The 120,784-nt window shown below is 35.0% G+C and overlaps 1 protein-coding gene across 2 annotated transcripts; it reads left to right on the top strand.

The window, feature by feature from the left end:
* Positions 1-13,239: 13,239 nt before the first annotated feature.
* LOC136041207 (zinc finger protein ZFP2-like) lies at positions 13,240-114,046 on the top strand (the record flags this gene model as incomplete). 2 transcript variants are annotated; one of them, XM_065725785.1, is given in 11 exon segments in its annotated part: positions 13,240-13,426; positions 33,815-33,996; positions 49,035-49,121; positions 57,116-57,361; positions 63,552-63,719; positions 78,040-78,186; positions 80,708-80,874; positions 91,025-91,090; positions 103,080-103,253; positions 112,265-112,446; positions 113,880-114,046. In XM_065725785.1, coding segments are annotated over 11 exon segments (1,731 nt in total), but the record flags the coding sequence as incomplete, so codon positions are not given.
* Positions 114,047-120,784: the final 6,738 nt, after the last annotated feature.

Raw genomic sequence — 120,784 nt, 5'->3', positions numbered from 1 at the left:
CACACAAAAAAGAAAAAAACAAGAAAAAAAACAACATAAATAACATAACAGCATAACAACATACAACATAAGTAAAATTACTTATTAGGTAACTATTTACCTAATTAAAATTATTTATTACGTAATAATTAAAATTATTTAATTAAAAATTAAATTATATTAGGTGGTGTTTATGCAAGATTACCTTAAAGGTCTTCTGTTTTTTAAACTCTAAAGTTTAAATATTCATTTGTTGCATATTTTTAGTGTATCTCTCTTGCAGCAAGTTTCAAAACAAAAATATTTTAATTTATCTTTAACTTCGTTTTTTTGGAACTTATTTCATGTAAGAAATGAGCTTGACAGAAAAAAGTGAGTTTACTTATAAAATATATTGTGTCTCAAAACATTTTCGTTATTTTTACTGACTTATCATTCCTCACAAGTCAGATTTTAAAAGGCAGATCTATTGTCTTCCTGAAAATTAAGTTTTCTTGTCTGTTCAGATTTGTGGCATGAGGTAATCCGATTTAGAAAATGTGGGGCAATAGTGCTATAGGCAATAGTCCATCTTATAATAGGCAATAGTCCATAGGCCATCTTATATAATAATTAAACAAAAAAACAAGTTTTTTTAACGGGAAGTAAGGAGCGACATTAAAACTTAAAACGAACAGAAATTGCTTCGTATATGAAAGGGACTGCTTACTCATCAACGCCCCGCCCCTTTACGCAAAGGTTTGACTCTTTCTCTCGACTCTTTTTTTTAAAACAGTAAAAAACTTTTTAGTGCAAAGAGCGGGGCGTTGATGAGGAAGCAGCCCCTTTCATATACGAAGTAATTTCTGTTCGTTTTAAGTTTTAATGTCGCTCCTTACTTTCAGTTGAAAAAACTTGTTTTTTTATTTAATTTTTGAACGTTTTTGAATCAATGCATGTTTTGATTTTGGCTCTCCGCAGAGGAATAATTAAACGAAATTTGCATATTTATTTATTTTTTTGGCTAAATAGCTTTCTCATAATTTTGATCGAACGATTTTGACAAAAAAGAGCGAGGGAGGAAGCCTAGTTGCCCTCCAATTTTTTGTTTAATTAAAAGGGCAACTAGAACTTTTAATTTTGTACGAATCTTTTTATTAGTAAAAGATATACGTAACTTATAAATTAGCTTACGTAAAGAACTTTTTATTCTATTGTTTTTATTACATATATGAGAGGGTTCGCCCCCTCGTCAGTACCTCTCTCTTTACACTAAATCTTAAATTTTGTCCCAATTCATTAAGAATGACCCCTGAGTCACAAAAGCCGTAGAATAAATAGTTGACATTACTAAAAATACTTTAGCGTAAAGAGCGAGGTTGAAAAAAATCAGTTAAAAAAAAATAATTTTTTTTTTAACTGAAAGTAAGGAGCGACATTAAAACTTAAAACGAACAGAAAGTACTCCGTACATGAAAGGGGCTGCTTCCTCATCAACGTCCCGCCCTTTACGCTAAAGTTTGACTCTTTCTCTCAACTCTACTTTTTAAAACAGTAAAAAACTTTAGCGCAAAGAGCGGGGCGTTGATGAGGAAGCAGCCCCTTTCATATACGAAGTAATTTCTGTTCGTTTTAAGTTTTAATGTCGCTCCTTACTTTCAGTTGAAAAAACTTGTTTTTTTATTTAATTTCTGAACGTTTTTGAATCAATGCATGTTTTGATTTTGGCTCTCCGCAGAGGAATAATCAAAACGAAATTTGCATATTTTTTTTTTTTTTTTGGCTAAATGGCTTTCTCATAATTTTGATCGAACGATTTTGAGAAAAAAAGAGCGAGGGAGGAAGCCTAGTTGCCCTCCAATTTTTTGGTTAATTAAAAAGGCAACTAGAACTTTGAATTTTGTACGAATCTTTTTATTAGTAAAAGATATACGTAACTTATAAATTAGCTTACGTAAAGAACTTTTTATTCTCATATTTTTATTACATATATGAGAGGGTTCGCCCCCTCGTCAGTACCTCTCTCTTTACACTAAATCTTAAATTTTGTCCCAATTCATTAAGAATGACCCCTGAGTCACAAAAGCCGTAGAATAAATAGTTGACATTACTAAAAATACTTTAGCGTAAAGAGCGAGGTTGAAAAAAATCAGTTAAAAAAAAATAATTTTTTTTTTAACTGAAAAGTAAGGAGCGACATTAAAACTTAAAACGAACAGAAAGTACTCCGTACATGAAAGGGGCTGCTTCCTCATCAACGTCCCGCACTTTACGCTAAAGTTTGACTTTTTCTCTCAACTCTACTTTTTAAAACAGTAAAAAACTTTAGCGCAAAGAGCGGATCGTTGATGAGGAAGCAGCCCCTTTCATATACGAAGTAATTTCTGTTCGTTTTAAGTTTTAATGTCGCTCCTTACTTTCAGTTGAAAAAACTTGTTTTTTTATTTAATTTCTGAACGTTTTTGAATCAATGCATGTTTTGATTTTGGCTCTCCGCAGAGGAATAATCAAAACGAAATTTGCATATTTATTTTTTTTTTTGGCTAAATGGCTTTCTCATAATTTTGATCGAACGATTTTGAGAAAAAAAGAGCGAGGGAGGAAGCCTAGTTGCCCTCCAATTTTTTGGTTAATTAAAAAGGCAACTAGAACTTTGAATTTTGTACGAATCTTTTTATTAGTAAAAGATATACGTAACTTATAAATTAGCTTACGTAAAGAACTTTTTATTCTCATATTTTTATTACATATATGAGAGGGTTCGCCCCCTCGTCAGTACCTCTCTCTTTACACTAAATCTTAAATTTTGTCCCAATTCATTAAGAATGACCCCTGAGTCACAAAAGCCGTAGAATAAATAGTTGACATTACTAAAAATACTTTAGCGTAAAGAGCGAGGTTTAGGAGGAGGTGAGCCCCTCCTATGGGGCTCACCTCCTATTATAGGTAATAATTTATGTTTGTTTTAAGTTTTAATGCTGTTCCTTACTTCCAGCTGAAAAAAACTTTTTCATATTTATTTTTTCATTTTTTTTTTTTTTAAATAATACTAGTAAATCCTGCGCTCCCTTCATGGAAATTTTCTTCCCCCATGACAAATTCCTCGATCGAAAGTTCCCCCAACATATCCCCTTCTTCTCAACCCCTCCCCCAACCAAAAAGTACTCCTGAAAACGCCTGTACACTTCCCAATAATCAATACTATATGTAAGCACTGGTCAAAGTTTGTAACTTTTAGCCCCTCCCACGGGGACAAAAAACAAAAGAAATAAAAACTCATCCGTGATCTGCCTTCTGGCAAAAAATACAAACTTCTGCTATAGATAGGAGCTTGAAACTTCTACAGTAGGGTTCTCTGATACGCTGAATCTGATGGTGTAATTTTCGTTCAGATTCTATGACTTTTAGGGGGTGTCCATTTTTTAGAGTTTTGGTTACTATTAAGCCGGGTCGCTCCTTACTACAGTTCGTTACCACGAACTGTTTGATGTGATTTTTCCATGATATTCATTCAGAATAGACAGGATAAGGTTTGTTTTTGCTAATACGAACGCTATTTTGATGCATTTATTTTGGGAAGTGATTAGTCTGCTGAACCTTTGGACATGTTTATTTTCCGCTTGACAAGTATCTGAGCAAACTTCAAAAAGTGCTCTCATTTTGCTTCTCAAAACTGACATCTGAAATAATTTGTTTTTTCTTTCGAAACACAAAGAATAACATAACTGACGTGCGACAAATGCGTCACAAAAACAAACCAATCGCATTAAAGCACACTTTGATAATAAGGAATCATAAGATTTGTAATTCTGTTTGATTCGTCCTTAGGCATTTAATATATGTAATTTTTGTATAATATAATAATATAATATTTATATAATGTAAAAGCTAATTTTTATCAAGCCGTGTCTGCAGAGTGTCTATGTCATTCCAGAGACCTTACCAGAGGTGAATTTAAGTTTTTCATAGAGGGGTGGAGACTTTGCCGCCCCTGCCTTACCATCAATACTGTAATTTGAGTGAGAGCTGAACTTATTTCATGGTAAAGTAATGGTATTAGTATGTATTTATTATATATATCCTATTTATTCAAAGTGCTGGGTTTATCAATCGGTTTTTCCACTACTTCTGGAAGAAGCATATTATTATTGATTTTATAAAAAAAAAAAAACTGCACTCACTAAAATATAGCCTATGGCTAATAAAATGGAAGTGGGTTATATTAATTAAATTTAAAGTATAACATTCAGGAAATATATGTATACTCAGAACAATATTATCAAACAGTTTGTGGTAACAAACCGTAAGTGAGGAGCAACTCGGCCCTGTAGTAACCGCAATTCTAAAAAATGAAATTTTGACAATAATAGGTACATTTAAAGATTTGGCTTTTTTATGCTGACTCCAAATGCATAAAATGCATGAAGATCAGTGTTACCCATCAAAAGCTATAAGTCTGGGAAAATTTACCCGATTATCAAATTAAGATAAAACCACCAAGAAGTCAAAGAATCTCAATGAAAATCAAACCATCAGATTCAGCACATCAGAGGACCTTACTGTACAGGTTTCAGGCCCCTATTTACAAAAATGTAAAGATTTATGTTTTTCTTTCAGAAGAAAGCTCACGGATACATTTTTATTTGCTTTTTTTCAGGGATATTATTGAACTTACGGTACTAGAAAAGCGAGAGAGGGGTAGTTCAAACGAAAATTAAAAGTTTGAATATACTTTTTAAGTGAACAAAAATATTGAACGGCATCTAGCCCTCCTTCCACTTTTCTTTTTCCTGGAAGACAATCGATCAAAATTTAGGGAAAGACACATTGTTCAGCATAGTTGAAAAATTCAAAAACTTTGCCTCTGGGGATGATATGACCCCCCCACTCCCTGGGGAAAGAGCAAATGTAATATATCCATTGTTTGTCTATAGTGTTTCTATAGTGTTAAAATTTTACAAGGAATTCTTTTTATTTGTCTTGCTTTCTCTTTAGTGACTCAATTTTTCATGCGGAGATGTATCGACGGAACTATCTAGAAGAAGTTTCTTGTGGGATTGGATTTGTCTGAAGGGATTTTTCGGAAGGGGGGATTGGAGATTTTCCCCTAGAGAAATACTCCATGGAAAATTTTCCATTGGGACGATGGTTCCTGGGAAAAATTTGCCGTGAAGGAGGGGCAATTTCAGGCATAATCTGAAGAACCATCAGAAACTAATACACAAAAAACTGTTTTCCAAACGAAAGAATGAGAATCTTCCAAGGGAATTGTCCACAATTTTTCCGAAGGGAATTTTCTGAGTGGAATTTTCCGAGAATTGAACGCGGCAAGAATTTTCTACGGTGAAATTTTTCGTGCGGAAGGGTTTCCTCAGAGGAGGGAGGTGGACTCTGAGGTATAATTTGAAAAACATTTTTTTTTAATTAAAAATAAGGAGCAAGAATAAAACTCAAAAACGAACAGAAATTATTCTATATATGGAAGGGTCTGCCCTCTCCTCAATCCCTCACTCTTTATGCTAAAACTTGACTTTTTGTCCCAATTCTTTAAGAACGACTCTTGAAACACAAGGGCCATTTAAGTGGAATAAGAAGTTTTCTTAAAGGAATAGAAAAACTTTAACGTGCAAAGTAAGGGGTTGGGGAGGGGACCGTTCCCTCATATACGGAATAACTTTTATTCATTTTAAGTTAAAATATTACTCCTTAATTTCAGTCGAAAAAACTTGTTTTTTTTTATTTGATAATATAAAACACAATAATCTACTTATATAAAAATTGGAAATGCTGCTTTCAGAAATAAACATGGATACCAACACTTTATTTGAAATACTTTAATTCTTTTTAGAGTACATTTTTTCTAGCTATTCTAGCATTTGTTTTAGCAAAACTGCTTTCGTCTTTTTCTTTCGTCATCTTTATCTCCAAAGTTCAAGAAAAAATTTAGTACATACATACACTCCCGGTGGTTATTAAAACAGGAACAAGGTTATTTTTCAACTAGATCTCCATTTTATGTTGCCAATTTTAGCAGTTCACCGATTTGGCTTAAACGTTTGATCTTAATTTCATTGCACAAATTTAGGTTGAGTGCAGCAAATTAGGTTGAGAGCCATAAAAGCGCAGCAAGAATCCTAAAGCGTCTATATTTCAAAAAACTTATATATAAATTACAAAGGACCGATCCCTCTTGTCTTAATTCATATATTAGATGATTGGAAGAGGCAATAGTCATAGCCGCCTCTTCTTAGCATTCTTATTTCTTCTCTTTTCCTTATTTTTTTTTCCTTATTGTCTCTCCTTTTCTTGCAAGACATTCGGGTAAATTCTTGTAAAAAGGTAGGCAAAGCTATATTTATGCTAACTTTGCCTGGGAACAATTAATGTTAGTTTCTAGGACTTCAAGCTTTCATTTCAAAAATAGTTCACCACTGAGAAATGATGTATGACTTTTATTGCAAATGATTAAACGATGTGAAAATGTAACAGTATTATTAGGCACGTAAGCTGGAATATATTCCATGTATCTCAACAAATACTTTTTTTACATCTTCATCAAAAACAGTCAAACTATTGCCTCCCTTCATTTTCTTGAATTGGTGCCCGTGGAAACTCTTAAAATTTTTAACGGGGGGACCTACCTAGCTTGGTAATAGACAACCGTAGAAGTCCCGCACACACCCATTAGATAGCTCTATGATCTCTATGCACAAATGAACCCTTAAAGCTAAACAGCAGGGAAAGAGCAGAGGGCTACTAAAAACATGTAACTATGCTTGACAAAACACTCAGGCATTGAAATTCAAATAATTTCAAACGTTGAATTAGAACTTCTTTCGAGGAACTTTTCTATATAACTTGTTCTTTAGTTTGTTCTATCGCCTGGGGCACTCGCCCTTCTAGTCCCTCAAGTTTAGACCATACTGGGGTAGAGGAGGCACGTCCTCAGCAATGTTTACATCAGGTAGCTTGATCCTGTGATGAGCAGTAGCGGTAGAAGAGCAGCTGTAGGAATAGGAGTGGGACTCCTGAAAAACCTTGACCAAAAGCAAATCCCTTTTAATTTCAAGTTCTTGTTGTCGTTGATGAAGTATGATAGATTGCCAAATATCCTCTTTTTCGGCAATCTTTCTAGGGCTAAATGAAAATGAGTGCTCCCTTTTACTCCGCTCCCGAACGGAGGGGGAAGAGTTTTTAAAAAGGATTTAAAGGAAATTAGAAATTGTTGGGTGGGGGCGTAAAGAGGGAACCTTTCAATAAATTTTAATAGAGAAGAAACGTGTGTAGCTGTATTTTCCTTAGGTGACTGAGTGGTACAGCGAGCTGTTACTAGTAGTAGTTGCCGTTAATAAAAGAAAATGTTTTCAAAGTAAATTACACTGTGTTTGGTTAGTCTTCAATGAGTCTCAAGTACCTAGATTGTTTTTGCCTCCCATGAAAAAACAAACTTCTGCATCCACTCAGAGATACTTATTGTTGTCAACTGACAGAATCTCTATGAAATTTATAGAGAGATAGAAGTTGCCGATTCAGATTAAATTACGTGAAATTTTTTTGAAACTGATATTTATATCCCATATCTCGAAACACAATTCTATCGACTGGTTTTGCTTGTTTTCCACGTCTCACTTGTTTTCCAACATAATTAGAGTTCTCTATTTCTTTTTAAATTTAATATATATCTTTTTCTTTCTTGCAGAAATACTTTTCACTATCAGCTTCTAATAACAAAATAAATCTTGGTTTATCTTGGATGGGTAAAAAGAGTTTTGACTTGGTACGAAGAGTAATGTTGTCAGTTAACGAAATCCAAGAGAACAGGAGGGGCTAAGCACTTTTTTAATTTAGGGGCCGGGGTAGTTATTTTGTTTTTTCAATTTTTTCGGTAAAAATTCCAAAATAGGCATTCCAATCAAAAGAAAAAAATAATTTGAATTCTGGGGGGCTGGTTTATCAGCTAATAAATATATTTTTTAACCTCATCCCGCCTATTATTTGCTGTCGCACCTTATGCAAAGCCAGTACACTTACAGACTACTTATTAAATCCAGTAAACTTACGCTCCGAAGTTTATACGACCACTCCTTCCATATGAAGTGGTTTAGGTAAAAAAAAAAAGAACATTAATAAATCTTCGGCAAAGACTTTGCTTTTTGTAAAGTAGCCATAATACAAATATGTTGTCTTTCAGTATTTAAAAAAGAAACAAAATAAACCGTTTCTCTATTAAATTTAATATAGAAAACACCTTGACAGGATGAATTACGAAGGTTTTCAGTTTCGGAATTCATTAAAAAGTAAGTAATTTTGAGGATATAGATTTTTTTTTAGATTCCTTTCCCCCTGAATTTACGCCAACGTATGGACCTACGACATTTTTTTAAAATATCAATAGCATTTATTTTTAAATCCTTCTTATCATTGTTGCTATTTCAAGCAAGGCGGCTCGTGCTTTTTACTTTTCCTGGTTGCTCCGAATATAAATTATTCCCATATATGTTTTTATATTGCATCTCGTTTAGATGCAAGAACAGGCGTGTCTAAAAAGCTAATTTAATTTTCAGCAGTTTAACATAAAAACATGAAAGTAGGCGGAACACAACCTTTAAATGTACATTCACGTAGCCTTCGAGTATTGCAAGTATATTAATAAAAAAGAAAACTCTGAAAAAGAAGTTTTTCTAAGAAAATTAAATGCCATATAAAATTTAAGATCAAAATAAATAAAAAAAACTATAATAATTCAAACCCAAAATTACCAGAAATTACTATTAAAGAATAAATAAAACCCAAATCGAACAGAAATTAAATAAACAATCATAGCAAAGAAACATACAGCAGGTACTAATATAAATATGGTAGACACAACCCTCCAGAGCCCGGGGGTAACCCTTGGTCCTCTATGGCCCGACCTCTCCCCGAAAAACATTAACCATGTTTTATTCAAAACTTATGAAATCTCATCCTCATGGCCTGACCCCCCCCCCCCCCCAAAAAAAAAAAAAATTAAGGCTAATACCCTTACATTGCACTGTGGTTTAATACCCTTAGCCTTTTCGAACACAACCGTGATCAAATAATACTGCATATTAAAAATAGAAAAAAATTGGATAATTTACTGTGTTTGAATATAGCAAGAAAAAGAGATTCGATAAATATAATAGAGGTGTTTTGGTTCTATAAATCATTTTATTTGTGACTTAAAAGGGAGAGATTCAATTGGATTTGACCATTAGTGAATTTATTTGTACATCGCCAAAGCTAATTTAGCATTTATTGCAAATTAAATATTTTAACCTCGTTTTAAGCATGGCTATTATGTGAGAGAATTTGGCTACTGCTCACTTCCCTAACTGTAAAAGTCTTGCTTCTACTGTTTCATTGACACTGTACTAAAAATAAATTATATTACGAATACTTTATTTTGTACTTGTTACTATGCTGAATAGAAATAAAAAAAAATACAGAGAAACAAAAATATTGAACTGATGAGCTTCGAGCAACTATTGTTATTATACATCAAATGTTTGGTTTCTGTTTATTTCTTCGTGGCTAGACTGTTCAAAACACATATATTGTACTTATACTGGCCTTTTTTTAGCAGTTGTTGAGCCTGTGCAATACTAAATTTTCTAAATTCGTGGTCCTATATGTATCCCCCCCCCCCCGAAATTTCTTCCCGTAAAATTTCCCCGCGTCAGATCCGCACCCGGTAAAAATTTCCCATGCAAATCTCCCCAGATAAATCCTCCAAAAAATCCCCCTCCCCCATATGCATAATTGAGAAGCCACAGAGAAAGCATGACAAATAATAAAAATAAAACAATGTGGGTCTGGCCATGGAGGGTCAGAGGTTGAATCCCAAAAGTTTTAGAATAAAATATCTTTAATTTTTCTTTTTGTGGGGGAGTCAGGCTATGGAGGGACAGGGTTCAGCTCTGATAGTTTTGGGATAAAATATCGTCAGTAATTTTTTTGGGGAAGAGGTGGGGCCATAGACGGCCAGTGGCCTGCTTCCACAAGTTTTAGAATAAAATATCGCTTACATTTTTTTATTAGGGGGAGAGGGGGGCTGGGGCCAGGCCATGAGGGTGAGCTTTCATATGTTTCGGAATATAACACTGTTAGTTTTTTTTCGAGGGGAGGGATTTGGACATGGAGGACCAGGGGTTACCCCTGGGCTCTAGAGGGTTGTGTCGGCCATGAAGTTTTTGCTACTGATCTTTGAGCTATTTCGAACAGAATGGCTATCTTACAATTTTTATTGGATGCCTTTGGATAAAACAGAGCGTAAGGAGGGGGTCTAGTTACCCTCTGATTACTTTCGACTCTTAAAAATGAGACCAGAACTTTTGATTTCCAATCAAATGACTCCTCTCTGAAGTTTATAAGACCAACCATTCCTTAAAAACGTTATATGTCCCCGGGGCATGACTTACAACACTTGCCACCGGGTTCTAGGGGTGGGTGTCACACCAGGAGTTTTTGCTACATGATCTTTGGTCTATTTCGAACAAAATAACTAAGTCAAAAATTCGATAGGATATGAGAGGCTAGTTACCCTCTGATCACTTTTGACTCTTAAAAATGGAACCACAGCTTTCGATTTCTATTCATTTGAGCCCCCTCTGAAGTTTTTATGACCATGCCTTCTATAAAAACCTTATACACCCCTGTTCATAACATTGAACACTTGCCCCCGGGCTTTGGGGAGGGGGATATCGATCCCAAAGTTTTACTATCTGATCTTTGAACTATTTTGAATAACACGGCTATTTGTGGTCGGATACATTTTAGGAAAAGAAGACACAGGTCGGGGGACCCTCTGATCACTTTTAAATCTTAAAAACTGAACTAAAACCTTCCATTTCCAATCAAATTAACCCCCTTTGAAGTTTATGCGACCACTCCTCCCATAAAACCTTGAGTGCTTCTGGGTCATAGCTTACAGCACCTGCCCCTGGATTCTATGGCGTTATGTCGACCCCCCGAATTTTTGTTATTTGATTTTGAACTATTTTTAACAAAATGGTCACATTAAAATTTTAGTTGTTTTTTTTTATTTTTAGCATTAATTTATTATCCAAAAGAAAAAAAAAACAGAGAAAAAATCACTCGGTAACACACCAAAAGTATGGTGACATTAAACCAAAAGCATCAACCCCCGAGTTTTGTTATTTGATTTTGAATTATTTTTAACAAAATTGTCACATTAAAATTTTATCGGAAGCGTTTGGGGGAAAATGGGGTGGGGTGGGGGTTGGCCTTTGGTCACTTTTGACTCTTAAAAAGGCACTAGAACTTTGATTTTCAATCGAATGCCCCCCCTCCGAAGTCTATGTGGCCACCCCATCCATGTGAAGTGCCTCTGGTGAAAAAAACATGAATAAATCTTCAGCAAAGACTTTGCTTTTTGTAAAGTAGCCACAATATAAAAATGTTGTCTTTCAGTATTTTTAAAACACAAAGCAAACCGTTTCTATTTTACATTTAATATAGGAAACACCTTGACAGGATGAATTACAAAGGTTTTCAGTTTTGGAATTCATTAAAAAATAAATAATTTTGAAGATATGGATTTTTTAGATATCCCCCTCCTGAATTTGTGCCAATGTATAGACCTACAATTATTTCTAAATATAACACTAGCATTTATTTTTAAAACTTTGTTATCATTATTGCTATTTCAGGCAAGGTGGATCGTGCTTTTTTTCCTGGTTGCTCTAGTCTTCAGTTATGTTTTTCAAAGCTCAAAAGGCAAGTTAGGTCCATTTGAAGTGGCATTTAATAAGAATTTAAATCTGATAAACCGAAAGCTTTTTTCGTTCGACTGACTTCATCTGAAAACTGCTCAGTTCACAAAAGTAGTAAAAGAAAAACTTCTGTCACTACTACCAACTCAGTGCAGCATCCTACTGTCTGAAGTCAAAAAAACCACTCGCGCTTCTCCTCCATCCCAATCAGTTCAATAAATTCCAGTGTCCCTTAAATCTTTCCTTACGATCTCCTCCCACCCCATTTGGTGACGAACTGCTTTCTGTTTGGTCTTAGATAGCTTGCCAACAAGGACGATCTTCGGCAATCTGTCACTCTACATCCACTGAAGCTGTCTAAACCATTTAACCTTTCTCTCATTATGCCAAGGGAGTAGTTTTGAACCAGCTTTTGTACAGCCCTCAATTTGGAGCCCTCGTGTTACTTAATTTTAAACTGGCAGCTCTGACAAATTCGTAACGTCAAAATTTTTTTTGTCAGTGTAGCAGAATGTTTGAAAGCCAAAACATGGCTTTATCAGGTCTAAGAATCCGGAATAAACAGGCTAATGACCTCATTCAGAAAATATTTTCAAGAAATTTTCCATCATCGCGTGCCATTATAATTTTTATAGAAATTCCAAGAACTGCAAGAAATAAGTTAAACAAAGTCCTTTCTGAATAAATTTTGACTGACTTGGTCAAAAATTGCGAAATCTCTGAGTGAAATTCCTAGCTTTTTAAGTTTCTACATACTGACTCTATCAACTGATAGGAGTTCAAGGGTAAGGCGATCAAATTAGCTGTGGCTGCGAATGGGAAAGCACTAGAATGAAGCACTTGATGACTGTAATAGACAACTACCTCATAATCTCAAAAAAATCTACTTTTTTTTTAAGGTAGATTTGTGGTGTCATTTATTAGTTCACAATGCAAAATTAGTCGTTATATTGCGCGGCAAGATCATTTTTCAACTGTATGGGTGGTCAGTCTTGACAATTCTCTCTCCCCCTGTCTCTTTTTCCGTTTTTTTCCCTCTATATATATCCCGTCCCCTCTCTCTTTTTCTTCCCCCTCTATCCCTTTCTCTCCCTCCACATGATATTTCAAACTTAAAGCGACAAGAATTGCTGTGAATTAAAAAGAAAGTTAAAACGATTCGTTACAATATAACTAGGAATTTTACACCAAAGAAAAATTAGCTTTCTTGGAATAAACACATTTTTGGCTCTCATTTTTGTTTACTATTTTAGAAGGATTGTTTGTCTTCGCTGTCTTCGTCTGTCCATGGATTATTCTTTATGGTTGATTGTGTATGGCTATGCTGTTAGGCCTATATGATCGTATGGATGAGTAGGGTTATGGGTTAAGGCCTCGTTCAAGTGCTGATCTATATTAATCACTAATTTAGGAAAACAGTCTTCCTTTTCTCCTTCTGTCTCTTTTTTTTTTCAATGTGTTTGTGCTGTTGCATTGGTGATTTCTCTTTTCGTAATAAAGTTGTTTGTAAACATTGCCATCTATTATTCACTGCCCTGGATGGATTATTATATTCAAAATAAAGTGCAACATGGAGACTGAAGACTTCAGGGATTGTTTTATTTGTGGAACTTGCAAGAAGCAATTTTCGTTGCTCACTGAATTTTTGAAACATAAAGGAAAATGTGGCCGAGGCTCAAAATGTGATGACCCTCTGAACTTAAGCAAAGGAAAAGGTGGGCTAATACACTAGCTGATCAAGGGGGGCCCTGGACCCCAAGTTTTTTTTCTGGTGCCCTCTTTCTCTGTTTTTTTCTTTTAGAAAAAATTGTGAATTATTGGTACCTTTGTCACATTTTCTCCTCCAAGATTTTGCTCATCAGCACCCTTGTCATATCCCCCCCCCCTAAGATTTTGCTCTAGATCTGCACCTGTGCCATTTTGGACTGGCCTGGAGGGGCAAATAGACCTAATCATGTTTTGGAGACTGTTTTCTTTGATGTTTAACACAAAATTACAGACAATAGGCCTTGATAAACATGTAGTGGTTGGCCACTTCTGAAGGAATTTTGCTAAAAGTAGTACCAATAGTAACCTAACCCCTGTCTGAGATTGCAAGAAGTTGCTAAACCAGAATTTTACCATTCCTTATTTTATACTACTAATCTCAATATTATGGTTGCTTTTCTGTTATGACACTGCATCCCCACCCCCCTCCTTTGGTCCTAGATATAGCCCTAAGAATATAGGCCTATAATAAACTGGCTGTCAGGAAAAAAAAATATCATCTACTTTATAATATACAGAATGCTTATCATTTATTTTAGTTGAACTGTCATATATCCTTCCATTATCCACTTTTTTAAATCATTTAAATTATTATTCCATATTTAGGTCTATTTCATTGTAGGCTAATTTATGGTATAGCCTAGGCTTAGATAAGTCCCTTCACATAAGAGAACATGTTAAGGAAATAATTCTTACTTCATATTATGCATAATAATTCTAGTTCATACATTCTGCATAAGTAAGACCCTTAATCTTCACTACTTTCAATTTTTTTTTTAATAAAGTGCTGCACAATCTTTTTTAACACATTTCTGGAAAATAAATATGGATTCAACTTCATTTTTGTTTTGTTTTCATGTACTCTATTTATTTAATTAAACATCATCAAATCTATCCAATTATTTCTCATATCACATATTATATGACAAATAGTGGTAAATTAGGTTAGATTTGGTTATGTTAGATGACATTAGGGTGTTATCAAGTACTATAAATGTTTATCAAGAGTTAGAGGATAGACACAAATATTTAGAAATATGATAGAAAAACTCAAAATACAAGGAAAGAAGTGAACATAAAGCTTCTCCCAATGCAAAATGTGTTAACTAGGATTATTCTGCATATTATGAAGTAATAATTGTTTCCTTATGTGAAGGGGCTGTCCTAAGCTTTCACCTAAAGAATCTAATGGTTCTATTTTATTTTTGTAGCATGTTTCCTTCAGAAGTGGCAAGCCCCTATAGGATGTTTCCTGGGCTTTTCACTGGCTTAAGAACATATGCATTAGGCAAAATGAAAGCTTCAAAAATAAAATTGTAGCCTATTGTTTAATTAATGATATAATTCTAGAAGAAGAATCAAATAGAGAAAAGAAGTATGTTTTGTTTCCCTTGCAATGCTCCTTCCAAATATGATTATCACTACTTTTAAAATGGTATCCCAGGCCCCCTTATTAATGAGGCAAGACATAGGCCTAGATAATATACAGAAGTTTGTTCTATTTCTTCAGATTGGCTTTTTTTTGGCATTGTGAGTCAGCTGTTAATGAGAAATAGCACAAAAATAGGGGAAGATACCAAGTAGTGAGACAGCTAATCATTGCCTCACAAACAAGATCCCTATAAAATTTTAATTAATCTCCTACAAAGCAGATTGTTTTGCTGTTTGATTTCTCTAAATTCTCTTAATAAGTATGTGATTAGCTTATATATTTTAATCATATACAACAATAACCATTTTAAATTTCCTGATAGTTGACACTTGATCCTGGTCTTTGTCCCAATATTTTTTTTTATTCCCAAGTTCATGGCACCAGATTTAAGTAAATATCTGATATACTGCTAGTCTTCTATCAAGGGTTTTATGTGATTATTGAATTTTTCTTTGGAAGAGTAAACAGATATACTCACTTGGGAAACTTACCAAGGGAGATTATTCCATATCAAAGTGGAATGTTGGATGAAGCTGTTCTTCAAATACACTGTTCTCAGCTTGCTTGCCTCAAGATAATTGGACTGAGCTGTGTGCCTTTTTGTCTGTCTTGTTGGTTGGACAATTGGGACACAATATGAGAAAGCTCTAGAGAATGATGTGAATTTAAGTCTTTGTAGAAAATAGCCATCAATACTACATCAAAGAATTCTCTAACATACTGGAGAGAGTCATGAGGAACAACCAAACCTACCCTATTTTCGATCTTAGGAGTGGTGCCATCAAGGTTTTCAGAAGAGCAGCATACAGTGGGTATCCATACTTGGTAATGTATCTGATGCAAGGCTTGTAAATTGGGATTATTAAGCTGAGCTGTAGATGGTTTTTGTAGTGAAGGGTGATCCCCAGCTTTCTTGTGCAGGAGGTTCTCCCCTGGTCATGGTGAGTGTTCCAGGAGAGATCTATGGAGAAGTGGATTCCAAGGAGACAAAGCTTGTTGACTTTTTTTTATAGATTTGTTTAAAAAGAAGAAGTTTTGGTGTATGCATGGTACTTCTGATTGGGAGATCATCAGATATTTTGTTTTCAATACATTAAATCTGACCATCAAAGCATCAGACACTTCAATTTCCAAAGAGCCTAGGCTTGAGAAATGCTGCCTAATCTTAGTCATTAGATCTTAATTAAGAACAAAATATCCAAACCATGACTAGACTCTTACCATGGATACATGTAATGTGATGGAAGTGCTGTACAGAATTGGGCAAGCATACATTTCTAGCCTATATTACCTGGGATTTGGCTGTCCTGGTGGGGGGGGGGGAGAATGCAATTTCAACAGTAGTATTATGTGTGGAGAGTATGAATGGGGAATAAAGTGATATGTTTTTAAAATCTGATTTCTGTCTTATAATGTAAATTTACCAAATTATGGCCAAGCAAGCCTTTTGAAGTAGTAGTACTAAAGCAATTTTGTTGAAAATAATCATTTTCTTATAAAATATAACAACAAAAGCAGTGCTTGCAAGGATGTGCTAACATAAAAAAAAGAGAAAAAGTATAGAGCATGAGACCATTTACCAAATCCAACATGAAAAATAAACAACAAAACACAGCATTATAATACCCCAAAGCAACACTTAAATAATACAGAAAAATAACCCACTGAAATATATTTGAAGTATTAGTAGGTTGGCCTTGTGATGCAGAAATCAGCCAACAAAAAAAGAGGAAATATATCAATCAGCTCCCCCATCAATGCCCTTTCCAAATTGAACAGTTGCTGCTGTTTCAACTGATGAGGGGCTGGGACGACCATTAGAAATTTCAAAAACAGTGAGTATCATATTTGGGAAGAGTATGAATAGAGAAATAGAATTTTTTTTTTAAATCTGATTTCTGTCTTATAAAATAAATCTACTAAAATATGGACAAGGGAGGCTTTTGAAGTATTAAATAAAAAAAACAAGTTTTTTTAAATGAAAGTAAGGAGCGACATTAAAACTTAAAACGAACAGAAATTACTCCGTATATTAAAGGGGCTTTTCCTCCTCGACACCCCGCTCCTTGCACTAAAGTTTGATTCTTTCTCGCAACTCTACTTTTTAAAACAATAAAAAACTTTAGCGTAAGGAGCGGGGTGTCGAGGAGGAAAAGCCCCTTTCATATACGGAGTAATTTCTGTTCGTTTTAAGTTTTAATGTCGCTCCTTACTTTCATTTAAAAAAAACTTGTTTTTTTTATTTAATTACTACAAAGACGACTTACAATTACCACAAAAAAAGAATTGCTATGTTCGCCTTTTACTAGGGTGCAGCTGTTGCTGTGCAAATGCTGGAACCATGATTAATGTAACATACAGGAAAAAGCCTAGTTCTTTTTCAATTAGATTACAAAATTAAAAGAGGAACAGCAAATTTGGTCAAATATGGAAACATATCCCAGGGAAGTGAGTTTTAAAGTATGTTCGTGTTATATTATATTGTCAAAAGATAAGTGTTTGTCACATCATCAACCATGTTATGATTTACTTTGGATTTTTAAAATTCAAAAAATCATTTTTTGTCCATTATAGAATGCAGTATATGCAGCAATTTCCTTTTAGAAAGAGCCGACTCGATGTAGCGAGCCGGCTCTTTCTAGAGCGACTAGTTGTAGTCATTTCCTTTAAAATGAGTTATTAAACATATTTCTATAATATTCTGATAGCCTACTAGCCCCGGTGGAAAAAAGGAGATGTACCATTGTAATAAATACCAAAGAGGGATTTTAATGGTTTTTCAATGTGCGGGACTGTAATCCTCCCGTGTTAGGTTTTGGACAATTCTGATTCCAATGCAGTTTTCATTTTGATCAGACGCCAATTTCGAGGGACATTAAGTTTTTGTCAAAATCATCGTAGTTTTCTTTTCGTTAAAAACTTTTATTTTCAAGGTGGACAGGAAAAATAGTTACAATTCATGAATCACTGTCAAGTGGCAAATTTTCTCATTTAGCAGTTTTGTTTAAAAAATGAGTTTTTTACTTTTGGTTACTATGGTCTGTGGTTCGTCTTTTGATGGGTTGCGGCTACAGCTGGAACCTTTTAATTAAAAACATGAAGTGGCCACCTTCGTCTTTTATTAGGTTGCAGCTATCGCTGCGCGACAACTGCAAACCATACTAAAGTAACACACAGCAAAAAGCCTACGGCTCTTTCCAAACTAGAATATTAATAGACGAACAAAAGGGAATAAAAAAGTCGGTAAAATATGTTGTGGGCTGTGGTTCATCTTGTGATAGGTTGCAGCTACAGCTTGAACCATTTAATTAAAAACAAGAATTGGCCACCTTCGTCTTTTATTAGGTTGCTTCTATCGCTGCGCGGCAACTGCAAACCATATTAAAGTTTGCAAAAAGACCCTATCCCAGGCAGCAAGTTTAAAAAATATTTTTGTTCTATTATCTTGACAATTGATAATTGTTTTCCTCATCATCAAGAATGGTATCATTTATTTTAAAATCTTAGAATTCGAAAAATTTTTGTTGATTGTAGAAGGGGCACTATCTGATTTCAGTTATTGCTGCAGCCACGATCTTGTATACAAAAAGACTTTCTTTTTGCAAAAAATTGACATTATTTTACAAATTCTTTTTCTTACTTATAAAAGTGCTAGATGTAACAAGTATATTTAAAATGAGCTATCAAACATTTCTCTATGATGTTCTGATAGCCTGACACCCCGATGAAAAAAAAAAGAAAAAAAGGGAGATATATTAGTGCTAAAAAACCAAAATATATTTTTGTAATTCTCCTGTACTAGGTTTTTGACCATATTGATTTCATTGGTGCAGTTTTTGTTTCGATCAGACACCGATTTGAAGAGTTATAAAGTTTTTTTCAAATCACCATAGTTTTCTTTTCGTTATAAACTTTTATTTTTAAGGTTAGCGGATAAAATAGTTACCATTTCTGAATCACTGTCAGATAGCCATTTTTCTCATTAGGTAGCTTTGTTTTTAAACGCATTTTTTTATTTTTGGTAACTATGGAATATGGTTCGTCTTTTAATCGTCTTATACCATTTGGTAACAATTACTATGAAGAGCAGGCTGGTACAGTAAAAGCATGCGGGGTCTTTAGCTCAGGGGCTGATGGTTCGAAACCTCAAACTGGGATATAAGTCCAACATGTTTTCAAAGTGCCAAGCTGCTCTTAAAACAAGAAAAAAAAGAAAATTGCCATGTTCGGCTTTTGCTAGGTTGCAGCTGTCACTGTGCAGCAACTGAAACCATGATTAATGTAACATACAGGAAAAAGCCTACTGTTCTTTTTCAATTGGATTACAAAATTATAAGACGAACCACAGGGAATAAAACAGCAGAATTGGTTAGCAAAATTTATATAGATAGAAGATGAGCTATCAAACATCTGTTTATGATGTTCTGATTCACAGGAAAAAACTCTTTCTAAACTAGAATATTAATAGATGAACAAAAGGGAATAAAACACAGGTAGCAAGTTTTAAAAAATATTTGTGTTCTATTATCTTGTCAAACGATAATTGTTTGTTCCATCATCAAGCATGGTATCATTTATTTTAAAATCTTGGAATTCGGCAAATTGTTTTTTGTTGATTGTAGAAGGGGCACTATCTGATTAAAGTTGTAACAATTTTGACTATCTGATTGACTAGATGTAACAATTTCATTTAAAACTAGTCTGTCAGCACGCGTTGTTGTGGCGCTGCGCGCCACAGCAATGCGTGGCGCACCAGCAACACGTGGGGTGTCAGTGTTTTTCTTTCGCACCCCAGCAACAGGTTGTAACACCTTCGAATTCGAAAGAGAGCATGAAAGCCAATGTACTGTGGTAACTGTTAATTCAGATTCTATTATTGAATATGTGATCAATGTACAGTGATTTTTTTTTTTAGTCTTTTTTTAGCTGTTTTTGTTTTATTTAGTTTTGGATTTTTTGTTTTTCTTTGTTTTTTTTATTTCTTTTTAGTTTTTTAATTTTTTTAATTTTTTTTTAATTTTTTTTTAGTTTTTCTTTTTTTAGTTTTTTCCAATCCCTCCCACCGAACCAACCCCACCCCACCTCCCCTCCCCAAATTCTGTATTCAGATCTACACCGCATTTTTCTAATGATTGCCATTGAGCTTAGTTTTTTCTTTTTTTCTTTTTTTCCTTTTTTATTTTTTCCTTTTTTTCAGTTTTTTTATTTTTTAGTTTTTCTATTTTTTAATTTTTTTCTATTTTAGTTTTTGTTTTTTAGTTTTTTCTTTTTTTGTCTTTTCTTTTTCGTTTTTTTCTTTTTTTTTCTTTTTTTATTTTTTTATTTTGTAGTTTTTTTTTGGTTTTTTTCTTTTTTAGTTTTTTTTTCTAACTTTTGCTTTTTTTAGTTTTTTTCTTTTTTAGTTTTTTTTTCTTTTTAGTTTTTTCTCTTTTTTTAGTTTTTTCTTTTTTGATTTTTTTCTTTTTCTTAGTGTTGGTCTTTTTTCTGTTTAGTTTTTTTTTCTTTTTTGCTTTTCTTAATTTTTTTGTTTTTCTTTTTTTATATTTTTTTATTATTTAGTTTTTATTTTTGGTTAGTTTTCTTTTTTTTAGTTTTCTTCTTTTTTAGTTTTTTTTCCTTTTTGTTTTACTTGTTTTTCAAGGTGGGGGACAGTAATTCTCCTGTACTAAGTTTCTGACCATGTTGATTTCAATGGTGCATTTTTTTCAAGCAGACACCGAATTGAAGGGTTATAAAGTTCTTTTAAATCACCATAGTTTTCTTTTCATTATAAACTTTTAATTTTAAGGTTAGCGGAAAAAAACATTTACCTTTTCTTAATCACTGTCAGATAGCCATTTTCTCATTAGGTAGCTTTGTTTTTAAACGCAGTTTTTTATTTTTGGTAACTATGGGCTATGGATCATCTTTTAATATTCATAAACCCATTTGGTAACAATTAATGAAAGAGCAGGTTGGCAAAGTGGAAGCATGCGGGGCCATTAACTCATGGGCTGATGCTTCGAAACTTCAAACTGGATTATAGGTCCAACATGTAACTGTGGTAACTATTAATACAGATTCTATTATTGAATATGTGACCAATGTACAGTGATTTTTTTTTTAGTTTCTTTTTAGCTGTTTTTTGTTTTATTTAGTTTTGGATTTTTTGTTTTTCTTTGTTTTTTTTTATTTCTTTTTAGTACTTCAATTTTTTTTTTTTTTTATATTTTTTTTCAGTTTTTCTTTTTTTAGTTTTTTCCAATCCCTCCCACCGAACCCACACCACCCAACCTCCCCTCCCCAAATTCTGTATTCAGATCTACACTGCATTTTTCTAATGATTGCCATTGAGCTTAGTTTTTTCTTTTTTTCTTTTTTTCCTTTTTTATTTTTTCCTTTTTGTCAGTTTTTTTATTTTTTAGTTTTTCTATTTTTTAATTTTTTTTCTATTTTAGTTTTTGTTTTTAGTTTTTTCTTTTTTTGTCTTTTCTTTTTCGTGTTTTTTCTTTTTTTCTTTTTTTATTTTGTAGTTTTTTTTGTTTTTTTTTCTTTTTTAGTTTTTTTTCTAACTTGCTTTTTTTAGTTTTTTTTCTTTTTTAGTTTTTTTCCTTTTTCAGTTTTTTCTCTTTTTTTAGTTTTTATCTTTTTTGATTTTTGATTTTTTTCTTTTTCTTAGTGTTGGTCTTTTTTCTGTTTAGTTTTTTTTCTTTTTTGCTTTTATTATTTTTTTTTTTAAATTTTTTTTATTATTTAGTTTTTATTTTTTGTTAGTTTTTCTTCTTTTTTAGTTTTCTTCTTTTTTAGTTTTGTTTCCTTTTTGTTTTACTTGTTTTTCAAGGTGGGGGACAGTAATTCTCCTGTAGGCTACTAAGTTTCTGACCATGTTGATTTCAATGGTGCATTTTTTTCAAGCAGACACCGAATTGAAGGGTTATAAAGTTCTTTTAAATCACCATAGTTTTCTTTTCATTATAAACTTTTAATTTTAAGGTTAGCGGAAAAAAACAGTTACCATTTCTTAATCACTGTCAGATAGCCATTTTCTCATTAGGTAGCTTTGTTTTTAAACGCGTTTTTTTATTTTTGGTAACTATGGGCTATGGATCATCTTTTAATATTCATAAACCTATTTGGTAACAATTAATGAAAGAGCAGGTTGGCAAAGTGGAAGCATGCGGGGCCATTAACTCAGGGGCTGATGGTTCGAAACTTCAGACTGGATTATAGGTCCAACATGTTTTCAAAGTGCCAAGCTGCTCATAAAACAAGAAAAAAAAAAAACAAAAAAAAAAAAACAGAATTGCCATGTTCGGCTTTTGCAAGGTTGCAGTTGTCACTGTTCAATGTGTGGGACAGTAATTCTCCCGTGTTTTTGTCTCAAGTTTTATAAATAAGTTTTTTTCTTACTTATAAAAGAGACTAGATGTGACAACTTTATTTAAAATTTTATATATATATAGATGAACTACCAAACATCGGTTAGCAGAAAACATAGTTAAAATTTCTGAGTCACTGCCAGCTAGCCATTTTTTTCATTAGACAGTTTTGTTTTTAAACACATTTTTTTTTTTTTGGTAACTATGGGCTATGGTTTGTCTTTTAACAGTCATAAACCATTTGGTAACAATTACTACAAAGAGCAGGTTGGCACAGTGGAAGCATGTGGGGCCTTTAGCTCAGGGGCTGATGGTTCGAAACTTCAGACTGGGTTATAAGTCCAACATGTTTTCAAAGTGCTAAGCTGCTCTTAAAACAAGAAAAAAAAGAGAATTGCCATGTTCGGCTTTTGCTAGGTTGCAGCTGTCAACTGAAACCATGATTAATGTAACGTACAGGAAAAAGCCTACAGTTCTTTTTCAATTAGATTACAAAATTATAATACGAACCACAGATATTAATAGATGAACAAAAGGGAATAAAACACAGGTAGCAAGTTTTAAAAAATATTTGTGTTCTATTATCTTGTCAAACGATAATTGTTTGTTCCATCATCAAGCATGGTATCATTTATTTTAAAATTTGGAATTCGGCAAATTGTTTTTTGTTGATTGTAGAAGGGGCACTATCTGATTAAAGTTGTAACAATTTTGACTATCTGATTGACTAGATGTAACAATTTCATTTAAAACTAGTCTGTCAGCACGCGTTGTTGTGGCGCTGCGCGCCACAGCAATGCGTGGCGCACCAGCAACACGTGGGGTGTCAGTGTTTTTCTTTCGCACCCCAGCAACAGGTTGTAACACCTTCGAATTCGAAAGATAGCATGAAAGCCAATGTACTGCGGTAACTGTTAATACAGATTCTATTATTGAATATGTGATCAATGAACAGTGATTTTTTTTTTTACTTTCTTTTTAGCTGTTTTTTGTTTTATTTAGTTTTAGATTTTTTGTTTTTTTTTTGTTTTTTTTTATTTCTTTTTAGTTTTTTTTTAATTTTTTTAATTTTTTTTAGTTTTTCTTTTTTTAGTGTTTTCCCAATCCCTCCCACCGAACCAACCCCACCCCACCTCCCATCCCCAAATTCTGTATTCAGATCTACACCGCATTTTTCTAATGATTGCCATTGAGCTTAGTTTTTTCTTTTTTTCTTTTTTCCTTTTTTATTTTTTTCCTTTTTTTCAGTTTTTTTATTTTTTAGTTTTTCTATTTTTTATTTTTTTCTATTTTAGTTTTTGTTTTTTAGTTTTTTCTTTTTTGTCTTTTGTTTTTGTTTTTTTTTGTAGTTTTTTTTGTTTTTTTTTCTTTTTTAGTTGTTTTTCTAATTTTTGCTTTTTTCAGTTTTTTTTCTTTTTTGGTTTTTTTTTTCTTTTTTTGTTTTTTTCTCTTTTTTTAGTTTTTTTCTTTTTTTTCTTATTGATTTTTTTCTTTTTCTTAGTGTTGGTCTTTTTTCTGTTTAGTTTTTTTTTCTTTTTTGCTTTTATTAATTTTTTTTTAGTTTTTCTTTTTTTTATATTTTTTTTATTATTTAGTTTTTTATTTTTTGTTAGTTCTTCTTTTTTTAGTTTTCTTCTTTTTTAGTTTTTTTTTTCTTTTTTGTTTTACTTGTTTTTCAAGGTGGGGGACAGTAATTCTCCTGTACTAAGTTTCTGAACATGTTGATTTCAATGGTGCATTTTTTTTCAAGCAGACACCGAATTGAAGGGTTATAAAGTTCTTTTAAATCACCATAGTTTTCTTTTCATTATAAACTTTTAATTTTAAGGTTAGCGGAAAAAAACAGTTACCATTTCTTAATCACTGTCAGATAGCCATTTTCTCATAAGGTAGCTTTGTTTTTAAACGCGTTTTTTTTTATTTTTGGTAACTATGGGCTATGGATCATCCTTTAATATTCATAAACCCATTTGGTAACAATTAATGAAAGAGCAGGTTGGCAAAGTGAAAGCATGTGGGGCCATTAACTCAAGGGCTGATGGTTCGAAACTTCAGACTGTATTATAGGTCCAACATGTTTTTAAAGTGTCAAGCTGCTCATAAAACAAGAAAAAAAAAACAAAAAAAAAAAACAGAATTGCTATGTTCGGCTTTTGCAAGGTTGCAGTTGTCACTGTGCAGCCACTGGAATTATGGTTAATCTAACATACAGGAAAAAGCCTACAGTTCTTTTTCAATTAGATTACAAAATTAAAACCAGAACCACAGGGAATAAAGCAGCAAAATTGGTCAAATATGGAACCATATCCCATGGAAGTAAGGTTCAAAGTATGTTTGTGTAATATTATATTGTCAAAAGATAAGTGTTTGCCGCATCATCAAGCATGTTATGATTTACTTTAGATTTTTATACTTCAAAAAATTGACGAACCACAGGGAATAAAACAGCAGAATTGGTTAGCAAAATTTATATAGATAGAAGATGAGCTATCAAACATCTGTTTATGATGTTCTGATTCACAGGAAAAAACTCTTTCTAAACTAGAATATTAATAGATGAACAAAAGGGAATAAAACACAGGTAGCAAGTTTTAAAAAATATTTGTGTTCTATTATCTTGTCAAACGATAATTGTTTGTTCCATCATCAAGCATGGTATCATTTATTTTAAAATCTTGGAATTCGGCAAATTGTTTTTTGTTGATTGTAGAAGGGGCACTATCTGATTAAAGTTGTAACAATTTTGACTATCTGATTGACTAGATGTAACAATTTCATTTAAAACTAGTCTGTCAGCACGCGTTGTTGTGGCGCTGCGCGCCACAGCAATGCGTGGCGCACCAGCAACACGTGGGGTGTCAGTGTTTTTCTTTCGCACCCCAGCAACAGGTTGTAACACCTTCGAATTCGAAAGAGAGCATGAAAGCCAATGTACTGTGGTAACTGTTAATACAGATTCTATTATTGAATATGTGATCAATGTACAGTGATTTTTTTTTTTTTTAGTCTCTTTTTAGCTGTTTTTTGTTTTATTTAGTTTTGGATTTTTTGTTTTTCTTTGTTTTTTTTATTTCTTTTTAGTTTTTTAATTTTTTTTTAATTTTTTTTTAGTTTTTCTTTTTTTAGTTTTTTCCAATCCCTCCCACCGAACCAACCCCACCCCACCTCCCCTCCCCAAATTCTGTATTCAGATCTACACCGCATTTTTCTAATGATTTCTAATGACATTTTTCTAATTTTTCCTTTTTTTCAGTTTTTTTATTTTTTAGTTTTTCTATTTTTAATTTTTTTCTATTTTAGTTTTTGTTTTTTAGTTTTTTCTTTTTTTGTCTTTTCTTTTCGTTTTTTTTCTTTTTTTATTTTTTTTATTTGTAGTTGTTTTTTGGTTTTTTTCTTTTTTAGTTTTTTTTTTTAACTTTTGCTTTTTTTTGTTTTTTTTCTTTTTTAGTTTTTTTTCCTTTTTTCGTTTTTTCTCTTTTTTTAGATTTTTTCTTTCTTGATTTTTGATTTTGAGAAAGTTTCTAATGTTAGAAACTTGGCCTATGGCAAAAAAGTCAACTTTTGAATTAAGACTGAAAGATTTTTTTATGGCAGTCGATAGCTCTTGATGAGCTGATCAAGGTATATGTCATTCATTTTTTGGTAGAAAAATTTTTTCATGAGATGTAGCAGTTTTGAAGTTTAAAGGGATTGACAACTTCAGTAGTAAGGTATACGCTGAAACCAAAAATAAGCTGATAAAAATTGTGAAACATATAGGGGAGTTTTAAACAGCAATCAGCTGTTAGCTCATAATTATCTTCAGCAATGAGGGGTTCACAACTTTTGCTAGTTGGTGTAGCTATTATTTGTTTCTGGTGTATTTGATGGCAAAACCAATTTAATCAAAGTGAGGAAACAAATCAAAGTGTTGCTCTTGCAACACTTTACTCAACAAAGCTGAACAAAGGTTTATGCAACACTTCACATTGCCCATGCAATGTAGAACTAGTTTTTTTTTTCCTGTCTGATTTCTGCATTACAAGAGTAACCTACTAATCAAACAGTTCGTGGTAACGAACTGTAGTAAGGAGCGACCCGGCTCAATAGTAAACGAAACTCTAAAAAACGGAATTCCGATACTAAAAGATATATCAAAAGAATCGGATTTTTATGCTGATTTTAAATATATAAATTTCATCAAATTTAGTCTTTGTCATCGAAAGTTACGAGCCTGAGAAAATTTGCCTTATTTTGGAAAATAGGGGGTAACACCCCCTAAAAGTCATAGGATTTTTAACGAAAATTACACCATCGCATTCAGCATATCAGAGAACCCTATAGAAAAAATTCCAAGGTCCAATCTACAAAAATGTGGAATTTCGTATTTTTTGCCAGAAGACAAATCACGGGTGCGTGTTTATTTGTTTTTTTGTTTTTTTCCCCAGGGGTCATCGTATCGACCAAGTGGTCCTAGAGTGTTGCAAGAGGGCTCATTCTAGCGGAAATGAAAAGTTAGTGCCCTTTTTAAGTGACCGAAAACATAGGAGGGCACCTAGGCCCCCTCCCACGCTCATTTTTTTCCCAAAGTCAACAAATCAAAATTTTGAGATAGCCATTTTGTTCCGCATAGTCGAAAACCATAATAACTATGTCTTTGGGGATGACTTACCCCCCACAGTCCCTGGGGGAGGGGCTGCAAGTTACAAACTTTGACCAATGTTTACATACAGTAATGGTTACTGGGAAGTGTACAGACGTTTTCAGGGGGATTTTTTTGGTTTGGGTGTGGGGTTCAGGGGAGGAATCTATTTGGGAGGATCTTTTCTTGGAGGAGTATTTCATGGGGGAAGAGAAATTCAATGAAAAGGGCGCAGGACTTTCTAGCATTACTATAAAAAAAACAATGAAAATATAAACATGAAAAAGTTTTTTCAATTGAAAGTAAGGAGAAGCATTAAAACTTAAAACGAACAGAGATTATTAAGCATATGAAGAGTTCTAAAAATACTTTAGCATAAAGAGCGAGGTATTTAGGAGGAGATAAATACTTCGCTCTTTATGCTAAAAATTTTTTAAATAATTTCAACTATTTATTCTACGGCCTTTCTGATACAGGGGTCATTCTTAAAGAATTGGGATAAAACGTAACGTAAGTTACGTAAGTTATGTACGTTTGTTACGTAAGTTAATTCTTAAGTTACGTATATTTTTTTTACTAATAAAAACGTTCGTTAAAAATTAAAAGATCCAGTTGCCTTTTTGAGTAACCGAAAAATTGGAGGGCACCTAGGCCTCCTTCCCCACCCCTTATTTCTCAAAATCGTCTGATCAAAACTAAGAGAAAGCCATTTAGCCAAAAAAAGAATTAATATGCAAATTTTATTTTAGTAATTTATGTACGGGGAGCCAAAATCAGACATGCATTAATTCAAAAACTTTCAGAAATGAAATAAAAAAACAAGTTTTTTTAAATGAAAGTTAGGAGCGACATTAAAACTTAAAACGAACAGAAATTACTCCGTATATGAAAGGGGCTTTTCCTCCTCGACACCCCGCTCCTTGCGCTAAAGTTTGATTCTTTCTCGCAACTCTAATTTTTAAAACAATAAAAAACTTTAGCGTAAGGAGCGGGGTGTCGAGGAGGAAAAGCCCCTTTCATATACGGAGTAATCACACGTTTTTTTATAGTAAGGAGCGACCCGGCTCAATAGTAAACGAAACTCTAAAAAACGGAATTTCGATGCTAAAAGATATATCAAAAGAATCGGATTTTTATGCTGATTTCAAATATATAAGTTTCATCAAATTTAGTCTTTGTCATCAAAAGTTACGAGCCTAAGAAAATTTGCCTTATTTTGGAAAATAGGGGGTAACACCCCCTAAAAGTCATAGGATCTTAACGAAAATTACACCAGTAATTCCACCAGAAATTCCAGTAAAAAACGGAATTTCGATGCTAAAAGATATATCAAAATAATCAGATTTTTATGCTGATTTCAAATATATAAGTTTCATCAAATTTAGTCTTTTAAATGACTTTCAAACAGTTCTTGGTAACGAACTGTAGTAAGGAGCGACCCGGCTCAATAGTAACCAAAACTCTAAAAAATGGAAACCACTAAATCGCATTTTAATGCTGATTTTAAATATATAAGTTTCATCAAGTTTAGTCTTACCCATCAAAAGTTACGAGCCTGAGAAAATTTGTGTTATTTTAGTAAATAGGTGGGGAAACGCCCCCTAGAAGTCATAGAATCTTAACGAAAATCACACCATCAGATTCAGCGTATTCTACAAAAATGTGGAATTTTGTATTTTTTGCCAGAAGGCAGATCACAGATGCGTGTTTATTTGTTTTTTTGTTTTTTTTTGTTTTTTTTTCCCAGGGGTGATCGTATCGACCCAGTTGTCCTAGAATGTTGCAAGAGGGCTTATTCTAACGGAAATGAAAAGTTCTAGTGCCCTTTTTAAGTGACCAAAAAAATTGGAGGGCACCTAGGCCCCCTCCCACGCTAATTATTTTACCAAAGTCAACGGATCAAAATTCTGAGATAGCCATTTTATTCAGCGTAGTCGAAAAACCTTATAACTATGTCTTTGGGGACGACTTACTCCCCCACAGTCCCCATGGGAGGGACAACAAGTTACAAACTTTGACCAATGCTTACATATAGTAATGGTTATTGGGAAGTGTACAGGCGTTTTCAGGAGGATTTTTTTGGTTGGGGGAGGGGTTGAGAAGAGGGGGATATGCTGGGGGAACTTTCCATCGATAATTTGTCATGGGGGAAGAAAATCTCCATGAAGGGAGCGCAGGATTTACTAGCATTATTTAAAAACACAATGAAAAAATAAATATGGAAAAGTTCTTTCAGCTGGAAGTAAGGAACAGCATTAAAACTTAAAACAAACAGAAATTATTACCCATTTGAGGGGCTCACCTCCTTCTAATACCTCGCTCTTTACGTTAAAGTATTTTTAGTAATTTCAACTATTTATTCTACGGCTTTTGTGATTCTGGGGTCATTCTTAATGAATTGGGACAAAATTTAAGCTTTAGTGTAAAGAGCGAGGATCTGACAAGGGAGCAAATCCCCTCATATATGTAATAAAAACATGAGAATACAAAAGTTCTTTACGTAAGCTAATTTATAAGTACGTAAATCTTTTACTAATAAAAATATTCGTAAAAAATTAAAAGTTCTAGTTGCCTTTTTAATTAACCAAAAAATCGGAGGGCAACTAGGCTTCCTCCCCCGCTCTTTTTTCTCAAAATCATTCGATCAAAATTATGAGAAAGCCATTTAGCCAAAAAAAAAAAAAAATGCAAATTTCGTTTTAATTATTCCTCTGCGGAGAGCCAAAATCAAAACATGCATTGATTCAAAAACGTTCAGAAATTAAATAAAAAAAAAAACACAAGTTTTTTTAACTGAAAGTAAGGAGCGACATTAAAACTTAAAACGAACAGAAATTACTTCGTATATGAAAGAGGCTGCTTCCTCATCAGCGCCCCGCTCTTTACGCTAAAGTTTTTTACTGTTTTAAAAAGAAGAATTGAGAGACAGAGTCAAACTTTAGCGTAAAGAGCGGAGCGTTGATGAGGAAGCAGCCTCTTTCATATACGAAGTAATTTCTGTTCGTTTTAAGTTTTAATGTCGCTCCTTACTTTCAGTTAAAAAAAACTTGTTTGTTTTTTATTTAATAATTAAAAGGTTCCAGCTGTAGCCGCAACCCATCAAAAGACGAACCACAGCCCATAGTAGCCAAAAGTAAAAAATTCATTTTTTAAACAAAACTGCTAAATGAGAAAATTTGCCACTTGACAGTGATTCATGAATTGTAACTATTTTTCCTGTCCACCTTGAAAATAAAAGTTTTTAACGAAAAGAAAACTATGATGATTTTGACAAAAACTTAATTTCCCTCGAAATTGGCGTCTGATCAAAATGGAAACTGCATTGGAATCAGCATTGTCCAAAACCTAATACGGGAGAATTACAGTCCCGTACGTTGAAAAACCATTAAAATCCCTCTTTGGTATTTGTTACAATGATACATCTCCTTTTTTCCACCGGGGCTAGCAGGCTATAAGAATATCATAGAAACATGTTTAATACCTCATTTAAAGGAAATGACTACAACTAGTCGCTCTAGAAAGAGCCGGCTCGCTACATCGAGTCGGCTCTTTCTAAAAGGAAATTGCTGCATATACTGCATTCTATAATCAACAAAAAATAATTTTTTGAATTATAAAGATCTAAAGTAAATCATAACATGCTTGATGATGCGACAAACACCTATCTTTTGACAATATGATATTGCACAAACATACTTTGAACCTTACTTCCATGGGATATGGTTCCATATTTGACCAATTTTGCTGCTTTATTCCTGTGGTTCTGGTTTTAATTTTGTAATCTAATTGAAAAAGAACTGTAGGCTTTTTCCTGTATGTTAGATTAACCATAATTCCAGTGGCTGCACAGTGACAACTGCAACCTTGCAAAAGCCGAACATGGCAATTCTGTTTTTTTTTTCTTGTTTTATGAGCAGCTTGGCACTTTGAAAACATGTTGGACCTATAATCCAGTCTGAAGTTTCGAACCATCAGCCCCTGAGTTAATGGCCCCGCATGCTTCCACTTTGCCAACCTGCTCTTTCATTAATTGTTACCAAATGGGTTTATGAATATTAAAAGATGATCCATAGCCCATAGTTACCAAAAATAAAAAAACGCGTTTAAAAACAAAGCTACCTAATGAGAAAATGGCTATTTGACAGTGATTAAGAAATGGTAACTGTTTTTTTCCGCTAACCTTAAAATTAAAAGTTTATAATGAAAAGAAAACTATGGTGATTTAAAAGAACTTTATAACCATTCGATTCGGTGTCTGCTTGAAAAAAGTGCACCATTGAAATCAAAATGGTCAGAAACTTAGTACAGGAGAATTACTGTCCCCCACCTTGAAAAACAAGTAAAACAAAAAGGAAAAAAAACTAAAAAAGAAGAAAACTAAAAAAAAAGAAAAACTAACAAAAAATAAAAACTAAATAATAAAAAAAATATAAAAAAAGAAAAACAAAAAAAATTAATAAAAGCGAAAAAGAAAAAAAAACTAAACAGAAAAAAGACCAACACTAAGAAAAAGAAAAAAAAAAATCAAAAATCAAGAAAGAAAAAAACTAAAAAAAGAGAAAAAACGAAAAAAGAAAAAAAACTAAAAAAGAAAAAAAACAAAAAAAAGCAAAAGTTAGAAAAAAAACTAAAAAAGAAAAAAACCAAAAAACAACTACAAAATAAAAAAAATAAAAAAAGAAAAAAAACGAAAAGAAAAGACAAAAAAAGAAAAAACTAAAAAACAAAAACTAAAATAGAAAAAAATTAAAAATAGAAAAACTAAAAAATAAAAAAAACTGAAAAAAAGGAAAAATTAGAAAAATGTCATTAGAAATCATTAGAAAAATGCGGTGTAGATCTGAATACAGAATTTGGGGAGGGGAGGTGGGGTGGGGTTGGTTCGGTGGGAGGGATTGGAAAAAACTAAAAAAAGAAAAACTAAAAAAAATTAAAAAAAAATTAAAAAAATTAAAAAACTAAAAAGAAATAAAGAAAAAACAAAGAAAAACAAAAAATCCAAAACTAAATAAAACAAAAAACAGCTAAAAAGAAACTAAAAAAAAAAAATCACTGTACATTTATCACATATTCAATAATAGAATCTGTATTAACAGCTACAGCAGTACATTGGCTTTCATGCTCTCTTTCGAATTCGAAGGTGTTACAACCTGTTGCTGGGGTGCAAAAGAAAAACACTGACACCCCACGTGTTGCTGGTGCGCCACGCATTGCTGTGGCACGCAGCGCCACAACAACGCGTGCTGACAGACTAGTTTTAAATGAAATTGTTACATCTAGTCAATCAGATAGTCAAAATTGTTACAACTTTAATCAGATAGTGCCCCTTCTACAATCAACAAAAAACAATTTGCCGAATTCCAAGACTTTAAAATAAATGATACCATGCTTGATGATCTAACAAACAATTATCGTTTGACAAGATAATAGAACACAAATATTTTTTAAAACTTGCTACCTGTGTTTTATTCCCTTTTGTTCATCTATTAATATTCTAGTTTAGAAAGAGTTTTTTCCTGTGAATCAGAACATCATAAACAGATGTTTGATAGCTCATCTTCTATCTATATAAATTTTGCTAACCAATTCTGCTGTTTTATTCCCTGTGGTTCGTCAATTTTTTGAAGTATAAAAATCTAAAGTAAATCATAACATGCTTGATGATGCGGCAAACACTTATCTTTTGACAATATAATATTACACAAACATACTTTGAACCTTACTTCCATGGGATATGGTTCCATATTTGACCAAACCATGGACAGGACGTGCACCCTTCGGCTGAATATACTTTAGAGCCTTAATTTCGGAGGGAAACAATCTTTTAATGTGAATACCATGACATTCAGATGCATTTCAAGAGCAAAAAATGTACATGATAGTATTACAATGACGCTTTAGACTATATAAAAGATGTTATAGTCAGAAAACTTTTTTCATTAGGATAAAATATGCACAAAACTCCTTCAATGAAAGCAAATTATATTACAAATAATTTCTTTTCCAGTTATTGCAGCATTAAAAATGGAAATAAATTACAGTGAAATAAAATTTTTAACTGAAGATCTTTCAGTATTTCAGCAACCAAAGCATTCGGACTCCATTTTCATTATCCTTGGTATTAATTTCTTTTTTTACTGTTAAAAAAAAGAAAGTAAAACAGAACTGCTAAACTATGAATAATTGACGAATATAAGTATTAATGAACCAAAGGGGAAGGGCAAGGACCAACTTACAATATCTTAAGAACTGTCTGTGGATGGCAAGATATTCAGTTATATTAAAAATTTGTCCAAACTGGTGTAATAAAAAATTAGTGGGGCACAAACAGTGCTTTGTAGAGCCTTTCTCAGCAACACTTATCATGCTGCCCTTTTTATTTTGGCATACATACCATAAGTCTTTCAAATTTTTTTCCCTTGATCTTTCCTAGACTTAAATCCGTAAGTTTGAAGATTAGTTTTGTCTAAAATTTTGAGCATATGTGTAGGCACATTCTACAGTATATATAGTTTGTTGTTTTGTAGTTGCATTGTTTGCTTCTCTTAAATTCAGCTCATGTATATTGTAGACCAAATGAGTAAGGTAACACACACCTCCTAATATAAATTTTCTGACCCTTCTACCCTGGTAGAGGCAACGGTCTTTAGGATATTGGGAGAGGGGGTAAGTGTAAGAAACAAAAAATCTTCTAATATTATATAATCATTTCTTATATTGCAGCACTTAGATGGAAAGGCATTATTAGTGTATATAATTTTAGTTGTATGGTCAAAGACAAAACTGAGGGGTTTGTTATAAGGTAAGGGAGTAAAACTGATTGAAATGGGAAAATAACTGCCAATTTTAAATCTGGCGTTTCTTATAAAGAAGAAATAACCCCAAACAATTCGAGGTGTTAGTAGATGAATTTTCTCTTTTTTAGATGTAAAAGATCCAGTGTGCAAAAGGCCCAAAAATGAAAATGGGCTGTTGAAAGTAGCTCAAATTGATAAACCTGTAATACATGATGTAGTTGCAAGTCCAAATCCTAGTCGATCTGTGGCATTGCAAACACCATTTTCTCATCCCAGCAGTAATGCTCGACCTCTGAAACCAACTACCAAGGTATTTTCATTACATGCTTCCTTTCATAAGTGCAAATATTGACAATTCTTTCCATTCTTCAATAGTTGCTTGTAGCCTTGGATAAGGATCAACGAAGAGTAAATGAATTAAAATGTCCAATATTAAAAAGAACCTTTGTTACAAAAATATAAAATAGAATAAAGGGTAAATTAAATGCGACTAAGTGTGACGGTTCTATTCAAAGCTTTAAGGCTACCAGTATTAGTGCATTCTTCACCAAGAGCCCCAGCCAGGGATTTTCTTCAGATCATTGTTTCCTGTTTTCTGAACTTTTCTTTCTTTGGCAATGTTAGGCCTGCTATTAAACAGTTTTATGTAAACAAATTCATGATTGCATGAATCATCTTTTTATTATGAAAAGGACCTATCCCACCCTCTAAAAAGGACATAAAATATGACTAATATATTTACCATGTTGGAAGATTACTATGATACAGAATGATCAATATGTTTAATATGAAATAATATATATATATATATATATATATATATATATATATATATATATATATATATATATATATATATATATATATATATATATATATATATATATATATATATATGCTAATATAATATATATATATTTACTATATGATACTAAATAAATACCAACTACAGAAATTAGTATACCCCCCCCCTGATGCCACAGGGTATCAGTGAGCAGCCTCCAACCTTCCGTCAAGTGGGCTGCTGCGTAGATGTCTTCCAACTTTGGGATAAGACTTTTCTGCGGTTCGCTTTAGGCATTCCATAGAGTAACTCAGAACAGACAAAAAATTGCTCTGGAACAGTATGGGTTTCAGCTTTTTGGTAGTAGACCAAGCGGATACAAATTGAAAAAAGAAACACGGGCAAAAAATAAGCTAAAAACATATAGAACCAAACAGCCCAAGAGGACGTAGTTTTTCTTTGACAGTGTACTTGCCTGTGGAAATTAGAACTTGAATTTGTATGGACATAAAGCATTTCCAAGTTCAGCTGATGAGTTTTGCTTATTTATTTTGACAGTTTAATGTGGCAACAGAGACAGAAATGTATTCATTGCCCTAAAAATTTCAAAATTATGAAAGAAACCAAAGAAACTTGAGATGCGTCCAGGGAAAAATGTATTTTCCCTTGGTATTTTCACTGTAAATTCTTCCACCACCAAGGCGGTTTTTCTGAGAATAATAAATATGCAAATATACTTAACAAAAACATAGGCCTACATATTTCTGAAATAACAAATATACTTAACAAATATATTTAAGATTTTCACTGTATGTAAGATTTCAATTGATGATTTAATCCCAGAAAACTGAAGACTTCTTACTGAATATTGCATATTTTCCTTGAGCCAACATTAAAAATAATATAGTATTCAGCTTTCTGAGAATATTATGGACTACAAATAAAGCTTTATTAATCAATCTCGATGTGTCTTTGCTTTGGTTGGCCTAATAAACCTTGTGCTATCTATTAAAACCCTCAGTAAATACCTAACAATAGAATTCATGTACCTGAAAAGGAAAATGGGTACTTGTATGATATACCCCGACCTAATATTTTTCATCTAAGTAGCTGTTGCTTTGAAAAGCTGTACGAAGAGACCGAGAGTTGCGTCCAAGTCAACGGAAAACGGAGCACGACATTCAATATCAAAACTGGCGTTCGCCAAGGGTGTGCCGCCGCCCCGGAATTGTTCAATTGTGTGATAGACTATGTGATGACAAGAACTACAAATCGCCTGCCCTTTGGTCTGCAGTTTGGAGATCGCATTCTGACGGATGCGGACTTCGCAGACGATCTTGCTCTCGTTGCCGACTCAATCGACCAGCTGACCGACGCTCTGGAAGTCCTGAAGGAAGAGGCAGCAAAAGTGGGGCTGAAAATCAACTGGCTCAAAACTAAGATTATGGCAATTGAACCCCCAGGTCCAGTCTCGCACCCTGATACCATAACTGTCTGCGGAACACTTGTTGAAGTCGTTAAAAACTTCACTTACCTCGGCTCTGTGCTGTCCAATGATGGCTCCGTAGACGAAGAGGTATGCAGCCGAATATCGAAAGCCTCTTCCATCGTCGGTAGACTCAACAGTCTATGGAGAATGCCGTACATCTCAAGGCGTACGAAAATGCGAATCTATAACGCATTCGTAAGCTCCGTCCTGCTCTACGCGGCGGAAACCTGGCCCCTCAAATCAACCATCCTTAAAATGATAGACGTCTGTCAGACGAAACAGCTTCGCCGGATCGAGGGATTCCGGTGGGATGATTGTGTAAGCAACGCAAGGTTGCTTACTCTCACCTCCCAGGTGCCATTCTCCGTCCAGATAGCGCAGAGGTCTCTCAGATGGTTCGGACACCTCCTACGAATGCCGACATCAACGCCAGCCCGAATAGTGTACGACTTCGACCCAAAAGCCCATGGCTGGTCTCGCCCGAGGGGCAGACCTCGGACAAGGTGGAAAGGCAGCCTCGACAAATTCTTGGTGATGGCCAACATTGCTGTCGACGAGGCGCCTCATTTAGCAGCAGACCGGTCCGCCTGGAGAAGTCAAGTTGCGAAGCTCTCTACGCCGCACCCCATGCGGCAGGAGCCTTAAGTCAAGTAAGTCAAGCTGTTGCTCTGACGCTCAATCCTGATGAAATATACCTAAGTATCATAAAAATATAATACTTTAGAAACAGATTTGGGCTATATCTTTGCAGATTAGGGGGGTGGGGGTAAAGTGTAGCGAGTCTGCATGCCTAATGTGTTAAATACAATTATTCTGCCTATTCTGTTGTAAACTTTTGAATGTAAGTCTTGGAACAGGAAACATGAAACCTAATTTTAATGCAATGTGGGTTAATTTTGTCTTTGAAATTTATAATGGAATCTAGAAGCCTGAGTTGGACACGGGTTTCTGGAATTTATGATGCTCTTTCCTTTGGAAATAGTAATCAGAAAAACTATATAATAACAGAAAGTAGAAGTGGGACAATTTTAATATAGTAGAACGTATTTCTAAGAACCTTGGAAATAATTATATATACGGATTTCTGAAGTGTTACAATTATTTCCTCTCCTACAGTACTTCTGCAAAGTTCTTCCCTTGTGTTTTTTTTTCAGACCATGTATATAAACTTTGTAGAATAAATGAATAGTTTATAATAAAGACAGTCTTCTTCTACCGCCTACCGCGTGAATCCTTAGCTCTGAAGGATTCGGCTGAATGCTTACCAGTACACGCATACCAATGTTAAATGATTATGAATGTAAACCAGACACCACCAGAAAGAAGTAGCAAAGGGTTTACAATGTAATAAGAATTGTTTTTTAACTTAATACCGCCAAATTCTTTAAACCCCCCCCCCCTAATGTGGAAATATGTAGCCTAAATTATATAGTTTCCATCTATTCTGACACTTCTCTTTGTCTTGTTTCACGCTAAGCTGAAAGAAAGTAACGAAAAAACCGGTTTTGTGTTGCGTCAATAAATGAACAACTTGAGTGGTCGGGGGTATATCCTACAATTACCACAAAATGTTATCAAATAATGCTGCGTAACTGGTTGCTACTTATGTTTTTAGGATATTATGCTTCTATATTTGATATGTATTAGGCTAGTGGTAAAATTTATGATTTGTTGTATTAATCTGATGCAAAAGCTAGGATCATTGGTTTAAAAACCGGTTTCATAACCTTTGATAAAAAATTGCAAACTAAACGGACCTGACATTTACAATTTCAGTCCCAGGAATTGGCATACATTGTGCAGTCTCTTTGTGCAATCTCTTTTCATAACGTTTGGTAAAAATTGCAAACTAAACGGGCTTGTCATTTACAATTTCAGTTCCAGGAATTGAAATACATTGTGCAGTCTCTTTGTGTAGTCTCTTTTCATAACCTATGACACAAAATTGCAAACTAAACGGGCCTGTCATGTACAATTTCAGTCCCAGGAATTGAGATACATTGTGTAGTCTCTTTGTGCATTCTCTTTTCATGACCTTTGATAAAAAATTGCAAAATAAACGGGCCTGTCATTTACAATTTCAGTCGCAGGAATTGAAATACATTGTGCAGTCTCTTTTCATAACCTTTGACAAAAAATTGCAAACTAAACGGGCCTGTCATTTACAATTTCAGTTCCTGGAATTGAAATACATTTTGCAGTCTCTTTGTGCAGTCTCTTTTCATAACCTTTGACAAAAATTGCAAACTAAACGGGCCTGTTATTTACAATTTCAGTCCTAGAAATTGAAATACATTGTGCAGTCTCTTTGTGCAGTCTCTTTTCATAACCTTTGATAAAAAATTGCAAACTAAACGGGCATGTCATTTACAATTTCAGTCCCAGGAATTGAAATACATTGTGCAGTCTCTTTGTGCAGTCTCTTTTCATAACCTTTGACAAAACATTGCAAACTAAACGGGCCTGCCATTTACAATTTCAGTCCCAGGAATTGAAATACATTGTGCAGTCTCTTTTCATAACCTTTGACAAAAAATTGCAAACTAAACGGGCCTGTCATTTACAATTTCAGTCCCAGGAATTGAAATACATTGTGAAGTCTCTTTGTGCAGTCTCTTGACATAACCTTTGACAAAATATTGCAAACTAAACGGGCCTGTCATTTACAATTTCAGTCCCAGGAATTGAAATATATTGTGCAGTCTCTTTGTGCAGTGTTTTTTTCATAACCTTCGATAAAAAATTGCAAACTAAACGGGCCTGCCATTTGCAATTTCAGTCCCAGGAATTGAAATACATTGTGCAGTCTCTTTGTGCAGTCTCTTTTCATAAACTTTGACAAAAAATTGCAAACTAAATGGGCCTGTCATTTACAATTTCAGTCCCAGGAATTGAAATACATTGTGCAGTCTCTTTGTGCAGTCTCTTTTCATGACCTTCGATAGAAATTGCAAGCTAAACGGCCCTGTCATTTACAATTTCAGTCCCAGGAATTGAAATACATTGTGCAGTCTCTTTGTAGAGTCTCTTTTCATAACCTTTGACAAAAAAATGCAAATCAAACGGGCCTGTCATTTACAATTTCAGTCCCAGGAATTGAAATACATTGTGCAGTCTCTTTGTGCAGTGTCTTTTCATAACCTTTGATAAAAAATGGCAAACTGAACGGGCCTGTCATTTACAATTTCAGTCCCAGGAATTGAAATACATTGTGCAGTCTCTTTTCATAACCTTTGACAAAAAATCTCATATTGTACTATTTTCATAGTATATTGGAATTTCATTATTAAGAATTTCATATTAGTACTATACGTTTTTATTTTTATACCTAAAGTCTTTTCTCCGTCCAGAATTCTAGCTTCTTCCGTGCCTCAGGAAATCTCCCAGCTAAGCAAAACTTTGATGTAGTTAACGATTGATATAATTATTAAACTATCCAAAAAAAGATCAGTGATTTACTTTCTATGGTTGATATTTTTCAGTTCAAAAATTCTGAATTTGGCTCCTAGCTTTTAACATTCGTCCAAAAACCACTCCTTTATGAATATTAATTAAAAAGCTACAAGACAAGTTTTTCAAAGACAAGTAAAGAGCCCCATTAAGCCAAGAATGAGCAAAAATAAAGTCAAATAATCTTCCAAGCGCAAAATTACCACAAATCAATATCAATAAATAGATGAACCTAAAAAAGAACAGAAATTACAATAAATGACCGAGTCAAGCTCAAAACGAGCCAAAAATAACATGAGTAGGGCTGATAACTCCTATTCCTTCGCAAGACCAGAACACGGTTTGTGCTTTACTGAAAAAAAAAAGACCAATGACCGTCGATTGTCAGTTTATTGGACATATACTGACATTTCTTCTTTAAGTTTTTGATTATTTTTCATTTATGAAAATAAGAAAGGTGAAAGCATTTCAAACGTGTTTTGTTTTTAGTGAAGCGCAAATTGTGTTCCGGTCTCTTTTTTTTCTACATTTTATCTTCCTTTTTCCTAAATTAAATAAAAAAAACTAGTTTTTTAAACTGAAAGTAAGGAGCGATATTAAAACTTAAAACGAACAGAAATTACTCCTTATATGAAATGGGTTGTCCCCTCTGCAATCCCTCGCTCTTTATGCTAAAGTTTTTAATTGTTTTAAAAAGTAGAATTGTGGCAAAGAATAAAAACGTGATCTGTCTTCTGGCAAAAAATACGAAATTCCACATTTTTGTAGATAGGAGCTTGAAATTTTTGCTCTAGGGTTCTCTGATACCCTGAATGCGATGGTGTGATTTTCGTTAAGATTCTTTGTTTTTTAGGAGGTGTTTCCCCCTATTTTCCAAAATAAGGCAACTTTTCTCAGGCTCGTAACTTTTGATGACAAAGATTAAATTTGATGAAACTTATATATTTAGAATCAGCATGAAAATTTAATTCTTTTGATGTATCTTTTAGCATCAAAATTCCGTGTTTTAGAGTTTCGTTTACTATTGAGCCGGGTCGCTCCTTACTACAGTTCGTTACCACAAACTGTTTGGAACATTTTTTTTTTTAACGATTTCCCCATTCGTACGATTCTCCATCCATTAATTTACTAATTCTCATTCTAGCTACCCACGGCGGCAAGGGGCTGCTCCCATTCATTAGGCCTATAACATAACACTAAACTACAAATTTACAATGCACTTACATTTTTTACTTTAAAATACTTTCACTTTTCTTAAAACACTTTAAAACACTTTTCACTATATTTACATAAATAAAAAAAAATTAAACAACACAACACTTTTTTTATACATCACATTTCAGCACATTCTACTCTCGCTGGGCCTTGCACTATTGGGTAGCTACAACAATCCTAAAAAAAAAATTCCCAAAAATCAAATATTTGACAATCCAGGCGAATCGTATCCCCTTAACATATAAAATAAATTCCAGATATTTTAAATAAATTTCAAACAATCATTGAAAAACTGACTTCGAATCTAAACTTTAAACTAAAAAAATTAATACAAAATCATATACTATTTCTATATTCCCTAAAAATATATTAAATCTTAAACCCCATATAAAAATTCTAACCAAATATCGAACTCTAAATTCAAACACTTAATTAAAAGTTTGAAATATTTAAATTTAAAATTAAGTTTAAAGAATAATATTTTACATTATACTAGAATTAATTTAATAAAACTTAAAACATTTTATGCTAAAATTAAAAACTTCCTTTTCTATCTTCTACCTAAACCCTTATCATAAAATCAAAAAGTAAAAATTATACAAATCTAAAGGAAGCATTTGTTGTCGTATAAATTTTGAAAATAGCTCGTTCGATTGGAAACTGAAAGTGCCCTTTTTAATAGTCGAAAGTCATTGAAGGGAAACTAACCCCCATCCTATGCCCACCATTTCCCCAAAAATATCCAATAGAAATTTGAGATAGTCATTTTGTACAGCGTATTGAAATATCCGGAAATTATGTCTATGAGGATCACAACCCCCACCCCCATAGACCTCAGGGAAAGAGTTGTAAGTTGTGCTCTGGGGGCATAAAAGGTATATAAAGAAAGGGTGATCATATAAATTTAGAGGGGAGTTTTTGGACTGTCAGAAGTTCTATTGCCCATTTTAAGATACAGAGTTATCAGAGGGTGGACACCCCCCCCAAACCTTGCATTTTCCTGAAATGCATCTGACAAAAATTTTGAGATGGTCATTTGTTATCGTAGAAATTTCGAAAAAGGCTTGTTCGATTTGAATTTGAAAGGGCTAGTGACCTTTTTATTAGTCAACAAGTGATTGAAGGAAATCAATTACCCTTACTCCCATCAATTTCCAAAATACATATAATCAAATTTCAGATAGCCAATTTGTTCAGTGTAGTTGAAACATCTGGAAATTAATACATAAACTGATAAATATTCCCTAAAGTATTAATAATTTTTGATTTATTAAAGTTAAAAAAGTTAAAACATTTTAAACCGAGTCAAATAACCGAGTCAAACTCATAACGAGCTAAAATGAATACGAGTAGGGCTGACAACTCCCATGCCTTCTCAAGACCAGAACATAATTTGCACTTTACTGAGAACAAAATACATTTAAAATGTTTTCACTTTGTTTTTACTTGTTTAAAACGTTTTCACTAGATATATGAAGGGGGGAAGTCTTCCCCCGTGTACTCTCAAATGCAGCGCGAGTGTCTGGTGCTCTTCTTAAGGGTAACAAGAGATTAGAGGGCAAGCAGCCCCTCTCCAAGACCCATTCACTTTCTAAATGCATTAAGTCAAAATTTGAGACTGCCATTTTGTTCAGCATAGTAGAACGGTCCAGCAACTATGTCTTTAGGGATATTAGGCATGTTAACCCCTCACAATTGTGCAATTGGCCCATTATGCTTCCAAACTAAATTTTGCTTTAAAATAAATCAAAAGGCATTGTGTTTATGGTTGCCAAATAGACACCTCAGCAAGATACCGAGAACGACTGGGGGTATTAAGTTGAAACTTTCGGGGATACTACTAGTATTACTTCTGCTCTTACAGTTTAAATAAATAAAAATGGTGTAAGTGTATCCAGGTTGTCAAAGAGCATAGATAGAATCTCTTGAGACTTACAATAAATTTTATTTTTCAGGTCAACTTCAGAAGCTATAAAATGAAATTAAAAAAATACTGTTTGTGTCAGGATTAAATTTAATTATTGAATTAAATTTAATTATTGAAAAGTGTCTCCAACGTACAAATAGCAACCGATACTACACAGTCTTATAGAAGAAAACTGAAAATATATTTAATACTATTTTTTACCATGAAAAAGACTATGTCAATAAAAACAAAATTAAAAGATAAAAATCATATAAATCTGAAGCCTTAATCCTTTAAACCCTATACTTTTTCTCATCTCTCCTTTTCTTTTTTTCCTTTTTAACAACACATACTTATCCACTAAGACACAAAAACTATTCCGTCCTGCTTTAGATCAAACACTTCCTCAATTTTCTCACACTTCATAATCCTTACCCTTTTCCATTTTGTTTCCACACGATTTATCAGATCATAATCTTCTTTCTGCTTTTCTTTTTGTTTCCACGCGTAATAACAAAAATATTTTGGTAATAACAAAATATATTATACAAATTGATATTGTTAAAGTACACTATTGTACTCATATAGGCCTCATCATCTACTTTTAGGTACATAGCTATCTATATTTTACCTGTAACACTTGCTAATAGCTTCCTCTGGTCTCCTTTGGGAATTGTGTTCTGGTCTTGAGAAGGCATAGGGGTTTTCAGCCCTACTCATGTTGATTTTTGCTCGTTTTGAGTTTGACACGGCCATTTATTGTAATTTCTATTCGTTTTGAGTTTCATTTAATTATTGATATTGGTTTGTGGTCGTTTTACGCTTGGAAGATTATTTGACTTTATTTTTGCTCATTCTTGGCTTAGGCTAATGGAGCTCTTTACTTTTCTTTGAAAAACTTGTATTGTAGAAAAAGTCTTTTAAATTAATTTATGTTCGGTTTTTATTGACATAGTCTTTTTCATGGAAAAATAGTATTATATATCTTTTGAGTCTTCTTCTATAAGAATGCATAGTGTGGGGTGCTATTTGTAAGTTGGATTAACTCTTTCAACAGTTTTTAATCCTTACACAAACAGTATTTTTTAATTTAATTTTATAGCTTTTGAAGTTGACCTGTAAAATAAAACTTAATATTTTCCCAAAAGATTCTGTCTATGCTCTTTGACAACCTGGATACATTTTCATTCTTTTTATTTATTACATCAAAAAAACTATTTTTTTTAGCTGAAAGTAAGGAGCGACATTAAAACTTAAAACGAGCAGAAATTACTCCGTATATGAAATGAGTTGTCCCCTCCGCAATCCCTCGCTCTTTACGCTAAAGCTTTTAATTGTTTTAAAAAGTAGAATTGTGGCAAAGAGTCAAACTTTAGCGTAAAGAGCGAGGGATTGCGGAGGGGACAACTCATTTCATATACGGAGTAATTTCTGCTTGTTTTAAGTTTTAATGTCGCTCCTTACTTTCAGCTAAAAAAATTAGTTTTTTTTTAAGTAATTTCTGAACGTTTTTGAATTAATGCATGTTTGGTTTTGGCTCTCCGCACATAAATTATTAAAATGAAATTTGCATATTAATTCTTTCTTTGGCTAAATGGCTTTCTCTTAGTTTTGATCAGACGATTTTGAGAAATAAGGGGTGGGGAAGGAGGCCTAGTTGCCCTCCAATTTTTCTGTTACTTAAAAAGGCAACTAGAACTTTTAAATTTTAACGAACGTTTTTATTAGTAAAAAATATACGTAACTTAAGAATTAACTTACGTAACAAACTTTAATAACCTTATATTTTTATTATGTATACGAGGGGGTTTGTACCCTCGTTAATACCTCGCTCTTTACACTAAATCGTAAGTTTTGTCCCAATTCTTTAAGAATGACCTCTGAATCAGAAAGGCCATAGAATAAATAGTTGAAATTACTAAAAATACTTTAGCATAAAGAGCAAGGTATTTATCTCCTCCTAAATACCTCGCTCTTTATGCTAAAAGTATTTTTAGAACCCCTCATATGCGTAATAATCTCTGCTCGTTTTAAGTTTCAATGCTACTTATTCCTTTCATTTGAAAAAACGTTTTCATGTTTATTTTTCATTGTTTTCTTATAGTAATGCTAGAGAATCCTGCGCCCTTGTCATTGAATTTTTCTTCCCCCATGACAGATTCCTCCAAGGAAAGATCCTCCAACATAGCCCCCTCTCCTCAGCCCCACCCCCAAACAAAATAAAATCCCCCTGAGAACGCCTGTACACTTCCCAATAACCATTACTATATGTAAACACTGGTCAAAGTTTGTAACTTGTAGCCCCTCCCCCAGAAATTGTGGGGGAGTAAGTCATCCCCGAAGACATAGTTATTATGGTTTTCGACTATGCTGAACGAAATGGCTATCTCAAAATTTTGATCCGTTGACTTTGGGGAAAAAATGAGCGTGGGAGGGGGCCTAGATGCCCTCCATTTTTTTTGGTCACTTAAAAGGGGCACTAGAACTTTTCATTTCCGTTAGAATGAGCCCTCTTGCGACATTCTAGGACCACTTGGTCGATACGATGACCCCTGGAAAAAAAAAAAAAAAAAAAAAAAAAAAAAAAATAAACACGCACCGGTGATTTGTCTTCTGGCAAAAAATACAAAATTCCACATTTTTGTAGATAGGAGCTTGAAACTTCTACAGTAGGGTTCTCTAATCCGCTGAATCTGATGGTGTCATTTTCGTTAAGATCCTACGACAATTAGGGTGTGTTTCCCCCTATTTTCCTAAATGAGGGAAATTTTCTCAGGCTCGTAACTTTTGATGGGTAAGACTAAACTTGATGAAACTTATATATTTAAAATCAGCATTAAAATGCGATTCTTTTGATGTAGCTATTGATATCAAAATTCAATTTTTTAGAGTTTTGGTTACTATTGAGCCGGGTCGCTCCTTACTACAGTTCGTTACCACGAACTGTTTGATCTAAATTGTAAGAGAAGAAGTAGTACTAGTAGTATCCTTAAAAGTTTCAACTAAATACCCCCAGTTTTCGATATATTGCTGAGATGTCTTACTGGCAACCATAAACACAATACCTTTTTATTTTTTTCTTAGCAAACTTTAATTTCAAAGCATATTGGGCCAATTGCATAATTGTGGGGGGTTGACATGCCTAATATCCCTAAAGACATAGTTGCTCGACCGTTTTACTATGCTGAACAGAATGGCTGTCTCAAAGTTTTGACTGGATACGTCTGGAAAATGAATGGGCTTGAGAGAAGGGCTGCTTGCCCTCCAATCTCTTGTTACTCTTAAAAAGGGCACCAGACACTCGCGCTGTAATTGAAGTGCAAGGGGGAGGACTTCCCCCTTTATATATCTATTAAAAACATTTTAAACAAGCAAAAACAAAGTGAAGACACTTTAAATGTATTTCGTTTTCAGTAAAGTGGAAGTTACGTTTTGGTCTTGTGAAGGCATGGGGGTTGTCAGCCCTACTCATGTTCATTTTTGCTCACTTTGAGTTTGAATCGGTTATTTGACTCGGTTTAAAATGTTTTGACTTTAATAAATAAAAAAAATATTAAAACTTTAAGGAATATATATCAGTTTATGTATAATAAACTGACAATCCACAGTAATTTTTTCAGTAAAGCACAAATTAGGTTCTGGTCTTGAAGGTATGGGGGTTGTTAAAGCCTAATTTCTGGAACTTTAACTACACTGAACAAAATAGCTATCTCAAAATTTTGATGAGATGTATTTTGAAAATTGATGGGTGTGGGGGGGGATTTATTGCCCTCCAATGAGCTGTTGACTAATAAAAGGGCACGAGCCCTTTTAAATTCCAACCGAATGAACCTTTTTCCGAAATTTCTTCGACAATAAATGAACATCTCAAAATTTGTCAGATGTATTTCAGGAAAATGCAAGTTTTTTTTGCGGGGGGTGGGTATCCACCGTCCGATCACTCTGAATCTTAAAAAGGACACTGGAACTTCTAACATTTCAACGAGCCCCCTCCAAAGTTTATACGATCAACCTTGCTATATATACCATGGCATAGGGCATAACTTACAACCTGTGCCCTGGGTTATAGGGGGGGGGGCAGGGTTTGTTATCCTCAAAGACATAATTTCCGGACCTTTCAATTACGTTGAACAAAATGACTGTCTCAAAATTTCTATTTGGTGTGTTTGGGGAAATGGTGGGTGTGGGAGGGGGTCTAGTTGCCCTCCAATCACTTTCGAATATTAAAAAGGGCACTGGCCTTTTGAATTTTCAATCGAACGAGCTATTTTCGAAATTTCTACGGTAACAAATGACCATCTCAAAATTTCCATCAGGTGATTTTCAGGAAAATGCGAGGTGTGTGTGTGTGGGGGGGGGGTGTCCACCCTCCGACCAGTCTGAATCTTAAAAAGGTACTGGAACTTCTGGTTACCAATCCAATGAGCTCCCTCCAAAGTTTATACTCTCTCTCTCTCTCTCTCTCTCTCTCTCTCTCTCTCTCTCTCTCTCTCTCTCGATCACCCTTTCTATATATGCCTTATGTGCCCCCAGGGCATAGCTTACAACCCTTGCCGTGAGGGCTCGGGGGGGGGGGGGGCAGGGTCGTCATCCTCAAAGATATAATTTTTCAACCTTTCAATTACGCTGAATAAAATGGCTATCTGAAAATTTTTATTGGATGTGTTTGGGGAAATGGTGGGCGTGGCAGGGGGTATAGTTGCCCTCCAGTCACTTTAGACTATTAAAAAGGGCACTTGCTCTTTTAGTTTCCAATCGCATGAGCTGTTTTTGAAATTTCTGCGGCAACGAATGATCATCTAAAAATTTCTATCAAATGCATTTCAGGAAAATACGAGGTTTGGGGAGGCTGTATCCACCCTCAGATAACTCTGCATTTTAAAAAGGGCACTAGAACTTCTTATTACCAATCCAATGAGCCCTTTCTATATAAACCTTAAATGCCCAGGGTATAACTTACAACCCTTGCCCTGAGGGCTCTGGGGGATGGGTCTGTCATCCTCAAAGACATAATTTCCAAGTCTTTCAACTACGTTGAACGAAATCGCAGTCTCAAAATTTTTATTAAGTTTATTAGGAGAAATGGTGGACACGGGAGGGGCGTTAGTTGCCCTCCAATCAGTCTCCCCTTTCAATTTCTAATCGAATGAGCTCTTTTCGAAGTTTCTACGACAAAAAATGGCCATTTCAAAGCTTTCATCTGATGCATTTCGGGAAAATATGAAGTGTGTGCGTGGGTATGGGGGGGTACCCACCCTCCGATCACCCTGAACCTTCAAAAGGGCACTATAATTTTTCATAACCAATCCAATGAGTCCCCTCCGAAGTTTATACGATCACCCTTTCTATATATATACCTTGTATGCCCCCAGGGCATAACTTGCAACCCTTGCCCTAAAGGCTAGGGGGGTGTCTTCCTCAAATACATAATTTACAAGACTTTTCAACTACGTTGAACAAATGGCTACCTCAAAATTTAAATTGGATGTGTTTGGGAAAATGGTGGGAGTTGGAGGGGGGTTTGTTACCCTCCAATTACTTCCGACTATTGAAAGGGCTTCTAGCCCTTTCAATTTCTAATCGAATGAGCTTTTTTTGAAGTTTCTACGACAGCTCCATCGATACATAGTACCTTGGTCTAAAAAAAAAAAAAAAAAAAAAAAAAAAAACATCATGCCCACATCGCTCTATACATAGGCAGGGCTATTGCGCTGCCTATGATTGCTGATTGCATTTTATAAGGCTAGTCAAAAAAATTAAATTTGTTAGCCTAGTCCAAATTACAATTCCAAATGAGGATTTACAATCGACTCTCCTAGTTCATATTGAAGTAATTAACTATTAAGGTTATAAGAATTACAAACATTTATTTCAAAACAACTTCAGCATGTTACTAACAGTAGCTTTTTCTTCTTACTGGTGTTAAATACCGAGTTGGGCGGAGGGGGTAGAAGGTGTTGGTGCCTGGGACTAGCAAGAATAAAGGACCTGAAACGCACTATCAACAGAAAGTGGCGTTCTCTGTGGCTGTAAAGACTCAAAAGTAGACTATTAATCAGTAAATTTTTCTCCAAGAAGGATTCTAACTACTCTTTTCTGGACTCCTTTTACTGCATCACTTAAATATTGCTGAAAAACAGTCAATTGCCTGTATTCCACACAAAGATGCGTATGTTTGGAAGTGTTATTATTGTTTTCGGCCATCGTTGGTTTCTTAAATTGCTAATCATGCACATTCCGCCTGCTTTTTTTCTCCAATTTCACTTACACCTAATATCAAGTAATTTAGTATTTATAGTATAGTGTGCTAAACGCACTTGTATTGTTAATGAATAATTAAAATCGATAATGTAGAATATTGAAAGGACTATAGCTAGGAATGAGAAACCACAAAGCCACACACAACTATTGTTCTCTCCTTTTTTTACTTAGTCCCTCTTCATTTTTATTTTTAGCCTTCTTAAATCAATATTTATTTTTAGCTTACTCTTCCTTTCTTTTCAGCCTAAAAAACCAAAGTCCTCCCGCAGAAATTGCTTACGACCCATCTTACCAAAGGGAAGCTGTTCAATGGTGGAAACTATTGTTCAGGTATGTTTAAAATTGTTCATATTCATAAATATATAATTATGTTACCTTTTATGAAAAATAGATTAAAACGTTAGATATTTTATTAAGATACTAGCCAAAGAGTCAATCAGATGACAGGCATAGGTTCACAAAAAAGTGTTCGCTCTTTTGTGAGTATCGGAGAAAAATACCCACTCCCAACTTGAAGCTCCCATTTTTTCATTGTAAGTTCTTACTTTCTCACTAATTTATGATGTGGAGTAAAGTGCACTCTATTTTTAATTAAAGCCTATTAGATTTTTCTGATTAAGACTAGTAAATTTATTCTTAAGTCACCTTCATCCTAGCCTCCGAATTAGATGAACATGATTGTCTCACCTCTAGCTCGAATAATACTCATTTCATAGTTGGTTTCCGTTTGTCTATTATGTCAGATTCTTCAGTTCAATTGTTTAATATGTGGAATTCAGTTGATAATTAGTCCTAATGACTGGAATTCAGTCGGACTGGAGTTATACAGAATATTAATATTTTCTAGAGAAAATAATCTAGGAAATATAGAAGGGAAATTTTTATTGTTGCGCGGTGTTCTATACTTGCAGTTTGTTAACATAAACTAATTGATCATGTCCATGGTTCGAATAGCCCTAAATTGAAAATGTTAAAAATCATATATTGGAGAAAATACCATCATACAAAAATAAGGAAGTGAAAATCCGTCATTCTAGGCGTGCATGGAAAAGTTTCGCCCTAAGGCCATTCAATGTTTTAAAAACTATTTTCTGAGCCACGGAGTCGGCTGACCATTTCAAAAACAAAGAGCCCATTAGTGAATTTTCCCAGCAGGGATTTTCCCAACACCATGGGGAATCCCTAAAGATGCCATATTGCAATTATATTTTCACAAATTTTGGTAAAAACTGTTAGGCGATCTAGAATGTGTCAACAGTTCAAAAAGCTAACGAGATGCTAGTTTAAAATAGAAAAAATAATCTTTTACTAATCGTTAAGTAAAGAGCTGTCTATTCAATGTACCCATAGCATAAGTAGTACGTCCCCTGTTTTGGCAAGGTTTTCTATCAGAGTGGGTAGCTCCATTTACCTTGCTAGGTAGTGTTTACCTAGCAGGTATGCTAGAACATTTTTAGGGATTTCCCTCTCCTTAACTGTAATAAGAAAATTTTGCTCCGTTTAATCAAAAACGAAGACTCACACTTTCAAATGATGTAAGTTTCATAAATTTGTTCATCTCTATCCCGGACACAAAGGGGAACAGTCTAAATGTTTTTTTTTAAGATCCCCAAGAAAGTCGCTATTAGATTTAAGTTTTCTGTTGTTTATTCATATCTATTATCCAAGGTCTGCAAGTTATGGCAAGACCGCCCAACTAATTTTAATTAGTTTGGCCACACAGACTAGCAAAGTTTATAATGGATGAGATGGGACGATTCTGTAAGATAAAGGCTAAATATGGTAGAACAGGCCAGTGTACCGGGGAGGGTGGCAGTTTTGGGCCCTGTCTCTTTTGAATATCAAGTTTTTTTGCGATTGTCACTATATTGTCTTATGAATTTACGCGTGTTTAACCCATTTTTGCATTTTGTTTTTAGAGTGATCCCCCTCCCTCTAGCCAAAATTTATCCTCTTATATATTCACAGATATTTTGCCCATTTTGGGCAAGATTTTAGAAGTTCTGCCTCAACGACCTTAAATATAATCCCTATCCATAGTAGAGTACGCCAAGAGTAAATCTGTAATCGCTTTTTTAGTCCCCCTTTTACAATCGAGTTTATTTTCAACCTAACATCTTAAATTAGGAATCATTTTCTCAGGCCACACTGCTTTTCTATGACAATCAAATAAACGTTCAAATGGGGATAAATCCATTTATTTAGACAGCAAAAACAGGTAAAAAAGTCATTAAATTATTTGAGTAAATATTTCGATCACATATACAGCGATCGACATCTCTACTGATTTCTGTTGATGATGTGTATTTCTACTGATGACTATCGCTGTATATGTGATCGAAATATTTAGACTTTTGTACCTGTTTTCGCTGTCTGAATAAATGGATTTATCCCCATTTGAACGTTTATTTTTTGTCGTAGAATCGAGTGGTCTCTTTTTGACCGACATGAACTTTGTTTTCATTATGGCGTTTTCATAGTGAACTGCCGCATTAAAAACTTTAAATTCAAAATCAAACTTCTTTTTCACTTCTTATTCTTCACTTTAAAAACTTCTTCAAAAACTTCTTTGAAAAGTTCGAAAGGGTGTGCGGAAGCACAGGATGGTTGGCCCCCAACCCCCTATTGCACTTCCTGGCTAAAGGACCAAGAAAGGGAGATCAGCACTGCCGGTAGGGACTGTAGAGTCTAACGCTGTATTATTTATCTTACCATTGATTCTTTCTATCACTCTTTTTTTTTAGTTTATGACTCTTTCTCATAACCCTACTTTTTAGAACAATAAAAAACTTTAGTGTAAAGAGCGGGGCGTTGAGGAGGAGACAGCCCCTTTCATATAAGGAATAATTTCTATTCGTTTTAAGTTTTAATGTCGCTCCTTACTTTCAGTTAAAAAGCTTGCTTTTATTTAATTTCATTTAAGGATCAGCTGAACGAATACCTAAAACCTCCTTTTCGCAATTCTTCTGAAAAACCTTTAGCACATCATCCTCAGCCTTTCGAAGTTCTCACGTCTTGGAGCCATACTTGACCACTGTCATCACCTTGCCTTCCAATATTCAAAATTTTAGTGTGCAGATTAATCTTTCTAATCTTCAAAACTTTTTTTCAGCTGTGAAATAAATACCCTGCGCCTAGGCTGTTCTTCCTTTTACATCTTGGCTGCATCCTCTATTCTTGCTAACAATAGCTGGTAAATGAAGCTACGCGCTTTATTTTGTTGACACGTAACGCCATCTCTTTACTCGCATTTTTCTAGTCTAAGTAACGTCTTCTCAAGAGTAATTTTGAAAACTCTTTCTACACACTGAACTCTTAGAACACCCCAAAATTAAATTTATTCTGCTTTCATTTTTGTCTAGAATACTCAATCTATACAGTTTAATTCTTGGATAATTTTATTGTCCCCATTTCACGCCTGCCATCCTATTTCATTTCTGAACGAGCTGTGATCTCTGGCTCATTGCTGTCACTAGGTGACGCAGGATTCAAGCCAGAGTATGCCATTTGACACACTATGCTCTCCTACAGTTTTACTGTGTTTCTCTGAACATAGTTGGATAGATAATCCATATAAACAGGAATAGAACCCTACCTTTCTTAACTCTAGATTCCACACATAATCAGCTATTAACCTTCTCTTCCCATCTCAGTTGCAGCAATATAAGTCTCATATATAACACTAATCACTTTAATATGCTCATATGGTATACCACACAAAGATAGGACCTTCACTAAAACTTTTTTATCAGCTGATTCAAATGCCTGTTCATAATCTGTAAGACTAAGGAATAAAATTCTGACAGACACCTCTCAATTAGTCATCTAGTAATGGGTATTCGGTCGATATATCCTCTCTTTTTCCTAAAACCACATCGCTTTTTCTCAAAACTTAATCTACGACGTCTTTCAGTTAAATATTTTAATCATGCTAAGCAAATTTTTCTAATAGAAACAAGCTACATTCACTCTTATTGCTGTTCTTGTAAAGTGCTTTAATTAGTTTTATTAGAATCGCAAGGTTCTTCTCTTTTCAGAATTCATAATTTTAAGAATCTTATCTCTAACTTCGCAATCATCATATTTCAAAATCTCATTTATGTCGCTGTCAACACTTTTACCCCTGTTGTTTACTTACTATTTACTAGACTTACTATTTCTTTATTCTATTTCCTTTTCTCTTTTTTAGTTCATTTCTCACAACTTTGTCACGGTTTAAAACCTTCTTAATGTCATCTACCTATCTCTGCTTAATACCTTCTTTATCACTCCGCTCCTTTTATTAACTGATACAAGTTCAGAATGACTATTCATTTTTCTCTTTTGTAGTTCATTTCCTACAACTTTATCTTGGTTTAAGACCTTCTTAATGTCATCTACCTATCTTTTCTTAACACTTCCTTTATCACTCCGCTCCTTTCTTTAACTGATACAAGTCCAGACTGACTATTTCTTCATTCTATTTCCTTTTTCTCTTTTGTAGTTCATTTCCTACAACTTTATCACGGTTTAAAACGTTATTAGTGTCATCTACCTATCTCTTCTTAACACTTTCTTTATCACTCCGTTCCTTTCTTTCAACAAGTTCAGAATGAATATTTCCTTCTTTTTTTTTGTAGTTCATTTCCTACAACCTTATCACGGTTTAAGACCTTCTTAATGTAATCAACCTATCTCTTCTTAACACTTTCTTTATCACTCCGCTTCATTGTTCAACTGATACAAGTCCAGACTGACTATTTCTTTATTCTATTTCCTTTTTCTCTTTTGTTGTTCATTTCTTACAACTTTATCATGGTTTAAAACCTTCTTAATGTCATCTACCCACCAAGTTTTTTCATAACTGTAACTAGTTTTTCCTAAACAGCAACAATTTTTTCTTAATAGTAACAAGTTTTTTGTTAGTGATAACAAATTTTTTCTTTATCGGACCATGTTTCTTCTTAATAGCAACACGTTTTTTCTTAATACTAACAAGTCTTTTCTTAATAGTAATAAGTTTTGTCGTAACAGTAACAAGGTTTTTCTTAATAGTAATGGATTTATAAATCCTAAGAGTTTTATAGTAAAATTTTTTCTGTTAATGGTAACAAGTTGTTTCTTTATAGTAGCGTTCTTTTTCTTAATAGCAACACGGTTTTTGTAATACTTAGAAGTTTTTTCTCAATTATGAAAAGTGTTTCATAGATAGTAGGCTGACCAGTTTTTCTTAAAAGTGACAAGTTTTCTTAGTAGTAACAAGTTTATTTTAAGATTAGCAGGTTTTTCGATAGTAATAAAAGTTTTTTTTTTAATGGTAATAAGTTTTTATTAGTAGGCCTATTAACAAATTTTTTCTAATACTAACGAGTGTAATTAAAAATAATCATTTTTTATTGATACCCCACTATACAGGAAATGAACTAACAAGTTTTCTGTTAATATAAACAATTTTTTTCTTAATAGTTACATTTTTTCTTAATAGCAACACAGGTTTATGTAATACTAATAAGTTTTTCTTAACAGTAACAAGTCGTTTCTTATAAAAAAACTTTTTTGAATAGTAGCAATTTTATTTCCTTAATCGTATCATGTTTCTTCTTAGTAATAAAGTTTTTTTTAATAGTAAACCGTTTTTTCATCATAGTAACAAGATTTTTTTGTAGTGACAAGTCTTTTTTCTTAAAAGTAACAAGTTTTTTCTTAATACTAACAAGTTAGTTTCTGGATAGTAAAATTTTATTTTGTTAATACTAACAATTTTGTTTAAGGTCTCCTGCTTCACTAATGTTCTCATAAACATGTTTAAAAGCTTGAACGATTTTAAACGTAAACGCGGTTTAAAGTAACCGTTACCCGTTTGCATACTAATAGGTGATGCGCTGATATTAAGACGCCTGTTTTACTATTTTCTGAAAATGGTTTTAAAATATCTTTTGATATTTCTTTATATATTCCCTTGATCGATTGAAAATAGGTTAATTCCCAATAAGACTTTTTGGAAAGTTTGATGATTTTTAAAATTTATACAAATGACTGTCAAATGATTCAATTCTTTTACGTTTTGCAATTAAATCTGATAGCAAATCAATTAAATTGCATCTCTTATCATGGATTAAAACTTTATTATTTTTTCATCAGTTTGTACATGTTCATTTTCAGGAGAAAGAGTTTTTTATATTGCTCACGATGTGATTGAGGCATTGGGAACATTTAATATAACTAGATATATCCTCTTCCTATTTCGGGTGGTGTTGACATGGATGATGAACTTTCAGAACTTTAAGGTTGATCAATGAATTTACTTTGAGTGGTCTTTCACGGTAGGGTCTATGTTTGTCGACACATCGAAGGGCAATTAGAAGCAAAATTAATTTTTCTTCATCGGCAATAGTCGTATCGTTAATAAATTTATCAAGAGTATCTTCAAAGTGTTGTTTTGGTGAAAGAGCGAGTTTTATTGGTGTCATTTTACACGGTTTAGCAATCTAGAGAACATTGTTTACAAGTTCCACGATTATCGCCAGTAACAATGAAAAGAAACTACCATCCGCTTAAACAACCCCTTTTCTTTTAAAATCTTTTCTTGTTGCAAGCTAGGGCACGTACAAGTGAACGATGCTGTTTTGAATTACCTAGGACGGAAAACAAATATGTACTGATGACAAATTTACTGAGGATGACATACTTTTGCGTGTCGACGAGTAGGGCTTACGCAAGATTTGTTTTGGTCCACTTACCTCAGTACTGGACAAGAGTTCAGTATGTCAACATTGTGAATATTGATTTTTGTTCTTAGCAGTTTTTTTTTAGTAATGGATACAAATGCTTTTACTCTGTTGAAAGTTGAGGGTGCTAGTAGCAGTGAAATGGAACCAAGAGCACCCAATACTTGTATGTTGAGTAATAGACATATCCAATACAATGTTACCATGAGTTTTTGCAAATATTTAATCGGTTATAACATTTTCCAATAGTTGGAATCTCGATCTAGGGATTGCATTGTCAGTTCACATAGGATTTATCAAAGGATAAATTGTAGAGTGGAATTCCATTTACTTTGCATACAAGATGTGAAAGTCCAAATATTTCGAATTTTGCGTGGCGTATTTGTCCATGGTCGTATAGCACTAGCACTTTTTACAAAATTCAAAGAGGGTTTTGAAGGAATTTCACTATTGATATATTAATAGTCTGTGTAGGTACGTGAACCCGTAGCAAAATGACGTTGATTCGTGATTTTGTGCGGAACGGGCAGTTTGATGTTATTTCCACTAGCTCTTTAATTGCCAAAACACCAACGTAGTAATTGCTACAGTCGCGTGGCATTTGATAAACCCGTCTTTGGCGAGTAACTAGGGTTTTATCTTTACCGGAGTTTAAGAAATTCGTGATTTTAAAATTATTAGTGAAAACTACATGCACATTATTTTTTTCTTGCTACACGGTATAGCAATAGTAGATACTTTTTGGATTATCTAAAAATATTTTACCACGATTTTGAATTATTTTCGTTAAAAGTTTTGTTCTGCCAGACACTGATGGTCTGCAAACAAATGATCTGAAAGAAGTTTCAAATTGATATATATTACTTTTTTCGCTGTCAAATACAACTAACCAAACCCATCCTCATTCCGTTTAATAATTACTAATTCCCTATGTTCAAAAACAAAAAACAAAATACTTGTTTTTTAATACAAATAAATGGACAACCAAACTTTTTTTTAAAAACAACATATTTATATAAAATAAGCAATTGGAGTTAAACATTCAAAGCACTTGTGAATTAAACAATGACATGATAAGAATAGAACCCCCTCTTGAGGGTGGAGTTGGCCGCTGTGGCGGCCAAAGACGTGGGGCGTGGCGGTTGATGGGTGGGCCTGGGCTGGCTGTAGCTGCAGGTAAATTCATAGGGTAAAATTCTAGTTAAGTTTCATTTTCCTAACCTAAACCCTTTCTGAGATAGCAAAAGTCAATTAACTAGAATTTTAGCAATTCATTGTTAAAAATTGTTTCCCGAATTCAAGTTTCAGTGTTTAATTTGGTGAATTTTGCTGTATGAGTCCTTACAAATATATATTTCTGATTCTAAAAAAGAAAACTGATTAGAAAAACTAACCAAAAAAAATTGTTTTACCGATGCAATGTTTTTTTTTTAACTTTTTATCGAGCCATTCTCTGTTTGATATTTTATATGGTGCTACTCCTGAGTTCTGGTTGTTTTATTCATAATTTTGTCTTTTGATGCATCATAACACAGAGAAATAGAGGATTTAATTGTAAATATATAGGCTACGTCATGTCCATTAGGGCCCGTACAAATTTCACTTTTTTAATTTCAGGATACTAAAACTGCTTCTTGTCACCTAATCGGAATTCGTTCAAACTCATCAGATCCGCACGATCGAATAATCAACGTTGGACGCAACCTGATAAATTTTAGCAGCCACAGTATAGATGATTGTGGAGACGTGAGTCCCCTACTTTTGGAGATAAATGGAAGTGTACCTGAAGTTTTTGATTGCGCAAGTTCCGCCTCGGACTCTCATAGCCAAGGATCAAAATCGATTGAATCTAATAAAGTTAAGGTAGTTGTCTTGAACTATGATTTATTAAGTTTGTCACCACCCCAGTCCCTAAGCTTTGATCTTTTTTATGATAACAGATGTTTCAAAATATGAACTAGGTTGCAAAACTCATTATTTTATCAGAAAAAGTCTATTAGCGGAAAGAAAGCCCTATATTCCAAAAAAGGTATTTTAGAGGAGATTACTTTGAAAATTTTGTCATTCATAAATAAAAATAAATTAAATATAAATAGACACATGTCACTTGTCCTCACAAAGGCATCCGGGTTTGTAAAGGAGGATACACATATTATTTATTCTCTAATTTAACTCTAAAATGTTCTCATGTTCTCTACATAAATAAACATCGGAGTAATATCTTCAAGGGGGAGGGGGTACTGTGACCAATTTTTTTTATTGGATTAACGTCTTGAGGGGATATTATGATCAACTTTTTTTTTTACATCCGGGGAGGGAGGTTCTCCACTTGATTAGTGTCTTGAGGGGAAACATCTGGAAAAAATTTTCGAAGACAAAAACATACCCTATAGTATTACATAACAACCAGGTGTACATAATAGATCAATATTCAATAATACAATTTACCTAGGGTAAAGATAAAAAAAAGAACAAAAGGAAACCAACAAAAAACCTAGTTTAAAACTTATGAAGTTCCAATCTAGCCTTTTAAACCCCAGACCTCAAGGTTATTTAAACCTCCCAACCCCGAGGGAAAGAATCGAATAGAAGCCAGAAATTGTTTAACAGTATTTTCAAAGCTTCCAAGCTACTGGCTCACTTCAAGTGACACATTTCAAACAATGTAAAGAAAAAATCAATCAAAACAAGATTAATTTCAATCAAAACAAGATTAAAAGACATAAACAATCAAACAAGATTAGTCAGAGGATTAAATCCTTATTTTACGGATGAACTAGTAATATTCTTTATTTGCTAAGTAGTAATATTCTTTATTTGCTTTTTTTTAATGTGTATTGATTTAGGGGTGTTGTTGTTCCCCCTACAAACACATGCCATAAAGCCTCGTTAATGCCTCGCTCTTTACACTAAATCGTAAGTTTTGTCCCCCTGAATCAGAAAGGCCGTAGAATAAATACTTGAAATTACTAAAAATACTATAGCATAAAGAGCGAGGTATTTATCTCCTCCTAAATACCTCGCTCTTTATGCTAAAGTATTTTCAGAACCCCTTATATGCGTAATAATCTCTGTTCGTTTTAAGTTTCAATGCTACTCCTTACTTTCAAAAAACTTTTCCATGTTTATTTTTTCAATATTTTTTTTTTATAGTAATTTAGAAAATTCTGCGTCCTTTTCATTGAATTTGTCTTCCCCCATGACACATTTCTCCAAGGAAAGATTCTTCCACATAGCCCACTCCCGTCACCCCCCCCGAAAAAATCCTCTAAAAACGTCTGTACACTTCCCAATAACCACTATTATGTGTAAACACTGGTTGAAGTTTGTAACTTGCAGCCCCTCCTCCAGGGACTGTGGGGGAGTAAGTCATTTTCAAAGACATGGTTATTATGGTTTTTTGACTATGCGGAACAAAATGGCTATCTCAAAATTTTGATCCGTTAACTTTGGAGAAAAAATGAGCGTGGGAGGGGGCCTGGGTGCCCTCCAATTTTTTTGGTCACTTAAAAAGGGCACCAGAACTTTTCATTTCCATTAGAATGAGCCCTCTTGCGACATTCTAGGACCACTTGGTCGATACGATGACCCCTGGGAAAAAAAACAAACAAAAAACAAACAAATAAACACGCACCCGTGATTTGTCTTCTGGCCAAAAATACGAACTTCCACATTTTTGTAGATAGGAGCTTGAAACTTTTGCTATAGGGTTCTCTGATACGCCGAATGTGATGGTGTGATTTTCGTTAAGATTCTATGACTTTTAGGGGCTCGTAACTTTTCATGAAAAAGACTAAATTTGATGAAACTTATATATTTAAAATCAGCAGGAAAATTCGATTCTTTTGATGTATATTTTAGAATCAAAATTATGTTTTTTAGAGTTTCGTTTACTATTGAGCCGGGTCGCTCCTTACTACAGTTCGTTACCACGAACTGTTTGATTTTTATCACCACTTAATATAGAACGACTACAAATAGAAACTTCAAATGAGGCTCATCTAGTCGGAAATTTGAAGTTCTAGGGCCCTTCGTAAAGAATGAAAGTAATTGGAAATAGCAAATCCTGCTCCTGTGCCTTTTCGTGCCTGGACCCTCCACCCCAAGGCATTAGATATCCCATGACAATAGCCTCTTCACTTGAAATGATCGAGAGGCTAAAAAACTTGGCTCCAGGGACATAGTACCCGCGCAGCCTCAAAAGCAAAATCCCGAATCGTCTTTTTCAGAAATTAAATAAAAAATTAAGTGTTTTAATTGCAAGTAAGGAGCGACATTAAAATTTAAAACGAACAGAAATTACTCCGTATATGAAAGGGGTTATCCCCTCAGCAACGCCTCGCTCTTTACGCTAAAGTTTGACTCTGTCACAACTCTTCTTTTTAAAACAATAAAAAAACTTTAGCCTAAAGAGCGAGGCGTTGTGGAGGGGATAACCCCTTTCATATATGGAGAATTTCTGTTCGTAATGTCGCTCCTTGCTTGCACTAAAAAAAACTCGTTTTTTTATTTAATTTCTGAACGTTTTTGAATTAATGCATGTTTTAGTTTTGGCTCACCGAACATGAATAATTAAAAAGAAACTTTTCATATTGATTTTTTTGTTAAATGGCTTTAAAATAGTTTTGATCGGATGATTTTGAAAAAAAGAGTGGGGGAGGAGGCCTAGTTGCCCTCCAGTTTTTGGCTACATAAAAATGCAGCTAGATTTTTTTATTTTTTGTACGAAAGTTTTTGTTAACAATAAACATGCGTACCTAACGAATTAACTTGCGTAACAAGCTTCTATATTTGTGTATTTTTATTACGTATTTTATTATGTAATACGTATTTATTACTTTTATTTTATTACGAAGGGGTTTATCCCCTCGTTAATACATCGCTCTTTACACTAAAGCTTGAATTTTATCCCAAATCTTTAAGAATGATCCCTTAATCACAAAGTCCGTAGAACAAATAATTGAAATTACTTAAGAATACTTTAGCGTAAAGAGCAAGGTTTTTTGGAGAAGACGAACCCCCTTATAAACGTAATATTTTATGTTCGTTTTAAGTTTTAATGCTACTCATTACTTCCCGGAGAAAAAAAAATATTTAGTTTTTCGTTGTTTTTTTTAATAATGCTAGAAAACCCTGCGCCCCCTTCCTGGAAATTCTCTTCCCTCATGATAAATTCCTCTACAGAAAGATCCTCACACGTAACCCCCTCCCCGACCCATTCCCACTGCAACGCGAAAAAGTCTCCCTGAAGACGTCTGTACACTTCATAATAACCATTCCTATATGTAAATTAAATAAAAAAACAAGTTTTTTCAACTGAAAGTAAGGAGCGACATTAAAACTTAAAACGAACAGAAATTTTTACTGTTTTAAAAAGAAGAGTTGCGAGAAAGAGTCAAACATTAGCGTAAAGAGCGGGGCGTTGATGAGGAAGCAGCCCCTTTCATATACGAAGTAATTTCTGTTCGTTTTAAGTTTTAATGTCGCTCCTTACTTTCAGTTGAAAAAACTTGTTTTTTTTATTTAATTTCTGAACGTTTTTGAATCAATGCATGTTTTGATTTTGGCTCTCCGCAGAGGAGTAATTAAAACGAAATTTGCAGATTTATTTATTTTTTTGGCTAAATGGCTTTCTCATAATTTTGATCGAATGATTTTGAGAAGAAAAGAGCAGGGGAGGAAGCCTAGTTGCCCTCCAATTTTTTGGTTAATTAAAAAGGCAACTAGAACTTTTAATTTTTTACGAATCTTTTTATTAGTAAAGATATACGTAACTTATAAATTAGCTTACGTAAAGAATTTTTTATTCTCATGTTTTATTACACATATGAGAGGGTTCGCCCCCTCGTCAGTACCTCTCTCTTTACACTAAATCTTAAATTTTGTCCCAATTCGTTAAGAATGACCCCTGAATCACAAAAGCCGTAGAATAAATAGTTGACATTACTAAAAATACTTTAGCGTAAAGAGCGAGGTATTAGGAGGAGGTGAGCCCCTCATATGGGTAATAATTTTTGTTCGTTTTGAGTTTTAATGCTGCTCCTTACTTCCAGCTGAAAAAAAACTTTTTCATATTTATTTTTTCATTGTTTTTTTTTAATAATGCTAGTAAATCCTGCGCTCCCTTCATGGAAATTTTCTTCCCCCATGACAAATTCCTCGATGGAAAGTTCCTCCAGTATATACTCCTCTTCTCAACCCCTCCCCCAACCAAAAAATCCTCCTGAAAAGGCCTGTACACTTCCCAATAACCATTACTATATGTAAGCACTGGTCAAAGTTTGTAACTTTTAGCCCCTCCCACGGGGACTGTGGAGGAGTAAGTCGTCTCCAAAGACATAGTTATAGGGTTTTTCGACTACGCTGAATAAAATGGCTATCTCAGAATTTTGATCCGTTGACTTTGGGAAAATAATTAGCGTGGGAGGGGGCCTAGGTGCCCTCCAATTTTTTTGGTCACTTAAAAAGGGAACTAGAAATTTTCATTTCCGTTAGAATGAGCCCTCTCGCAACATTCTAGGACAACTGGGTCGATACGATCACCCCTGGGAACAAAAAAAACAAAAACAAACAAATAAACACGCATCCGTGATCTGCCTTCTGGCAAAAAATACAAAATGGTCAAAGTTTGTAACATGCAGCCCGTCCCCTGGGGACTGTGAGGGATTAAGCCGTCCCCAAAGACATACTTATTAGGTTCTTAACTAAGCTGAACAGAATGGCTATCTCGAAATTTTGATCCGGTGACTTTAGAGAAAAATGTGCGTGGGAGGGTGCCTAGGTGCCCTCCAATTTTTTTGGTCACTTAAAAAGGGCACTAAAACTTTTAATTTCTATTAGAATGAGCCCTCTTGCAACATTCTAGGACCACGGGGTCGATACGATCACCTCTGTGAAAAAAAAACAAAAAAAAAAATAAAAAAAAGAAAACACGCATCCGTGATCTTGCTTCTGCCAATAAATACAAAATTCTACATTTTTGAAGATAGGAGCTTGAAACTTTAACAATAGGGTTCTCTGATACGCTGAATCTGATGGTATGATTTTCGTTAATATTCTATAACTTTTAGGGGGTGTTCCCCTTATTTTTTAAAATAAGGCAAATTTTCTCAGGGTCGTAACTTTTGATGGGTAAGACTCAACTTGACGAAACTTATATATTTAAATTCAGCATCAAAATGTGATTCGGTTACTATTGAGACTGGTCGCTCCTTACCACAGCTCGTTACCACGAACTGATTCATACATTTTAGTAAAGATGTTGGCAAGTTGCACCTTGGTGATACCGGAATAGTACAAATAATTTAAATTTGTATTATTGCATGTGCAAATTAGCTACGTGCCTCCCTTCCACCGCCAGTTTTATTGCCGTAACTGGTGTGTTTTACCTTATTTCAACCAGAAATACGTAAGGAATTTGGAATTCAGTTAAAAGAAAAGGCAAGTTGAGGTGAGGACTGAGCTGGAATAAAAACAGTCAAGGTCTTACTCAATGCAGCAACAACAAGTCCTTATTTGTTGCAAAATCAAGCTGAGTCTTAATTTGATGCCAAACGAGTTAATTTCTGAGTGTAAAAAAATAACAAGCTGCGGGCGCATTGCAAAAATGAGATGGGGCATGACTCTCTAAATACGAACCAAATCCGAGCACCAGAGTTTTGCTTGGTTGGCGAAAAAACGGTTTTACTTGGTGTAAAAACTATCTAAATACAGGGTGCAAAATGTCAGTGCCATGATACAAAACGATTCCAGCTATGTCCAAGCTGTGACTGACTGGGTGGGCAGCTGAAAGATGAGCTTGCTGCACATTGTATGATCTGGAACCATGAAAACACTTTCAATCTGCATGATTAGACAACCAAAGTTCTCCAATCATATCAAGTTTCTGTTAATAAGAACCACGCAACGCTTTCAATCTGTAATGGTTTGAGATTCAAATTAGTAAAAAGGTATGTAGCTTGCGTGTGTTTTTGAGAAAGAGGGTGGAGGGAGGGGATTAGGAAATTAGTTACAGATTGTTGGTCTTTTAAGTAAAACTTTAAACTGTTTCCAGAATTCTTCACGTGCCGTTTGTGGATATTGTGGACTCAAATTTCTGCGCCTTGGACACTTGGAAAACCACTTGCGCGTCCACACAGGAGAGAAGCCATATCAGTGTATAATATGTGGAAGGTGTTTTCCCTATAAGTCTAGTTTATTGAAGCACCCTGAATCTCACAAGGTAGGTTACTATATACGTCTACATACATTTGAGTTGGATAATGATTTTGAGATAGTTATTCTTTTTTTTAAATATTTATAATTTTTTGGATATGCAATAAAATATGCTTTCTTCAATAAAACTTCCGTGTAGTCTTCAGCAAAACCATTTGCATTCCAAGCACCTTTCAACTTGAAAATAAAAATGTCTAAAACAGTTCTTCAGTTGGCTATTTCGAAGCTTACTTACAGTATTGCTACCAGATGCCAGATGCCAGATGCCAGATGTTACCAGATGCCTGGTATAAAATAGCGTAGCCACAAATAAGCTGAAGGTACTATTTCTTCTTATCAAAAATCTGCCAAAGGTGCTACTTTAAATAAATGTGCTACAGTTGAAAACTTTTTCTGGTTTGAAGAATTTAATATGTAGCCGCTTAGAAGTGGCTAAGTGGCGAAGTAGCTAAATGGCACAAATATGTCCAATCTAGTAGAGCATTTAAATAACACAAAAGACGTGAATCTCGAAGCTGTTCTATTTGTTCCAAAATTGGACCATTAATAGTCAAATCGGTGGGGAGTTAGAGGGGGCTTTATCCGTGTTTATATGAATTATCTCTTATATGAATTATTTCTTCTAAGGAACACAACAAAGACCATGGATGAACATGGTATTTGATGGAGAATTAAAATTCCTTGACACTGATTACTAGACAATAACTAGATAATGAGATTGCTAGACTGAGAGGTTACTAGATAATGGAACGAGTTTTTGGACATTTTGAGAGTTCAGGATGCGAGGCAAAATAAATGTGAAGAAGACAGAGTCACTCAAATTAGGAATTAATCATAATGAAGGGATGATATTGACGTGCAAATTGACCGAGTGGCTAGCTTCGTTTACGCAGGTTGAATTATTAGTAAAGATGGCGAATGCAGTAAAGACGTAAATTGTTGAGACTAAAGCGCAGTTTTTTGGCAGTCGAATACAGTTTGGGAGATTACGAAAATAACTCGAAAATCTAGAACTAAGATAAAGATACCAGAAGCTATTATGGTGACAGATATCAATTATTCTTCCGAAACATAGGGGATTACAGGAGGAGAGACTGAAATAGAGATTTAAGAGACATAGATGTCTTGCTCCTTTTGTTTTTGCGCGCCCCGTCCTCTGTGAGGGAAGAAGGGATGATCCCTATCAATAGGATATTTATAAGAAGAAACCGTCATATCTCATTTAACCTTGGCAGGAATCTGTATCCATATTTGATCCAGGAAGGAGGGTTAAATTTGTTTTTATCAGATCATCTATCTTGTGGGACTATTGCATCTCAACCTAACTTTAGGGGGAGGGCAGAGTATGTACCCAGAGTGGAAAAAGTAGCGACGAAGACCACACTGCCTTTCCATAACAAACAAATACAAAGTAGAGACAATAGGGAAAATCTTTTCGAAACAGTGGAAATTAGTTCTGTAGACAAAAAGCAGACAAAAGCAATTCACTTGTTGTCATGAATACGACAGACTATGACAACAAAATTCTTTCGCATTTAAATGACACAATTACATATAAAACAATAACCCATGATCCTACTGATCAGTTCGCTAATAATATTATAAATGAATTAAAGCAGCTAAAACAAAATGGTAAAATCACCCCACAACTATACAATAAATTTTTTCCCCGTGGTAGTTTTTGTCCTAAACTCTACGGTTTACCAAAAATACATAAACAGGGTATTCCCTTAAGACCTATCGTAGCTTGTACTAAAGCCCCCGCTGCCAGTATTGGAAAATGGCTTTGCACAGCTTTCAAACTTTTATTGTATTCTCAAAATTCCTATATTCGTAACTCCGCAGATTTGGTTAAAAAAACTTAGCAACACAAGTATTTCAGAAAACACAATAGTTAGTAGTTTTGACATTGTTTCCATGTATACAAATATAGATGTAACTATTTCAGAGGAATTATTAAAAAATAAAATAGAAGAAAATTACCACTTGATCGAGACTTCAGCGACAGGAATTGATTGTGAAGGTTTAATGACTCTTGTTAAAATTTGTAATAAGTTTTCTATGTATTTTCAATTTCGCGATTCTTTCTATCAGCAAAAAAATGGGTTACCCATGGGGGCACCTTTATCCGGGCTACTAGCAAATATTTACGTCGAGAATCTTGAGAATTGGGCATTGAATTCTTATTTTTTAAAACACGTCTATTGGGGTCGTTCTATGGAGGACGTAATTTCACTTTGGAATTATGGGGAAGCTGAACTTCGGGGCTTCTTAGATTATCTTAACACTTATAACCGAAATTTGCAGTTCACCCTAGAAGTTGAAAATAAACTACCGTTTTTAGATGTATTAATTATTCGTAATGCTGATAAACTGGATTTTACTATATATCGAAAGCCAACACAAAACAATAGATATCTTCACTTTAATTCAAATCACCCCCCACAAGTTAAAAGAGCAGTTGTAACTTCCCTCATTGATCGTGCCCTGAATATTTGCTCCGATTCATATATAAATGCAGAAATAAACTTTATCAGAGATATTCTTTTTGGTAATGGATACCCCATTCCTTTTGTCAATAAAATAATTAACCGTAGAATAAAAAGACATTCTTGTAAAATCGAAGAAGATACTTCACAATGTGAGGCTACTGATAAGCCCTCAAATATTGTCTATCTTCCTTATATCCCAAAGATCACAACAAAATTAAAAAATATTTGCACAAAAAAAATCTGTACGTAGTTTTTACTAATAATTTTAAAATCATCAAGTTCTTAAATTCGGGTAAAGATAGGACCCCAGTTACTCGCCAAAGAGGGGTTTATCAAATAACTTGTGATTGTGGAAATTACTATGTCGGCAGGACCCATCAGAATCTAGACAAACGGTTACAACAGCATAAAAATGACATAGACAAGGCCTTAATTTCAAATAGTTCCAACAGCTCCTTTGATTCTGCTTTAGGTTGGCATATATTTAATAATCCGTCCCACATGATACTTTTTGATAACTCTTCACTCATCAGTAATGATTTGGGAATAAAACAGGTGGTTCGAGAGTCAATCGAAATTAATCCCAAAATAAATAATAATATTTCTTTGAACAGGGACTTAGGGGAATACTCACTAAATTCTTTATACTCAAATTTAATTAAAAATGATCCAACAAAATATTTTACTAAACCGATTTATAATAGTACTGAACCAACTACGAAAAGGCCTTTGAGACAGGCTGCTAAACAAGCAAGATTAGCTTTAAGAAATTGCATCTAATCATTTTGTTCTCTTTAGTTTGAATGAGCTTATATTCTCATTTCATTCTTTTCGCCAGTCCTGATTGAACTTCATTGAAGTAAGGATGCTAGGGCTATTTTTAAAAAAAAGTTTTAAAAAGTGTTTTTAATTATTTAGTTTTAATTCTCACAATTTGATGTAAGTTCATTTATATATATATATATATATATATATATATATATATATATATATATATATATATATATATATAGTTTCTCTCTTATTCTTGTATTGTGCTGAAGACGGCCCTTGGACATAGAGTCGAAATATCCACAGAACTAATTTTCACTGTCTTGAAAAGATTTTCCCTATTGTCTCTACTTTGTATTTGTTTACCCAGAGTGGCCTGAGTTAAACTCTGTGAGCAGTAAGAAATAATATCCTAGCTATGCGTTTATGATTTAGACCCGATGCAACCTTCACTTCAATAGACTTTCTAATCTCAGTTAAGCTTGATTGGAACTAGGATTAAGATTTTTATTTTGTTTTTTTTTTGCAGTGCTTAATTTCAGTTTATTTGTTTGACATATTACAAATCGTGTTAGGTTTGTAGACAGAGGCAATAATATAGTGGCCAGTCTATTAGTGCCAGTATTAATAATATAATGCCAGTATTAGTGTCTCATTCAATTTTATTTTGGTAAATTTCTTGCTGCTTCCTTGGTGTGTTTCTTCAGTTGCATATATATACAAATGGGCCGAAAACTGCGTTGCGTGTTTATAAAAATTCTTCTGTATATCGCAAAAACGCGCATTTTGACGTAGAAACGCAACTGTTTCTAGTGCAGGATGTAATATTGTAGCTGCATTTCAGAGCATTTTTCGCTAGAATTTTACGTGAACTAATATTCTGATTTTGAACTCGATACTCAATTAACATAGGACAAAGATACAGAACTATACGTGCTTGTCGGAAATTTTTGCTAGAATTCGCAAGGATGTGTTTTTTTTGCGTAAAAACTGTAGCTACATTTCAAAATACGTTATATTTGAAAATCATGCGTATTTACGTTCTGATCTTGAACTCAAAATGCAACCAACATGGATCAAAGATAAAGAAAAATACACGCTTGCCGGAAATATTTGCTACAAGTCGCGGAGATGTGACCTTTATTTTGTGAAACCGCAAATTTATAACCCAAGGACTAGAAAAATTATTTATACGGAAAAATATTCCAGTTCTCAGCTTGAAATGACGCGACAGGGGCCAAAGATACAGAAAAAAGCATGACTTGTTGAGAAAATGCTGCAAGTTGTAAGAAATTGTGTTTTTCCCAGAAAACGCACCTGCATGAGCTTAAGCCTAGCGTTTGTAGCGCAGCTATTTTTCTACTTTTTTTCGTTTGAGCCTTGTTTTAGAAAGCTTTCGGACTACAGCGTGCATCAGTCAAGAGTGTAGCAAGACGCGTTACTACACTATGTAGGAAATAATGCGTTTTTGTGGAAAAACACAGCCTCGTCACCCTATGAATAAATTTGAAATCATTCGCGTTGTACCTGCTACTGCTACTTCTAACAACTCACAGAAGCACCAAGACGGCGCTACTGTTCCGCTAAACGCTGCTGCAAAAAATTAATATCATTATTGTTGTGCTGGCGATATAGTTTTTGAGTTGGACCTATTGGCAATAATACGGCGCTACTGTTCCGCTAAACTCTGCTGCAAAAAGTTAATATCATTATTGTTGTGCTGGCGATATAGTTAATGAGTTGGACCTGTTGGCAATAATACGGCGCTAAAACGGCGCTACTGTTCCGCTAAACTCTGCTGCAAAAAGTTAATATCATTATTGTTGTGCTGGCGATATAGTTAATGAGTTGGACCTGTTGGCAATAATACGGCGCTAAAACGGCGCTACTGTTCCGCTAAACTCTGCTGCAAAAAGTTAATATCATTATTGTTGTGCTGGCGATATAGTTAATGAGTTGGACCTGTTGGCAATAAAACGGCGCTACTGTTTCGCTAAACTCTGCTGCAAAAAAATTAATATCATTATTGTTGTGCTGGCGATATAGTTAATGAGTTGGACCTGTTGGCAATAATACGGCGCTTAAACGGCGCTACTGTTCCGCTAAACTCTGCTGCAAAAAATTAAAATCATTATTGTTGTGCTGGCAATATAGTTAATGAGTTGGACCTTTTGGCAATAATACGGCGCTAAAACGGCGCTACTGTTCCGCTAAACTCTGCTGCAAAAAATTAAAATCATTATTGTTGTGCTGGCAATATACTTAATGAGTTGGACCTGTTGGCAATAATACGGCGCTAAAACGGCGCTACTGTTCCGCTAAACTCTGCTGCAAAAAATTAAAATCATTATTGTTGTGCTGGCAATATACTTAATGAGTTGGACCTGTTGGCAATAATACGGCGCTAAAACGGCGCTACTGTTTCGCTAAACTCTGCTGCAAAAAAATTAATATCATTATTGTTGTGCTGGCGATATAGTTAATGAGTTGGACCTGTTGGCAATAATACGGCGCTTAAACGGCGCTACTGTTCCGCTAAACTCTGCTGCAAAAAATTAAAATCATTATAGTTGTGCTGGCAATATAGTTAATGAGTTGGACCTTTTGGCAATAATACAGCGCTAAAACGGCGCTACTGTTCCGCTAAACTCTGCTGCAAAAAGTTAATATCATTATTGTTGTGCTGGCGATATAGTTAATGAGTTGGACCTGTTGGCAATAATACGGCGCTAAAACGGCGCTACTGTTCCGCTAAACTCTGCTGCAAAAAGTTAATATCATTATTGTTGTGCTGGCGATATAGTTAGTGAGCTGGACCTCTTGGCAATAATATGGCCTGCGAAGTGTTACTTTAGCAAGGGAGAGTGTCGTATCAACCTACGTAAACCGGATGTTTAAGATGCCTTTATTATGCTTCTGATTCCATCGCAGAATATATTAAAATCTTGTTACACGTGTACAATTCCAGTGGACAGAAATAATAAAAGTATCAAATGTCATTTTCTATGATCTCTATGTTTACTAAGGAAATAGAGACAATAGTTTTCGAATATCTCAATTGTGTTTGCTAGGGAAATACTGCATCAAGTAGATAATTTAGAAATAGATTAGGAGTTGGACTTACAAACTGGAATAATATTTTGACTCTCTAATTTTATTTGTTATTGTAGAGGTTTTATCAGAGAATAGTGATTATTATTTTAATGTTGTCTATAAATCCACTAATGAAGTAGGTAGGTAGGTAGGTAGGTAGGTAGGTAGGTAGGTAGGTAGGTAGGTAGGTAGGTAGGTAAGTAGGTAGGTAGGTAGGTAGGTAGGTAGGTAGGTAGGTAGGTAGGTAGGTAGGTAGGTAGGTAGGTAGGTAGGTAGGTAGGTAGGTAGGTAGGTAGGTATTTAGGTATGTGTTTACCTCATCAGAAAAAAAAAACTAAATTGTACTTACAATAAACAAAATGCTCCTCAATTTAGGGACCTAAAACGTCCCTGTTCAACAGCGAACCAACAACATATAAATCATAACTATTCATTCAAAATCAAAGAAATACGCAAAAAAAAGAAAAACAGACGAAACACCATGCAATCTCTAAACAGCCATCTCTCATCTTAAAAAAAGGGATAAATTTACAATTTATTCCAAAAATAATTTTTTATTCTTCTTTTAAATAACATAAGGTTTTCAGACCACCTAACACTCTCTGGAATTGAGTTTCAAATATAAAAATCTACATGTTTAATCATAAAACCAGATCGCGATGTATGCCTGATTTCACTAGTCAACTGTTCAGAGTTCCTAGTAGAATAATCGTGATAATTTGAACTACATCGATAAAACTTCTAAAATACTGAGGAGACAATCCATTTAAAGCTGGTATACAAAAATTTAAATCTGCCGAGACTTAATAAAATCAATATTCAAAATATCTAAATCTCTAAAACAATCTCTAGTACTACCACACGCAAGATACTCACCCAAACTTCCAATTGCCTTATTCTGCATAATCTGGACCCTTTTCGCATGACTAGAAAAATTGCTTGCATAAAATGAACAACCATACACTAAATAATAGAGACAATAATTTTTAAAGATCCCATTTTTTTTCCAAAAGAAAAATTGGATCGAATACATAATTTGTTTGAAAAAGTTTGCAATTTATCTCAGAAACTGGAATCATTTTTCCAAGTTTCCAATTTTGATAATTCCCTCAGAGGTTTTCATCAGAGAATAGTAATTTATTAATTATATTTATCAAGTTAGTTATGTGATTATTTATCAATAGTGTGTATTCTCTAGTCTCCATTATTACACTCATCAACAATATTGAAGGCAACACCATTGTTTATTGATTGTTATTTATCAATTTGTAAATTTTGCTTAGTTTATCATTAAGCGTTTCATCCAATGAGTAAAAATCAGTAAGTGTTGAAAATAATTTTATTTTTCTGTAGTTTTTCTAAAGAGGTAGAGACAATAATTTTCATATTGACTGTTTTTATTTTAGGAAAATTTTGTATCACATACATAGTTTAGAAATAAGTTTAAACTTCATCTTAGAAACTGGAATTATATTCTGATTTTTTCAATTTTAATTATTATCCCCGCGTTTTTTTTTAATTTTTTTTTATCAGAGATAAGAAATGCAGTAAGAGTGAGTACGGTATTTGCCACTAACCAGTCTACTAACCAACTTTTCTACTCTACATTAATAATTGAGAAGTGTCTGAGCCATCACTCATCATCAGACCCTTTTATTTGTAAGTTTTATAGATAATGAACAGGCATTTTGTTTAGCCGAAAAGCTTTAGTGAATGTTTTATCCTTGTGTAGCATTCCTCATAAATACACTAATGTGATTAGTTCTATGCCCAAAAATAATATTACTGTGGTTAATGTAGGAAGTGAGGTTAGTAGCTGATTTGGTGTATAATGAGGAGTTATCCAGGTATCCCCGGTTACATGGGCTCTTTTGATGCACTTTTTCTTAGAGAGCATGGCAAAGGCCTCGGGAGAAAGTGGTATCAAATTTGGAAGATAAAACTCTCCTAGACTTGGATTATGCTGATGAATTTAGTGTCCTAGATAATATTTTTTGAAAACTGAGTGACCTTTGATTGTTTTCAGAATCTAGGGTGAAAAATATTACGTCTTGTCAATTAGGAATAAATGAGGGTGAAGTGGTGATTTTACGTAACAGGGAATCGATAAATTTGATTACCTGGATAGAATCAAACAGTTCGTGGTAACGAACTGTAGTAAGGAGCGACCCGGCTCAATAGTAACCGAAACTCTAAAAAACGGAATTTTTATAACAATAGGTACATCAAAAGAATTGCATTTTAATGCTGATTTTAATTATATAAGTTTCAAGTTTAGACTTACCCATCAAAAGTTACAGAGCCTTTGAAAATTTGCCTTGCATTAGAGAATAGGGGGGAAACACCCTTTAAAAGCCATAGAATCTTAACGAAAATCACACCATTAGATTTAGCGTATCAGAGAACCCTACAGTAGAAGTTTCAAGCTCCTATCTACAAGAATTTTTTTTCCAAGGATGATCGTATCGACCCAGTGGTCCTAGAATGTCGCGAGAGGGCTCATTCTAACGGAAATTAAAAGTCGTAGTGCCCTTTTTAAGTGACCAAAAACTGGAGGGCTCCTAGGCCCCCTCCCACGCTCATTTTCCCCAAAGTCACCGGATCAAAATTCTGAAATAGCCATTTTATTCAGCAGTCTAAAAACCTAATAACTATGTCTTTTGGGACGACTTACTCCCCCACAGTCCCTCACAGAATTGTATTTTGAGTCTTTATTTATGAGTTAATTTCTAGGTTTTTAATTTCTAGCCTTTTTTCGCTGCCCTTTTGTAGCTTCATTCTCCTCCTCACGTTGAGCAACCCTTAACTTTTGTTTTAAATTATGAGTTATGGGTTGCTGTCGTTAGGCTATTATATTTTTTTATATAAAGACATATACTATAAATTAATGAGATTGTCGGTAAGATTCAGCATGCCAGTAATTGAACTGACTATTGATCAGCCAATAACTGAGCTGATCTGAAATGATGCTATAGAGCAGGGCAATACTGTGGTCAGTTCAGCAAGTTGGTTATGGGATGGTCACAATAACAACTACGCTTTATTTTGCCTAGAGGCAAGGCACTATATTTCATTACAGAGATTGCTCACAATCAGTGTCAATGGGATTCGTCGAAAATCACGTATTTTATGTGTACCTTAGTAGGTACACCCGGGCTTATCTCACAGCTCAGGAAAATTGTTGAAAATATTAGTTTTTCTTTTGTTTGGGGGGGGGGAGGTGTAAGGGGACATGTTTTTTGGTGTAAGGGGGCAAACTGTTTTTTTTCCAGTCGGAAAGAAAACACAGTAAATGCTGTGTTTTATTTTTATGGCACTTGGTAAATACCAAGTGCCATATAGCGATCGCAAATTCTGTCGGTCTGTCGGTCCTTGTTTTGCAAGTTTAGGCACTTCCAGATAAGCTAGGACGATGAAATTTGGCAGGCGTATCAGGGACCAGACCAGATTAAATTAGAAATAGTCTTTTCTCAGATTCAACCATCTGGGGGGGGGGGGTGGTTAATTCGGAAGATTAGAAAAAATGAGGTATTTTTAACTTACGAACGGGGTGATCGGATCTTAATGTAATTTGATATTTAGAAAGATATCCTGCCTCAAAGCTCTTATTTTGAATCCCGACCGGATCCGGTGACATTGAGGGGAGCTGGAGGGGAGAACCTAAAATCTTGGAAAACGCTTTGAGTGGAGGGATCGGGATGAAACTTGATGGGAAACATAAGCACAAATCCTTGATACGTAATTGACATAACCGGAATGGATTCGCTCTTTTTGGGGGAGGTGGGGGGAGGGTTAATTCTGAAAAATTAGAAAAAATGAGGTATTTTTAACTTACGAAGGAGTGATCGGATCTTAATAAAATTTCATATTTAGAAGGACCTTGTAACTCAGATCTCTTATTTTAAATCCTGACCGGATCCAGTGTCATTGGGGGGAGTTGGGGGGACCGGAAATCCTGGAAAACGCTTAGAGAGGAGACATCAGGATAAAACTTGGTGGGAAGACTAAGCACAAGTCCTAGATACGTGATTGACATAATCAGACTGAATCAGATCTCTTTGGGGGAGTTGGAGGGGGTGTTAATTCGAAAAATCGAGGTATTTTTAACTTACGAACGGGTGATCGGATCTTAATGAAATTAAAAAAAAAAGTTTTTTTAACTGAAAGTAAGGAGCGACATTAAAACTTAAAACGAACAGAAATTACTTCGTATATGAAAGGGGCTGCTTCCTCATCAACCCCCCGCTCTTTACGCTAAAGTTTGACTCTTTCTCTCAACTCTTCTTTTTAAAACAGTAAAAAACTTTAGCGTAAAGAGCGGGGCGTTGATGAGGAAGCAGCCCCTTTCATATACGAAGTAATTTCTATTCGTTTTAAGTTTTAATGTCGCTCCTTACTTTCAGTTAAAAAAACCTGTTTTTTTTTATTTAATTTCTGAACGTTTTTGAATCAATGCATGTTTTGATTTTGGCTCTCCGCAGAGGAATAATTAAAACGAAATTTGCATATTTATTTTTTTGGCTAAATGGCTTTCTCTTAGTTTTGATCGAATGATTTTGAGAAAAAACGAGCGGGGGAGGAAGTCTAGTTGCCCTCCGTTTTTTTGGTTACTTAAAAAGGCAACTAGAACTTTTAATTTTTCCGATTGTTTTTATTAGCAAAAGATATACGTAACTTATAAATTAGCTTACGTAACGAACTTTTGTATTCTCATGTTTTTATTACATATATGAGGGGTTCACCCCCTCGTCAGTACCGCGCTAAAGCTTAAATTTTGTCCCAATTCATTAAGATTGACCCCTGAATCACAAAAGCCGTAGAATAAATAGTTGAAATTACTAAAAATACTTTAGCGTAAAGAGCGAGGTATTAGGAGGAGGTGAGCCCCTCATATGCACAATAATTTCTGTTCGTTTTAAGTTTTAATGCTGCTCCTTACTTCCAGTTGAAAGAACTTTTTCATATTTATTTTTACATTGTGTTTTTTTAAATAATGTTAGAAAATCCTGCGCTCCCTTCATGGAAATTTTCTTCCCCCATGACAATTTCCTCGATGGAAAGTTCCCCCAAAACATCTCCCTCTTCTCAACCACTCCCCCAACCAAAAAATCTCCCTTAAAACGTCTGTAGACTTCCCAGTAACCATTACTATATGTAAGCACTGGTCAAAGTTTGTAACTTGTAGCCCCTCCCACGGGGACTGTGTGGGAGTAAGTCGTCCCCAAAGACATAGTTATAAGATTTTTCGACTACGCTGAATAAAATGGCTATCTCAGAATTTTGATCCGTTGACTTTGGGAAAATATTTAGCGTAGGAGGGGGCCTAGGTGCCGTCAAATTTTTTGGTCACTTAAAAATGGCGCTAGAACTTTTCATTTCCGTTAGAATGAGCCCTCTCGCAACATTCTAGGACCACTGGGTCGATACGATCACCCCTGGGAAAAAAAACAGACAAACAAATAAACACGCATCCGTGATCTGCCTTCTGGCAAAAAATACAAAATTTTACATTTTTGTAGATAGTAGCTTGAAACTTCTACAACAGGGTTCTCTGATACGCTGAATCTGATGGTATGATTTTCGTAATTTCGTAATTGGTAAGATTCTATGAATTTTAGGGGGTGTTTCCCCCTATTTTCTAAAATAAGGCTAATTTTTTCAGGCTCGTAACTTTTGATTGGTAAGACTAAACTTGATGAAACTTATATATTTAAAATCAGCATTAAAATGCAATTTTTATGATGTAGCTATTGGTATCAAAATTCCATTTTTTAGAGTTTTGGTTACTATTGAGCCGGGTCGCTCCTTACTACAGTTCGTTACCACGAACTGTTTGATTTGATATTTAGAAAGATGTCGTGTCTCAGAGCTTTTATTTTAAATCCCAACCGGATCCGGTGACAATGGGAGAGTTTGAGGGGGAACCTAAAATCTTGGAAAACGCTTAGAGTGGAGTGATCCAGATGAAACTAGGTGGGAATAAGCACAAGTCCTAGATATGTAATTGACACAATCGGAATGGATTCGCTCTCTTTGGGGTAATTGGGGGGAGGGTTAATTCTGAAAAATTAGAAAAATTGAAGTATTTTTAACTTACAAAGGAGTGATCGGATCTTAATGAAATTTCATATTTAGAAGGATCTCGTAACTCAGAAATCTCTTATTTTAAATCTCGAATGGATCCAGTGCCATTGGGGGGAGTTGGGGAGACCGGAAATCTTGGAAAACGCTTAGAGTGGAGATATCAGGATGAAACTTGGTGGGAAGAATAAGCACAAGTCCTAGATACGTGATTGACATAATCGGACTGAATCCGATCTCTTTGGGGGAGTTGGAGGGGGTGTTAATGCGGAAAAATTAGAAAAATTGAGGTATTTTCTACTTACGAACGTGTGATCGGATCTTAATGAAATTTGATATTTATAAGGATATTGTGTCTCAGAGCTTTTATTATTTTAAATCTCGACCAGATCCGGTGACATCGGGGGGGGGGGGGTTCGAGGGGGGGAACCTAAAATCTTGGAAAACGCATAGAGTAGAGGGATCGGGATGAAACTTGGTGGGAAAAATAAGCACAAGTCCTTGATAACTGACTGACATAACCGGAATGGATTCGCTCTCTTTGGGGAGTTTAGGGGAGGGTTAATTCTGAAAAATTAGAAAAAATCAGGTATTTTTAACTTACGAAGGAGTAATCTGATCTTAATTAAATTTCATATTCTGAAGGACCTCGTAACTCAGATCTCTTATTTTAAATCCCGGCCGGATCCAGTATCATTGGGGGGGGGAATTGGGGGAACCGGAAATCTTGGAAAACGCTTAGAGTGGAGAGATCGGGATGAAACTCGGTGCGTACAATAAGTATTCGTCATAGATACGTGATTTACGTAATCGGACTGGATCGACTCTCTTTTGGGGAGTTAGGGGGATTCAGTGCTTTGGCGAGTTTGGTGCTTCTGGACGTGCTAAGACGATGAAAATTGGTAGTTGTTTCAGGGACCTGCACAAATTGACTTGATAAAGTTGTTTTTCCTTGATTCTACCATCTGAGGGGGGGGGGGGCTGAAGGAAGAGGAAGAATTATAAGAACAAGATATTTTTAACTTACGAGTGGGTGATCCGATCTTAATGAATTTTGATATTTAGAAGGGCCTCGTGTCTCAGAGTTCTTATTTTAAATCTCGACCGGCATTAAGCCTCTGATTTTTCTTTTAAATTAATCTATTGATTCCTAGAATTTTACTAGAGCTCATGCCCTATGAGTTCTTGGCTCTTTTGACCTCAGCACAAATGCCATGTGAGCTCTTAGCTCTTGTTCTTCTTACGCCTGTCGTCCAGCATGGTCTTAGGCTTGGCAGTAACAAAAATACAATGTAGTTAGAAAACCAATGAAAATTAATATAATTATTTGATATAGTATAATGTAACGAAATATGGTATAGTAACCAGTATCGTAGCATATTGGTCAAATCACTGTCAGAATTTTTTTTTTCTAAAGTCTAATTATTCTGCAGAGCAATTTAAAACATTTATTCGTTATGTATTACAATCGCTTTGGTCATTTTTTTGTTGTTTTAGAAAATTCCAATTTATTTTCCTTTTTTGTTGACGGTTTAAATTGTAAATGTGTAAATTATAAATATGCAAAAAAACAAAAAACAAAACAAATGAAAACTGAGCGATGTGCTTCATTGCTACAGACTTTTGAAGGGTCAGTAGTTATACTAAGAGACCTCTGAGAGATAAGTTTCGGCTAATAAGTGTCTGAAAATTCAACGTTTCACGCTTTTTCCATGCCTTTTTGTCAGTATTTTTCATATGAAAAATCTTTCCTTGCAAGATATGACTGTTTTATTTTTTTCAAGGAAAAAATATTGCCAAAATTCAATTTGTGCCCCTCACAAAGATAGCTAATCACTTACAAAAGTGAGATGATAGCACGAAAAGGGACTCACCCTTCCTTTTTTGCAGGAATGGCCTGCAACTATTCGAACATGCCTGTTGAATAATCCCAGTAGAAATTCAAGTGATATTACCTTTAGCTGTTTAGTCTGTGGAGAAGTATTTACCAAATATCGCGACTATAGAAGCCATTTATCTATCCATAAAGAAGAAAAAGTAAGTATTAACAAATTATGAAGACATTTTTGTAACCAAGGGCTTTGTCCAAAGACTTCAGCTTAACTGTTTTGCATGTTGACCAATGGTCTGCATAGCGTAGGTACCGATCTCCTGATTTTTTGCCTTCGGCCAGGAATGCAATGCGTGATAGTGGGCAAATCATCCAACGTTTCCCGTGTTTTTCCCCCAGATCTCTCCAGGTGCCCATTTAGGGCTGGGTTGATTCTAGTTGAGCTTACACAGTTACACTATTGACCCCTATTCCAAACCAAATAAGCAGCGACACCAGGACTTGAATCCCTTGTCCTCAGAATTTCAAGTGTAGTGCCTAACCTTTCGGCTAGGCGGCTTTGACCGAACAGAAAAAGAGAAAAATTATGAAATTTAAATGGATGAAAATTGAATGGAGAGAAATGGATTTTTTTTTTAATTTGTTTGGCTCAATGCAGGTCAACCCTTGTGTTTCCTTGTCATTTTGTGTCCGTATGTAAGTCGGGATTTTAGTCTCTTATTTTTGCGCCATTCTGTATGGAAAACGGTGACAGTATTTATTCGAATTTGTGAATCGTTTGGCACCTGAACAAAATCGTCAATACTGTTTGGTCTCAGTTTTAGTTTTTATTCTTTCTCTGTGGTTTTAAAATTAGTTTTTAAATAATATCCCTACCCTCTTACTTTTTAATGATCCCGGAGCCTTAAGAAAGCTTCCCAACGATTAGGACGAATCCTGTATACGCTGGTGGACGTTCAAAGACAGATACTGTCTTGTCTGTGCCGCATCATTTTGTATGGCTTGTTTGATCACTCTCTAGTAATAATTGCCTTAAGATAGGAACACTGAATGAAAAAATTGTAGCTTTATTCAGTTGATTTCTGTAATTAATTACGTGGTTCTAAAAGAACATACACCCCGGAATGTTGTGTTGGCACGCTCACTAAAAATTTCGAGAATTCCATCCAGTCTTGCTGAGTAGTCAACCAATCAGATACTGCTTATATTATTCAGGATCTTTTTTATGATAATCACCCCCTTCTCAATCCTGGCAATAAGCTAAGGGAAGAATTGTATTCATGAACGGTCGACAAAGTTATCTGTTTTGAAGGAATGGGTTTTGAAAGGATTGTATTTTTACAATATGCAGCATTTCTACGTTAATATATTATGACATACTGCCTGGTTGATAAGTTCTCGGGTTATCTTTTTTTTTGGAAATCTTATGTGTTGATAGGCACTACCTTACCTTAGCTTAGATCCTCTTATGCCTCCAGAGGCGCCCAGGGCGTCCAAGAAGAGTCTCCAGTCGTCTCTGAAACTTGCGGCTGCGACGACGTCTTTCCACTCCGGCTGTATTGAGGCACGAAGGTGCCACAGGTCGTTGTTGTAGGTACGACGGAGTGTATTTTTGGGTCTTCCTCTGTGACGGATGCCCTCGGGTAACCAGAAAAAAAGTACACTTGGGAATTTTGGAATTGCCCATGCGCAGCACATGTCCGAGGTAGCTCCATCTGCGCCTTCATATGGTATCGATGAGGGACGGTTGACCTGGGATTTTACTAATGTGCTCGTTCGTTACCTTCTGGGTCCAATGGATGCCGAGAAGTCTACGTAGGCACATGTTTTCAAACGACTGAATTCTCCTCTCCTGTTCTTGATTGAGACGCCATGTTTCAGATGCATAGAGGAGGACGGACAGGACGTTGCTGTTGAACAGGCGGAGCTTAAGCCGGAGAGAGAAAGTACTCGATCTCCAAACTTTTTTGAGTCTGTTGAAGGTGCTGCTAGCCTGTCCAATTCGGGTGATGACTTCTTTGGCTGTGGATCCCGTGTTCTCGATGATGCTGCCAAGATATTTGAAATGGACCACTTGTTCCACGTCGTTATTACCACATTTGATGTTCATAGGTGAACCGCTAGTTGCCATGCCTTTGGTTTTACTGGCGTTGATATTGAGTCCAAAACCTTCTGATTTTTGTTGGACCTTGAGAGCAGCGCTTGAAGCCGTGATTTGCTGCCACACTACCACAACTTCTAAATAAGCACATACTATGTAGCTGGTACTCTGTATAATGCAATAGATTTGCGGTGGGTTTATTATTTGAAAAAAGTCTAGAAAAAATTCTTCTAAGCATTAACGTTTGTTCTAATCTACATATCTCTGCATTCAAAAACTGCATGCAAATAGAAAACTACGGCGAGTGTAGAATCTTGAAAAGTGTATCTACATGATTTTAAAAGAAACGATGCATGCAGACCAATTCTTCTCAAGTCAAATTCACAGCCTTGCTTAGCTTGACATTATTGTCTAGGTATAATCATTATTAACCAATCATAATATGCTTCATCTTTTATAAGCAGCCCTGATTGGTCTAAAGTGATGATGAGCAGAGGTAAATGCCTTGCTTAGCATAAGTGTGATCAGAGCCTTATTAAGTGTTTTTTTTTTTTTTTTTATTTGCATTAGGAATAATTATTTTGTAATCAATTATCAATCTCATTAAGAATATTCTTCTTTTTTAGGTTTTTCTTTGTCAAAACTTGGATTGTGGGTTAGAATTCAAAAGTTTACGTGACTTGAAAGATCACTTGGACGTCCATCCTATAAAAGAATATGATTGCAGCTTTTGCAGAGGAAGTTTTGCCACTTTAGAGGAAATTGCGAGGCATCAACAGACTAAAAAAGAAGGGTAAATACTCAATAAAGGGGGAAAAGTTTTTTAAAGGGCAGTAAAAAAGAAAAGATAACATTAAAGCATGAGAAACAAGTTCTGACTTTATTTGTTTGGCATCTAAGCATGTGGTTCTGGATGAGTTCCAGAATCGCATTATCCTGAATAATTTTTATTTTTATTTTTAACTATTATCCTGAATAATTATTATCATTTTCCTTCCAAGAAAGAATAAAGAAATAAGCTCGGTCCATATTCATCATTGTAAGTGCAGAAGGGACTAGTAATGCTACTACTAACAACTCACTGCAGTACCAAGCCGCACGAGGCCAACACAGCAACACACGCTCTTCTTCCATCCCAATCTATTCAAAGTTCCCTCTGTACATCCTCCCTGAAGTTTGTATTTCCCTTAAATATTTCTTTACGACATCCTCCCACCCCAGCTGTGGACGACCAGCTTTCTGTTTAGCCCTAGATGATTGGCCGAAAAAGACAATCTTTGGCAATCTGTTATCCTTAATCTGTAGAACTTGGCCTAGGCATCTCAACCTTTCTCTCACTATAGCCCGAGAAATCGGGATCGAACCACACTTTTTGCACCGTCTTCTGTTTGAAATGCTGTCGGTTAGTCGGGTGCCCAAAACAATACGTTGGCAATTTTTCTGGAAAAAAAAAATGTCTGGTAAGTTTTCTTCCGTTTTTTGAGCGCCCATGCTTCAGAACCATATTTGGTCACTGTCATCACTGTAGCCTCCAATATTCTAATCTTGGCTCCTTGACTTATCTTCCTATTCTGCTAAACTTTTTTCGACTGTTAAAAAAAAATCCTGAACTTTGTCTATTCTACTTTTAACATCTTCGGTCTTTAATAATAATCTTTTCGTTACTCAACGTCGCCTTTTCATCTTTACTTATTCCTAGCCTTAGCGATCTAGTCTTCTTAACAGTAATTTTCAAACCTATTCTAGACCCCGGAACTCGCAAAACCTCTAAAAATTCATTCATTTTGCTCACACTTTCCTCTAGGATGCTTAAATCATTAGCATAATCCAAGTCTAGGAGAGTTTTTCCTGCCCATTTTATTCCATGGTGTCCCATTGCCTTTGCTGTGCTCCTTAAGAGAGAGAGAGAGAGAGAGAGAGAGAGAGAGAGAGAGAGAGAGAGAGAGAGAGAGAGAGAGAGAGAGAGAGAGAGAGAGAGAGAGAGAGAGAGAGAGAGAGAGAGAGAGAGAGAGAGAAGCGAGAGAGAGAGAGAGGTTTATTTAAACAACATCGTAGGTAACAGCTAATTTGCGTTGCTTCACTATGCTAAATAACAAACTAACACAAAAAAAAGAAAATAACAGTGGCGAATAACAGCTTCAAAATCTTCTGTTTTGTAGCACAGCGATCTGGTGTTGCAAACGAGGAAGTTAGGAAGGCCACGACGAGCGTTGAAAGTAACAGGTCTTATGATGGGAGGCGGCTCATTGGCATAGTCGTTAACGGGCAAACTGTCGAAGCGTACGATTACGGGTAGGTCTGTGAGACTCGATTCAGTCGGTCTGCCTACATTGGCGTGGGTGTCACTTAGAGCGGACAAGTTACTCGGTTCCACGAGGGAAGCTCTGCTGTGAACAGTGCTGACATCTAAAAAATTATTAAAAGTCACCAAGTTCAAAAAGGTAGATGGCGCCACCGTATACAGGGGTGAAGAAAGGTCAAATAAAGTATCTTTCCTGTACTTAATTTGCATATTGATTGCACAGAAAACTGTCAGGATAGCCACTGCTTTAACTGGTCACGCCATTGACGAACCAGCACACATAAATTGGGCACTATTAAGCTAAACTTGGTAGATGGGCTCTGCAGCTGTGCTAGCGCAACAGCGCCATCTACCCGATTGACAATGTCCATCAAAATGAACCATATAAAGGGGTATAGAGCACAACCCTACCTAATGCCTGATTTAATACGAAACCAGCTGCAAGCCTGATTTCCTAACTTAACTGCAGCAGTGTTATTATTGCACATAGCACTAATCGCTTTAATGTGTTTGTCTGGTATACCATGCAAGGATAGTGCTGTCGCTAAAGCTCTTTTATCAGCTGAATCGAATGCTTGCTGACAATCTATAAAACTGTGGACTAAAGGTGTCTGATAACCCAGGCACTTCTGAATTATTAACCTTAGGTTAATGGTCCTAGAACTAGTGCAAGACGGAGATCAGCACATCTTCTCAGGTCTTTCTCAGGTCCGAAGTGCTTCAGCCCTGACTGCACTTCTGAATTATTAACCTTAGAGCGAAAATTCGGTCAACATATCTTCTACTCTTCCTAAAACTGCACCGTTCTTCTCGTAAAACTTCTTCCTCTTCTATCCTCTTCCAAGCTATCTTCTTCCTATTCTATCCTCTTCCAAACTATCTTCTTCTTTTTCTAAAACCGCACTGTTCTTGTCTTAAAACTTTTGTCTACAGCATCTCCACGTCTAAAAAGTCTCATCACACTATGTAATTTGCTACCCACAGAAACCAGGTTCTTATACAAGGGTCTTGATTAGGGTTTTCCCAACATTGTTAGGTGTTTCTGCTTTTTCAAAAACAATATTCATAAACTTCAGTAACTTATTTTTAGCCTCGTAGCCACCATATTTAAGAAGATCATTTACCACACTAACAGCACGTGGAGCCTAATTATTTTTAATCCTTTTAGTACATTCAGTAATTCCTCCTCACAAGACTCCTTCACGTCCAAAGTGTCACGAAACTTTTTCATTCTCCTCTATGTCTTTTCCAGACACTCTATCTCGGTTTAGCACATTCTCAAAATGTTCTGCCCATCTCTCGTTAACTCTTTCCTTGTCACTAATTGTGGCCCCGTTCCTATCTCTAACTGGGACAAAACCAGATTGACTACTCCCTCTCAATTTATTAACATGCCAGTACAATATGTTACTATTGGCCGTCTAGCTGCATTTTCCAGATCCTTAGCCATTTTATCCATGGCCTCCACTTCACACCTCCTTAGTTCATATTTCAATGCTTTTCCCACTTTTTTACATTCGTCTGTATTTCATATGATGTATCACTCAAATAAATCTTGTACAAGCCCCTTCTCCTCTCTATTAAACATAAGGCATTTTCACTTATATTCCTAGTTGCGTCCCTAACTTTCTTCCCAAAGACACCATCAGCAAAACCACAAATCATTTTCCTAAAATTCTTCCATCTGTCTTTCTTATTGTCAAATTGTAAACTATTATCAAATTTTTAGTATTTAGTTTTTCCTGGAAATTCTCTCTTAAAGTCGTATCCTGGAGTCTACTAACGTCATAGCTTCCCGGAAGGTAGTTAACCCCTCCTAAACTTCACCTTTAAGGTAGCCCTAGTCACTACTAGATTGTGAGTTTCCCTTTTAACATCAATAACAGCATTCCTATATACCCTAGTATCTTGTATTGATCTGACCAGTCTTCTGTTTACAATAATATAATCAATAAAGTTAGCTGTCATGCCATCGTGTGAGTACCGTGTTAAACTATGGGCCATTTATGATCAAATACCGTATTAATTATAACTAGATTGTTATACCTACGAAATTGCAGCAGTCTGCAGTCATTACTGTTTTCTTTTCCTACGCCTAATTTACCTAGGCTAGGATACCATCTGTACCCTATTTTTCTACCGACCTTGAAGTTAAAATCTCCTTTTAAAAACACCACATTTATACCTGGGACCCTATTTGTTCTACTAAAATCCATCTGAGTCACTACTATCTCTCTTAGTTGGTTCTAAAGGGGCACATACTACTAGGACTGATACTCTGCACTTTTTGATGCCCCCCATGGGATCAGCACATCTTTTCAGGTCTACACCGAAGTGCTTAAGCCGGCTTAGAACTGGACAGCAAAAAGTCCCTGGAGACCTCCAGTTGAATGGAGGGTTTGCGCAATCCTGGGACCATCTTGGCTACAACATAATTTTTAACACTTGGCGTTGCTCTTCTATCAACAAGAGTCGAAATCCTGCACAGATATTCTCAAGTCTATTGTCTCCGACTCACTATATTTTCAAGCCTAGAAATATTATGCTTCTACGGGGAGGCAACCCATAGTAGATAGATTAGCTAAGAAGAGGTTGTCAGCCCAAAAACGCCCACCGAAACAGACCAAGCCCATAAGAACTATCCATTAATCAGAATCCCGTCGAATGCTATGTCATTTACTAGGCTATAATTTCTCTGAGGTGTGGCACTCTTCAAGTGGGAATAAAGCTGATCGCAGGGTCTCCAGTCTTGCGGGTACTCGACAGAGTCGAAACAGCCCCTTGCAGAGGCCGCTGTCCATAGATCTGTATCTTACGCCCTGCCGCAGTCGTCATCATTTAGAAAATCCTCATAGGATGGTGTTCTGTGTCACCAAGCAATTTAACCCATTCCTTGGAGAAGGTTTGTTGCTCACGAGATGTGTCCAAGCGCCTGTGGGCCCTGCTGAGTGTACATTCGAGGGACTGTCTTCCTCTTCTGCCTGTTTTTATGGCCCCTGGGTGAGGGTGCCCGATATCTCGCTGATATCTTTGTTCTATTGTTTTATCTTTATCCTATTGTAGAAAATTGCAACTGAGTTACAAAATTCATTATATTTTCAACAACCTTGACACAATACACTTTTTTTAACTCATGTGTAGTCAGGTGTATGTTTTTTTTTGTATAAGAATATAATACCAGTTGCAGTAATTTTTCAATAATGTTAGAATATAATACTTTAAAAGAAGCCAGTAACTTGAGCTCGTCAATTTTTTTGTTTTTTTAAACTATTGGAAACAGAAATAGTATTGCGACTCAACAATAACTTTTGCTTATTTCAACTAATTGCTTGTTTTTCTTCTATTTTTCTATCTTAGGTGCCGCAGTAGTTTTTTGTATCATTCGCTTCGATACAGGAGCTCAGAAACTGCAAGAATAACAAATTATTTGTTTTGATTCTATTTCTTCTGTTCCACGTGTCCCAATAGTGTTTTTGAATCTTCATTTCGATACACAACTTCAAGAAAGATAAGAATAACTGTATATTTGATTTTCTCTTATTTTTTTCATCTTAAGAATAAGAATTATTCTTGAAAAGGCAGAACAACATATTTGTTATTTGTTTCAGTTTTATTTTTCAGTTATAACCGTTTTTTTTATTCTTTACTTTAAGAGGTCTTATTAATAAACCAAGCTGTTGATAATATGCTACGTAAAACCATTTATGACAGATACAGTTGAAAGTCACGAACTTTCGAAAAGTTGATTCAACTATGCAACTTGAAAGTACTTGTTACAGATACAGTAATAAGTTACGAGCTTTGGAAAGCTGATGCAACTATGCAACTTGAAAGCACTTCTTGGGTAATTCTCATGACCACGCAGCCTTTCCATGCCAGTAAATAACAGTTCGAATAGGACTAAATCTTTTTATTAGATAGTGAAAAAACAATTAAAAAATATACTTTATGTATCGATCACACATACAGTGATCGTCATCAGCATAAATACAGAGTATTTTTGTGTGTTTCTGCTGCAACTAAAATTCGAATGTTTCTGCTGATGAAGATCACTGTATATGTGATCGAAATATCCAGTGTTTTTTTTATGTTTTTGCAATGTCTAATAAAAGGATTTATCTCTATTCGAACTGTTATTTAAAATGTTTCTTACAGATATGATAGTAAGTTATGAACTTTGGAAAGTTGATGCAACTATTCAGCTTGAAAGTACTTGTTACAAATACTGTAATACGTTACGAGCTTTGGAAAGTTGATGAAACTATGCAACTTGAAAGCACTTTTTACAGATATGATAGTAAGTTTTGGAAAGTTGTTGCTGCTATCCAACTTGAAAGAACTAGTTACATATACAATAGCAAGTTACGAGGTTCCAAGACCAGAAAAAGTCTTTTTTTCACTACTTCTTTATATTCCTATATAATTTTATGCTTATAATATACTTCTATATGGTGCACTTTTTCTATATGGGCTATTAACTGCCTTTTTTTCTACTATTGTTTGCACTGTGGTTTTGATTATAATGCTTAATAGGGTCATCAGTCTCTTTTATACGGGACCTCAAGAACAATAAGAATAAAATATATTTCCAGTTATTTAATACTATTTTAGTTGTATCTTTGCCCTGTAAGATAAAGCTGGTACTGAGCTACAATACTGGTTGTATTTTCAATTGTAAAAAAAAAAAAAAAAATCATGTTGCTAACTTTTTCTGAATTATAGTATCCCTATATTTATAATAAATTACTGCTACTGATATATTGTTTATTTGTTGGAACAATTATGATGTAAAGTTCATTAAACTGAAAGAGATTAAAACTAAAACATGACGAATAGAATATCTCGGGAGAAGTTAGTAACTTGAGCTCAGCAGAGCTTTTATTAAGAAAGAAACAAGTTTCGTATTTTTATTAGTTTCTAATCAAGTTTGGTTTTTAAAAGTAACGTCTGACAATTTAAATCCTTTTGGTTAAGAAAGAATGTCAATGTATTCACTGAAAAAACCTTTATATATAGACTTTTAGCCTGTAATTGTAAAAAATAAAATGTTCTTTTTGTGGCTAAAAAGGTCCATAGTTGCCAGGTTTTTGACAAAACGTATAGCCCAAACCGACGCGATCGCTAGCCCAAAAATAGCGATTGTTATTATAACCTTATTACGCCCTATTATAGCTATGTTATGAGTAAAACGATGAAATACAATCGGCATATCAGATAAACTACATATTAGTATGAAGTGTAGGTCAAAAGCAAATTAAAAGCCCTGTAAGAAAAATGACCACCCCTCCACGTATGCCACTGTAAAATAGACTAGTGCTTTACTAAAAACAAAAGATATATAACAGCAAAAAAGGCAAAAAAATTACAAAAAATCAAATGCAATAAGCTTATAAATTTCAAATAAATCCTAGAGAGAACAAAATAAGCCCTACAATTTTGGAAGGAGAAGAGACAAGAGCTAGAAACTACCCTTGCGGCAGCGAAGGCTCCAAATTCACCCCTGAAAGTTCCAATTTCCCAATGCAAGGATTTTTCAAGACAACAAAAAGCCCCTCATCTAGAATGTTACCAAAGCTCTATTCTTTCAAGAAGAAAAGAAGCAACGTTACACACTGCTATCCCCTGATTATCTCAGAATATGAAATTAAATTTGTTCCCAGACAGTTAGAAGCACTACATGGAAATAGTTTAAAGAACTAGGCAAAGAAACCAGTCCAGCTTATAGCATAATCTTATTGAAAAACAGTGCTATAGAAACTGAAAAGTATACTTAGTAACAAACAGAAAATTCACCTCTGCATTGTTTTGTTCCAAGCTTTTGCATATCACCGGTAAATTTACCAGATTTATATGCTCCATGGGCTCAGGGGCGATAATTGATAATAGGTACTGCCCACTAAGTGGCTGTTTTTTCTAGCAGTGAGAGAACAACCTTTATTCCATTGTTTTTCGCTTTCAGTAAAGCGTTAGTCAATTTTATGACGGCACAAGTGGATGGATAATAATTTTGTTCGTTTCAAGTTTCAATTTCGTCCTATCAGCCTATTTAATCCTTGAGATGTATGTACTTAATTATTATGTATTAACAGGTATTCATTCTTTATTCGTTATGTTCAAAACTTAGATTAAAAGAAAATCAGACTGAAACCAGGATTACAGAAAGGTTTATTGTTATTCAAGGCTAAAATAGGTGTAAACTTAGGAAATTTCAAAAGGATCTAGAAAATGACCAAGTTATATTCAAGACCTCAAAAGCTCCCATTTCTTCGATATCACTTGATTCATTGTTTTCCTCAAACTTATATATCGAATTAATAAACCTCTGAAACATGGATCTTGATGGAACAAAGGTTTGGAAAGATATTCCTCGCCCAGAAAAAGATCCTCTTATAACTAAGATGGACAAAAGCAACTGGAAACCCATTTTTTTGTGGATTTTGTTTTTACACAATTCATAACACTCAGCACGCGCTCTACAAAAGCTATATATATATATATATATATATATATATATTTATATATATATATATATATATATATATATATATATATATATATATATATATATATATATATATATATATATATAAATAAGTTGTCTGTGTGTGTGTGTGTGTGTGTGTGTGTGTGTCGAGTGACGTCATGTTTGTCGACTGACGTCATTATAAGGATTGAGCTGTATGCGTCATGAAGTTGTTTGTTGACTGACGTCATGTTTGTCAACTGATGAAATTACATACCGGGACACAAATGACAACCGGGACACAGGGAATATAAAAGACGGCCGGGAACCTCAAAGAGAAATTACAGACTGGGACACCCAGACACAAATCACGACCGGGACACAAAGAATATAAATGACGACCGGGACACAGGGACACAACTACAACGGGGACGCGGGGGGCACATATATAAATGACGACCGGGACACAGGGATTGTTTAAATAGAAATTACAGACCGGGACACAAATGACGACCGGGACACAGGGAATATAAATGACGACCGGGACACTCAAAGAGAAATTACAAACTGGGACACCGGGACACAAATGTTGCATGTTCAAGAGTCAGTAAACCTGACAATCTATTTATATGGACAGACAATGGGACAGCGAAGAATGTTGTATATTCGCATGTTTTACGTAGTTAAAAACATATATATATATATATATATATATATATATATATATATATATATATCTCTATTCACAGGTAGGACACAGGGACACAACTACAACGGGGACGCGAGGGGCACATATATAAATGACGGCCGGGACACAGGGATTGTTTAAATAGAAATTACAGACCGGGACACAAATGACGACCGGGACACAGGGAATATAAATGACGACCGGGACACTCAAAGAGAAATTACAAACTGGGACACCGGGACACAAATGTTGCAAGTTCAAGAGTCAGTAAACCTGACAATCTATTTATATTGCACAGACAATGGGACAGCGAAGAATGTTGTATATTCGCATGTTTTACGTAGTTAAAAACATATATATATATATATATATATATATATATATATATATATATATATATATATATATATATATATATATATATATATATATATATATATATATCTCTATTCACAGGTGGGACACAGGGACACAACTACAATGGCGCGTAACTAATATGGCGCGTAACGACCTACGCGTGCGGGGGGCTTGGGGGGGGCGCGAAGCGCCCCCACCAACTAGGTGTTGGGGTGGCGTGAAGCGCCACCCCAACAGCTAGTATATATATATATATATATATATATATATATATATATATATATATATATATATATATATATATATATATATATATATATATATATCTTCACGCTAAAGTTTGAATCTTTCTCACAACTCTATTCTTTAAAACACTTAAAAGCTTTAGCGTAAAGAGCGGGGCGTTGAGGAGGGAACAATCCCTTTCATATACGGAATAATTTCTGTTCTTTTTAAGTTTTAATGCCACTCCTTACTTGCAGTTAAAAAAAAATTTTTTTTTATTTAATAATTATATTATGGTCCAAGACTCCAAAGAAGGTAAATGACCAAATAGATATAACAAATAGGATTTTTGTTTTGGTTTCAAGTGAATTCAATTTCTAGCCCAAAAGTAGCGAGATTTGAAACATTATACCCCAAAAACCCACCCCGCAGGTTTTTAGTCACTTGCCCCGCGAAACTAAAAATTTAATAGCCCAATTGACGGGAAATAGCCCAACCTTGCAGCACAGAAAAAGTCTCTTTCATAAAGAAAATAGCTTCTGAGTAATAATACTGGTAATATTTTTGACAATCTTGATGCAATTTGTAGGTTTTACTTCTATTCTATTTTTATTTCAATTTATATGTAAATTTGTCGTCAAAAGAAGTTTGCCAACCTTGGAGTGGTTTACTTTTTTGAAAAGTCTAGTTTATTCGTGTTTTTATTTTGTATATATTTGTCCTATGTTTGAATGTGTCTTTCTTTTCCTTTTTTCTTCTTTTTGATACTCCATCGCCATGCCTTTGTGTTATTGATGGGTTATAAAATACATTCATTCATTCATTCTATTTCAGGTGCTGTAATTATTCATTCATTCATTCATTCTATTTCAGGTGCTTTAATCATTCATTCATTCATTCTATTTCAGATGCTGTAATAATGCTTCTGAATCAGTCACTTTGATGCAAGACTTCAAGAACGATAAGAATAACCAGTGCGTATCTTTCCCACTGTTTGCTGGTTTGTCATGCATCTTTTTGCTTTTAATAATTATATGTTATGGTGAAAGACCGAAATCTGACAAATGTCGACATTCATCGGTAAAAGTCTGAATTAAGGATATTTAACAAGTATTTCGGACAAGTATGTTGACATTGACCACGCACTAATGGTGAATGTTGAACATTTCTGAGGTTTATGTTTCTGAAATTCGAACCTAATTTTTAACCCATTTCTGAGATTTATAACCGAACCTAATATATCACCATTATGTGACTGACATGTCATATAATATGACAATATGACATGTCATATGTCATAATATGTCACCTTGCATGGGACTGACAAAGCTGACTGGTCAACAAACACATAGAGGCTTGGTGTAATCTCCAAAATATTTTGTTAAAAATCCTTATTTCGGACTTTCATCGGTGAGTTTCGACATTCACCAGATTTCAGTCTTTCACCGTAACATATTATGAAAAGAGAAATCACCAATACAACAGCACAAACACAAAAAAAAAAGAGAGAGACAGAAGGAGAAAAGGGAATTTGAAGGTAGATTCAGACAGCGATCTATATCATTCGTAGAATTTCCGTTGGGTTGTATTAGTCGTTTGTGAGTCATTGTTAGTGTATTTTTTAGTGTTTGCGATGACAAGTATTTTGTATTATGAATGTTTCTTTCTCCATACTCCTCTAAGTGCATTTTTGTATGTATAGAGGGTTCAAATATGTTATTGTTATTATTTACGATTATTATTTTTTACTAATTAGAAAACAGAACTACAGGTTCAGAATATCGGTTGAGGTTTTATTTTGATACATTTTTATCTAGGTTTTAAACTAAATATAAGAATTTGATTTTGCTAATATAAAACTGATTTTATTAAACTAGCATATAAGTAGGTTTTATACACAATGGTGAGTTCAGACACACTGAAAAAACGATCTCTTAATCTGCAAAACGATCCAGTATTCTTACTCTTAATCAAATTTTTCTTAGTTAATAGGGTTTTGAAAATTCTACATTAGCAAGGTTAAGAAAACAATATCGAAATAGCAATAAAGCTAAAGCATTGTTCTTAAAGCTAATGCGTCCATGTCTCTCCTTAAGCTCTCGAATAAATTTAACGTCACCCTTCCCATTCTTTAAGGATCTATACTTCTTTTGGTATCTTCTGTGATGAATCAGTAAAAATTGAATCCATTCAAAAAGGAGACCTGAGAATAATTTTTAAAGAAGCTAAGGTACCATACTCGCTCCTTCCAAAAAGACCAAGCTGGAAACTCTTGAGCACAGGAGAGGAACGTTGTGCCTCCGTTTTGCAAAAAATGCAATAATAAACCACGGAAAACATTTTCTCCAAAAGACACTCCCCATCCAGACACCGCATGCCACGTACTGTATCTCAACCCGTTCCTATTTCCCCCATCCGTTGCTCTACCTGAAAAAATATCGTCCCTTTATTACTGATAAGATAAACCACTAGTTTTCCTTTTTTTTTTCTTTGGTACTGGTGGTAGCCAACTTTCATGTTCGTTTGATTCTTTGTTCCCTCACCCTTGTTTATATGTTCTCGTTTAAACCTTTTCAACGGTCATTTTATCTCACTGTTTTTAGTTTTGTTTTAGTTTTTTACCTTTTTAACTTTGCCGCTTAGTTTTTTTTTTATTAATGGATGGCTTTGTCTTACTGATTTTGTTGTTTTTGGCATTGTTTAGCCAGTTTTTTAGTTGTTGTGCTATTTTTATAATTTTTTTTTTTTTTTTTTTGGTTTTATGACTCCGAAAAGCGGGTTCGGTCCTTGGGGCTTGTGATAGACATTTTTTTGAAATTAAGTATCTTATCTAACAACAAAAATTAAAAAAGTGAAATAAAAAGAATAGTATATTACTGACAAGCGTATATCTATGCTATTCTTTTCGAGGGAAGGAGGAGGAACCTGCAACCTCGGAAGATTATCCCTGTGGGCCTAAGTTATCGAAACTGTCCTGAAATAGCGTCCTTTTTTCAATATAGGAGGGGGATATTTCTCCTGTCCTCTCATTGAGTAGTTCCTACTTAGACTATATAAAAGCAGTTGCATATTTTGGACATGATAAAAGAGAAAAGTTAAAGCTTTGAAAAAGAGAGATGGATGGGTGGAGAAAGAGAGAAAAAAGGCATGGCAAAAGAGATAAAAAAGAGACGGTAAAATGTTAAGGTAAATGTAAGATAAAAGAGAAAAAGTAAAAGGAAGGAAAAAGTAAAATGGATTGATGGATGGATGGAGAGAAAAAAAGATGTGGAAAAAGAGATGAGAAAGAGACTGAAAATAAAAAATTAAAGTTAAATGTAAGGCAAGATAAAGACTAGTACCACTACTACTACTAAAAACTCACTGCAGCTCTAACCGCACTGTTTACCTAAGGCCAACATAGCCATGCACGCCCTTCCTCCATCCCAATCTATTCAAAGCCTTCTTCTCTACACCCTCATAAGAAGTTCCAACTTCATTTAAATCTTTCTTTATGACATCTTCCAACCCCAACCGCGGACTACCTGGTTTCGTTTAGCCCTAAAAAGTTGGCTGAAAAGGACTATCTTTGGCAATTTGTTATCCTTCAGCCGCAGAACGTGTCCCAGCCATCTCAAACTATCTTTCATTATAGCCCTAGAAACCGGGATTGAACAACACTTTTCATACAGCTTACTGTTCCAAATACAGTCGATCAGCCGGGTACCTAGAAAAATTCTTAGGCAATTTTTCTGGAAATTGAAATTTCTCTGGGTATTTTGCACAGGATTTTTAGTTTCCTTGGATTAGATAAACAACTTTCCCGTCACAATTTTGTGTCTTATCACTTTTATGATTTTTTTTTTAGACCTTTCTGATGAAATTCAATTTTTTTTCTGATCCTTTGAGAAAGTAGTGATAAATACTTGAAAAAATCGTTCATCTGAGACTTTTAACAGTCATTTCTGAATCACATACCGTGAAATCAAGCATGATAAAATGGAGTTGAAAAGAGTTTCAACAGTCGTAGGAGTTGAAGTTGAAAATGTGGAGGTTTTAAACTTAAACAAGGATGCAGCAGTTTTTTTTTAAATTAATATGGGGTTTTTCTTTCACGGGATTCCATTTCTTATCCAACATTCTGGACGTGTAAACAATTCTATGAAAAGATCCTTCCATTTTAAAGGGAAACTTTAAAGGTATCCTTTCAGACATTAAGAATTTTATATTTTCCTCTGAGCTTTGAATTAACTTAAACAAGATACTAAAGCCAGTAAAACCTGATTGAACTGCAGTGTTAGCTTATAAATTGAAATGTGTTCCATTCTCCACGCAGTAAACATAAATCCTGAGAAGAGAGGGCGGGGGGACATGAAGCGTAAAGGCTAAAATTCAAAATGTTGAAGGTCAATGGAATAAAACAGCCTAACATTCAGAAAAATAAACCGGATTAAATTCGAAAATACAATACAGAAAAAAGTGAGAGCTTGTATTTCCATTACATTTTTCTGAATATAATTTTATGCTTTAAAGAATATATTTAACTTTTTTTATATGTTCCGGTTTCCAAAACTAACCTTAACGTAGTTCAATTTATCTTCAAAATTGTTCGGCTAGTTGCAATTGATGATCAAGGCTGCACTTTAAGGGGGATGGGGTCAAATAACGGTCATGAGCTAGAATACAACCTTCCTGAAAAGTGCTTGTAAAATTTAAAGTCACATGGGGGGACCTTATTTGGGGTAGAGAGGGCAGGGATACAACGCCCACACTCTAGTTATAAAAAAATTAATAGAATAAATCACACTAAATGAAAACCACCTGAAAACAAGCCATGCATTTGTTTCCCAGTTTTAAACAGGTCCCCACCCTAACAAAAATTAGATTAAAAGAGTATTAGAAGTACAGTTTTAAACGGAGTGAAGGGGAGATTTCCAAGTTAACATAGGTACAAGCCTAATTCTTCATAATCAGAAATTTTTCTTTTAAATGTTAAGCTTTATATACCAAGAGGTGTTGAGGCATCTGAAATTGACCTTTCTCGGCACTTTAATGGATACTCCCTCAAGATAATAATTCCTATGGAATAAATGTCGACTTGTATGCTTGAATGGAGAAAGAAACTATGGCTACTACTACTAAGTATTCACTGCAGCAGCAAGCCACCTGAGGTAAATACAGCTGTGCACACTTCTCCTCCACTGAAATCTGTTCAGATCATCACTCTTTAAGCCTTCTCACGCAGTTTCAGTTTCCTTTAAATCCTTCTCAATAAACCCTTCACACTCGATTCGGGGACAATCTACTTTTTTGGTCCCCTATTCAAGTCAATCTTTGGAGATCCTTCACCCTTCATCTTCAAAATGTCGACACTGGGAAACAGAAAAATATTTTGTGAAAATTTTCCAGGATTTTCCAGCTGAATCAGACTAAATTTGATGTTCCGAGTCTAAAAGTTACCTTGGTTTTGCTCGGTCAGATCTGGATTTTTTGCTACAGAAATTTTTAAAAATCTATTTTGGGTAAAAAGAAAAAAAAGAAAATTCTGCAGATCAGCAGATGAGATATCCCTGACGATTTTTCCTGTTTCCTCAAGAAATATCAGTAAACGTGTCCCAATTCAGTTTTTATTTACTCCATCAATTTTGTTAAGCATAATTCATAATGTTAGGAAAAGACTGAGTGTTACATGGCACAAAATTTTAAATTTCACTGGATAAATCAGCGTTTCTTTGATTTCTGTGTCTAAGCAGCTGCTGGGTTGTCTCTCTTCATCGGTCAGCAGTAGTCCACTATCTTGACTGTATCCCAACTTCCCTGTTACATATCCTTCATTTGGTGCATGTCCTGATGGAGCTTTTTTCCCTGCTTGTCGCTCATTGCCCCAAGGTTTTCAGGAAACTTCTCCATGTGTGAGAACAGGAAATGTATCTTTATACTGATCAACCAACCATGTTTTTGGAAACCTTCTATCATGCTGCTGATGGGTATGGCGTGGTTTGCTGCATTCGTATTCCCCAGTAAGTTGTTCGCCACCTGCAAACCAGATTTCCTCGCGGCGTACTCTGGTGTGTTCAATAAGTTTTCTAACTTTGAGTCCTTTATAAGTTGCCATATCTGTGGCCCATCGAAAATGCCAGCCTTCAGCTTGGTGCCACAAAATGGCAAAAACGCCACCTTCCGGTGGCAAAATTTTTTAGGTCACTTAAAAATGGCACTAGAGCTTTTAATTAATCCGTTCAAGTGAGCCCTCTTCTGATACTCTAGGACAATTGGTTCGATACGATCGCCCCTAAGGAACAGATCAAAAAGATAAAAATGAACACACATCCGTGATGTGTTCTGGCAAAAATGCTGAATTCTACATTTTTGTAGGTAAGAGTTCGAACCTCTATAGTAGGGTTGCCTAATATACTGTATCAAATGGCGTCATTTTCAAGATCACTTCATTTTCAAAATCACTTGATTTTTTTGGGACGTTTCGCCTTTTTCCCAAAATCAGGCAAACTTTCTCGAGTTCGAAGCGGTTGATGTATAACATCTAGATTAATGAATTTATATCCGTAATTGGAATCATCGTTAAAAGCTAATCTTTTATAAATTAGTTGTTATCAAAATTCCTTTTTTTTAGTGTTTCGGTTAATATTGGGCAAAGTCGCTTTTTACTTACAGTTCTTTTCCACAAATTGTTTGTTCGGGATTCCTATGCTCTTGGTTACTTTAAAAAAGCCCAAAAAGACATTCGTTAGGTTTAAATAATAATAGCTCTTGCTAATTATATTTTATGTTATTTATTTTTTCTCTTTTCTTTTTTCCATTTAATTGGCGGCAATTCGCGCCGTTCGTGGATTTGTTTATTTTATGACGCACGATGTTATTTTGTTTGTTGAGGGTGAGCCCAAGGCTGAATGTATTCGTGTGAACTGACAGTAGAAGATTTCTCATGCAACTTAATTATTTAACTGTCAAAAAATCTGTGGTAACGAACTGTTTGACTATTGTAGTAATCAGAACTATAAAAAAACAGAATTTTGATAACAATAGTTACATCAAAAGAATTTTTTTTTTTACATTGGTTTAAAAAAATATAAAATTTACAAAGTTTAATGTTATCATTAAAAGCTAAGAGCCCGGTAAAGTTTGCTTGTTTTTTGAAAAAAGGGGAAAACATCCCCCAAAAATCAAGGAGTCCTATCCAAAATTACACCATCAGCTTCAGTGTATCAGAGAACTCTTCTACAGAGTTTTCTAGCTCCCATCTTTAACAGTGTAAAAATTTTGAAGTTTCCAAGGCGAAATTTTACATAGGGGGAATTTGCCAGAATTCATGTACAAAATTTGTTTTATTTGTCTTACTTTCCTGTTGGCGACCCCATTTTATATGTGGAGATGCTCCAGGGGAATTGTTGGGGGAAATTTTCGCCCGTGCGAGGAGTTGGAAGTCTCTGGGGATTTTAAATAGGGGAGCGAGATTTTCCGCAGGATAAATCTTCCATGGGGGAATTTTTGCCAGGAGAAATTCTCCATTGGGAAATTTTCCATAGGACAAAATTTTCAATGGGGGGGGGGGGGTATTTCCTGGATATATTTTCCACACGGGATTGGGGATTCCATCATGACCTGAAAAACTGTCAGAACAAACCTTATTTAAAATGAAAGTATGCTAAGGAGTATTTTTGTTAGGCGGAATCGTAAGCAAGAAATTTTGTGGGAGGAATTCACAGGATGGAATTGTCCGGGGGTAATATGACAGTGGCAAAGATTTTACGTTTGAGGAACTTCGTACGGAGGAATCTTCACAGGGGGGGGGGGTGAATTTCCTGGGATTATTTGAAAAACAATCAGAAATTAAATAAAAAACAATTTTTCCTACTGAAAGTAAGGAGCAGCATTAAAACTTATAACGAGCAGAAATTATTACCATATGAGGGGAGGGGGCAGCCCCCTCCTCAATACCCCGCTTCTTGCGCTAAAGTTTAACCTTCTGTCTCAATTCTTTAAGAATGATTCCTTAAACACAAGGGCCATTTAAGTAGTATTAGAATCTTTTTTAAAAGTATTAAAAAAAACTGTAGCGTGAATAGAGATGTATTGAGGAGGGGGCGGTCCGCCTCATACACGGAGTAATTTCTGTTCGTTTTAAATTTAAATGTTGCTCCTTAGCTTTCAGTTCAAATGAACCTTTTTTAAAAGTACTAAAAAAAATCTAGCGTGAAGAGAGAGGTGCATTGATGAGGGGGTGGTCCCCCTCATACACGGAATAATTTCTGTTCGTTATTAGTTTAAATGTTGCTCCTTAGCTTTCAGTTCAAACGAACTTTTTTGAAGTACTAGTTTCACGAACATGTTAATCGGTTTGAAATCAGGCAAAGCAAAAGGAAAAATAACATAGAAATTAAATAAAAACACTTTTTCGTATGTCCAGGGAAAGGATTTTGGTTCACAGTTTGGATTTTTGTCGAAATTCCATTTCGCTGTATGTTGCCTTTCTTTTCGAAGCGGTTGACGACCTTTGACAACAAAGTCTTCTTTCTCTTTTGATTTCCGGTCGAATGAGCAACCCCCCCCCCTTTAGACTATGTTGAGAAAAATCATTTTTTTCAATTTTGATCGGATGCGCTTGGGGGGAAAATGACGGTTAAGAGGGAGACACTGATTGTCCTCTGATTATCGTTGATTCTTTAAAATTGAACTCGAAATTTCAATTTCCAATCCAATGAGCCTTCTCCGAAGTTTTTACAACAATTCCTTCTATAAAAACCTTAAATTTTAACAATGGCTACCTTGCAATAACCTAAAGCCCTTGCGCCGAGGGCTGTGGTTTTTTTTGTTTATCAAGTTTATTAATCATGTTTTATTGTTCGATTGGAAATTGAAAGTTTTAGTGCCCTTTTAAAAGTCAAAAATTATTGGAGAGCAGCGAGCTCCCCCCCCCCCAGAAAGAAAACTGTAGCGTGAAGAGAGATGCATTGAGAAGGAGGGCGGTTCCTCTCATACACGGAATAATTTCTGTTCGTTTTAAGTTTAAATGCTGCTTCCTTAGCTTTCAGTTCAAAAGAACCTTTTTTAAAAGTATTAAAAAAAAAACTATAGTGTTAAGAGAGATGCATTGAGGAGGGGGCGATCCCCCTCATACATGGAATAATTCCTGTTTGTTTTAAGTTTAAATGTTGCTCCTTAGCTTTCTTACCTTGTTCCTTAGCTTTCAGTAGATTTTTTTTTTATTTAATCAAATGGGGAGGAAAAACTTTCCTGGACTTCGATTATGCTGATGATTTAAGCATCTTAGATGAAAATGAGAGCAAAACGAATGAACTTTTAGAGGTTTTGCGAGTTCAGGGTGCTTCAACAGGTTTGAAAATTAATGTTAAGAAGACTAAGTCACTAAGGCTAGGAATAAGCGAATATCAAAAGGTGACTTTGGGTAACGAAAAGATTTATCAGGCGGGCAGCTTCACTTGCCTTGCTAGTATTATTAGTAAAGACGGTGGGGGCAGTGAATATGTTAAAAGTAGAATAACCAAGGCTCAGTGTGGTTTTTTTTACAGTTAAAAACAAAAGTTTGGAAGAATTGGAAGATAAGTCTGCATACTAAGATTAGAAGCGATAGTGATGATAGAGGTTAAATGTGGCTCTGAAGCATGGGCACTCCGAAAAGTGGAGGAAGCAGAAGAAGGCCGTACTTTAAACAGTAGGCTGTACGAAAAATGTGGTTCAATCCTGCCTTTTAAAGCTATAATAAGGGAAAGGTTGAGATGGCTAGGGTACGTTGTGCGAAGGAAGGATGACAGATTGCCGGAGATTGTCCTTTTCGGCCCAGAACTATGTAAAGAAAAAGTGTCTGGCACTAGAACGGTTAGTACCTGGGGCGATAAACATCATAAACGAACCTCTTATTGACCAGGAGAAAATATTGATCCCGCCGCTACACATGATGCTTGTATTCATGAAACAGTTCACGCACGTTCTGGACAAGGATGAGAGGTGCTTCAACTACCTGTGCTGAGCCTTTCCTCAATTGACCATAAACTTTTATATTCTTATATTTTTTATTATGTATATGAGGGGGTTTGTCCCCTCGTTAATACCTCTCTCTTTACACTAAATCTTAAGTTTTGTCCCAATTCTTTAAGAATGACCCCTGAATCAGAAAGGCCGTAGAATAAATAGTTGAAATTACTAAAAATACTTTAGTATAAAGAGCAAGGTATTTATCTTCTCCTAAATACCTCACTCTTTATGCTAAAGTATTTTTAGAACCCCTCATATGCGTAATAATCTCTGATCGTTTTAAGTTTTAATGATACTCCTTACTTTCAATTGAAAAAACTTTTCATGTTTATTTTTTCATTGTTTTTTTTTTTTATAATAATGCTAGAAAATCCTGCGCCCTTTTCATTGAATTTCTCTTCCCCCATGACGTATTCCTCCAAGGTAAGATCCTCCCACATAGCCCCTCTCCTCAACCCCACCCCAAACCAAAAAAGTCCCCCTGAAAACTTCTGTACACCTCCCAATAATCATTCCTGTATGTTAACACTGAACAAAGTTTGTAACTTGCAGCCCCTCCCCCAGGGACTTCGGGGGAGTGAGTCATTCCAAAGACATAGTTATTATGGTTTTCGACTATGCGGAACAAAATGGCTATCTCAAAATTTTGATCTGTTGACTTTGGGAAAAAAATGAGCGTGGGAGGGGGCCTAGGTGCCCTCCAATTTTCTTCACTTAAAAAGGGCACTAGAACTTTTCATTTCCGTTAGAATGAGCCCTCTTGCGAGGTTCTAGGACCACTTGGTCGATACGATGACCCCTGGGGAAAAAAAAAAAAAATAAACACGCACCCGTGATCTGTCTTCTGGCAAAAAAAAATCCAAATTTTTGTAGATAGGAGCTTGAAACTCCTACTATAGGGTTCTCTGATACGCTGAATGCGATGGTGTGATTTTCGTTACGATCCTATGACTTTTAGAGGGTGTTTCCCCCTATTTTCCAAAATAAGGCAAATTTTCTCAGGCTCGTAACTTTTGACGACAAAGATTATTTGATGAAACTTATATATTTAGAATCAGCATGAAAATTCGATTCTTTTGATGTATCTTTTAGCATCGAAATTCCGTTTTTTAGAGTTTCGTTTACTATTGAGCCGGGTCGCTCCTTACTACAGTTCGTTACCACGAACTGTTTGACAGAGGTGGAAATGGTGTAGTGGGAATTTATGAGCCTTGCCAGTAAATTTCTTGTGGGGGGGAGTGCTACCAGGTGTAGTGGGAATTTATGAGCCTTGCCAGTAAATTTCTTGTGGGGGGGAGTGCTACCAGGAGCTTCGTTTTCAGCGATTTTAAATGTTATGCACAGTAATTAAATGTAATCAAACATGTGTGCATTTATACATCAGCGGGTCATACTATAGAGGTTGCAGGGGCTTCAGTCGCAAAGGAGATCAAAAGTCAAGCCGAATTTCCATCCATATGAACAATTGATACCCCTTTTCGTTCACCCAAAATTCTGTTACAAAAATATTATTTAGGGTTAACAAACTACTGCTCATCTAAACTTTTGACAAAATAATAAAATTTTGGGTAAAATTTATATTGTAATCTACCCATTTAATTCTTAAGCAGCAAAATTTAAAGAGTGGGACGATACTTATCAATTCGCAATTATTAATATATAAAATTGAACATAAAAAAGTCAGAGGTTTATGGTGGTCAGTAGCACACATCAATTCTTGACTAGATCTGGGCATGATCGGAAAAAACGATCATAAATTAAATAAAAAGAAAGTATTTTCAAATTTAAGAAAGGAACCAGGTTAAAACTTGAAACGAACAGAAATTACTCCGCATATGTGGCGGGGGAGGCAGCTCGGTCCTCAATCACTGCTCTTTAGGCTAAAGTTTGACTTTGTGTCGCAATTTATTAAGAGCGACTGCTAAACACAATGGCCGCTGAATTGGAATAAAAAAGTCTCTCTAAAGCGAGTAACGACTGATGGGGCTCCCCCCCCTCATTAACGAAGTATTTTCTTTTCATTTTAAGTCTTATTGTGGCTTCTTATTTTCAGTAGAAAAAAAAATGTTTTTATAATTCAATTATCGACAGAACTGAAGTTCCAGACACGAGCCACAACAACCACTCCATTTGACGCCTGTCTCCATTTGGCGCCTGTCTAATGGTGACACTAGTCAGTTGTAGTAAATGCTTTGGGTTATTTTGGCTTCAATAATTCACCATGGGAATTCCGTTTTCGAGTGTTTTTCTGTGAAAATTTCAGCACCATCTTTTACTGGGGGGATTTTCATCTGCGGCTCTTTTTTCATAGATTTTACGTCATATATTTCCACCAGCTTATTTACCTAATAAAAAGAGAAATAAATTACCGCTATTTGACTGACAACGTTTTTGATCGACTGGTTGAAAATATTGAGAGGGGCGCCCGCCTCCCCTACATACGTGACTCCGCTGGGCTGATGGTACGATTAGATTGGAATAGGTCAAAATTAGATACGTTTGACTCCCATCATATGACGAATGGCCTGAACTCATTTCCTGGTACACTTGTGCTGGTTTTGTCTTTATTCTTGTAGCTGCCATTTAGTGCATTTACTATTATTGTACTATACTATTACTACTATCAATATTACTCATAATAGTGCGCTTCCTCAGACAGGATGTATTTTTTAAAATTTGTATTCGTGAAAAAAATAATAAGAAGATGGTCTACTTTTTCAAGTGTTTATATTTCCAGATGTCCATTTATTTTTTTAGCCAAAATTAGCCCTATTCTTATAAAGAATAACCGAAACTTGTTTTCTAGTTTATTTTTGCTGATTTGATTTTCATTCCTTTAGCAGTGATTTCAATACTTTTACGTTAGTACTTTAATTACTTTAGTTCAAGCCATATTGTTTCTAGGGAACACATATATTTTTAAATATTTTTGTCTAGGGAACACATTTGTAATCTATGTGGAATCCGTTATAGAAAAAAACAAGCTTTGGAGAGGCATCTGGCAACTACGACTCATGATTATTCCTGTTCTGTATGTGGTGCAAAATTTTTGAAAGAAAAGTTAAGAAGAGAACATTTGAAGAAAGTTCATGACACGGAGGATGATTCAAAGCGATGTCCTATCTGCTTTAAGATTTTCAAAACGAAGTATGACTTTATATTGACTTTATATGACTTTGGTGACAATAATTTTGTCACCAAATTCGATCTTTGTTTTGATAAAAAAAAAGGAGTACAAATTCAAGGAAAAATTTAGTATTCTCTTTTTAAGCTTAGTAAATAAAAAAAAACAGTATGGTTGAAATTGATGATTCAATTAGCAACCCTTTATCACAGACTCTGTTTCTTCTTGGGTTCAGGTTTGTTATAACTTGAATATACCGATATTTTTGGCTGTGGAAACTTTGGAACTGCTGCTCAGTGTGTGGAAAAGTGGCTAACTAAATGCCTTAAAGTAATATCAAAGCTTGTCACAGCTCCTTGGATTTGTAAATGCACACTTCAAGTTATCTAAAATCTGTGGAATTATAACAGGTGGATGGACAATATTACAGGTGGATATCACTATTGGTAACAACTGATTGCAGCATCAAATCACCCGAGGCCACATCAGCTACGCATTGTCATTTGCATGCTCCCACATCGGACATAATAAAAGCCATTCTTTCTGCTAAGAATTTGGTGATGGGATGTGGGAAGGATGCTGGTGTGAGTATCACGCAATGTGGTTCACGCTAGGTCTCTAGTAACTCGGTCTGCACCGGTAATTGAACCTCTATGATTTAAACAAATTACGGTATGCCTACTTTTAGGCTAAGAAGATTTTGGGAGGGAGGATGTTCTAGGGGATACACACCTATTTTGTATCTCCAGTTAAAGATGTAAAGATTATCACAAGTTTCCAATTTAAAGATGTTAATACTCTCCTTCCCTTTTCATAGAGAGTTAGTGATGGAAAGGCTTAATGGAGCTTGGAATTGGTCAGAATTTACCTTGTTTTTGTAGCCAATTAGAACTTTTCTCAAAGTTTTACACAATTATTATCCTTTTTTTTATGGCAATTGATATTTACTAAGTGACATATAGCGATCGTAAATTCTGTCGCTTTGTCTGTCTTTCTGTCCCGGATTTGCTAGTTTAGGCACTTCAGATAAGCTAGGACGATGAAATTTTGGAGGCGTATCAGGAACTAGACCAGATTAAATTAGAAATAGTCATTTTCCTGATTCGATCATCTGGGGAAGGGGAGTGGAGGGACGGTTAATTCGGAAATATTAGAAAAAATGAGGTATTTTTAACTTACGAACGGGTGATCGGATCTTAATGAAAATTGATATTTGAAAGGATATCGTGTCTCAGAGCTCTTACTTTAAATTGTGACTTGATTTGGTGACGTTGAGGGGAGTTAAAGAGGGAAACCTAAAATCTTGGAAAACGCATAGAGTGGAGGGATCGGGGTGAAACTTGGTGGGAAAAATAAGCGAAAATCTTAGGTATATGATTAACACAACTGGAACGGATCTGTTCTCTTTTGGGGAGTTGGGGGGGGGGCGGGCTTATTCTAAAAATTAGAAAATTGAGGTATTTATAACTTACGAAAGAATGATTGGATCTTAATGAAATTTCATGTTTAGAAGGACCTCGTATTTCAGATGTCTTATTTTAAATACCGACCGGATCCAGTGTCATTGGGGGGAGTTGAAGTGGAGGGGGACCGAAAATCTTCGAAAACACTCAGAGTGGAGAGATCAGGATGAAGCTTGGTGGGAAGAATAGGCACAAGTCCAAAATATGTAACTGACATAACTAAACCGAATCCGTGCTCTTTGGGGGGGTTTGGTGGGGGGGGGGGGGCAATTCGGAAAAATTTAGAAAAATGAAGTATTTGTAACTTACGAACGGGTGATCAGATCTTAATGAAATTTGATATTTAGAAAGATCTTTTGCTTCAACGCTCTTATTATAAATCTCGACCAGATGCGGTGACAGTGAGGAGAGTTTGAGGGGGAAACCGGAAATCTTGGAAAACGTGAAAATTAAGGTATCTATGTCTTACGAATGGGTTATCGGATCTTGATGAAACTTGATATATAGAAAGATCTGATGTCTCCGATGCCCCCTTTTCAATTCGAATTGGATCCGGGGACATAGGAGTTGGAGGGGGGAAACAAAATTCTTGGAAACCGGAAATCTTGGATTACGCTTCGAGTGGAGAGATCGGGATGAAACTTGATGGAAAGAATAAGCACTAGTTACGTATTGACATAATTGAAACGGATCCGCTTTCTTTCGGGGAGCTGGGGAGGGATTTCCAGTGCTTTGGCGATTTCGATGCCTCTGGACATGCTAGGACGATGAAAATTCATAGACTTGTTAGGCACCTGCACAAATTGACTTGATAACAGTCTTTTCCCCGATTTGACCATCTGGGGGGCTGGAGGGAGAGGAAAAGATAAAAAAAGACCACGAATTGGTGATCGGATCTAAATGAAATTTGATATTTAGTAGAACCTCGTGTCTTAGAGCTCTTACTTTAAATCCCGACAGTATCCGGTGATATTGGGGGAGTTGGAGGGGAAAACGAGAAATCTTGGAAAACGCTTAGAGTGAAGGGATCGGGATGAAACTTGGTGGGAAGAATAAGCACAAGTCCTAGATACGTGATTGACATAACTGGACTGAATCTGCTTTCTTTGGGGCAGTTGGGGTGTGTTTGTAAATTTGGAAAAATTAAAAAATTGAGTCATTTTTAACTTAAGAACTGGTGACCGGGTCTTAATGAAAGTTGATTTTTAGAAGGAACTCATGTCTTAGAGCTCTTATTTTAAATCTCGACCAGATCTGGTGACATTGGGGGAGTTGGAGGTGGAAACCGGAAATCTTGGAAAACGATTAGAGTGGAGAGATCGGGATGAAACTTGGTGGGTAGAATAAGCAAATGTCATAGATACGTGATTGTCGTAACTGCACTGGATCAACTCTCTTTGGGGGAGTTAGAGGGGTCCAGTGCTTCAGCGAACTCGGTGCCACTGGACCTGTTAGGACGATTAAAATTGGTAGGCCTGTCAGAGACCTGCACAAATTGACTTGATAAAATCATTTTTCCCGATTCAACCATCTGGGGGGCTGAAGGGAAGGAAAACTTAGAAAAAATGAGGCATTTTTGGTGATCGGATCTTAATGAATTTTGATTTTGAGAAGGACTTGGTGTCTTAGAGCTCTTTTTTAAATCCTGACCGGCATTAAGCCTCTTATTTTCCTTTTAAGTCAAGCCATTGATTCTTAGAATTTTGATAGAGCTCATACCATATGAGCTCTTGACTCTTGGCTCTTCCGACCTCGTCACAAGTGCCATATGAGCTCTTAGCTCTTGTTTTTATATGCATCAGAATAATGAAGTTGTCAACACGTCAACATTTTCATTATGTACATCCTATGAGTGAATATTTTCCCAAAAAAACTAATAAATTTGCCAGTGATTATTGATCAGCCTTAAATCTTTGCACAAAAGTTGATTTCTTACCGCTGACAAAGGTATTCCTTCTAGGAAAGAATCAAATGCTAAGCTCCGATTATTTTTTAGCAGTAGGAGAAGTATTGATGTTCAGGAGGCAAATCTGAAACCATTGCCTTGGTTTAGCCCAAAAAGAAGAAAGTGAAAAGACAAATATTACCAAATAGACTGAATATAAATAGACAAATAAAATGAATATAAAATAAATAGACTGAAGCAGTAGATAGCAGCACTTTCCAGACCAGGGAAACTGCTCTTTTTTTACTCAAATTTCTAATTTTTCTAAATCATTCTCGCGATAGGGTCAGAGAACTATAACGCAGCTTAAGGCACTTCTGTATTTCAGTTTGGTTTTCTTTTGAAATTGGCTACTATCTTCTGCTGGGTTTGAGCAGAATTGTTCACTCGAGATCAGAAAAACCGTCGAAGAAACAAATGGTTGAACATGCGTAGCTCGCATACTGTAGCTATTAGCTCAAGTACAAACAATCCTGTTTGGCTTCAGGAGAGAATGAAGCTCAGTTACCAAAAATCTAATGTTGTAGTCATCAATCACGCCTCAGGTTCTCAACCTAAATTCTTGTTATCCCGATATCTTCCATAACGATAAATATCAGTTTGAATAGGGATAAGTCTTTGAACAAAAAAAAAAAAAACAATCAAACAATATACTGGATATTTTGAGCACATATACAGTGATCGTCATCAGCAGATATACTAAAGTTTTAGTATTTCCGCTAATGAAAATCACTGTACATGTGATTGAAAAATCCTATATATTTGTTTATTATTTTTTAACTGTTTATTAAAAGGATTATTCTGTATTCGAACTGTTATTTATCGTTATGGAAAGGTTGTGTGGTCATCGATATTACCTATATCTGCCATGAAGAATTTTGGTCGTAATTATATTGGATGGGAGCTAGGCTAATAGTTTTGCCAATTTGTGGTATGTCGCAGCCTCCTCTATAGTTCTTATTATTTTTTAAGGTACAAGATTGTGCCAAAAATTTAGGTGTTTTTGTCTCAGAATACATTATTTTACATCAAGAATGTGCTATAATATGACGGATTATAAAAGCAGGAAAGGTTTTTGTATAAATTATAGGTTATATGATCTGACCCAACCCCTGTGGGTCGTGGGGTTGAGTATAACTATCTCTTCACAAAGATTATTATGTTGATATTTATGATAATTTGATAAATTGTGTGAGATGGCAGAATTAAGTCAATAGAACCTGACCATAGTTATGGTGCTAGGTGTTTATGCTAAATAGAATAGCGATACCTTGCCGAGAAATTCCTCAGAGCTAGATATGCTGAGTGGATGTGCTCATTATTAAGACATAATGTTGAAACGTGAAGACTTTTCACTAAAAGAAAAGAGCTCGTAAAAAAAGGAAAAAATTAAATGTGTGACAAGCGTAAAGTACAGATAAACAACTGAATTGCTGAATATAAAACAACATCCCTTGAAGAGATGATTCAAAGTTATGATGGGTGGCTTTGTTCTATATCAAAAATATGATTGACGTTCACATTTTTAAAAATGAGATTTTCACCAACAAAATTAAAAACGGTAAAAAAAGATTTGAACAACTGTTATGAGTTGCTAAACAATCGTATTCCTGATTAGGAAAGTGCTATCGGTCTTAGTTACGAAGAGGATTAAATGGATGCTGAGTGGATGTATTTAGTGGCTTCATTAAAATCATCATTTTTTTGTTTTTGTTTTGTTTAGGTTTTTTAAGAAAGAAAAGAGTTTATTCATTAAAAAAATAAATAAAAAAGAACCTGAAGCAAAACATGTTCAGGTAAATAAACACCCAACTAGGAACTTATAAAACTTGATGACAATAATCCCCCAAAAGATAAAAAACGACAATGAATAACAAACAAATAAAAACCGTTCGAGACCTCCCATCATCAATACATCAAACCAAAAAATCTATCAATTGGATTAATTTAGTAAAAAAAAAACAGTAACTAGAAAATACATCACCCACCCTTTTTCATAAACCCTAAAACAACTGTCTTTCAGCAACCTTCGGAACTCACTTCAGGGTGATTCCTGTACAATATTCCTTGGCAAACTATTCCAAGCACTAGGGAAAGCGTGACGTACAGAAAATTATGATCGAGTAGTAACTATTCTAAAATTTCTAAACTGACTTTCGAACTTCTTGTCCTATACTTGTGAACGTTTAAAGTCGGCAAAAAATGGCGGCTAAACCACCTGGGCAACAAATTATCTTGGTACTTAACAAAATAATATGAAAAAAACTTCGTTTTCTTAAAGAGTTAAAGAGGCTGCGTCCCAAAGTCGAACCTTAAAACGTACAGGAATTAGAAGAGGCAGTTGGGGGGCTGCCGCCCCCCAAACACCCAGCTTTTGAAGACTCTTTTGTACAGGTTTTTTTTTTGGGGGGGGGGACTTCATTGTTACTAATTACTAGTTTCGGCGCAATGGTTCTCCTGTCCTCTTGTGTTTAACATTTTTCGAAGTTATTCCATTATTCATTCATTTCAATTTTTTGTTAATTAAAAGAGGGCCTTTCCGAAGCCAAGAGCGGGGGGTTAGCAAAAAAACAAAAAACCTGTACAAAAGAGTCTTTAAAAGCTGGGTGTTTGGGGGGCGGCAGCCCCCCAACTGCCTCTTCTAATTCCTGTACGTTTTAAGGTTCGACTTTGGGACGCAGCCTCTTTAACTCTTTAAGAAAACGAAGTTTTTTTCATATTATTTCTTTACGTTTTTCTACAATCCATGGTGGATGTAATTTAATAATTCCTGTACTCCTCGTACAGAAATTAGGAGAGGAACTTGGGTGGCTGCCGCCCCCCCCCGCTTTTAAATCATTGTATAAAATAGAGAAAAAAAATAGATAGAATGACCGAAATGTTTCTTTTGCTCATAAGAAGCTAATATTCTGTTATCTCTCAAATGATAAGCTGTCCAGGTGTTATCAAAATTTTTTTGATGTTGTGAAAAAAACCGCCCGTAAGGGACTTGAACCCTTGACCCGAGGATTAAAAGTCTCACGCTCTACCAACTGAGCTAATAACTTGCATGTGTGTAAATATAACTTCTCAATAGCTTTTAAAAATTTCAAATTAACATGGGCTCTTATGGAGAGAAATCCGTTAATTAAATAGCTAATGGGTGGTTTCTGGAAAACAGGGAAGGAGTTATCGGATCGAGCTGAAATTTCGCGGATAAGCTCCTGGGCCGTAGGGGACCTTAACTTGTGAATTTCAGCCCGATCGGACAACGTTAAAAGGGGTGGGGGGGGGGGGGTTGGAGGGTCGAAACTTTCGGGGGGTTAAGATTTTCCTACGAAACTTTCATGGGCACTTACTCGGAGAATTCCGCATCGAATGAGTCTTCGTACACCCAGATCCGATGTCGGATGTGACCTGTAGGCGTCTAGAAAAAAAAAGTAAATGAATTTTAAGTGGCTATGCGTGGTTTCTGGAAAACAGGGAAGGAGTTATCGGATCAAGCTGAAATTTCGCGGATAAGCTCCTGGGCCCTAGGGGACCTTAACTTGTGAATTTCAGCCCGATCGGACAACGTTAAAGGGGGGCTTGGGTTGACAGGTCGAAACTTTCGGCCAGATTTTCCCCATGAAGAAAAAGTTGGAGGGGGATGAAATTTTGCAGGTTTCTTAGTTGGAGCTCGGGCTACGAAATGCATCCCTCCCCATCCGTCTGCGACCACTGGAACCGAAGATCGCTTAACATTGTCGTGTGTCGCCTCTTTATAGAGGCACGAGTGTGCCTCCTTGATACAGCATTCTAAAATTTCTTCAGACCAAAAATGGGCCATATTTTAAGTTCGTCATGCTTTGACCTGAGTAAAGAGCATTTATCTTCACCACCCAGCACTTTAACCACTTTATTTTGAAGCACTATCAACATATGCAGATGAATTACGAACGTAGAAGACCATAGTATGCTAGAGGCTTATGTACAAGAGAGAATTAAAGTGTCATTAGGATAGTAACAGGGAAAAGATGCTTTGGTTTTCTTATCATTCTGATGCTACGAGCAATCTTGGCAGAAATGTGACGATCGTGATTTTGATTCCTAAAGCTGCGGCACTCGTCCTGACAACTCCAGGAAACTTGACTGTCTTAACGCGCATTAATACGTTTCAACTAAGTTGTAACTTCTCAATCCAAGGATAATAATTAGGGCTTCTACCATGTATTACCAAAGAGCTTTTCTCGTGGTTCTTCCTGATTCTTTTCTCGTGGTTGTTTTCTTCGTGGTTTCAGCCTATTAAGTCTCATCCATTTTTTAGTGCATACCATACTACTTTTCAAAAGATTCCTTTTCGGTCCCAGGAGCCACTGTGTAATGAATATCATCTGCTAAGATCGGTAAAATAGCCTTAAGCTTAAAAACTTTCCTAGTTGACAGACTATAACTTAACTGACAGTTATCTAAATCAATCACATATGTCAAAAACAATAGGGGCCCAAAGCTGATCCTTGGGGAACGCCACGTTTTATACTTCTGTCAGTTGGTTCAAAACCCCTTTTCTAACGCGCTGGGTCGGTTCATTTAGAAAAAGTCTTAATAACTGCCATAAGTTACCCCGAATGCTACAATTCTCCAAATTTTTCGCCAATATTTCATAATCTACATAGTCAAAGGTTTTCTTGATATCTAGGAATACCGAAGTAATTTTCAGGACAAGAACTAAGGCATCATTAATAAACGATACTAAAAGTTGAATAGATTGCTAAGTTGACGTCGCTTTCCTAAAGCCACATTGAGTTGAATGGAAAATGATCTTAATTCAAGGAACTTCACAATTCGCTCGTATATCGACGAATTATAACGCTCGTATATACTTTTCAAGTATATTTAAAATTAGATTATTCAATAAAATCATATGAATATTATTTGTCATTTAGGCGCAACTTAGGGATTTATACCCTGGACTCCTAAGTACGGGTTGATATGAATATTTTATACTATAGTGTATACTTTGTAAAACGGCTCCTAATTCCATAAACTTTAATGGATTCTTTTGTAGTTTTTAAAATAAACTAAAATGTTATTTTTAAATTTCTACTCTTTTTATCTTAAGTTTTATTTTAGATTAAAATGTTATTTTAGTTATTTTAAATTAATTAAAAATTTAATTTAATTTTATTTTAAAATGAAATGTTATTTAAGGGAGTTATTTCTTCTCTCCCTTGACTTCTCATTTGGTAAAAATACTGGTTAGAAGAATATCGATATGTCAGACATAAGCTGGGCCTTCATACCCGTCTTCTGGAATTATTGAGTTTACGTCATTAGAATGTCCATCTTGATTTTGTTGCTGCTATGAGACTTTTTCATGACAAAACGTAAACCTGCGCAATTTGTTGAGCTCAAGCGTACTTCACACCTTCTACGCTACGGACAAAATTTGGTGCGTAAAATTACATAGCCTAACGTATATCCTCAAGTTATGCTAGTGTGAAATGTTTTACGGTTTAGTGTGAAAGCACCATTAATTTGCTAACTTGTTCCCAACACAGTGCATAAATTTTAGTCGACACTTTTCTAGTTTCTGTTCGGAGATTCCTTTTCTTCCTTAATCTCTCTATTCTTAAAAATGTTTATTAGAATTACATCTTTTTTACAGGCATAACTTGGGTCTTCATACGCGTCGCCATACAGGAGAAAGGCACTTTCGCTGTTCTGCGTGTCTCATCTCATTTTCAAGACGGGATGTCTTTCTCAAGCATATGCGTAGACATGAACCAATGAAGCCATTTCCTTGCCCATTTAGACGTTGTGGATGTTCGGCCGAGTTTTCTACGCCAGGTGACTGCTTGTTTCTTATGAAGGGGGAAGGGGCTAGAAATTCTACTTTTATTTTCATTTACATGTCAACTGCCCATCCAGATGACTCTCCTTTCAAAGGGACTGAAAAGATTATTAAACATAGTTTTATGTTCTCAACTGCAACACAAATCGACGTTTTCACCATAGCATGTGAACACTGCGTAACATTGACAGGTAAAAAAAGATATTGAACGTGCCTAATTGATGTTTACTCCTAGATATAAAATTTATAAACAAAATCAATGTGCTTTGATAGTAATTTACCAAATACTTGTAGGGGGCATTTTTCATGAACTTTTATAGAAAAAGTTTTTATTTTATTTATTAAAAGCTTTTTATTAAAAAGATTCTCATAAAAATAGGCTGTAACCGAGTTTTACATAGGTGCATACAATACGAATGAGCTGAATCTGTTCTTAAATGTCCTATTTGGACGAGCTTCCGGCCGCTTGCTGCACTCAGCAGGTTGGGCCTCTGGCCTTCCCTTCAGCCCTCACAAGACGTAATCAATTTTGGACTTTACTTCACAGTTACAAATTGGATCGTCATGCTAGTAAGTCTGATCTTATAGTCTTGTATCTGAGTACAAAAATAAGGTTTGACTCAATAGGAGACTGAGACTGTATTTAAACTCTTTTCATTTCTGATATTACAGAATGGCATGATAGTATATTCAGTTACAAAGGTCCAAAAATAAATAAATAAAAACAACAAAAATAATAATCGCAAATGCTAATCCCTGTAATGACTAATAGTTTTGTGAGAAATTTTCAATGATGTATCTAAAAGTAATATTTTTGAATGACCAAATATGTACAGAGGGGAGATGCGTGTCTCCCTAGAATTTCTTTTGTGAGACTCCAGGAAATTTATTCTAAAATCTGTCATATATAATTTTAAGTATTTGACGGCTTATTTATGTTAAATTAGCGAGGCTCCTCCCACGAAGGAAAATAATTGTATTGGATTCAATCAGTTTATGTAGTTGATTTCGATCTGATGCCGTTTTCTGGAGTTTTCATGCTCTTCTTCGAAATTCTCGTAAATGTGTTTTCATCATTGCTATCTGCTTTTAAATTTAGTATGGATAATCGCTACCAATCCTGAATGGGTAAATTCAGGATTGGACATCAATTCAGGATTCCTGAATTGTCAAATGACGATATCTCTTTTTTTGTCAATCTGAGAAAAAATGAGGAAGTATTCATTACGATTCTTCTCTTTGTTTATTCTAACCATTTTTGATTGCGTATCTGCAAATATTTTCTTAACTTCCTCTATGAGTAAATCTTATTCATGAGTAAACGACATAGGCTTTAAAAATAATTTTTTTTCTTCTAAGATACAAAGAAGGGATGTTACGAGCGTAGTATAAATTAACAAATTTTACTGAATGAATAATTTCATTACAGAGACTCTGGGAGTTCATTTGCGGTGGCATGGTGCAGAAGAGCCGTACTCCTGTCCAATCTGCAAGAAGGAGTATATTGGCAGAGCGAAAATAAGTGACCATTTGTGTAAAATACACCCCTCTTTTGATGGAGAAGGGTTTGTCAAAACATGTCTTGCTTGCCAAAAGGTAATTTAATTATAGCTACTCAGCTCTTTCATAATTTTGATATCACTAGTATTGCCATCTTCCCAGAGCGGAAAGTCACCTGAGGTCAACAAAGCGTAAAAGGCTGTCTCAAGGGTCTTCATTTTTCGAGAGACGATGCCTTGTGATTAGGAGGTTTGAACCATAATACCCAGAGTTTCAGGGGGTGCTATTATCCTGCACTCAGTTACAAGATCTACCCACTTGCCTTTTTTGGCAATGTTTGCACCTATTCTTCAATGATCTTGTTGATTCTGTCGTTTCGGGTACCTGTCCAATCTACACTCTCCCCTCCCTTCCGCTCTTCACTTTGCCTCCTCTTTCATAAATTTCTTTTAATCACCTAATCTGTTTAACTTATGAAAGGATGAGGATCAAATTAAATGAAAGAAATCAGCCGCAGGATAATGGAGACTTGTACCTCCTGAACCTCCTCCTTGAACATTCATGACCATAATCTCTTTAACTCATGGAAGGAGGGGAGCAAATTGAATCAGAGAAAGCAGCTGTTGGATAATGGAGGTTTGAATCTACTTCTTGAACCAGCTTGAACATAATCTCTTTAACTCATGAAAGGAGGAGGGCCAAATTGAACCGAAGGAAGCAGCCACACGATTGAACCATTTAGAGGCCAGGGTCTCTTTAGTTTGCTTAAAGATATCATTGAGTAAACTAGTCAATAAGGTTTTTGGCGTTTGCGTGTTTATTGTTCTGAGCTTAAACAAATCAAAATGCTTTTGGGTGTGAAATCCTGATACTAACCTGGCTAATTCTGTTGCTTTATCGTCGAAGTGCTCGGTTGTCTCATAATTTTATGGTCAGGTTGCTATAAAGTCATCATGGTCAGGCATAACCGCTATAAAGTCATTATGGGAACGTCATTTGCATATTCCCTAGAGAAACAAAGATTAATGCCGACAAATGAAAAGAAAAGTTACACCAAATAGTTTTTTGACTTATTTTGACCCGGTTTTCAGATTTTATTGTCGATTTTTAGACTAGATTACCCTTTTGAATAATCTCCATCGTAAATAAAGAAACACACAAAAACTAGGAAAGCTGGGAAATTAAAAAATTGAGAGTTTTTCTACCATGGTGCCTTAAAATCAAAACCTGCAGTGGATGACCTGTTTTAAATTTTTAGCTCTTTATTTAATTTCGTAAGAGTGATATATCATGAATTTTTTTTAAAACTACTTACCATTTAATGTTTTTGTCTTATTGTCTTGTCTTTTTGTCTTATTTCACTTTGACCATTTTTGAGCAAAAATGTCGTTTTCTTCTACCACAAAATGGAAAAATATAACTCTTGGCTGCAGGAAAACTCCGTCTCATTTCCTAAGATTTCTGTTTGAATCCACGGCAGGGATTTGTCCTAAGTAACACATAAAAGACTATGGGAGAATATTGTAATTATGATTTAGCCTAGACTTATCTTGTGTATCTAAAAACAAGATAAACTGATTAATTTTTTAAGGTTTTGAGGGTTCAAAATTTGAGAAAATAATTAATAATAAATATAACTTATTTTTAACTTGTTTTCAAAAGAAATAAAAAGTAGAAAATAATTATCTCTCTTGAATATATGAATACTCGTGGAAAGAAGAGGTTCAAAATGGATTGGGCTTTACATAATATAGATATCAAATCGATCTGAATTATAAACGCAGAAATGAAGTCGGTGAATTGAGGAAACAATTACTTAAAAAAGGTCAAGTTACGTAAAGTCCTATCCGTTTTGTGCCCCTTGTTTTCACTTATAGTCCTATAATTTCAGGAAAAAATTCTACTTTTTAATTACATTTTGAAAACGAAGTTAAAAAAAAAAATTAAGTTTATTATTTTTTTTTACTTTTTTGTCTTCTCTAAGACTAAAAAATCTTTAGTCTTCTCTGAGACAAAAATTTGTTGTATCTGAGGTTTGAACCTGAGTTACCACGGCCTCAGCCAAGAATTCTTACCGCTGCAGTATCAAGTCTTTAATAATAATGTTTGTTTTATAATTTTGGTTGTGGCCAATTGCCGTTTCTTTTGTTATATTTGAACAACTGGAAGTATACAAGAGGAGAGAATTTTGCCGTCGTCTTACTGCTCTTTCGTCGGAAGTGCGTATACTGATAAAATTTTGAAGTAATTGAACATTGGGAAATGATAAAATTTTCATCATTTTCATATTCTAGATGTTTTGAAAAAAAATTTCATAAGCTGAGAGGTACAAAAATTTTTGTAAAGTAACTAATGGAAGCTCTAATTTTAAAAGAAAAACTTTGTGGTTGGGAAGATCGGCGTGAAAATCTTTTATTAAAGTGGCTTTCAGTTTTGTCAAAAATCACCAATAAGATAACTATCAAAGCATTGCTGTGGAGCTTTTATCTACTAATAAGGTTTTGGGATGTAATATGCCATTGAATTTAGATTTCCTTCTTTTATATTTACCTTTCATTCCTAAAAATTTGGGCGCAGTCAGCGATGAACACATTGAAAGATTCTTCCAAGACCTAACTACAATAGGAAACCAACATCGGGGCAAATGGAGTCTGCACTTGCGGGTGTATTACTGTAGGGTGTTACGGCGAAACGTAATTTGTCTCGAAAGACGTAATTACAGTTGGTGGTATGACAAAACGAGATCTAATATTCCTCTAAGACGTTTCAAACAGTTCGTGGTAACGAACTGTAGTAAGAAGCGAACCGGCTCAATAGTAACCGAAACTCTAAAACATGGAATTTTGATACCAATAGCTACATCAAAAGAATCGCATTGTAATGCTGATTTTAAATATACAAGTTTCATCAAGTTTAGTCTTACTCATCAAAAGTTACGAGCCTGAGAAAAGTTGCCTTATTTTAGAAAATAGGAGGAAACACCCCCTAAAAGTCATGGAATCTTAACGAAAATCACACCATCAGATTCAACGTATCAGAGAACCCTACTGTAAAAGTTTCAGGCTCCTAGCTACGAAAATGTGGAATTTTGTATTTTTTTGCCAGAAGGCTGATCACGGATGCGTGTTTATTTGTTTGTTTGTTTGTTAATTTTGTTGTTGTTTTTGTTGTTTTTTTTCCCAGGGGTGATCGTATCGACCGATTGGTCCTAGAATCTTGCGAGAGGGCTCATTCTAGCGGAAGTTCTAGTGCCCTTTTTAAGTGACCAAAAAAATTGGAGGGCACCTAGATCCCCTCCTACGCTAATTATTTTCCCAAAGTCACCGGATCAAAATTCTGAGATTGCCGTTTTATTCAGCGTAGTCGAAAAACCTTATAACTATGTCTCTGGGGACGACTTCTCCCCCACAGTACCCGTGGGAGGGGCTACAAGTTACAAACTTTGACCAGTGCTTACATATTGTAATGGTTATTGGGAAGTGTACAGACGTTTTCAGGGGATTTTTTGGTTGGGGGACGAGTTGCGGAGAGGGGGATATGTTGGGGGAACTTTCCATCGAGGAATTTGTCGTGGGGGAAGAAAATTTCCATGAAGGGAGCACAGGATTTTCTAGCACTATTTAAAAAAAAACAATGAAAAAATAAATATAAAAAGTTTTTTCAACTGGAAGTAAGGAGCAGCATTAAAACTTAAAACGAACAGAAATTATTACGTATATGAGGGGTTCAGGGGTCATTGTGATTCAGGGGTCATTCTTAAGGAATTGGGACAAAATTTAAGCTTTAGTGTAAAGAGCGAGGTAATGACGAGGGGATGAACCCCCTCATATACGTAATAAAAAAATGAGAATACAAAAGTTCGTTACGTAAGCTGATTTGTAAGTTACGTATATCTTTTACTAATAAAAACATTCGTAAAAAATTAAAAGTTCTAGTTGCCTTCTTAAGTAACCAAAAAATCGGAGGGCAATTAGACCTCCTCCCCCGCTCCTTTTTTCTCAAAATCATTCGATCAAAACTATGAGAAAGCCATTTAGCCCCAAAAAATAAATATGCAAATTTCGTTTTAATTATTCATCTGCTGAGAGCCAAAATCAAAACATGCATTGAGGTTTTTACTGTTGTAAAAAGTAGAGTTGAGAGAAAGAGTCAAACTTTAGCGTAAAGAGCGGGGCATTGAGAAGGAAGCAGCCCCTTTCATATACGAAGTAATTCCTGTTCAATTAAGTTTTAATGTCGCTCCTTACTTTCAGTTAAAAACACTTGTTTTTTTTTATTATTTACATTAGGACACCGATGGCATGGCAAGTGAAGTCCATGCATTGCGAGCGTGTTACTGTTGGACGTTGCGCGAGACGTAGTTAAAGCAAAGAATATTATAAATTTACTTTTTCATTAATATTAAAATGTAAAGAAATAGCTTAATTTTGTTGATAGGAACAGCTATTTTCTAAAACGTAATAAAATCTAATTTAAGAAAAAAAAAACTATTTGTGTTTGGACTGTTCTAAAATCGTTATTGTTGTAAGCTGTGTAATACTACAACAGTTTTTATGTAAAAAAAAAAAATGGATTTTTTGTTTATTTGAGAAACCTCTATACAAATACTATCTATATTTACCTATATTTTTATCTTGTTTTTTTTGCTTTACATTGTACCAAAAAATAAAAATATCCTTTTGCGAAAATATAACAAGGGATGTAACAAGCTTGGTAAGGCCTACCGGATTGCGGAATAAATAAATAAGTATTTTGCATCTTCTTTTTCACTTTTGATTACCTTTTTTGTTTAATTTTTTTTTTTCCTTTACTTCTGGATTGTATTTAAGATCTAAAATTTGATAGCTTAAAGACTAATTTAATTTAGAGTTTTTAAATTTTTCTAATTCTGCAGGAGAACGCCATACTTTTTGTGATGCTAATATCTTTCAGTTCCATTTAAACCCAAATTAAAGTACTAAAATTATCGTCTGTTCAGTTTATTTTCATAGACCAGCATTTGAGTCATATTGACATCTATGACTAGCATACATTGACCACAACTTTTATACTATATTTGAGTACCATAAATTGGCTATATCCTAGTTTAGTGGCACGTTGAAGATTAATTCTTACAAACTAGCTGTGTTGGTTTCAGGCGTTTGGTGCTCTTGTGAGTTAGTTGTAGTAGCAATAAACCCTTGTTTCCTCTTCTTTTCATTAACTTTACGCAAAATCCGAGGAAACTCTTTCATGCTATCCTGAAATTCCTCCCATGGAGTTCGAAACCAACTTGGCTTATGTCAGTCTAAGCCAGATGCCGTAGAGGGTTGATAGTTTAACAAAAACCGCAATTTTGTCGCTGGCTCCGCCAATTTTAAAACTAATTACCGTAACTAAAAATTAATTTCATGTTTATATCTAAGGGGTCCATCTTTTTTGAAAATTAAAACTGCCTTTCTTTTCATTATTAGGTATCACGTGTAATATTTCACTTCGCATATTGTGCGACCGCTGCATATGGTGTTAATTGGCGGAGGGAGCTAATCCCTTCCCTGTGGCGTAAAAATCATCATCACATTCAAGAAGAAGCTTCTCTTATGCGTAGATATGTTTACAAAGAGTGATTAGCTGTTGTTTTCTCAAAGGATATTGTGGTGAAGATGACGATAAGAAATGAGGCTACTGTAAAAAAAAGCGGCTTGTCTAAAAACCCCCAAGTCTCCGCTCTCTTTGGGGTAGCTGGGGTGGGGGTTAATTCTGAAAAATTAGAAAAATGAGGTATTTTTAACTTACGAACGGATCTGGTGACATTGGGGGGAGTTTGGGGTGGGGGAACCTAAAATCACGGACAACACTTAGATTGGAGTCCCAGATACATGATTGACATAATTGGAACGGATCCGATCTCTTTGGGGTAGTTGGAGGGGGTGCTATTTCTGAAAAATTAGAAAAATGAGGTATTTTTAACTTACGAACGGGTGATCGGATCTCAATGAAATTTGATATTTAGAATTATATCGTCTCTCAAAGCTCTTATTTTGAATCCCGACCGGATCTGGTGACATTGGGGGGAGTTTGGGGTGGGGGAACCTAAAATCATGGACAACACTTAGATTGGAGGGATCGGATGAAACTTGGTGGGGAAAATAAGCAGAAGCCTTAGATACTGAAAAATTAGAAAAAATGACGTATTTTTAACTTACGAAAAATTGATCGGATCTTAACGAATTTTGATATCTAGAAGGACATCGTGACTCAGAGCTCTTATTTTAAATTCGGACCGGCATTAAGCCTCTGATTTTCCTTTTAAATCAATCTATTGATTCTTAGAATTTTGTTAGAGCTCATACCATATGAGTTCTTTTCTCTTGGCTCTTCTTGCCTCGTCGCAAGTGCCATATGAGCTCTTAGCTCTTGTTTTTTTGCAGTATTGTAAAAATGAGTAATTAAGCTAGGAAAATGAAATATCCAGATTTTCAGGAGTTTTGAGTTTATTCCCGAATGCTTCATTCATCAGTACTACACAAGTGCCATATGAACTCTAGCTCTTGTTTTTTTGAGTATTGTAAAAATGAGTAATTAAGCTCGGAAAATGAAATATCAGATTTTCAGGAGTTTTGAGTTTATTCCCGAATGCTTCATTCATCAGTACTACACAAGTGCCATTCTTGTTTTTTTGCAGTATTGTAAAAATGAGTAATTAAGCTAGGAAAATGAAATATCCAGATTTTCAGGAGTTTTGAGTTTATTCCCGAATGCTTCATTCATCAGTACTACACAAGTGCCATATGAGCTCTTAGCTCTTGTTTTTTGCAGTATTGTAAAAATGAGTAATTAAGCTAGGAAAATGAA

The sequence above is a fragment of the Artemia franciscana genome, unplaced genomic scaffold (genome assembly GCF_032884065.1).
Source record: "Artemia franciscana unplaced genomic scaffold, ASM3288406v1 PGA_scaffold_1179, whole genome shotgun sequence".
Classification (NCBI taxonomy): Eukaryota; Metazoa; Arthropoda; class Branchiopoda; order Anostraca; family Artemiidae; genus Artemia; species Artemia franciscana.
Note: the sequence above shows the minus strand (reverse complement) of the source record. Positions and strands in the feature narration are given on the sequence as shown.